The following is a 136,510-nucleotide window of genomic DNA, read 5'->3' as shown; positions in this document are numbered from 1 at the left end:
GGGAGGATTTGATGGACATGGACCTCCCGTCCTTCCGGCCAGCGTTCCTTGTGCTGTGCAGAGTCCTCCTCAATGTCATTCACGAATGCCTTAAACTGCGACTTGAACAGAGGCCTGCAGGAGAGCCGTCACTGCTCAGTATCAAACAGGCAAGCGCTTTTTAGACAATTATGACTCCTCTGTGCTGCTGGTACAACTATTGCTACCATTTAATAGAATGGCACTGTCTCTGAAGACTTACTAATGATGATTTTAGAGCTAATGTCTATTGTATTTTTGCTTTGCAGTTGGTGCGCGAGTGTAAGGAGGTTCTCAAAGGTGGTCTTCTGATGAAGCAGTATTATCAGTTCATGCTACGCGGTGTTGTCACTTATGCTCAGGGCGTGCAGACGAACGCCAATATTGATGAGTTTGAAGACGATCTACACAAGATGCTTGAGGTAAGTTCTCAACCATTATAGAGAGAGGCTTAGGATTTTAACTACTAAAAAATCGATTATTTTCATAATGGATTAATTTGTTATTTTCTCCATTAATCAATTAGTTGCGTGGTCCTTAAAATTATGAAAATAGTTTTTATTTTATTTTTTTAATCAATTAGGAAATTGATTATCCAAATAGTTCATTATTAATTTAGTTGTCGATTACTAATAGGTAAATATTGTAGAAATTGAAATGTGTGCATTATTTAAAGGTAATATCTGTCCCTCTCTTTGCAGGTTTACTTTGACTACATGCACAGTTGGATCCAGATGTTGCAGCAGCTGCCTCAGGCCTCTCACAGCTTAAAGAATCTGTTAGAGGAAGAGTGGAACTTCACCAAGGTTATCACTCCTTATATCCGTGGTGGGGAGGCCCAGTCTGGGAAGCTTTTCTGGTGAGTCCATGTAATGTATTGAAGATGGAAAAAATAAATATATATATTATTATATATATCATTTGATCTACTTGCAAATCAGTGTGACACTGAAAACCGCCCCAACTCAAGAGTTTCATCGTTTATACTTGACAGTGACATCGCCGGGATGTTGCTCAAATCCACTGGGGAGTTCCTTGATGCTGGTTTGCAAAAAAGTGGTAATGAATTCTGGGAAAGCGCAGATGACAGCTCAGCCTCAGATGAGATCAGGTAAGGAGAATAGAATACCATGGATATCGATTTTTTATTTATTCATCCAGTCATTAATATAGTCTGTGCTCCCAGTGGGAGTGTGTTAAACTTAAAAAATGTTGTTTCTTCTAGACGGTCCGTTATTGAGACGAGTCGATCACTTAAAGAGCTGTTCCACGAGGCCCGGGAGCGAGCGTCCAAGGCTCTAGGTTTCGCCAAAATGCTTCGCAAGGTGAGAGAATACAGGAAATGATTTCAATATGGTCTTTAAATAAAATATCTGAAATACTCTTTGACTTTTTCCACCTTTTTTTAACCTATACATTTAAAACATGAATTTTCGTATGGGATTAAAAGACAACCAGACACAAGCGTAGAACATGCCTGTGCACAAAATGGTACGACCTGCCATTATAAACAGCAGTTTATTTAGGGATGCTGTTTTCTCTCTGTGTTCTGACAAACACCTTGTTTTCTTTCCTCTCTGCAGGACTTGGAAGTCGCTGCAGATTTCACTATCACTAACGGGGTGCCTTGTCTCCTTGAAGTGCTGAAGAAGAGAAACTTTGTCAAGGTGTTTGCCTTTCTGTAAATTTTGCACACGGTGAATCTCCTCATCTCTGTCTTTGGGTCACTTATGCGCTGTTTAACCTCCTTAGGTTCAGATCCCAGGCTTGGAAGAGCTCCAGGTTTTCGTCCCCTGTGCTTTGATGAATCAGCGGCCACTCATCTTGCAGCTTCTCAATGCCGCAGCCGGCAAAGACTGCTCCAAAGAGCCGGAGGAAATAGCCGATGACGAGGCCTACCTGCTGATGAGTAAACACAAAACTGACGTCACTACTGATTCTGACTGGGCTCAGTGGGACGGAGAGTCGCTGAAGCTGGTCCCACAGGTGGAAACTGTTGACACTTTTAGCACCATGAAGGTATGTGAGTGAGTGAGTAACAATATGTTACATTGAAATGTTATCTTTTCCCCAAATTCTCTGTTTTAAGTAGAAATCTCATAGTACATGTAGTACATGCTATTTCCAAGCCTCCCACTGGTCTACTGTGCTCTCAGGTGGAGAACATGCTCTTCATCGTGATGCAGTCAGCTCACCTGGTGGCCCAGCGGAAGGCCTTCCAGCAGTCTATGGAGGATGTGCTCACTCTCAGCCGGGAGCAAACGTCGAGTCAGCCTCTCATCGCAGGTGCTCTGGAGGAGCTCAAGGTACTCTCCAAACCACAAGCCACACACTTGTTCAAAAAAAACTCCAGCTCATGTTGTTGCTGTTGTCAAGACATGTGTCCTTTTTTAAATATTTTTTTTACCACCTGCTATCAGTTACCGTGAATTTCTGTTCTACTAACACTATGTGGTAAAAAGACAAAGGGTCACATTTTGACCAGGTGTCAAAACGAGTTCTGAAAAGTTTGACATCTGTTGCAGTAAAACTCACAGGTATAGTCTTTCAAACCCACAGGTTTGCTGCCCTGCTGCAGGTGCACAACTTTGCAGTCGAGGGTATTATGCGATGTCTTATTTGACTCGGAGTAATCTGTACCAAAAATAAATCTCACCTTTCCTCTCTCTCCTGCCACAGGACGAGGCGCTGCAGCTCTGCATCAAGATCAGCACTGCCATCGAACGAGTCGAATACATGTTCACCACAGAGTTCGAAGCAGAGGTGGAGGAGTCTGAGTCAGCCACTCTGCATCAGTACTACAGGGAGGCAATGATACAAGGCTACAACTTTGCCTTTGAGGTGAGAGCCTGCAAGATTTGTGACCTGCACCTCACGATATATTTGCACGGAAGGACTTTATTCAGAGTTCAAACATCTCTTTGACTCAACATAATGCAAAGTTGACCTTGTAATATTGGTGTGTTTAAGTTGAGGTGGTTATCCTTTTGTTATATACAGTACCATAAGGAGGTTGTGCGCCTGATGTCAGGAGAGTTCAGGCAGAGAATCGGTGAGCGCTACATTGCATTTGCCCGCAAATGGATGACCTATGTTCTGACCAAATGCGAGAGTGGCAGGGGCACCAAGCCCAGGTAAGGCCTTACCACCAGCATTTCATCAATACATGTCTCAATTATGATTTTTGTAACACTACTGCAAAAAGTTAGTCATTAATCTCACTGACCAGTCAGTCAATTAACAAGTGCAGTTGGTTTTTGATATATAAATCAGGAAACCATCTTTTCAATCAGCATAAAAAAAGTTTTTGTTCTTGGTGGTTAAAGGGGGTTTTATTGTGTGAGAAAAGCCCCATTTGCCCTCTTGTTTACTGTTTTACAGCTATTTTTAACTTGGAAAAAATACATGAATACATACAGTTTCCATGTAATGGCCACAGCATTAATATACACGCCTTTTAGTTTTTCTCCGTATTGGACAAGAACTGAATGCTCTGAGCCATTACATGGAACACGACTGCATGTGGCGTGACACGTTACTTCCTGTTCCCACAGAGGAGAGCACAAGGAGCTGCTTAGAGCAACTTCCTCAAGAGAAAAGATGCTGAGATCTGTTCATGAATCACGCATATGAGATCCGTGTTCCTCACCGCTCAATCAGCTGATATGCTTCGGTTTTTTATAACCTGACTGACGTGTACTAATACCCCAAAATGACTGTTAGGATGCGTAGATTGACTAATGTTATGCTTTTAATACAAAAATAACAAAACAAACAGTAGCAGGAAGCTTTGGGACCCACTGATTAATCACTGTGTTGCATCTACAGGTGGGCGACTCAGGGTTTTGATTTTCTTCAGGCCATTGAACCTGCCTTTATATCAGCACTACCTGAGGATGACTTCCTGGTAAATGGCCTCTTTTACCTCTCGATATTACATGTCTGCACAGGTTTATGTAAAGTATGACATGTATTAAATATTGACTGTACATTTTGCATTTCTTCCTCCAGAATCTACAAGCTTTGATGAATGAATGTATTGGACATGTGATCGGAAAACCCCACAGCCCGGTCACTGGCCTGTACATCGGTAAGACAAGTCACTTCTGCATCTGTAATTCATGCTTTTTGTTTACAGTGTTTACATTCTTTTGCAAGTTTGTTGTCAAGGTGACACAAAACAGCAATGTAATTAAAGTCATCTTCTCATAGAATGGCAGAGAATTATTTATAGTGTAAACATGCATGACTCCACTGGTTACACTCTGCGTTGAGCGACTACACGCTGCTCTCTATGGCCATCAGTAAAGAACTGTGGTTTCTCTGGGCAAATGTGAATGTGTGCTGATATGACTGTGAAGTCGAGTGTTACTTGGAAAAAAAAGCATGTTTGCTCAGCAGACATTTTCTGAGTAATAGGGCAAATTGTATAGTGGGTGAAATAAGGAACATTAAGTCAAACCAGGCCAACTGTGGAGAATCACATATTGCCTTAAACATGACACAAATTGTGTGTTTATATTAAAGTGGTTCTTCAAAGTGTGACTTTGGAATTGTCTTCAGAACAGAACATGTTTTTAAAAAGCATCTTAAATGCATCATTCTTGACTTTGATTTTTATATTATTTCATATTTTCCTTTCTTTCTGTCTCTTCTAAGTGTTCCGCAGCTTGTCTATTTTAAGAAATGCTGCTGTATGTGCATAACATTTGCTCCCATGCTCACAAATTTTCCGACATCACCACATCAGGCTAACTTTCTATAGCTCCTCGATCAATGCATAGTCTGTTTGAGGTTTGCTGTGGCTGTGTGTCGCTTTGACTAAATGGGTGTTTTTTCTCTATTCAGCTCCCAGGAATAGTCCTCGGCCCGTAAAAGTTCCTCGCTGCCACAGTGACCCACCAAACCCCAACCTGTTCATCCCTAATGCTGAAGGATTCAGGTAAGTCATGGAAGATTTTACACTTTTTGTTTTTCTTCTGTGTTTTACTATTAATACTCTTTGCATGGCTTATTGTGCCTCTTTACCTTGCTTTTTATGCTTAATACTGGTGTTGTTCCGTAGAGAAGTATGTGTTACATGGGCTTCCTTGTGTGTATGTGTATCTTGCCATGTATGTCATAATGTAATATATATCATTAGTGTGTGTATATGTGTGTGCCACAACTCGTCACACACACACAAATATCTGTGAGCATATCCCCACGGCAGCCACCTTCACCTTCCCCCGGGCAGTGCTCTTCAGTTTGTCTTTTCACCACACAGCTCTCGAAGTCTACCCTGCGATCTCCGGAACCAGCTGTTCCCCAACGGCCCTCGCCCCGTCCCTCAGGGCCCAGGGGAACACAGCCAACACACCAAAGCTCCAGGCAGCACCCCCAGTGATGTCAGGTAGCCTTGCCCCCCCCCCACAGCCACTTGGTAGAAACTGTTATCAAAACACAAACCCCCAGATACAACAGGAAACAAAATGAGCCAGCTGACAATGGAAGGAGAACATTGTTATATTTGCAGGACATTTGCTCTGTATTCAGGAGAATTCATTTCATTTTCCTTTTGGCAATAGTCATCAGCTTAGAGCCAAAAATAATCTTCTCAAGTTGGTCATGTGTGAAATCAGTCATTTCTTTTCATGCGGTGATGAGAAGGAAATTTTGCCCATTTATTAGCTCTCATGTAGAGGCACATTTTATATCATACTCTTCCACTTGTAGTGTTTGCATTTTTACTTTTTTTTAAATCATTCATAGAAAAACTGTCTACATTTGGAAAATTAAATTACTGTATCTGAAAAGTCTGCTTTCCAGGCTTTGGTACAAGCATCAAATATGTTTTTTGTACCAAATGAACCAGTTTTATTCGACTGTTTGAGTAATGAGTAATTTCTCCTTGCACTCTACCTGAAATGTGAAATTTTAAATGGGCATCTAAATAACATGCATGGATGTGACATATATTTAAGTTAAAAATGTAACTAAGAATGGACTTTAAGGAATACTTGAGGCACCACAGTTCCACCAAACCACAGATATATACCCAAACACAAGTCTTATCACAGGATATTGTTGTGCATGGTGTGAAAATGTAGGGGGAGAAACACAGTACTTCATTAAGTCTGGGCTATGATAATACTCTCTTCTTTACTGCTATTAACATCAGTCTTGCTTTAATGCTGATGATTCACTGCCACATAGTTTTTTATCCCTAGTACGTTTGTTTGTGCTTTTTGAAATCTGAACACGCACTCTTGAGATGTAACCTTGCAAATGCCTCTAATGCATGCTCAACTGTTGGTGGGTGAACTTAATCTTTGGTTGTGAGATAATGCAAATGACATCACCTGATTGTTCAAGAAAAACACAGCTCTGGTTTTGTGTGTTTATAATGTGTGTGCAAATTGCATCTTGCGCACAACTCTGGTGAGATTTCCCCTAAAAGCATCTCAAAATGAAGAATCTCTAACAATTTGCCTGCAGGTTTATTATAACACAAAGATGCTAATAGAAGCATTTTAAATATCCTAAATATCAGGGAACTCCTTAAGTGTATTCAAGTCTATCAAAAGCATAAAAATATAGTAACCCTCATCTGAGCATCAATTTGTCCATTAACAGAGCAACTGCCAGACTTACAGACTTAAACAAATCCATGAAAAGCATTGGTTTTATGATTGGACCACAGTGTTGCATCAGCGCGTGTCTCATGTCTTTGCAGGGGATCCAATTTCCATCTGTCGTCTGTAGCAGCAGAGTTACAGTTCAAATCTCTGAGCCGCCACTCCAGCCCCACGGAGGACAGAGAAGGTGGGTGTGCTCGGTACCTCACAAGGTTTGATTCCAAATTGAAAATTGAATCTACCTGATAGCAGAACAGCATAGTTGATTTTTTTCCCTTCCAGAACCCTCATATCCTAAGGGAGATCCTAACAGCACTGCACGTCGAAGCTGGGAGCTCCTCACCTTCATCAGCCAGTCCAAGGGTGAGATTGATGAGTGATGAAACACATTCGACTGACCAGACCACGTGCTGACTTAAGTAACTAATCTTTTTATTTCTTCCACTGAATTAGACACAGCAGCACGGCAAAGCCCCATGGAGGCCGTCCGTTGCTCCATTCGCAAATTTGAGGATAAGCGCTACGCCGTGATGAAGCAGCGCAACATCATCGGCCAAGTGTGCCACACACCCAAGTCCTACGACAACGTCATGCATGTCGGGCTCAGGAAAGTGACCTTCAAGTGGCAGAGGGGCAATAAGATAGGTATGACAAGTTTGTGATTGTATTTGCTATAACGATGTGAGGTATTTTTATGCACATACAGCAACTGTTGTGTTCTTTTGTGTTGTAACAGGTGAGGGCCAGTATGGGAAGGTATACACCTGCATCAATGTTGACACTGGAGAGCTAATGGCCATGAAGGAGGTATGTACTCAAGCAGGTTTGCAATTATTTATCTGTACTGGAACTATAATAACTATAATAGGGCTGGGTGATGTGGACAAAAAGATAATTTCCTGGTATATCCTGAGAAAGTGGTATCCTTAACCGGTTCATTTCTAACCCTGACCTTAACTTAACCACACTTCACATCTTAGCCCTAAACTCAACCAGTCCCTAAGAAATGAGGTTCTGCCTCATTAGGACCAGGTTTTGTTCTCCATGTGGACTACTTGTCCTGATGAGGTCAGTGTTAATGCCGAAAAGTATATATAAAAAACACATATTCTTTAGTATGTAATAATAATTACAGTCACCTTATCTCTCACTCCATCTTAATCTTCTTAAAACATGTGTGTGACGTCATATTCAAATGCCGGAGTCCAAGCATCGTTTACCAGTTAGCTCCATTAGCTGCGTCAGCTCCTTTTAGCGCCGTTAACGCGCCTACAGTCGTACTGGAGTTGTCTTATTAAACGAAAAGAGCAGCGCTTTAAATAACAAGTGTACCTGTGTCCTGCGTATGTGTGCCTCTGTTTTTAAAGTTGAGTGTTACTTTAGAGACTAATTTTAACAATCGGGAGTCACATAAACATGACGTCACTCGCGTCTTTTTCCGGTCAGTCGTCATGGAAACGCGCCATGCATTAACGTGCGTTAGCTCTGTTAACGCGCCCAGCACTACTTTTTACACAAACATGGGTCTTTTTGCTACAAGGCAACAACGTAAACCACTACTCCACTGTGTGGCCGCTCTAAGGAATTCTACTTATTTCATAAATACACAAATAGTAATAACGTAATTTATATGTTTTTGTTTTTTTCACCCAGATCCGATTCCAGCCAAATGATCACAAAACAATCAAAGAGACTGCCGACGAGCTGAAAATATTCGAAGGCATCAAACACCCAAACCTTGTGCGATACTTTGGCGTTGAGCTCCATCGGGTAATAGAGAAATCAGTTCGGTCATCACTTATGATGTTATATTGACAAACTCTGATTGGTAAAAACTTTAATTCGTTCTCCTGTAGGAGGAGATGTACATCTTCATGGAGTACTGTGACGAGGGCACCCTGGAGGAGGTGTCCAGACTGGGCCTGCAAGAACACGTCATCAGGCTTTACAGTAAACAGACCACTACAGCCATCAATGTCCTCCACGAGCATGGCATAGTCCACCGTGACATCAAAGGTCAGTGGCACTTATTTTGTTTTTCCTTATCAGAGATGCAGAAACGTCTTTAGTGAACTTGGTTTGTCCAAATTGTTGAGGCCATCTGTGTTCTTTTTTTTCTATTAGGAGCCAACATCTTCCTGACATCTGCTGGTCTGATTAAGCTGGGAGACTTTGGCTGCTCAGTCAAGTTAAGGAACAACACTCAGACCATGCCTGGTGAGGTGAACAGCACACTGGGAACTGCCGGTAAGTGCTTTTTATGTAGTGTAGGGTTACAGTCTACCAGCAGGGGTCACTGTGGCCTAATATTTTGGTTTAGAGCCTGCTGTCTCAAGTTGTATTAGAACAATTATTGCATGAATAAGAACATGTTTACTTTAACTTTTGTATGTATTTTTCAGCTTATGTCTTCATTTCTTATCTTGTCACATACAGCAGTACGTTAACACTGCTTCTTATTCAATTCTGGTGCCGTAACATGGTTTTCTCACTTTTCATCAGCATATATGGCACCTGAAGTCATCACTAGAGCAAAGGGCGAAGGTCACGGACGAGCAGCAGACATCTGGAGTTTAGGCTGCGTCCTCATTGAGATGGTGACGGGAAAGGTGAGTCATGATAGAAAAGACTTAAAGTGTCGTGCCTAATTCTTAAAGGTAGAGGTGTCAGTGTTAACACGTTCATTGCAGAGCATAATGGATTTACCATTTATCTCACATATGCAGAATAATGAAGACAATGTGACTTTAGGAAAAAGATAGCAGATCAATTGCTCTGTCAAAAAGTGAAAAAAAGAGATGGTGAGAAGATAATTATTTGTGTCACATACTCTGCCTGGATCATTTTAGACTGCATATGTTAATGCTGCAGCCTGGTTTATTCATCCGTCCATTTGCGAAGTACAAATACTGATGTGTATGTAAAGTACACCTCAAGTTTATTGCACTTAGATAAATCTAAAACTCCAAAGTCCATAAAGTAACTTTCATTGCATTCATTCAGTTCCCAATTGATATACACTGATAAGAGTTGCTTTGTGGTCAAGATGGTGTTGTGAATTTTGAAATAATGTAATTTAAAATGTGATTAAAAAGGTGTGATTAAAGGTTACTTCCTGTTAAGAAAAATGTCTCGGAGAGGAGACGACAAAATGCATATTCTTGTATTAATTTAATGTACCAGGTTATTGCAGCAAATGCAGACAAGAGACCAACTAGTCTGAACATTTGATAAGTCGATACATAAAATGGCTGATGCACTTGCAGAGACCCTGGCACGAGTACGAGCACAACTTCCAGATCATGTACAAAGTGGGCATGGGCCATAAACCCCCCATCCCAGAGAAGCTGAGCACTGAGGGCAAGGACTTCCTCGGACACTGTCTGGAGAGTGAACCCAAACGCCGATGGACAGCTAGCATGCTGCTAGACCACCCATTTGTCAAGGTGAGAGATACTTCAGTCAGTTTGCATTACATTTTTCTATTGTACATTGTGTCTGTTTTGCTCGGCCACAAGCTTTCCTTAATGAAGATATTTGTTTTATTATTGGTTTAATTATTATTTTATAATTTTGTGGCCGAGAACACTTTACTTAAACCCCCCCATACAGCAACACCCTCATACAATAGAAAAATGGTTTAATGGTGAGACATTTTGCGGTAAAATTTAATTTGTTAAGAAATATTTTATTTATCTTAGGGGCTGCAACAACAGTTAGTTTCATTATGTAGTAATATGTCCATGATTTTCTTGATTAATCAATCAGTTTGGTTCCTATAATGTCAGGAAATTATGAAATTATGTTTTTTCCTAAACCTCAAACATATGTTTTTTTTGTTCACAAACCAACACTATTTAATTTTAATGATTTCTTTATTATATGGAGCAAATAAATTATCAAAATACTTGTCAATCAGTTTAGTGATTGATCAAGATTGGACTAATCATTGCAGCCATAATTTTTTTTTACAATTCAGTTGGGAGATGTTTCCAGGGTCTAAAACCCTTAATCCTTACAGATACGGTGTGTTGGATTTAGCGACATCTATTGGTCAAGTTGCACATTGCAGCTGAATATCTCCCACCTCACCCTTCCCTTCCAGTCATGCAGGAGAATCTATGGTCGCCTTCATTTAATCATGAACTCATTGGCCAATAGCCATTTTACAGCATGTTGACTGATTTTCCAAGACCCACATAGTTCTATGACTGATGTAAACACCGAAACTACCAAAAGAAATGAGTTAACGCCAATGCGTTAATAATCCATACATTCAGATGATGGTGCACTGAGAAAAATTACTTATTTAATGTCCCATTTCTGTCTGATGTAAATCATTTCACCTAAACCTCACACACTGTCGCATGTTTTCCTAATATCGTGCCGCCCGCATCAAACCAAAAAGTGAACGTTTCATTACAGCTGCTGTCTGCTTTGTTTTTGTCTCTCAGGTCTGTACAGACGAAGAGTGAGCGACACCTGCTCTGCTGATGCTTTCGAGTTTACACACATTAAAGCACTACTGTACACACTGCTGGCAACGTGAAAAAAAAAAAAAGAACTTTGGACACTGAGAAGTGGGAGTTAAAAGGCTGAAGGCACATGGAGCTAAACTGAGGAACTAATATATCATTTCAGAGAACAACTGGACCTATGTAGAGTAGGGTTGTTGTGTCTTTATGTACCCATGGATGGGGAGGACAAGGGGCGGAACTGTACATACTGTAAGAAAAAGGATTGGCTTAAATTCTTGTATAAACAATATTGTGAAGTTAAACTATTACGACATTTGTTTTCACTGGTTAAGAGACCTCTGAAAAGGCATTGAGGAATACCTTTTAAAGACAAAAAAAGGTGTATGGGGAGGGGAGGGGGGGTTACATTCTATGGCACTTTTAAACTGTTTACCCAAGGGGGGCAGTGGAGTAGAAGAGGGAGAACTTCATTATTTCAGTCATCATGTGAGGCAGAAAAGGATGTGGTGAAACTCTGAATGGAAGGAGACGCTGGTTTAGCTTATATGAAATGAGCAACATCCAAATAGATTAATTTATCACTTGTCGTTCGACAAGCACGGGCACTAGGAAGGAAATTTTTTTTTTGTCATGTGTATTGTTTTTTTTTGTTTTTGTTTTTTCTTTCTTTGCCTTTGCTGAGGGGTAAAAATTTCAAGTTCAAGCAATGTTCAAGTCTGTTCACTGTTGAAGAGCTGTTCATGCTACTGGAGCAGAGCCAACAAAGGAGAGGCAGAGACCTGCTGCTGAACACAGACCTTTCACACAACCAAACATAATGACTCACAACACATTCTGGTCCTCTGCTGCTCTTATAGTGTTTGCGATGTACAAACAATATTAATAAACCAATAATTTTGTTTTTTTTAGAAAAACTGAAGTCTTTCTTTTTCCAAATATGTATCTTAACAAGAGCTGAAGCTTATACATTTGTTCTTAATTGATGATGTCTTTATTGAATTATTCAGTTCAGAAAATATTGAAAAGTGTTTGTCAGTGTTTTCCAAACCTCAAAATGATTGATGTTCTGAAAACATCAGTGGGCACGTTAACGACGTTAACGCATGACGCGTGTGACGTCATGTTTACTTGCCGCGGCACCGGAGTCCGGGCACCGTTTACCAGTTAGCACCGTTAGCTACATTAGCTCCTTTTAGCGCCGTTAGCGCGCCTACAGTTAAACTGGAGCGGTCTGTTTATCAAACGAAAAGAGCGGCGCTACAAATCGCCAGCGTACCTGCGTCCTGCGTATGTGTGTCTCTGTTTTTAAAGTTTAGCGTTACTTTAGAAACTCGTTTTTTACAGTCCGGAGTCACGTAAACATGACGTGAAAAGTCAGAGCACAAGATAAACATTACAAAATTATCAAAATAATGGGTGAATAATGATGTATTCAACTGTTAACCTTTCCAGCCATACACTGAAACAAAACTATTTGTCAAACGTAAATTGTTTCAGGTTATTTATTTAAAGTTTTAAGAAACTATGTATGCAAGTCAACTGGATCTATCCAGTTTCATGATTGACGACATCTTCATGTTGCTTGAAACTGGTAATCATAACTATATTTCTTTTTTTTTCCCTTATTAACATGTTAATGAATGTATAACGTATAACATACTACAGGGTGTCCACGGGGTCTTAAAAAGTCGTAAATCCAATAATTTGAATTTAAGGCCTTAAAATGTCTTAAATTAGCCTAAAATCTCATAAAAGGTCTTAAATACACTTTTAAAAGGTTTCTAAAAATCTAGTAACGTTACTTTTATTTAAAAAGTGCATAAACTTCAGTCTCACTTTGAAATGTTCCTATTTTTGAGGATGCGATAACATAACTACCACACGGAACTAAAGTAGGCCACCTGTGCTGCCCGGGGACAATTGATCGAGCACCACTAGCTAGTGTGCTGTGCGCGGAGAAAACTTGATGGAAGCCCACAGCTAAGCCGAATTGCAAGTTCAATGATTTGTGGCTCCAATTTTCCTTCATGTCTTTTGTACTTTTGTGCCAGTATGGATTTGAAATGGATCTTAAATTGTATTCATTAAGGTCTTTAAAGAGTCTTACATTTGACTTGTTGAAACCTGCAGAGACCCTGTACTTATTTCAATTAACAAAATCCAGGGCATTATCCTAATTTGCACCAAATTATTATTGAAAACGGTAATAAAAAAAAAAACCTGCCCGCCCTTCCACCAAATATCAATTTAATCAGTTACGTATTTTTTTTTGCGTAATCCTGCCGACAGACCACACCCGAACATAAAACGTTATTACACAACCCAACCACCTGCAAACATCACACGCCTGACTTTGGTACTTCAGCGGACCTCTTTCAGGTATGAGCGCAAACCTGTGTTGACAAAAGGTGTGACATTGCGTGTTTTTCCAACTCTCAGCCTGCTATAATGTAAATATTAACCTTGACAGAAACTGAGTATGGGATAACATTTTGGATTTTCTGCAGAGACATAAATGACATGTTATATCACATTTTCATACGGATACAGATTGGCCCCTTTAAGATCCCACATCCAGCTTTGTAGCACATGACAAAGCAAAGCATCTACATATAATTACATAATTACATGAACACAGATATTAAATTGATGAATTACCTAACAGATCCCCAAGCTTAAAAAACCTCTTAAGCCATAATGAGACCTGTTGAGCAGACTTTAATATGGTACAAAAAGACACTTAGTGAATTACACGTTTCTTTTTTAAATATATTGGTTTATAATTGAATAAAACCACGTTTTCTTTTTACTTTTTGTTGGGAAACCAGATTCAAACATATTCTATGGAGAAAATTGACTTGCCACATGAGCTAAAGCATTATTTAATTCAGACTCTGGCTCACAATATTTGTTATATTATGGTAGAAAAGCAGAAATCACATTACGTCAGCATAGTTTTCTTAATAGCTTATAAAAAAGAATTGCTGTCGGTATTGAGTGAAATGTTCAGTTACGGGACGGGATGATCAAAGAAAAGGGGAAGGATATCGTAAGAGGTTACAATAACTTTTGCAATATATTTGTCCTTTTGCAGACCTGAGTGAGCATCCCAACCACACTGAACTGGATGAACGTTGTCCTCGCGATGTGACTCCTGACGGCTTAATTTGCAGTAGGTTTGAATCACAGCAGAGGACAAGGGTCAAAGACGAGTAGTAGGAGGAGGAGACTGGAGTTGTTAAAGAGTTAAAGTGAGCGAGGGAGGAGTCAGAGACAGAAATGCACTGTAACTGCACTTTTTTTTTCACTGTCAACAAAGGATGCATTGTAGACGATGCATGGCTCTCTCGTGCAGTGCAGTGATTTGCCTGCACTACAGTGCAATCTATTTATTATGATTGCTGTATACTGTAACTTATCCTGTGCCATTTTTTGCTTTTGGCTTTGCCAAATGTAAATGACAAGGTGAGGTTTTTCATGGGGTTTGCTGTGAGTGTAGCTTTACTTGGTTTATAAATAAGGCCGACTCCCCCTCTCCCTCTCTACTGCTGAACACAAAACATCCACACACACCGACACCACACTCTTTTGCTGCGTTTACAGTGTTTACTGCAAATTTCTTTTATCAATCAATATGTTTTTTTGTATGTAAATACATCGTCTTGACCCCTCTTACTAAAATGAAATGTAGTGAAGCCATGTCTCATCTTTTGGACATGATCTCACCGTAAGTATTCAGAAAGAAGGCTGCTCAACACTGTCCTCTTTCATGATTTTTTTACGAGTTGAGCCTGTGCAGCATTAGCATTAAGACAAACACAACCCCTGTTTGATTTGTGCAACGATGCAAGTTCCCACTTGTCGTATCAGCAGGATCCTGTCAGACTGGTGCCTGCAGAGTAGCAGCGATGCGAGGAAGCAGCCCAGAGTCAGTCAACATTCACTTAGTTGTTGTTTAGCGGAGCCTCCTTGTTTCCATAGCTCGACCCTCTGTTAATCTCAGTCTGGCCAATCATCCAACGAACGCCAACTGAAGCTGTGGAAGAAAGATTCAGAGAAAACACATTTAGAATAGGGAGTTAAGCAAGTCACAAAGACTTTAAAGAACCTGTATACGACTTCATTATTTCCACAGTAAATTCCTTGTTTAAATTGTATGAGTTTAACCTCAAAGTATGAACAATTCTCAGGATCAGAGGTAAAACTGTAGTGCGCAACCTGTAAATGTAAACAAACTGATTAAGCCAATCAGCTCCACACAAGTCTCTCTGTTTCTCAGGGTAGCCGTGTTTAGCTCTCATGTCAACCAGGAAAGTGAAGTTTACTACTGAAAAACCCTGGTTGTTTGCCCGTGTGCTGTCGCTGTATACACACAAACGCTCCCTCAGTCAGGTCTGATAGTAGTCATAGTATTGCTTTAGAGAGCTTGTTTTCAGGTAAGCTACATTCAGTGTTACATCATGTTAAAAGTCAGATTTCAGTCAGACTAAGACAATAATTCAATTGTCTTAATGTCATGTAAACACATTAGTCCGACTAAAATTGAGTCTTAGTCCTGGATAATGCGATTCATAGTCCCACTACTCCTGCATGTATACGCTTAGTCGGACTGGAGTCGGACTTGGTGTTCTGCGCAATAAATCAATGTTCTCCTCCGCATGTATACTCAGACTCGGCAAGTTTTAGTTTAGCTAAAAACTGTGAACTTAAACATATGTTTCTGTTCAGAACAACAAAAATAACCCAAAGTTACGCACTGTAGCTTAAAGTTACAAGGCTGAATTTGCAACTTTCAGATTATAAATTAGGGGCTGTCAGAATCTGTCAGAAACCAAAGTCTGGAGACATTTCTAACACTGCTTTAACTGACACTTTTAATTAATCCTTTTTTTTTGTTTGTTTTTTTAAATCGTACGCTCAGTCCTCCCAGAAAGCACAGTCATGTCATTTTAAAATCAACCAGAACCATGGGCACTCATTTACTGTGGAAACTGTAACATGCTCCTCGTGAAACCATGCGGTCAAGAAATAATTTCTACCATTTAACATCTCTGTGAAATCGTTTAGATGGATGAATGCTTGACTTTGGTCAGTAAGCACATGCCTGGTGAATGGTGCTGGGGTCATGCTCCCCGAGAGATGAACCATATTTTCCAAAAGAGGGACACTTACATTTGAGTTGTCAGATCTGCTGCTTTGTGGAACGTTTGGACAAAAAGGAGCTGGTTAAACTGAGGGAGGGAATCTTGTACCCTTTCCACTGTGACTTCATCTTGTGCTTGAATGAATGAATGAACGAATGAATGAATGATACTAACCTGCAGTGCAGAGAGCCACAGACACTACGATGGTGAGCACGGATCCAGAGCTGATGAGTTGAGCGAGGAGCAGGCCTAGAGGGTAGAGGAGCAAGCAGCACCAGAACAGCCAGTTGATTAAGGTCCAGGGTCGGCGTGGAGGGCTCATGATGGGACCAGGGAAACGCCCTGTCTTTACATAATGCTCCTGAAAGCTGTCCTGCAGATACATCAAGGTAGACTCAGGCTACATTCATACAACTACATTTACATTTGAGAAGATAAGATAAGACTTTTACCAATCACCACTGTAGAAGCCAAATGAAACAACAAGTGTAAACAGAGCTTTTTGTTCCAGCTGAGAGCTGAGTTGTGGCCAAAGTGTTAAGTAACATGGATGCAGTTTCAATATCACATGATTAAGTCTTTGAAAAACCATGTATGTACTGTAACTATGCCTTCACACACTCCTACCTTTTCCTGGTAGAGATTGTGGAGCCAAGCAGCACACTCTGACTCATCTTCTGGGATCAGCTCTAAAGGGATTCTCCTGTGAGGACGACAGATCTCACAGGTAAAGACCAGTAACCAGGAAATTAACTGACGCACAAAACCCCTCTTTTCTTTTCTTACCTCACATATAAATCTGCATGATACTTCTTCCCGTTAAGGATCCCAAGCAGGGTCGGCACCTGATTGTCTCTGAAGTTCAGCGTGGAGTCATAGACAGCCGCAACTATGTAGGAACAGACAACACAAACAACAGTGGTTAACTGCACTGCTCATTTGATATGCAAATCCCACTCACAGACTCCCAGTGTCTGGTATCTACCAACAGCCATATGTAAATACCTCAGCAGAGGTAAATACTCACCAGTTCCCCTGAGGTTTTGGACAGTTATCCAAAACCCTTTGGTTCTGGGCAGAAGATGATACTTGAGTTTGGGCAGACCTTTGCTCTCAGCCACCTGCATACTGATCTGGTGCTTCTTTGGTGTGAGGCGTGTTCCTTCACAGAAGAGCAAGAACTAGGCCCCAGGAAAAGAGCATTCATCAGCACTATATGTATTTTATCTCGATTGTGCAATCACCTCCACAGTTTGAAACATACCCAGTAATGTTCCGGGTAATCGTGCAGGTTCTGAAGACTCTGCGCCACTGTCCTCCGGTCCTCCTCCCATTTCCTCTTGCAGAACACGATCTCCAGGAAGTACCACATCCAACCAATTATCGGAACATACGCCAACTCTTTCTTGGCTAATACTTTCGAACTCTGGAAAATATGAGACAAAATCACATTGCTGGAAAAAAAAGAAAACCACTCTTCATAAAGTCATGGTCAAGAGTGTGGCGTTCTTCCTCCTACCCCAAGCACACCAAATCTTTCACAGAAGGTCCAGCCGCACAGGAAGTCAATCTCAAAGCTATGATTCAGAACCACAATGGCCTTCTCATTTCCATACAGTCGATAACTCTCTGGATCAGTGTAGAGAGTGCATTCTGTCCCAGACCACCACTCCAATGCTGCCACCAGCTCTGAGAAACATTAAGACACAGTCATTTGGATAAGAAAATATGATATAAACTCTTCTACAGAGTTTCAGCAGCAACATACAACTCCACTTACGGCTGGCGATGCAGTAGGCCAGTCTGATGTTGACCCTTCTGGCCAGCTGTTTACTGACCAGCCACAGAGGCAGAGTACAGAGCTGCAGTAGGTTGATGATGAGGCCACTGACCAGGAACACGTAGCAGATGACCAGATGGCACAAGAACTGGGATTTCAGCAGCTGCAGGAAGCCCATTGCTCTGGGAAAAGTTGCATGTAAAGCAATTAAAACCTGGACAATTTCATATAGTATTTTGTTTATATATGTTTTAAGTTGTATATGTTATAAGTGCACTGCAGTGCAGATGAAAAAATGGAGATTGACAAAGCAGAAAGCAAAACTGGCCCCAAAAAGTAAATTAATCGGCTGCATTATTTCTAAACATTGCCATTGGCCTAAGAAAAAAAAAACTGTTTTATATCTCTATACTCTTTTATACTAAATACTATATTTGAATATTGTGTAATCTACTTTCCCAAAGAACCAATAATACATTTTTCAATGAATTTGGTAAGTGGAGGAACTTTTTAGGGCCCAGCTGCAATACCTCCAACGCCCAGCAGTGGGAGCACTGAACTAAATAATTAAAATATGACTAACAAAGTGAGACATCATATTTCAAGATTCAAGATTCTTTATTGTTATTATGCAAGCATAACAACAGGGTAAGATAGTGCAGGTGAAGTGTGCAAATTGCAAGTAAACAATTATCAATTATCCATATTTAAAATTAAATATGTTTTACTTTTGTTTCAATGAAAGCACAGAGATTTAAAGTTATAGTGAACTTTGGTAAACCTTTATAGCCCAGTTTGCATTGAATTTAAATGGATTTTAATGGATGCATGTTAATGGATTTATATATTCATATTTTAAAATTTGCTCTGAAAAGTTCAGACCAATCAGTTTTTAGGCTTTCAACAGTTCAACAGCTGCAGACACACCAACACTTTCATTATTTACTCTTAAACCAAACAAACAATGACAGAGATTTGTTCAACAAGCAAAAGTCATCATTTACAGTTGTTTATGAGAAACAGATGCAGTGATACATTTACTTTGAAGCTGTGACTGAAGCATGTGACAGTTTTACCTTGAGTGTGTGTGAAGTATGTTCTCCACAGGAACTGTGATGTACTCACACAGACCGGTCAACCAAAAGAAAAACCTACTGTTTACTTTACGTCCATGTCACTCGGAGTTTTGGTAGTCAAGTCCACTCAACGTGAACAACCGGTTGAGGGAGAAACTTCCCCGTATAGACAGCCACACCCATCACAAAACCCCGCCCGGGCCGGGGGAAGATGGAGACATCCGTGCGCCGCTTCCTTCTAGAAACTCTGAAGTGGAGGCGGCTGCAAAGATCGTATCTGCGCTGCGAGATGATCACACGTTTGGTCATAATTGAGTTAACTAGTACGGAAGCCTATTGCATTCACTTGAAAAAAAAAATCCTGTTTTTCTGAGCCAGTTTCGTTTTTTTTTTAATTTTTATTTTCGTGCTATTTTCTTTTCTGTTTTTCGTGCAACCTGCAAGTGACTCATATAGAGCTATGATGACTTTTACTACGAAAAACAGACCAAAAAAAGACGCAAAAAAACAGAAAAAAATTTTACTCTGAAAACCAGGGGAAAAAAGTTGACAGAAAAAAAGGGAAAAAAATGAATTACTCAGAAAAACAGGTTTTTTTTTAAGTGAACGCAATACGCTTCTGTAAATTAGTAGTAGTAGTAAGTAATAATTATGAGGTACTACATCATTATGCATCAGATATTAAGTCATAATAATGAGATACTATATCATAATAATAAGATACTACATCATGATATTAAGATACTAAGTCAAAATAATGAGATGCTAAGTCATAATAATCAGTTATTAAGTCATATTAAAGATACATTATTATATGATGCTAAGTCATAATTATGAGATAATATCTGGATGTTCTTTTTCAGGCGCCATGGAAGGAGTGAGACATCTTTTTGTATTGCTATGAGAGCGGTGGAGTGATATTGGCGCATGCGCAGTGGTGTCTTCTCTGTGGCGGTGGACAGTCATGTCAGCAGCTGTGGTACATCTGTCTGATCCCTGTGACACAACTCATCTTTGATTTGAAAAAGGCAACAACTCTTACTCACTCTTCGCTGTGCTTTTAATGCGCAGCCATGTTGATTTGACAGTAAACTGGTGGACAGCATCCCCTGTAGGTTATGTGTTGTATGTGCATTAAAAACATATCTACAGGTAGCCTCAGTATCTGTCCAACAAGCATGCATTAGTTAAAAAAAAGAGAAAGAAAACTGGTCCCTGCCAATACAAACACTAAAAGAAAACATTGTCACTGAACTTTTGTACTTATTAACTTGTTTAAATGATCACTGGTTGTTTTTGACATTTCCCCTAAAATGCAACCTTTGTTGTCAGGCCTTCATTTCATCTGGTTTCCATTTATTTTCCACGTTGTACTTTGGCACATCTTTGGTTGGTGACCTTTGACCTTTGACTGCATTCAAATGCAATTATGTGAAATTATGCAAAAAAATAAATAATAAATCAGATGTACTACCTGGAAATACCTCAAAATATACTTAAATACACAATGATCCATATAGCACAATATACTTGTTGCATAAGGGTTAGTGAATGAATGAATAGTTGTGCAGTCTGTGCTTTGATGGACTGGTATCTCTTTGTGCACCCTCTTCATTATTTGGTACATTGTTAAATTATAACCTACCATATAATATTCCATATATCTAGCTAAATTATCATCTGAAATGGTCCCCCAAGAAGTAAAACTATAGCTGTTAATAGTAACACCCGTGTCAAATAGCTCATGCAGAATTATACTGAGTTTATCTTCTTGCTTAAAATAAACCACATTCCTCATCTGACGATAAAACAAAGAGGAAGTGGGAACAAACTCAGTGACACAACTCATTCACTTTTACTGTCTCTAAAATAACATCTCAGGCAATTTCCTCATGCTTACACTAGAGGGCAGCAAATCTGCATTGAACACATGTGCCATTTAGATTTGGGGGGAAAAAACACCTAAATGTTCCTGCTGCATGTACAGTAAGTAAAAACTTAACCATTTACAGCGTATGTTATTGTTGGAAGCTCTATATGGAAGCTCCAGACCAAACCAAACAGCATGTATTTATGTTTCATGGCAACACGGGGACACCTAACAGGAGTTTGATGGGGTCACATGAGTTTTCCACTTTAGGCGTTGCTGAGAAGTGTTTCTAAACATTTTTTCTTTTCTTTTTCTTTTCTTTTTTTACCAGACCAATAATGCCTCAGCTGTCAGGTCCTTTATGGCCAAATAGTCTTAAAGAGGGGATGTGCCTGTGTGAAGAGGACGAAACACACAGTAAAAATAGTCACTGGTCGGAAACTCAAATGACCTGGGGCCTCGGGGTGTCTGGTTTAGTCAGTATGAGGCTGGTCAAGTGAAAAAAAGTTGATGTTTTTGAGAAAAAGAAAAGAAAATAATAATATTTACAATGATATTTCACAGCATTTCAAAATAAAAGTGTGTTGTTTTTTTTAGTTTACAATATAAATGGATGTATGATGCGAAATTATTCTACTAATAGTAAAAAAAGATACAGAAACAGCCTATTATAACTTCATGTTAAGTGGCGGGCCACATTAAATTGATTAGAGGTCCACATGAGGGCCACAAGTTTCAGACCTCTGGGTTAAGTTATATTCTGAATTTGCATCAAACACTTAAAGCTAAAATCTAATCTAGTCTAATTTAGAATGGAAAATACGGTGATTTAAACTATTTTGAACATGGTATTGTTGTTGTGACAGGTGGGCTGGTCTATTTCAGAAACTGCTGATTTACAAATACAGACATTCTATGGATCACAGAGAATGGTCCAAAAAAGTATTTCTGATGTCAGAGGTCAGATTGGAATGACCAAACTTTTTCAAGAAGACAGAAAGGCAGCAGTAATTCAAATAACCACTCTTAACAACAACCAAGGTATGGAGAACGTCTCTGAAGAGACAACAAGTCAAACACTGAACCAGATGAGCAACTGCAGCAGAAGAACACTTTGGTTTCCTGCGTATCTAATAAAGTGCCAATTAAGATTTGTGCAGTAGCACAAGAGGGGATTTCATTATCATAACAGCAAAGCATTTTAAAACACGTACAAATACCAGTTTAACAAAATGACTTTACTAGAAGCACACATTTCTGGGGCTGTAGGTTATGGCCAAGGGGAAAATAAGTTATTACATCTTTGTAGTGATCCAGGTACGGATCAAAATCAGGATTTAAAAAAACTAAAACGTAAACCATTGAAAGATAAGGGAGTGCTCTGACACTGTGGGAAACTGAGCAGCCTCTGCAGAGGAGTGTTTAACTGCTGGATGCAAGAACGTCAACATCTTGTTCTTTATTTCAGAGTCCATTCAGGATAATTGTGCGTGAGCTGGACCAGACATATTTTGTGCTGATGATGAGTCATGCTTGTGCCCTGCATGCACTTGTTTGACTCAGATTTAAGGTGAGTGAAAGTGTGCACGCACTGCAGGCTTCAAACAATGAGTGAAATCGAGCAGAAAACACATGGGTGGAGGTTGGACTTCTAACTTACTACTTGTGTTACTGCACAGCCACAAACAGGTTTGTATCCTCAGCTTTAAGAGAAAAATAAATAAAAGATACTAGATGCACACAAGTGAAATGATGATAAACAGTCTGTCGTGCTGTTGCAGCCTATCATAAAAGCTGCCCAGGCTTCAGTTCATACTCAGGCCTGCACATATGAAACACATAATGTCATTCTTACACAGTGAAAGTGGCTGTCAAAGTGAAAAGACTAAACTTGGGTAGCCAAGAGTGTCTCATTCACATTTTACTGACGCATTAGTGTGAAGGTGCAGCGGATATGAGGTTACTGGATTCAGAAAAGCACTGCAGGGACACTCCACCATAAGTTAGGCCTTTCCCAGAAATGTCAGCTTTCATTAAACGACTCGTGTCACCGTTAAATGTTGCCCTTGCCGAAGCTTTTTCTCGGTAAAGCAGAAAACTTGGACGACATTTTTCCGAGCAGTGTCTTGACTTTGAGTGCCTCTCTTGACATTTGTTGCATGACTTTACTCTATTCCCCCAACTCCCCCCAACCTATTTATTGTCCACTCTTAAATCAAACAGAGAGGCCATGAAAATTATTATTATTATTATTATTTTATTTTTTTTAAAGCTTCCCTGTGAGATTAAACTAATGAAGCTGGACTCTTGACATGTGGGGAAACTTAAAACATCCCACTTTAATCATGAGACGCACTCTGTTATCACTCTGTTAGGAATGCACAACATGTTTTGATTGCAGGTGATGATGCTTATGATTTATTTGTGTAGTATTAATCTTGGAAAAATCAGTCACTATATCTGATTTTTTTTTTTAGAAGTGGCTGCAGCTGCCAACAGTGGGGAGGAACTGCACTTTTCACAGGGGTGAGTCGGATAAAATGTGCACCGGAGATTATGCGAAATCACTGAATAATTGTGATTTATGAGCCATTCTGTGTCAGTAAATGGGTCTAATATGACAAACTTTGCTTAACTCTTTAAACATATAGGACAGAGATCTCAAACTTGTGGCCCGTGGGCCATTTGTAGCCCCCGGTCGATTTCACACCACCACTTCATATCAAGCTATAATGACTTATTTCTGTTTATTTCTTTACATACAGTTAGAAGCTGCATAATATGTCTCTCCCTATTTCCTCTTCCTGTTTCCCCTCCTCTTATATGGCCGTCTGTCTGCATGAGTGGGTGTGTTTGTGGGTGTGTCTGCTTGTCTTTTGCCCTGCAGGTTGGCCAGAGAAACCCCCTTTACCTGGTTTCCCCTCCAACTCACCTGCAGCAGATTACTCTGATTGCCACCACTCACTCACTCCTGTTTGAAAGCCTGGACCAGCTCACCGGTATTAGCCAGATTATTTTGTCTTTCTACAGGGAATATTCAGCCTTCATGCTTGACCTCTCAGCAAAGGTAACTTATTTTTGCTTTTCATTTTTTTTCTGGATCACCTGCCTGCTGCCTTTGATTTTGTTGTTTACCCAGACTTGCTGTTATTTGTTGGTTTTGTACTGACTCGCTTATTTTAGCCACTGCCCATTTTTCCAGCTAACTGTCAATATCTGATTGTAAAAAAAACCCAAAAGGTTTTATTTAAAAACACTGTAGTTGTACATGAACACTGGATTTGGCATGTTAAATTTGAACAGTATAAAACGCATCTAAAATAACATCTGCCTTTTTTTTGTCTCAATGTCCAAAAACTGGAAACTATGTACAGGTGTTTTTCCAACTCTTTCCTCTCTGGTGACTAAGACTCTGATTCGCCAGCTTCCTGAAACAACGTGAGTGAAATTACCGTAATAACCACATGTTGGCTTTGACGTGACACTTGTGTGAAATGTTTGGTGTCAAGTATTTTGGATTTTTTTAACACATGCTCATTTTGCATCACAAATATGTTTATTTATATCCTGAACATTCATTGTTCCACATCAAAACCGGCACTTTTGTTTTGACATTCTATGAAATATGGTACTGAAAACCATTATTTCCAGACAAGGCACTGAGAGTCCTGCTCTAGAACAGTCACAATGTATTTTTTTGTGTGGTTCAAGAGCAGATTATACAGGTGATAATAAAAAGGGACACCATATACAGCTGCACCATCAGCCTCATGTATAGAATCTGCTGCATTATAGCATTATTGTATCCTGACTGGGAAACTGTGACTGACTACATTTGTGCAAATGTTCTAAATAATCTCCTAGATAAATCAGGAATAACTCTCTTCTTGAAAGGGCTGCATTCATTCAGGTTGTGTCCAGGCTTTAGTAAACAAGGCGCTAAATCTGATAAGTAATTTTGCATGACTGCATGGTGGAATATCATAATGCGCTCTGATTTTCTGAATGCATGCATCAGGCTCTTGGACATATAGGAAAAAAGTACAAATCAGAGAAAGTGACAGCATTTCCTGGGGCCCAAACATTAGTTGACACGGTGTATATGTGCAGGGAGCCGGTAATGGGATCCTCATGGCGGCAGGGCCTTTTCCCTCTTTGGTCCCAACTCCGTAGCGTCGTTCATCAGGCAGACGATAAGTAACCGTGGCCTCACCGACACATCCGACTGTCAGTGAAACACTGGGAGGTTTTCTGGAGACACCTGCTCTGCCGCTCTCATGGGTCCGTGCATGAGGCCTGAACCAAGCGCCAGAGAAGTACTGGCCTGAGTGAAGTTATTTGATGTAACGCCATCACCAAGGCGAATGCTGCATGGTTATGCAATTACATGTCCTCTCTTTCAACTTTTACTCCCACCTCCTCTGACAGATGTCAGAATTGGGATTTGAATGCTTAGGAATGAGAAAAAGATTAAACATGAGGTCACAAATCTCTGGCTGCTGGTCACAGCACATGTGCGATATTAAAAGAAAAAAGGGTTCTGCTGTTGTGATAATATATCCTCAACAGAGGAGGATAGTCGCGCTAATGAAGAAGCAGGAGGATTTTCCTCAATAAATTCAGAGACTGATAATCACATTCAAATAAAGCAATAATAATGTGATTTTCAGTACCAATTTGTCCTCCAGTCTAGATTTATTTTGGCAAACTCCAAAGCATTAGTTTCCTTTATCTTGCCTTTTTAAAATGAATTGTTTCTTTGAACTTGGATGCAAATCTTGTCTCTTTAACCCACATACTTTATTTAAAAACCTTTAAATTATCCAAGGAACTATAAACATGTATTTTGAAAGGTGAAAGGGGTCCCTTCATAATGCCAAAAACACATTTTGCCGTTTCTACTGCCTGTCTCTTTTTGTCAACTCATAGTTTTGGTTTTATGGTTACAACGTTACTGTTTTGGTGTTCACTTGTTTCCAGATCAAGAACAGCTGTTATAAATTTGGTCCAATAAAACCACTGCATGCTATGCTACCTACCCAGCATCCAATGCCAGTTTCCAACACAAAGCACAAGGAACTTTTAAGGACCAGAAACCCTCGAGGAGCTAAAAGGTTGCTGCAGAACACCGTTATCTGTGTTTACGCCACATCTCTGAGAAGATTATGCAAATGAGGCCTCTGGTGAGAAAGAAAGTGCCAGGTTTTCAATTGTCAGTTTCCTGTGGAACTATACAAGAAACAGTTCCCCTCCCAACCTAGAAGTGTGCAAGAAAACAAAGGGATGCAGTGAATGAGAACCTCTCTATGCATAAAATGATAAAAGCAATAATGCATTGCTTAATAGAAGAGGACTTTTCAACAAATAAATCCAACTAATTACCTCGCGTGCGCCATCCACGTCTGCAGGAGCACAGGGAATAAGCCCCATAGCTCTGTCAGCATTCTTGTCACTGACTGGAGTGGTCGTGGCTGTTTTCACTGCTCTGACAAGCATAAAAAGCCCCCCACACACATTTTTTCCAAATTGCTTGTGAAGTTGTGTAGTGAAAGCGTCGCAGAGTGAGACCTTCATCACGTACACGCAACAGCTGTGCTTTTAGACGTGCACGGCCACAGATGATCTCACAGAAGTTAAAAGACTGCTGGAGTATTTATAAAAACAACAAGACTATGTTGTTTTACAAGCAGCCAGACTGTATACAGTTCATTTAGCTATATATCAGTGTGGGAAAGCAGTGCATGCTGGCATTTAGTCAAAGACTTTAATATTACTCAAGATTAATTATTTAGTTCAAAAGTATTTTTCTCAAGTTCTAAGCTATCTAGCTAGTTAGCTTGCAAGCTACCAAGCTCGAGTCAGTCTGTCTGCCTAGTTAGCTTGCACGCTACCAAGCTAGAGACGGTCTGTCTGATGTCACAGGTCGTAGTAGAATGACCAGAATATAGTTTATTATCAATGTGGGAAAGCAGTGCATGCTGGCATTCAGTCAAATACTTTAATATTTCTCAAGACGAATTAATTAGTACAAAAGTATTTTTTCGCAAGTTCTGAGCTGTCTAGCTATCTAGCTACTTAGCTTGCAAGCTACCAAGCTAGAGACGGGACCGTATCTATGTTCCCCGGGTCCTATGTTCCCCGCTTTATGTGACCGGGGAACATGGGACCCTTTTTCTAACCATAATCCTAACCCTACCCTTTTTCAAAAAAGGGTCCTATGTTCCCCTGTCACATACAAAGTGGACCTTTTTTGGGAAAAACGGGGAACATAGATACGACCCCGCTAGAGACTGTCTGTCTGGTGTCACAGGTCGTGGTAGAATGACCAGAATATAGTTTATTATCAATGTGGGAAAGCAGTGCATGCTGGCATTTAGTCAGGTACGTTAATAATTCTCAAGATTAATTATTTAGTACAAAAGTATTTTTTCTCAAGTTCTGAGCTGTCTAGCTATCTAGCTAGTTAGCTTGCAAGCTACAGTCTGTCTGTCTGATGTCGGAGTAGAATGACCAGACTATCAATTCAAACTCTATTGTTTATGAATTTCAGCATTGAAATTAAATTATGTCGGTATACTATCTGGACATTTAAACCTGTCACACGGTAAACAAATGCGCTTTGTGATCATCAGTGAAAGTGACCTTTTTTTTTTACATAAAGAAAATGATGATTTGTAAAATGTATGCTTTGCTATGAAGAATGGAACATTTACCAAATGTGACACATTTAAAAAGGGGGGGAGGAAAGAAAAAAAGGCCATTAATTGCTATTATCTTATTCTTAACAGCTTGCCATGTGTGTTTTTCATGAATGTATTTTCCATTACAGCAGAGCACAACACGGCTGAAAAAGCCATCAGAGATGTAAAAGGAGATGTCATGATCACTTGTTTCCACTGATGAAAAAGGGAGGGGAGTGTGCAGCATTGTAGTCCGGCTCATATAAAGAGCAGATGCGGCGCTGCTGTCACAGGACAGGCCTTTATACACTGGAGACGCTGTCTGTCTGTCTGACAAAAATTTATTAAAATTAATAAATAGTTTAAAACTATTTGTTTTAACACCATCCCCTTTATATTTTGCAAGTAGTTCATAAACTTATTTTTATTTTCTGGATTTTGTCCTGTGAACATTTTAATTGCGAACTATTTTGACTATTGAACACATTTTAACACACCTGTAAAATACTACAAATAGTATTTTTTACTTATAGATTATGTTTATTTTTTGTGCATAGTGTTGTCTGTGATGTGTTTCTTGTCTTGTCTTTATGCCACTGTAAAAGACAATGTTCCATTTTATGGACCATAAAGAAGTCGAAGTATAAACACAGTATTGCAGTATGTGATTTGTGTAATCAGACATCAAGGAAATATCTTTGTACACCAGTTAGAACTCTTATAGGATGGAAACATCATTGTTTCTTATAAACTGTTTATTTAATATTGATAAATTTATATTTCAGTGTTGGCACTTAAATTCACTGATCATTCCCATTTTGTTATTATTTCAGGTGCAGGTGGAGTACAATGTCATATCAGAACTGTGTGGTAAAGGCTTTGACACGTCCCCATGTGACTCCTGTGGACACTGCATTACATGTAAGTTAAATTTAAGAGTTGATTAAGATGTGATATACATTTGTGAATAGTACTAGTTGTGTGATCTTTGTATTTGTCAAATAATTTCTCCTTTTTAGAATGAGTTGATCTATTATTTCAGTTGATGTGACCTGTGCTGTTGACTTCAACAGATGAAGGTTGTGTGTCAAAATCTCGTGTTTCATGATTTTTGTTTTTCTTCAAAACAACTGGGGGGTTTAATAGGTTAACATCAATGGTTAAAGCTTTCATGGTGACAGAGTGATAATGTTTGTGTCACAATGTGAAGCCAACACAGCTGGCTCCTTTTGGATATTTGCGTTCTTGGATAATACCATTAAAAACAAATTAAATGTGATTTATTGCAAAGTGAGGGGAAGTAGGGGATATCTTGATTGTTTCTCCGTTAATGGCTGCATTTGATCAGATTTTTGCGAGTCAGATAAAACAGGGCCTGAAGCTATTTGCATTATATCAGGCTTTGTTTTGTGCCAAGACTTCACAACCTGATTTAATGAGACCCAATGCGCCTGTTCTCAGTTTCACACCAGTGTCATCGAGACCTGAGTGAAAACGAGCCTCACTGTGACACCCTGGGTGCTTTTCAGGATCTGTTATGAAAAAGAGTTCCGATTGGTTTTCGTGAATATACATCCTATGCTTTTTTTAGCCTGGTCTTCAGCAAAATGTTGAAACCCATAATTACTGCTGCTTGGGGGAACTCCTTTCTTTTCTTTCCACTTGAAAACATTCTCTATTTTCTTTCTGTTCTTGCTTCTTGACCCGTTGTACCAGCCGTCTGAAACATCTGAAGTAAAAAAGCTCCTGTGCTGCAGGACCACAGCTTACAGATCAGTAATGGGTATCTGGCACCTCCATTTTCTGGGAGCGTGTGCACCCATAGCTGGCAGAAAGAAGGGACAGAGATTTTTTCCCAATGACTAGAGGAACGTATGCCCTGAAATAAATGACTCACTTTATTCTCAACAAGCCCACTTCTTTCCTAGAACACTTGGCTGTGCTGACTCGGTCGTTTTGCTCAGCAGCAACATTCTATATGTTAAAGGAGCCGGTGAGAATACTAAATGCTGACTTCTCTTCTTCTCTGATTCTTCTTAGAACTCAGTTACATGTTTTTGGACCAAGCACACGTTTCCATTGATGCACTGGCCTAGTTGGCTGGAATTTGAGTTTACATTTAGGTTTAAGTTTCTGATTCGAAAGGTGGATTTTGATATTGTTGGACCGAGTCGGACTAGCTGTTAATGTACTTACCAAAATATTTAATTATTCCTAATAGAAAACCTATCCAGAGAAAAAGAAATAAACATGTTTTAAACCACAGATGTCTTTTTTTTTTTTTTTTTTTTTTAAATGAGGCTACGTTGCATTGGAAACAGATGGAATTATCTCACCTGTTGGCTGATTTCTTCATGTTCTGAGAAAAAAAGATTTGTGGACCAGATTAAATTAATCTCTGGATAGATATTTCCACTAAGCGTTCATATTTTCTACAAGCTGATAATTTGATTCAGACATGTATTCTTAAATCATCTAAGGTTCTGAGTTTTTCCTCTGCTCTCATCTGCATTTGTCGCACCATACTTGAAGAGTACATTTTTATATTGTTGATATGAAATGTGGAGTTTAAGTAGAAAAATATTGTTTGTAGAAAACTGACATGCTGGTATTTCACACCAGTGCGAGTGAAGGAGAACCATACCACACACAGATCTGCTCTCCTTTTAAACTTGTATTTGAGGCTTCCTTGGCCGACCTCAGCCGTGTGTGTGTGTGTGTGTGTGTGTCCATGTGCTGTTAAAACTGACAATCTGGTGTCAAAGTCCACATTTCTGCCTCCAGATAAATGAAAAATGGATATGAACTTGCAATCTCATCAATCTCCTCGGCTCACCTCGTGACACTGGTCAAGGTTTCCCTTGTCTTGATGCTTCCATCACTTGCAGCCAGTTTGTTTGAGGTCGCTCACTCTTCTCTGAAAACTCACCTCAGCAGAAAAAGCTGGTTCGCTGTGTGACACATTGACATCCTCTGGCAATGCTGTGCGAACCTCGCTGGAACGTGCTCTGGACTTGAAATCGGCTGCCAGTGCCAGACCCACATGGCCCATCTTTGGTGTGTGTGTGTGTGTGTGTGCCACGTGGATTATTCCAGGACCCTCAACCCGCCCCCCCAAAAAAACCTCCGCTACGGAGCGAGATTTTGACTTCCCCATTTTCCCCAATGGCACATTTTTTCCTGGCCTGACCATCATTTAGTAAACCTCCTCACTCCTTGGATTCTGCACTGTGAGACAGATGGTCTGGTTTCAAAACCACAAAACCTTTACATACTCTCGGAAAACCATAAGATTCCACAAACTCACTTGTAAATCGTCACAATGATTCTATTTCTATCTTTTGTGATATGAAGGGTATTTGAGGAACTTTGTGTTTCTTTATTAGGTGGAAGAGAAGTTTTTACAAGAAATTAATATTGAGTTCATTACAGGCATGTGTCTGACACATGTTAAAGGGAAGGATGTGGTCAGACATAAAAAGAGAAAATGAGTGACGTTAATAGGCAATTCATTATTATTATTATTGTTTAATGTACTACAGTTGTGATAGTATGTTTGGGTACACCAGTGAACATATCTGTTTTTATTGTATATTAGTCTGCTACTGAAAATAGACCGCAGTTTGTGTTATGCGACCAGCCACTGGCAAAAAAAAAGGAAAACAAAACTTAAGGGACAGGAAATTACATCAGTCACAGAGGGAGATTGGGAGCTAACAACAGTTAGCATTTGGAAAAGTGATAATTTGCAGGCTTTAGCAGGCACATTGCCGTCATATATAACATGTATCCACTGGACAGATAAATCCTCTGAGGCTGGAAGTTTGTGTAGAACTCTGTGCTGCACTGTGGAGCCAAGAATAGAACTTTTTCGCGAACTTCCGGTTTTCGGATACCGTTGCCCTCGTCAGCACTCTCATGTGTTTCCAGGAATTTAGCGCATTGTCGTCCCAAGGAGCGCCAAAGTCAACATTGCATGTTTTATCTCCTGTACTTAGACTGAGGAGGACCACTAAAACATGACTGAGTCATCTTTTTGTCACACTTTGCTGACTGATAGGACCTCCAGAGTCCCAAATATAAGGATTTAAATGATTAAAAAATTGATTTTGCATAATATGGGACCTTTAAAATGTATATTAGCCTGATATAATTGTAATCTGGTATATTTACAGTAATTATAATGGGATAATCTGTCAATCCTCATATGCACAATCCATATAAATGTGTACAAGTGATTTATTTATGAAACAGAACAATGCGACACTAATGTTCGTAGAAAATGTATATCTAACAACACAAGTATACAAAAAGAGAAAGAAAAAAAACATTTACATTTTGTGCACTGCAATCTCTCGACAAAAAAAATGATCCAAGATGGAAACCAAACATTGAAAGAACATAAACGTTACACAGACACAGATGATGTTCACTAACACGTCCGCCATCCACACCATACAGACACACAGTCAGTCAGTCAGTCACACGGTTGTTTTCAGAGACCTTCATTTGGATTGTCCTTTCCTGCCAAACACTGAGCGTTTCACAGCATCCACAAATATGACTATATGAGAGAAAGTATCAAATGTTTTCACTGCGTTTGTTCGTCATCACACATAAAAACTGACCGAGGAACTTAATAGTTGTTAAAATGATATGCCACTTGGTGCTTGGTTCACAAAATTTGCATTTACTGGGTATGTGGCACTTACAAATGTATCTAGATCTACTCTTATTTTGTATTTCAGAGATTTTCTTTTTTAGTGATGGATCATTTATGGGCTCCTGATTCACAGAATGAAACAAAAAAATATTTTGTAATGTACCAGTGTGATATATCACTTTGACAACAACGAGGCCTCGTATGCACAGCATCAGAAATAAACACAGTGGCTTTTCTAAACATACTGTACACATCCTACCAGAATTCACTTTTCTCTTTCCAGCTACACTATTATAATAATCACACGCATAAACACATGCTCTGTTTATGTATGTGATTATTTTAAAAGCAGCTGATGTTTATCCTCACGCTACAGTTTTGTCTAAAACTCACAAGTAAAGGAAGTGCACGACAACAGCAAAAAAAAAAGAAACTTGCAATACTATAAATGTGCTATCTTGATGATTGCGATATTCAATGTGTTTTGTCAGTGTAAACAAATAAATAATTATTTACAAGCATAAAATGAAACGAGCAAACACAAAAGCAGGGCATAAATAATTTACAAAAAAAAAGAGAAATCATACAGACTTAGTATAAACATCTTTGGCACTTACTAAAATGGCTTGTTTCAATTGTTAGCACATCATTTCTGCATGAACGGAGAGGAAAAAGTCACAAACAGTTAAATGTGTTTTCAGGGTTTTTGGTTATGGTTTATGTTTGTCAGGCACTGAATTATCCAGCTGTTGTGCAAAACAGAACAGACACGACCGAGCCTCGGAATGCAAACACGGTTAACATCGAAGAACTTATGAGTTGACCAAAAGTAAAAAGCACACACAGCATGTAAGTGGTTGTACAATTAGACCTTTAAAAACATGTAGACATATGTAGTAGGTACACTAGTTATAATTAGATATTCTGCACAGCCCATTTGTCTTTTCCCAGCTTGGGAAGGTAATATATGCATGTCACAAGGGAAACTGAAATTGGCCATGGATTTCTTTCCAGTGGATGCAGCATGTCACAAGAAGGAAATGTGTAAAAAAAAAAAAAAAAAGTCTCATTTATGCTGAAATGTTGTTGTTTTTTTAGCGATGACGTGTGTCATGTCTGCTTTGAGAGATTGTTGCCCGTTAACTCCTTTCTGGTCGTTTTCTTGCAGATGTTCAGTTATCTGTGGAAATGCAGAACAGCCTCTTTTAATGCCACATTATGATTAACACTAAATAATGAGTTTCACACATAAGAAGTGACAGAATGGAGTTACAACATGAACAACAAAAAGCGTGACTTGGACAGTGACGTGGTTGTGAAATGGCTCAAAGCTCACTGTTGAGCATTCAACAGAGGACGTGAAAAGGCTTTGGACTCAACACACGAGGCTTTTCACAGAGCATCTGCGTCATTGTCGAGCTGACATGCAGAAACAAAGCGTGACTCTTCTTCTTGCTTTAGCCGACACACAACACATAACCTCGCTCATCATTACCTGGTGAAAACTGTTGGCAAGTCCGGGTTATCTGAGGTTTGAGAAAGATTTGAACTTGTAAAGTCTTTTCACACAAACCACATTTTCTCCTTTTAGTTTCTGTAAGGGATGGGACAATACCACTTTTTTTGTGTGCGATACCGATACCACAAACCAGAGTATTTACCAATACCGATATAAGTCGGATACAGTCATTTTCGACCATTTACGATCTATGAGGCTCCAACTGTGGAACAAATATTGTTCTCCCAAAAAGAAGAAACAAACGGCCCAAACATGACTCTGGATATCGTGATATCCAATCCAGTGATTTTTGACCAGTATCGGACCGATACCAGTTCCCATCCCTAGTTTCTTTTTTTTCTTTGCATTTATTTCCACCTCTGAGGTGTCATATAGTGCATGCGCTCACCTAAGGAATCGTTAAACAGTTCCTAGCTTCATTAATTGAAGTTGTGGGTGCATGATGACAAAGATGATATTTCTACTTTTCTTATAATTTGACATTATATAAGGTTTGTTAGAAAAATAGCTAACTTTATTTGTTTAACTTTGCTTAATTGTGGCAGTACGAGTGGATGACTATGACTTTTATTAAGTTACCCTAATACACACTATTAGCATTACTTAAGCATTAATAAATATTGAATTCATCATTTACAAGGCATGCATACTCATTATGTAGTTATTAATGTTGTATTCATCCCATCAGCTGAGGAACAGTGTCCAAATAGCTGCTGTATTCAAGCAGCCAATCAGCATCCACCTCCATCAAATGAGCTCTTTGCTCGAATTACAAGAGAGAATGCTCTCTCAACTTCTCTCTGTGGGTTCAGCAGTCGGTCAGTGCATGCCAACACTTGCGTTATACATGATGAATTCGATATTTATTCATGCTTCACTAATGCCAACAGTGTGTACTTGTTACCCACACTCCTCACATAGTTCCTACCCAACAAATTCAGAGCAAGGACAGAAGTCCAGGTGCAGGTTATAAATGAAAGAGGTGCCATTCTCCCGGTTATGTCAGTTGCATCTTGTTTCTCAATTTTTTTTTTTTTCAACACGCACATCAATCATCTGAAAATTTCTACAGTTGCAAATTCTTAACATAAACTCAAAAACCCACTGTCAAACAAATCAAAAACGAGCTACACGCTTGTTTTTACACTTTCTAAACATTGCGATGACTGCTATTGTCTGTTCTCTAAGGATGTGGTAAAATCCATTTAGGCCTTGGCTAAATCAATGAACTTCTTCCATGTGCAATGGAACTCAATATCACAGTTGAAATCACACATATTCATCGACGTCAGAAACATTTGCGGTTGCGACTTCAAAGAGAGAGACCTTATTTGTACTAACCTCTGCACTCATACTTGAGGTCGGAGAAGAACACCAGCTCTTGCGAGAAGACGAACAAGCCTAACCTTCCTCCAGCAAACGTCTTGTCATAAACTGGTCCTGAGTCAGCCATGATCTGTTTACCCTCATAGACCACAACCCTGCAAAACACAGGACCAACTTGAACTCATTTATGGTCGACTCCTTCATGTGGTGAAACCATGGTCATATAACATGTTCATCAATATAATGTTGCTATGTCACTGGTTGACAGCTGGCATCTTCTATTGTTCCTGTGACTTCACAATATTTTCTATGAGTCACTGAAAGGTCATGCGGAAGAAGACGCATGCGTGATGTTCTCACCTTATAAAACCAGTCTTTGGTCTGTGGATGAGATGCCATCTGTAGGCTGTGTAATCCTTCCAGCCCATGTTTTTAGGATCATGCCACAGAGTACGAACCTGTGTAAGGAAGTAAAAAATACTTGGATGAAATAGTATTTAGGCCCAATCTTTAACCCTTCCCCACTGCAAAGAGTAATGGTTATAATATACCCTCATAAATTTGGACACCCCTGCAATAATGTAATACACCATCACCTAATGGGTTTATATTTAAGTTACTCTACTATTGTTTAAAACAGGTACTGCACTCCCCCAATATTGGAAAGCATTGTTCCCTCATCAAAGATTCAAGGTTGACTGGTAGTTTGAGGAGCTTAACTTATCAAGTATTTGCAGACTATAAATTCAAATTCAAATTGAATAAGTGAATATAGTAAGTATTCCAATTAAGCATGGTTCCTTAATCTTTGACAACAATTTCACGGTCATTTTTATGACTTAATACAAGATTTTTGCTACATACAACTCCCATATGCAGACATTTTGGTTCATAAGAAAGAAAAATTATAATATAACATTAGTTCCATTTTATATAGTAAGTCTGGGAAACATCTCAAATTCTTTGTTTGAAAAATCTAAATTTCAAAAGGCTAGTTCGTCTTACACTTAACCCCTACCCCTCTATCTCAGTAAAGACATTACAACACGATTGTGTTGAAATGGGATTGTAAGTGCACCTGTCCTGGTGTGTCTCCTGTGTGCCACAAAGCATTCCTGAGGTTTTCTCCAGTGCCAGTGACTGAGTTGACAACTTTAAGCGAAACTCCAGAGATGCCAAAGGCCTTGGAGGGCTTGTCCTCCCAGTACGTCTGTGTGATCTGCTTCCACATCACCACATAAAAGCGCCCGCTCGACTGGTAGCCGAACACGAAGCCTGCGTAGTCGTCGTCTCTGTCTGTGTTCACGTACATCGTCCCGCTGAAGTCCACTGAGCTGAACTCATCAAAACCTGCGATGGAAAACCATAACCATAACAAAAATCATGTCAAAGTCAAGATCAGCAAATAAATGAGGAATATGTTGCTGGTGAAGAGACGTGTACTGCTCACCGACTGCAATGCCTGGGTCAGAGTTAGCCGTCTGGACCAGCTCTTTGCCCTGATGTCTGACCACCCAGTTGGGATCAATTTGAGTGGTTCCTTTGGGATCCAAATGGACCATCTGGAACTTTCTGAAATCTGTTGCCGTAATAGCATTGTTCTCTGGACACACGTCAAAAATATCTGGGACGTTGTCATTGTCAAAATCATCTTTGCAGGCATCCCCTCTTCCATCGCCTGTGAAAAGAAAACCAACAAAAACACATCAAAGGTCTGACCTGATTTAAATTAGACATGCATGATATAAACAACATTTTTTCCACATGCTGGAAAACTCTCTTTGCGGCTCACATGGTGTCAAAATACTCCCAATGCAGTGAGTCGTGAGGAACTCCGCTAATATAATATTACGAAAGAGTGGAAAAAAATAGAAGTCCTAGTCCTAGAAAACTGGCTTTAATATCTTTTTCTCCTAAGGCAAATCAGCCATCTTCTCCTGCTGTGACAACTTCCACTGATACTTTCTACTCTCTGAAGTCTATTAGAGCCAGACTTCAGGCTTCTGGGGTGCACAGAGGAAAGGATGCCACTGTGTAGAGAGCTTGCTGTTTTCTATCATCTTTATAACTGCATCAAACATTTTAACAAATAAACACTGTCCAATAAGCTGTGGGAAGAGTTTCCAGTCACGTACAGCTGTACAAACGCCAGGTAACCCCCCGCGCTTCAATATGACACTGTGGATTAATCACAAGTGAAAACCTAAAGGAAACAAAAACTTCACGGCTTGATGTGTGACCTCCTGGACGCTTTCCGTGAAGTCATGCATCGTGACATCACCCATGCCAATGCAGTTGCTGGCTCTTTCCACAGTCGCCATATTTAAATCCTGCTGCATTGAAGCTAATTCCTGACAAAATGATTACAATCTTGACGACAAAACCTGGGCATTTAAAGAAACTATATCAGCAGGTAATGCCCATGATGCATTCAAAAAGCTGAGAAGACGGTGTTATGTTTTCTAAGACTTTCCAGAATGTTCACTTTCAATATGTCATAATGCATTTTTCAGTAAAACTAGTGTGTACTTTTAATATCTGAACAAAAAGTTTTCTCATGTTATTTTATAGCTTCTATTGCTTATCCTTCATATTTTAACTGAATTCAGATGTGTAAAGCAAAGCAAATGATGTAAAGACCCAAGAAAATTTCCCTCTCACCATCAGAGTCCAGCTGGTCTGCGTTGGGTGTCAGTCTGCAGTTGTCCTTGTCGTCAGGTATACCATCGTTGTCGTCGTCGTAGTCACAAGCGTCTCCTTTCCCGTCCTTGTCGTGGTCGGCCTGATTGGCGTTGGCCACGTAGGGACAGTTGTCCAAGTTGTTCTGATGACCGTCTTCATCGATGTCCTGGTTGTTATCGCACTGATCTCCAACCAGGTCATTGTCCACGTCCACCTTGAGGATAAATGTAGACGTTGAATGAGTTGGTTACTCCTGTACTTGCTCGTCAAAGTAGACTGTAGTGTGTGTGTGTGGGGGGCACAGTACCTGGTCAGGGTTGTGCAGCATTGGACAGTTGTCACACTGGTCCCCAACTCCGTCCATGTCGGTGTCCTTCTGGTCAGTGTTGTACACATAGGGGCAGTTGTCGTTCTCGTTCAAAATTTCTGAGGAGAAAACATGACGTAAAGAAAACTGCCATAGATACCATCACAAATATGATTGTATGTGTTTAGGCCTGTATCTGTTTTACCATCTCCATCAATGTCCACTGCACATTCATCCCCTTCTCCGTTGTGGTCAGTGTCGATTTGAGCTGGGTTGTGTTCATAGGGACAGTTGTCACATCTGTCACCGACTTCATCCTTGTCAAAGTCAAACTGTCTGGGGTTGTAGAGAAGGGCGCAGTTATCCTGTACGGGGAAGGGAGCAGTTATTAGAGAACACTTTGATTAAAATTAATTTAAATGAATGCAGGTCCACGTGTAACATGTGACTGTTGTACCCTCTCATCTAGAATTCCATCGTTGTCATCATCCTTGTCACAAGCATCTCCTTGACCATCCCTGTCAAAGTCTTCTTGTCCAGAGTTGGGAAGGTTTGGGCAGTTGTCCTGAAACGGCAACGTTATATTAAGAAGATTTTACATACAATACAGAAAACAGTATGACGGAATGAGGTTTAAATTATATGAAATACCTTCTTGCAGTGATACGTGGCGTTGGCTCCACACACAAGGTTCTGATTGGGCCAGCCGTCCAAGTCTGAGTCTTCTCCACAAATGAAGCCATCTCCAGCGTAGCCAGTCCGACACTCGCACTTGTACATGGGGTCATTGAAGTGGCTGATGTAGATGCATTCAGCGGATTTGTGACAGTTGTGGGTCTTCTCCTTGCATGGGTTCTCTGGCTCACACACCTAAAAAGCGCAAGTGGATTTGTATTTTTGAGTCTTGGTTTCCATTTTATTCTCACTTTCTGATGAAAAGTTCAATTTAGAAAGAGTTGCTAATGCTCATTTTAGAATGGCTGCTGAAAATGAGGACTTCTGCCTTCTTTTAAGCACCACCGATTTTATGAAATCCCATCTGTATCCCACCGTTGCCCTTTACTGCAGCACAAGGTATCCACAGCTGCCAATCATTACCGCAGCATGATGGATAACTCCAGTTTGGATGCCACTCCATGAGCTCATATAAAGCAGCAGCAGGAGCACAGGCTTTTGATCAAAACCGTGTGATTGCAGATGCCAGCGATGAGTCAATTCCTTTTTTTCCCCCCTTCTAAAAATCAATTAGCGAACCTGGGATATCACATTAAAGTTAAGCAGCTGTAGAAGCCAAAGAGTGACAGGAGTCCTCCAAGAGGGATGTTGATGGGAATTCAGTGGTCACATGGGAGGGGAAAAAAGAAGCGTATTCCACTTGTGATGTGACATACTGTGTATGAAATGACCTATAACCAGTGACACGGATACATTTTGGACAGAGTTTGAATTGAAAATACTAAGTCGTTTTACAGATCTAGTGAGTTGAAGAAAAAACCCTTCACATACAGAAGAATGAAAATACATCTGTTTCAGTCCATTTCTGATCTTACAGTGAAAGTATCCAAGATGTCCAACATGTGTTTATTGTTAAGGGTTGCCCGAGTCTCCCTCTGCTTGCTGATACAGCATCACATTCATACAATAATATGGTCAGGGCCTCCCCTCCAGGACTGTGAAAACACTCACTGCAAGACTGAGGCGTATAAATCACCTGAGCTGCTGCTGCTTCCGTCGTTCATAAATTCAAATCTGACAAACAAAAATCCGCACAACTGCATTTCAAATTTAAAAAAATCTGCCTGGAGCTGAAGAACACATATTTTATCCTTTACTTGAACATATTCAGTTCACGCATGTTCAAACATTTACCTGTGTTTGAATTCCATCCAGTCTGCACAGTCTGACACTGACTGGGAGTGAACTGCTCACCTGTTTGTGCTTCTTGGCAGCCTCCACGCCCATGCCGAAAGGCTGGGTGCCCTTGTAGCGCGGTGGACAGGGCAGGCAGTGGAAACCGGGGTCAGTGTTCACGCAGCGCTGTGTTCCGCTCACTTTGAAGCAAACATCGGGCACCATATCGCACTGTGAGAGGGAAAAGATGAGAGGAAAAAGTGTAAGAAGTTATATAAATATACTTTTTTTGGGTGTATAAATCAGGAAAGGAAGAAAAACACTTTTACCTCATTATAGTCTTCACAGAGAGTTCCATTTCCGCGGAAACCAGTAGGACATGGGCCGCATTCCCAGGATCCATCTTGAGCGCTGCTGCAGTCCACTCCGCCGAAGCATGGGTTAGACAAACATCCATCTGCAAGAGATTTGGACGACATGACATGGATACAAACCCAGGAAAATGGATTTAAACAAATCTGTCGGGGAGAATCTGTCATTCAATGATGGAAGTTCTGTTTGTGAGGGTTTAATCTCAACTCGATGCTTCAAGAAAAATAGCCCACCAGCTGAGATATAAGCCAGATGAACAGGAACTCCACATAATGTCCAGAGAATTGGGTCGGACATTGTTTAGAGTTTAACATTTATTTATGGGAGACCTGTTCACGTCAGGATGATAATCTCTGGAGGATGTGGAAGATCTCAGTGGGTGGCATCAGGACTTAAGCCCATTCACTCACAGTGAATCATCCAGAGTGCATTTTCAAATGAGTTCACTCAAATATTATGCAGAGATTAGACTAGGGAGCTGGCAGATGACACTTCAGTGCTTATCTGAATGTGGCTACACACAGAATTTACAGCATATCCTTAAAATCCAGACATTGAAGGGAAAAAAAATACCAAAAAGCCAAATGATCTGTGATATGGAAATGCATAAATTGGCGCTCACCAATTGGACATTGGTTTGTGTTACAGCTGTCACTGTCTTTGGTTTCCCCGATGCAGTTCTTGCCACCGAACTGAGGTTGAGGGCTGTTGCACTCCCGCGTCCGACTTCTGATCCCACCTCCACACGTCGCTGAGCAGGTTGCCCAAGGCGACCAAGGACCCCAACCGCCATCGACTGATGAGATACAGAGACATGACGTTGACATCAAGCATTTTGATTCCACAGATATTTCAGTCTCTGTGTTTCTTAATAAAACCGTGTCAGGATTCCACGTCTGCAAATCAAAAAAAGCAGCAGGAGTCAGACGCCTGGAACTTAGCAGCGAGAAGAGAAAACATGCTGATCTGATTTGGGTCAACATTTCCTGAAAGACAGACAAGAGGCCAAAAGACACGAGGAGTGTTGCCTCAGGGGAGACATGAGGCATGAGGAAGTCTGGATATTTGACATGGATTCTAGCTGCTGTAATAGAGATGCTGCTGTTGAATTTTTTTTTTTGCCTCACAAGCAGAAATACTCACTGGGACACGGCTTGGCAGTGCAGCGCTGAGTCTCTCTTCCACTTCCCTCGCAGTCTTTGCCGCCCAGCTGTGGCACGGGAGCATTGCAGTGTCTTATTCTGGTGATCTGTCCTTCTCCACAAGTCACAGAGCAGGACGACCACGGCGACCACAGACTCCACCCTCCATCCTGACGCACTGGGAAACGTCAAAATCAAAAGATGTCAGCGAGAGAGAGCGCAGAAAAAACACGTTGTGTATTTGCATCTCTTGACTTCCATTCAGACAAATAGTGACAGACATTCATGATCTAGAAAAGTAAACGTCCATGTTTTGTACAAGTAAACACCGTGTGTTGTTGTCAGTGATGGCTCACTTTCAAAGATGTTCAAAGACGCATGTGCCAGTTTTTATGTCACTGAGGGTAATCTATCCTCCAGTGGTTAAACCGATTCAGTCACTCACTCTGGCGCAGTGTAATCTTAGCTGCAAACAATAACACATGCTAACCCCGCAATTCATCAAAGACACATTTTGTGTGTTTCGCAATCCAGCACACACTCCACCCCGTGTGTATGGCACATCTATGATCACATTAATATTATGTGGTGTGAGTCACTGGACCATGAAAATCCCCTCTGTGATTTATTTGGAATTAATTTTGACCATATGAACCAGCGCCTCGCTTGAATTCATCCTCGGTCAGGCACATGGCTTTTAATTAATTACTTAAGCACACAATATGTCGTTTCGACCACGAGTCTCCCGAGCGAGAAATGAAACACAAAGACCCAGTTTAATGACGTCAGGAAGTCATGGAAACTGTTGTTCAGGGAGAGCTTTAGTGGCAGAAAGTGCGGCAAACTGCAATGAGTAGTCATGATCCATTAGTGATAAATACACACAATAAAATGTACAATTTCCTCCTTCATTCTGATGTTTTATAGAGGGTTTGATGCATATGTTCTATTGTGTAGTTTGCTTTATAATGGACATTGGGTCACGATAGTTTATCATCTTTAAATTGTGTGTATTAGAAGGTAAAATGTCCTCACCACGGCTGTCACATTTGCCCAGGCTGCATTTACGGGTCTGGATGGAAGGTCCGGTGCAGGGGTTGCTGGTTGCGTCACACGACCGACCTCTCTGCTGAGTTCCGATCCCACATGTGACCGTGCACTCTGTCCACTCTGACCAAGGCGACCAGCCGTCGTCACTGAAATTAGCTGCAAGAAGTAAAAGCAAAACAGTCAAAACTGTCCCTCCCTCCCCCAAGTCTCCCATATCTATTCGTTGTTAAAACATACACTAAAAATAATATAAATAAGTCTGTTCAATGTCCAATATTTTGACCAATAAACATGTGGTTAACACACAAAGAAAACCTGGCTGCTATAATGCTGGAGTATTAAAATCCAATATGTCTGGGATACTGTTTTAATCCTACATTAATTTAAAATAGCATGTGTGCATAAAACTGCAACTGTGTTTATGATTATGTTTATCTGCTGGGCAGATTGACTAATGATAGCACCAGTCCAACTACTTACTCATGCACACGGGGCAGCACTCGCCGTCAATGAACGAGGGGCTGACACACGCCACAGGGGGACACGTAATTTGGTGGCACACAATCTTGGACTCCTGTGATTAGTGAGATTAGAGATGCACCATCAGGGTCATTGATAATCCACAGGGAATCTGTGCATACTATATTCTGTACGTTTTTGTTTTTTTTTCCACTACCTGGCAAGTGCATTTGGTGCAGCTGTCTACAACCCAGTCCTCCTTATCATCAAACAGGCGTCCGTCCTGCCAGCACATGTTTTTCTCTTTAGTGTTCCTCATCCTCCCGAGAGCCTCCTTCATTACTGTGTTCTCCTCTGTCTGAAAACACAATAACGGAGAGAAGTGCAGTCAGAGTGAGCAGTGATACAGGTGTGATGCGTTTTTATTCAGCTTGTAAAGATATGCACCTGCTAATCGGGCAAAACAATAAGGTCAGAAACATATTTGCACCATAAACAAACCTTTGACATATTGCCAGGGAAGAAGATTATGACTCGATTGTAAAGCTGATTTGAAATGAAATGTGGTATCTGGAACATTCAATTCTTCCTTTTTGTCTAAGTGTTTATCACTTAGATATTATTCATATATTCGTAAGATTACTTATTAAAAGGCAAGTTGTGATCAATTATGTTCCAAAAAAATGAAACCCAATGTGGCCAAATATGACCTTCCGTCACTCTCTGATGGTGCGTCTCACTCTGTGACACATGTTCCTCTCCACTTCAGTGCTGTTTTGACATCGCCGTGTCGTTCTGAAGCCTCGTAAAGGGAAGAGAGTGACGGTGACAAGTGAAGGCTTGATTGACTGTGTGTATTTGTTCCACCACAACCTAAAAAGCATAGGAAGTGAACCCTAGCCGCCAGAGAGCGAGCAAAGAGGAAGCGTAACAGAAACAAGCAAACGAATGAGAGGATCAATAAAGAATTTTACACCGCTGGTAAAACTTGATTATTGTCTTAGGTCTGGTCCAGCAGTGTGGTGTAATCTGATATCGGACTGGGACAAGGAAACCTCAGAGTTGGTCTACTGTATGTCTACTGGTTCATTAAATAACAGAAAGTGGCTCTTATTACTGTAATACAGACTTAAAACAGTAGGAATTAATTAATAAAAAAGTCCATCCTGTGTATGACGGGGAATATAAACTTTAAAATGTGGTTTTTAGCTACAACACCCTTCAATGTACTTGTGATGTCATTCCACAGACAAGTAGCCTTTTATTTAGTTACGCACACTGTGACCTCCAACCCAGTTGGAGACTAAGAGACTTCTGGCCGGATTCTTCGGAACTTTCAGTAGATAAACTACTGCCAAAGTGTGTGTGTGTTTATATATAAGTATATATAAGTATATATATATATATATATATATATATATATATATATATATATATATATATATATATATATATATATATATATATATATAAATAAGTGTGTGTGCATGTGTGTATCCTCCTCTTGGAAAAGGGAGGCAGCAGTGAGCAGCACCAGAATCTGAGACACCACTCGGTCTGGAAGAGCCTCAGGGACCCTTCTCATCCCTGCCTTTTTTTTTTTCCCAAGGTTCATGCCCAGACTCTTATTGCTAGGAGGCTCCCAGAGGAAACACATGGGCTGTTTAAACACAACCAGACATTAGACTGGACCCTGTCGCTGCCAGGGAAACACTTCCTATATCCACATGTAACATGTCATAAAATCTGTCTGACTCACACTGCCACAGATAGAGCCCGAGTCAAATGGGTTCAGCCATCGCAGGCGACTCTATAAACAGTCCTGCCGCTACTTACTGTTTGCTTTAAAAGTCATGCAGGTTACCTAGTAACCTAATTCAAACCTTGTACCTCCGCGCTACCGCACCGAGGAGTGTGTGTCATTTATTTTCCTAACGTGTCAGTTTTCTATAAAACGTCAACTGTGTTCCCTGACATGAAGGCAGACTGCGGTGATGAAATTCATCACAAAGTGGCCTGTGGAGATATGTGGTGAATCAGGCAGCAGCTCGTCTGAAACAAACACAGAATCAGCCAATCAGGTTGTCGTGTCCGTGCCGCTCACCACTTTTTGCAAGCCGTCGATGAGGTTACTGACGACGACGCGGAGGCCTTTGAGCTCCTGGAACATGGTGCTGAGTTCCTCGCAGGAGCGTTCGCACATATCACTGCCCGTCTCGTCCGTCTTCTGACCGATGATGTTTGTCGTGATGGAAGGGCTCACGTCCACGATTTCTGTGCTTTCGCTCACGAGATTAGCATCATCTGGTGGAGGAGGGGAAAAAAAACCCAAAAAAACCAGAGACATCAACACTGAGTTGTGATGGAAAACATATTTGAGTGATAAGATGATAAAAACTCGTTGCGGTAACGGATCAATTTCCAATGCAGTGATTACATTGTTGTTGGTTTTTTGGGCCCCTGAAAACAGATGTTGAGTCAGCAGGGTTAGAAATGGGTGAAGTGTAAATCTTTCGTGCACAGATGACAGTAGGGGAGGACTGCAGGGGATGGCACGGGAAACTCTGATGAGAGAAACACACCATTCTCATAAATCTCTGTGCACTTTCGGATTAGCGGATACTTCTGATATGAACTTAGCAGACTGGAGTGACCACAGAGAGATGGATTTACAAGGAGCCTGTTGAGCTCATGGATGTCCTTGGCCCTGACGGCTCACAGGCACAACACACTGGACCGTGTCAATCACAGAATTTAAAATTAAATTCAAATGTATGAAGGGCATAAGGAGGCTAAGGACATCCCCACAGTCTAGAGTAGGACCAGGAAGGGCAATCATTCAGTAATTGTAATTATTGCAATAGCATTTTCTTTCATATGACAAAAAAAGTAGGTTTAATGTTGTTTGGGGATGTAACGCATATTGCTAAGACAAAAACTACCATGTCGGTTGTTGTTGTTAAAAGACATTCACAGACATCACCTGCAACGCACCTATTAAACAATACCAGCTGTCAATCACACTAGTATTGTTTGTGCAGTGCTTTATGATTTAATTTTTTCTAAATGGGAACATCATTTCGTTACAAATCAAGTGAGAAGTAGACAAATGTTCCTCTTGTTCACCCTCTAGTGGCGAACTGCTACTTCTGACCTACTTCCTAGGCTTCACTTATCAAACTGGAATACGGTATTAAATACAGTCTATGGTTTTAACACATATTCATTTGATGTTTTTCTGTTTGATTAAAGTTTCAAAAACACACTTTCTTCACTAAGGAGCAAAAATCAATCTGTTATTGATCGATATTTATCACTTTAACTACTCCTTTGTGACCGTAGCCACTTGTGCTGGAGCGTTTGCAGTAAACCATGTGAAATCATGCATTTAATTTAGCTCTCAAATTAATTTGTTTATTCAAACAACTGAAGCATGGAAAAAGTATGACCTGGATGAGTGTGTGACACTGAAAACAAACACATGTCAAAGCGCCGGGGAACGCCTCTCGTTCTTTCACACAGACTATGACACGTGCGGCTGTATTGTGCCGTGTGAATTAGCGAAGATGAATAACAGAGTTGGACGTTCTAAATGGAGAAGTCACCCAGACTGTGCAGCCAGTGCTGTTTTCTTTCCTTTACAGTCTGCTGGACTCATTTAGATCTCAGGAGGGCTTCACGCCGCGTGTGTGTGCGTGCGTGTGTGAACGCGTGCTTGCTCATCTGCGAAAGCATTTACACATTCTTTTCTCCCTGATCGACACGCTCTATTTTCTCATCACAGATACAGGAAAGAATTTAAAGAAGGAAGCAAAAAAAAAAAGAAAAAAAGAAGCCTGAGTGGCTTTAGTGCTGCTCATTAATGTGCAACACGACAGCTTTTATGGGTTTATAATTGTATGGGTTTATAAGTGACTATTGGCATTACAATTGCTACCAGTGCATAAGCGTGGCTGTAACCAGCCAGTGCACAGAAAATTTCCACAACTTTTTGTTATATTAAAAAAAACAAATCTGCTGGAATTCAACACAACTTGTGGCAACAAAAATCCAAAACCCAAAACCCACACACTGCATATGGATTTGCTTTGTCACATCGAACCAGAGACACCGTTTCCAGATCTCATGACCGGTGTTAGATGATAGATACATATTTACTCAGATAGCTGTACTTCTTAAGCTGCAGCCGCTCTTTGCGTGAGTCCCACTGAGGATCACAAAGCACCAAGGGAAAGATTCAGCCGAGGAAAGCAACCCTGACAGCCAAATTCATGACTTCACCGTGTGTGAGAGAGAGTGAGAGTAGCTGGAAGCATAAGCTCCCTGCACTGCAGCAAACCCCTTCACGTTCTCTTTTCTATTTTCTTTCCCAGGATATTATTCTAATTCCGCTGCCAAAGGAAATAAACGTAAGCATCTGTATCTCTTCTTGTTCACCACGCACATTACTCGACCTCAAGCCGCTGCACCAGTGCATTGACACGGCTGTTTCCGTAAATATGAAGTCATGGCGGGAGATTGTTCCGCATATTAAATCTTCAAGCGATTTGACTCACTTAAAAAAAAAAAAAAACACACAAAAAAAACAAAAACATGCTGAAATTTGATGAAGGGAATCAAGTATGTTAAACTGTTTGGTTTGGAAAGTTGCTGTGGCTGATACTTTACAAAAATACAGATATCGTGCCTCGCAGGATTTTCATGTGAATGACTTTCCTAATCACATCTGCAAGGTATCCAGGGAATTATTTCGACTCATCTTTTGGATTACGAAAATTCCACAAATAATAAAACGATCCAGCTGATCTAACGGAGCAGAAACCTCGGGGCAAATACTGGATTTAAATACCTTCCTGATAATCACGCTTACCTTCTTTGGTGACCTCACAGTCTCTGCTCAGGAGGACGTCCTCCACCGGCGTGTCAAAGATGAAACGCACATTCTGCAGAAGGCCCTGTTTGATAAGAAAAGATATTTGACGAACAAACATATTAACACTTGAGCCTCATCATTCTTCACTCTTGACCTTATGACACACATTCACACTCAGGTTTACACACACAGGGCAAATGAATATGGAGTTCTTTCCACACTAGTAAACCAGGGAAACTCTTTGAAGCTGGAGTGTGTTGGTCTCCACCTCTGGAAACTGTTGTTAAAGCCACACTCTGCTTATCTGAGAGGTGAAAAACTATTGTAGGGCCAGTTCACAAGGCCAAAGCTAAAGGAAGATTCAGTCATATTTTTTTTTAGCCTTACCCTGAAGTGGTTCTCCCGTATGGATCCCTTTGCCACATACATGCGGCCTCCCTCAGCCTGGAGATGCTCATAGAAGGGCTCGTCCAGGATGAAGCTGTCGATCAGGCTGCAGCCCACAAACAGATTTGCATTCTCCCCATGAACTTGAAGTGTGACGTTCTTCCACTGCGAGTCGGAAAGGTCCACATCCTCGAAAGAAACCACATTTTGCGAACCATCCACCCAGTACACCAGGTCAAGAGTGTTGGCCCGTCCATTGGACACGATCTCAAACTGCCTCTGGCCATCGGGGCTCTCCAAACCAATCAGAGTGCCCCGCGAGGCGCGGTCCTGGCGTATGCTGGCCACAAACACAAAGCCCTCATTGTTTTGCATCTGCTGCAGTATTTGCTTGAGTATGGGCGGGCTCACTGGGGGAAGGTGGTCGAAGCGGATGAAGCGGTACGCTGGGATGTCCGAGTTCTGGCCCCGGAACTGTTTGGCCCCCAAAGTTTTGCGTGTGATGTGGCTGATTTCAAACAAGTCGAACGATGTCTCGTCCTCCTGCTCGCCATCTACAAAGTAGACAATAACATTCTATAATAATAAATAAATATTCATAAATATTTATTTATGAATAACCATTTTTCAGACGGTAGCAAATGTCAGATAAATGGAAAAGATTTTGGGAGGAGGGGCTAAGACAAGGAGGACCTCAACTCAGTTGAGAGAAACTTAAAACATGAATATAAACTTGAAAATATATATTTTTTTAGATAACTATTAATGTTACAACGACTTATACTGATTACTATATGAATTAATATATACAAGAGTCTGTCCACGACACTGAGAGCTTTTCTTCTTTCTTAAAGATTGCAGGTCAACTCTGAATCAGCCTAAAGACAAAAAAACAGGCTTTTGTTTATTAATGTGCATGAAACACTTAAAACAAGGTCAAGAACAGGTGAAATGATTTCTCTTTGTTTCCTGTGACTGTTCCCTGTGGTCAGTTTTAATGTTTGTGGTTCTCGTGTTTGATTAGTAATTGATTATTCATATCTTTGTCATCTCATGGAGCTGCTATGGCAGCTTCTTTACACATGTGTCTATCAATCAAAGAATTATTCAACATTTATCACTTACCTTCAGGTAATGCATGAAGGCAGTTAAAAGATAAGAGCAGCAGGAAGAGGCTTCTGAGAATCATATCTCCTTGAAAAAAAAAGAACAAAGAAGCTTTTAGTGATTTTTAGGAGGACTTATCTTTTTTTTTTTTATCTTCAACATCTCATATGGATCCAGGTTGAGGGGAAAATCGCTTTAAATGTTTCACAACAACCAGTTTAAAACATCTCAAAACGTATCCACCGACTGTGAAGGAATAACATGTGGGTCTGTTACTGTTCCTGCGTGGTCACTTACCTGCCAAACGTGTGCTTATTATGTTTTTATTCAATCAGATATCGGGCGAAAAAAAAAAAAACCCGATCAAATTCAAACCTGTCTTGGTCTGATTAGATGATCGGCTGAATTAAAAAAAAAAAAAAGAAGAAAGAAGTGGTGTCAAACCCAAAGGACAAAGAATAGCCTCCGTGCGTAAAACGCGTAAAGGTCCACTTTTGGTCCAGTAAATCCACAGTCCGCAGCATTTGAGGCACAACAGTGACTGGATTAGGAATCCGCCTCCCTGCTCTTATATAGAGGCTGGCGGAGCGCCTGTCAATCACAGTCTTCGGGGGTTTGGAGCGTTTGTGGTCGGTCGTTAAGAGACAGATTACATAATTGCCTTCCGATGGCGTAATTTTCTGATCCGTGCTGACACTTAAGGGGGTGGTGTGGACGATTCGTGACCCCTCCTGCCTCTCTCTCTCTCTCTTTCTCTCTCTCGCATTGTAATGCCCATCGGTCCCTCTCTGTATCGGACCCACAACCTTCCTCGTTGTTTGGAGCTCATTCACTTTTTTTTTTTTTTTTTTTTTTTTTTTTAGGGGAATAAATGGTTGAGGAAAGAAGTGGCATTTCAGAAAAAAAACAATTTCAACAGCTGCCACAGTAGGTGCACTTTATGATTCTGTTAAACACAATTAAGAACCAATAGAACTACAACATTTATTTATAATATTACTTAAAAATATGTACATATCACCTAGAGAAAGTAAACACAGGATTATTTCACAGATTACATCGACACAGACTGGATGATTGAAGGTGAATAGTTGGCAATGTATAAATAACAGTGCAAATCACAGCTATATTTGATGGCGTGACATGTGTAACAGTTCTGTTCAGGGACGTTTTATATATTGTTCTATTAAAAATGAAATTGCAACTGTTAAAAGAACTAGTAAAATCCAAATACATGGAAATATAAAATGCAAAAAAACAATAAATCAACACAGAAAGTAAACGTCATATACTTATAGTATTTTTAGTTTTAGGAGAGTTTGCCTGCTTGAGATCCTCTGGCAGATAGTTTTCATAAGAATTCCATGTGTGGAGCTTTTTTTTTTACCCTCATAAAGTAAAGATGTGGACTGTATATGACCAAAGTTGTTATAACTCAACACTTGGAAAATCTCTCTCTCTGAACTCCGAGAATCATCTCATGTCTGCAATGTGAGAGGGAGGGGAAAAAAAGAAAAACATAAAATTGACCTTTAATACAACAACACTCTGGATGCTTCCCCTCTGTTGGCAAGCAGCGCCTTGCGTCTGGAGATTGTCAGGTGTTTGCCAAGGCTTCCTTATTGCAGTGTCAGGGAAAGAAAAGTCTTATTATTGGAGCCATGCAGAGGGATCCTGAGGCTGGATGTGGGGAGGCCTTTGTGAATCAATAGGATACGTCGAAGGGACGGTTTGCGTCAATTGGAAATGTGCATTCCATTTAGAGGAAAAGACAGGGGATGAAGAGCGGACAGTTTTCTTACCGAAGGGGGCGATTTCCTTTCAACAACACGAATTTACTAACCTGATAGAAATTAGAAACAGTAGTCGACGGTTAGTCAGACGTAGAGGAGAAATAAACAATGATGATAAATGCGTTCTGCAGTGAATGTCAGACCGAGACTGTCAGCAGTGGAAAAAGTGGAAATGGTCCACAGACTTGCACTCGTTAAATGTGGTAATGCAGCTGTCACTTGTAGTTTCTCAAAATGGGCTTTTAATGAAACGTTCCTTTTTAAATCCTTGATTGTGAAAAGTGAGATATGGAAGAAAGGGGGCTGCTATTTTACAGAGTTGTGTTTGAACGTCATCTCCTTATATGAACATTGGAAAAAAAGACATGAGGACGTACACTACAGGCTTTCAACACTTTCTATTATTATTGTTTTGAGAATTTCCATTTTACCTATGACAACACGTGAACAGCTGTATAATACTTACAGATAGGGGATGAATAAAATATAACACAGCCACATCAGATATGGGGACACCAAAAAGTCAGGAATGTAGTGCTCTACACTCTTAGAAATAAGGGTTCCAAAAGGGTTCTACAAGGGCTGAGGTTCTACCTGTAACCATTTGCTTCTGAAAAACCCTTTCCAGAAGAAAGGGTTCTTCAAGGGTTCTTGGTAACACTAATGATCAACCATTTCGATCCAGATAACCCTTTAAAACCTCTTTTCTGAATATAGGGTTTTAAAAGGGTTCTTGGTGGAACCTTTATAAAAAGGTTCTACCTGAAGCCAAAAAGGGTTCTCTTATGAGGACAAGCCGAAGAACCTTATATGGGTCTACTTAGCACTTTTATGTGCTTTTAAGAGTGTACTATCTGCCTCAAAACTTAATATGTAAAGTTATATTTTCCTAGAATCTTTGGAGCGTTTTGGTTGAAAAAATTTCAGAGAGCCACATAAACATACACGCCCTCATTTAAGGTGTAAACACCAGAGATGTGGATGGGCCAACACATCTCATGGGGGTGATACACGTCAGTCAGGTTGATAAACAGTCACAGTTCCAACTCTCTCCTCCAAGATGTGACTTCACCGTGGATCTTTATGTGTTTTCTAAGTGTGACTCAGTAGGACAATCCAAAAAGGAAATATGGCACCCGAAGATGTTTAAACAACGCAGAGCCGGAGAGAGTGGGGGGCTTATAACATGCAAATCTCAATGAGTATGATAAAAAGTTATCCTTTTAGGTAAAGGATTACTTCAAATAACCCCCATAATTAGATCATACCAAACGATGAGCAATTCCAATGAATCAAATCTAGCAAAAGTGGCTTGGCGTCGTAAAATAGTCCTTGCATACTCACACAAAATGGTATAACGGCTCATTTCCAACAATTGCACTATAATGCACATCATGTATTTAAACAGCTGGAGAGATTATCCTCGTCTTCAGTGCAGTCGATGCCAGCGTTAGTTTGTTTGTTTCTATGACACCCGCAGACATTTCAATTGCTTTCTCTTCAAACCAAATGTGTTTGTTCTCATTTAGATTAAATGACTCCAGAGGTGGATTGATTGATTTTAGTATATTATGGGGGGATGTTGGTGGTGCCAGCATACATCATTCTTCTAACACAGATTAATACTCTGTCGCTCAACACTTTAGATAATTGTCACCATACTTAACTTAAAACCTAACAAATGGAGCGATGTTTGTTTAACCCTGCACTTCCACACGGCTCTTTCAGTCAGCAGTTTACATTATATTATAATAATATACTGTCAGCTTGTTCATTTGTACCCATATCTCTCGATGATGGATGGATTTGATGAAGTTGAGGCAGAATGTGGGGTTTTCAGGGAGCATAAGAAACAGAGGTGGTTGGTGGTTTCCTTTTCCTTGTATGTTGTCTGCATGTGAGTGTGAGATGGGTTGCAGGTGTGCATGTTTGATTGAATGACATGTGTGTTGATTGGCTGTAGGTGGATCCTGGAAGCTGATTGGTCCTGCACAGGAAGTTCTTGTATAAGAGGCCTGGTCATAGCAGCTGCAGTGGACATCCTTCGAAACACTTGTATGGTTAAAAATGGTTTGTTTTACTTGTTGCTGGTGGTTTCTTGGGAGTTGAGAGGAGGGAGTCTCTGCACACTCTTGTTCACTCTTGTTGTGATCAGGTTTTCCCCCAAGAGTAGGGTATTGTATGCTTTGGCCTGATATTTGAAGATAAAATGTTTTCACGGAGACAGTTCGTTACAGATACAAGTAAAGTGTTGAGTGACACTTCTTTTTTTGGTCCATTTCTGTCACTCAACCCTCTACAAGTCTGCTATTTACACTCACTCGAACACAGCTTCTTCTATTACTCAACCCTCTTTATTTGTCTTTTAAAGGTCACATATTATACCCTATTTCTCCAAGTTAAACTAGTTCCCTGGTGTACTAATGAACATGTCTGTGACATGCTTTGGTCAAAATACCATAAGAATAAAGCACCACAGCAGTTCAATCACAGCCACAAAGGCTACTTGGAGCTAACAGCAGTTAGCATTTGGAAAAGTGATCATTTGCAGGCTCTAGCAGGCACATTGCCTTCATATATAACATGTATCCACTGGACAGATAAATCCTCTGAGGCTGGAAGTTTGTGTAGGACTCTGTGCTGCACTGTGGAGCCAAGAATAGAACTTTTCGCTGACTTCCAATTTTCAGATACCGTTGCCCTCGCCAGCACTCTCGTGTGTTTTACGGACAAAGCGGAGCTCCGTGAGACAACAATTCCAGGATATAGCACATTGTGACGTCCCAATGAGCGCGGAAGTCTCCTGTACTAAGACTGAGGAGGACCACAAAAACATGAGTCATCTTTTTTCACACGTTGCGGACTGATAGGGCCTCCAAAGTCCCAAATATAAGTATTTAAATGATTAAAAAGTAATTTACTTTCAAATAAATGTTGTTCCTTGAATGGCAAGGCTAAGTTACCATTTTGCTATTTAGTATTGGGATTGGCAGTGTAATTTGTTTTGTCCACCATTTCATTCCAGAGTTAAATGTCTGGTTTTACTTCTACAGTGCCAACTTAATGTCAACCGTTTTAGTCAGGGGGTTTCAAACTCAAATCACCTGGGGACTAATGAGCCTCTACTCTGATCATGTGATAAAATGTTCAACTATGTAGTAAATTAGCTTAAAATCAATGATATTCATGGTGAGATTTCACAGAATTTCAAAATAAAAGTCTTTATGACATGAAACCATACATTTGGCATTAAAAAACTGTCAAATAGCATATGGACAACTATAATAAAAACGCAAAACATGACATTAAATGATTGTGTATAATATTGCTAACTGTTTATGACAATAGCATTTATATCATGTTATGAAGTGGCATTTGAGACCTGTGTTTTTGGTTTTAAATGTCATGACAGCAGTCGTATTGTTTCTGCATGACAAAGAGAGATGAAACTTCAAGATTATTCACAGCTTTCTTCGGCCAAAGTGGGTCACTGAAGTTTCATCACTCGCTGATGTCATTTGTTATTTTGTCTTCCTTCGATTTAACGCAATGCTCTCCCTTATTGTATTTTACTTCTGCAAACACACAAGATCGTTTCCCCTCCATTCGTAGGTTCATGTAAACCAATAAGACAGGACACTGCGTATAACTGATGTATGATGCCACATCAAAGCGCCGGTGATGACGGCGATGGAAAAAAAAACGAAAACGGCTTCATCGTAAACAGCTTTTCGGTTACAAAATAGCATATTTTTTTCAGATTTTTCATTCAAAAATCATGATATATAACTTGATGATAACATCACCAGAACGTCCTGTGTAAATGCGCTGATCTTATTTCCATCAGAACGTACAGAGCGCTGCCTCTCACTCTGAAAGGGATTGTTATAGGTAGTAATTTACAACAACATCCGAGAACACAGCTCCGTGAATTGATCGTGTAGGTTTCGTGAGAAGCCAACAGGGGAGCAAGGAAACTGTGGAAAACATTCACGCTGATCCGTACACATCATTAATCACTAAAAATGCAGCAGTTTAAGCTCTCTACCGACGTACTGGCGCTCTCCAACAGTCATACAACAAAATGGTAGTCATGTTACGATAACATCAAGGATATTCCAATGATCTGGACCCAAACTATAAGCTGAAAATACATGTTTTTACAAAGTCTAACATGGGAAGAGAGACTCATGCAATTTGTTTCCAGGATACCACATGTTTGCTTTTAAAGCATCAAATTCCAATTTTTATATAAAAGTGGCTCACATATTTTTGGCTCACACCACACATAGCATCTAAATGAGATAACCACTCTTTGACCTCTCTCAAAGGTTTGCATGCAAACGTACGTGAGTGAGATCTGTTGATTCACCGCAAATTAAACAACAGAATATTTCTTGGGTGATATTATGCCAGATGGATATTGAAAGGGGGAAAAAAAAAATCAGATGATACCGCTCACAACGTAGACCTTCCAAATCTTTGTTTGTGCTTAGCCAATATTCTTAGTGGAGGGATTAACAGAGGGATTCTTGTTTACTTCCTCTGTTGCCTGCAGGACTGTTGGAGGATGGCAGGCTGTAAGACCACTGTAATTGTCTCCTGGTTTTCTTGTGTTTATTGCCAGTTTTATGTGGCATGAACGTAGTTTGTCAGAGCTCCAGTCAGTCCATCGACCAAGGACTGATTGCCAGATGTTTATTGGATTTGAATACAAATTTCCCCAAATGTCAAGTCTGAAATACAAAGTCTGGCCTGAATTCTATGTTTCAAATCCACGTGATGTAAGCACATAGTGGCAAGAGACGTATTTCCCTTAATTTACGCTGACTTATATTTACCTACGTTGTAATAGAGGGGGGATTCCACGAGAGCTATTCTGCTTCCACACTCTATTCTCACGGTTGAATTTTAATTTTTCTCCGCGATGCAATCATTTGGTAATGACTTCCAGACTCCCATTTTCCTCTGTATGCTGATGGGATGAGTGTAGTTATGGCACACAAGAAAGATATATTGTCCAAATTTATAAGAGCATAAGAAATTGGAAAATGTGCTTGTACGACTAACGGATTGAGAGAGAGAGAGAGAGAGAGAGAGAGAGAGAGAGAGAGAGAGAGCACAACACCATGGGACCCATAAAGTGATTGATGTACAGAGACAGTAAAAGCAAGCAATATGAACACTGTTGTGTAAGAGAGAAAGGAAAGAAATGAGTGGGAGATTTCTTCAGAGTAGCAAAGGAGGAGTAGGAGGAGGAGGAGCTCTGGCCTTGGGTCCCTGGGCACAGAAGGTGCTGCAGCATAGCTAAAGCTTCAGTGACTGTATGAAGTCATCCTGCATTGTTGTGGCTTTGGGATACAAGCTGACGCATCAGGTCACAGATACGTCTATGACACAGAGAGCTAGCGGCAACAGTGGTGGACAGTTACAACAGTTTTCACACACCTACCTATGGCACACATCGCATTGTAGTATTATTCTTATATTTGTGGATTGCAGTACTTCTTTTACGACTATAGAATATCAACAAGTACACAAACAGGGCCTGTGTCTTCAAATTCACATTTTTGATGTCAATATTCATATTAATATTCCAAAACACCTCTTTTTTTGTGACACATTGGCACCAAATCGTTGCCAAACTGTAGCACCGCCGTACACAAACGGGGCATTCGACAGGGAGATTGTTGGACCTTGAGCAGTTATTGAAACCACATTGGAGAAAGGTGCAGTCGGTATATGTTAAAGAATACCAAATGTTCCAGAAGGAGAATTTCCTGCTCGTTATTGAGGCCAGGTTTTATAGCTGGCATCCTGCTTCTGTCTGCACACCGACAGTTTTAAATATCCAGGGTAAATTAGCACGTTGTAGTTGTGGTGAAGGAGGAACTTTTCTTTTTTCTCCATCGCTGTATTCAGTGTTTCAGAAGATTTCGATTGTGGGACATTTTCCTCGCGGCTGACTTGGGAGTATAATATATGAGGGAATGAATGTCTGGCACAACATGAAGCAGAGCAAGGTTATGACCTGATTCTTCAGATTTAACATCGTCAGACAGGTGATAGTCATGCTTATTTGACAACCACATGACCTGAAAACTTCAGTTTCAAGTATAGAATACTAAATAACATCTTTGGGCTTTCATATTGTTCATGTTGATGCTGTTGCCAGAATATTAAATCTGAGGATACTCTGATAACATCGCCCTCTTCAAAGCTTTATGACAAAATGTAAAGATTAAGTTTCATGTGAGAGTAATATCCCCAATCAACAGCTTATACGTGTGTATCAATCAAAGAGGAGCTCATCCTTATGTCAGCTCTTCAGCTCGGTTGAACAATCAGAAAGGAAAAACATTGAGGGAATAAATTCAGTCATAAAAACTAAGGAATTTGCTGATGCTCACACACAGTCTGCGTGTCAGTGAAAGGCCGGAGTTTAGTTTGGTGGGGCCAGTTAAAAACGTCCAGACACTTGATGGTTTATTCTTAGATGCCAAACTATCATCTCATCTCACCCTTGCACCTTGGCTTAATGGTGCTGACTCGAGTGTCTTGACGACTTTCCAAAAGTGTTTCTTCTTTTAAGGCCGCAAATGAATACCAAAAAAAAAAAAACCCTGCAAGGGTCGGCGATAAACAGAAATTTTAAAGCTGAAGATGGATATCGAAAGGGTTACCATTTAAAGAAATGTCAAGTCAAATTCAGTGATCTGGCACCTCGTGTGAAGCGCTTCTGTTTTCCTCATTTGTCCTGCTCACTCCACAAGGGCTTTGTGTTGATTTATCGAAGTGTTAAGAACTTGCATGTTTATGCTTTGCACCCTGGATGACACCACCTCCTGCTAATCTGTATTTCCGTCGTTGTCTGCACACTGCAGCCCGGAAAAGACACTGATTTGCCTGTCTGGCTCTTTCTTTGCGGCTCCATCTGGATATTTCACCCAATTCTCACCAGTGACTCTACAGCTTAACACTAATGTTACCTTGGTAAATATTAGATGACCAACAGCTCATAGCGCCTGATGTTAAGGTCGAACCTCTGGTGTAAAAACTAAGTAGCTCTTAATAAATCGCTGGCAACACTTCGGTTACCACTCCTCAAAAAGGCTGCTGCAGGGTTTTGCCCCCTGAGGAGCTGGCGTGTCAGTCTAACCCCCACACATGGAATTGAGAATTTCAAAGCAGAGCAACAACAACACTCATCCATAAAGTAAACTCTGTGGTTTTAGATATGTTAGAAATAATCTTGATTAGTCATGCCTCTATTTTAAAGTGTGGGTTTTTCCTTTGCCCACCCGTTGAAACTTCGACTGTGGTCCTTTTTCTAGTCCATTTTTCCAGCTATCTGTTTCTCTAATGTGTTTAGGACTTGAGCCAATGTCCAAATAGTCTCCTCCTTTGCGTCCTCATCTATGCTTTTACATACTTTTGCTTTCACACTGGGTGCGTGGGCGTCTGTGTGCGTTTGACCAGCATGTTGGCACCTATGTCAGCAGAGTAGAGCGGCCACACATGCCCTGAGGAGACGTGCAAATCAATCAGTCTTCTGTAGAGTCAGTTCTCACATCATTTTGTTTTCATGCACTGTGTTCACAGTTCACCGCAAATAAGATTGTGAAAATGGTCATTAACCCTGAGAACACAGAGCATTTAGGCTGATTTTTCCATTACTACACTACTGTTCAAAAGTTTGGGTTCACCTATACAATTTCTTTGTGTTTTCCATTAAACTCATAAAACTCACACTTTTATTAATCAAAAGAGTTGCAGAATGAATAGAAATATAGTCAAGACATTGACAAGATTAGAAATAATGATTTTTATTCAAAATAATAATTTTGTCCTTTCGTCAAAGAACCAGCAAAACTGTTTTCAGCTGTGCTAACATAATTGCACAAGGGTTATCTAATCATCCAATAGCCTTCTAACGCCATTTGCAAACCTTTAGAACACTGGAGAGATGGTTGCTGGAAATGGGCCTCTATACACCGATGTACATATTCCACTAAAAACCAGACAGCTAGAATAGTCGTTTACCACATTAACAATGTTTAGAGTGTATTTCTGATTCATTTAATGTTATATTCATTGAAAAAAAAAAGTGTTTTTCCTTCAAAAATAAGGACATTTCTAAGGGACCCCAAACTTTTGAACAGTAGTATATGTTAAAACATATACAGAGGCTATGAGCATGTGCAATAGTGTCTTACATCCTTCCTCATGTGCACATCACTGCAGCTGAACTACTGGTAGGTCTCTGCCAGTCTAGCAAGTATAGCATCACTCTAGGGAATTGATGCAATCAGATAAGCTAAAGACTCACATGAGTCACTGCTTTATGACAGCAGTTTCAGATAATGTGCACAAATCCTTCCCTTGACTTTTTTGAGTTGCACTGAGTTTATGAAAACAAAAAAAGTGGTCTCTAGGGGATCGTTAAACTGCACGTGTCTCGTGATTTATATCTAGGTTTTCTTAATATGAAGTACTCACGAGGGGAAAGTGAAGGCTCAGGCTTGAGACCAGGGATCCAGTTGACTACCATGACTATCTTTTTGAGTTGTTGATGATGCTGAAAAGAAAAAAAAAATGAATGTCTAGAATGTGAGTTCAGACCTGTGTCTTCCCAAGAAGTGACATTCTGCTTTGTTCAGTACTCTCATGGATCCAGTGTGTCCCAGTTCTTTGGAGACGAGTTGTTCTCTCTGACAAATGAAATGATAAAGTATTAGGAGAAATCAAACTTTGGACCGGATCGCATTATGATGATGTACGGGTGTGACTATGCTTGAAATCCTTTTAAGTATAAACACGTCATTCTTTACTGGTGAGATCAATGCAGGGAGTGCCCCCAAAACTACCTCACACAGCCAAGGGATGTGAGTGACTGAGTCCACCGACACCACTGTTTGCTTTGTGGAATTCAGCTTTTTCAATCCGTGGAACAATTAATTCAAGATACTGACAATCTAGTGCCTTAAAGTTGGAAAGAATAACATGGATACATAAATTTGCTCTAAATAGTTTTGCTCCAGCAGAAAAGATCTGCGGGAGCTCAGCCATACCCATTTATCTTTGTGGCACACAGAACACGCACACAGATATACAGTACGTATTATGTACATAGGATAAAAGGGCAGGTACCCGAGCCTTGACCCTGCTTTTTTTTAATGTAAAACATCAGATTTTGTGCCGCATCATTGCTTCATTTTATCCAAGCCAGCTGCAGCTGGTGCTACTCAGAGCAGAACAACGTTCATGGGCAGTTTGCCTTGGTATCACACCGTCCAAAATGAGTAAATCAAACACAGAAAATTGGATATTGGACAGGGGAGAAGGTAGAAGATGAGCAGTCCTCCGAAAATGCACCTCCGTCTGAGCGAGTTCAGACGTGGGCAGCCGATCCCCTAACGTCAGCGTCAGACTTTGTGTCAACTAAGAGAGCGTCAGTAACTTTCCTTGAGGACAGCGACTGAGAGACACTTGACATTTTACTCAGAGAGGCAGAGTTTTCCTTTTGCCTCTCAGAAGAGTCGACTGTAGGTCATAAAATGTCAGCTGTGATAATTCAATCGCTGCTTAGTTATGAGATAAACACAGTTTTACCGGTCAACAAACAAGTGAAAATGATGATTCTGTTTAAAGAAACTCAAGCCTCAGTGAAAACACGCGAGGGAATTTTTGACAATTGTACTTTAGTGCTTGATGAAGAACCTACAATCCTCAGTAATTATTCCACCAGCACACATAAAACATTTTGAGTGTCAAAATAAAATAGAAACCGTCAGGACATGATAAACCTTTTAAGATGCATCTCCTCATTAGATTATTACTGAAGGAAAAATAATACAGTTGTGATCCAACAGTGACAGAGACATGACAATTAATTTAAAATCATAAAAGGAGCTCATCAGAGCTGAGCGAGTCATCCAAAAATCGAAATTCTCAGAAACTCTTGGAGGCAACGGTGAGAGTTTGGCCCAAACAAACTACAGTACATAGTGTCTCATACTGAGACTTAAAGGTGAAGTAAGTAGTTTATAGTGCCATCTAGAGGAGAGGCTGAAATTATATGTATAAATATATATAACACATAATATGTATAAAAAAGTGGATTTTGGGTTATATAAACCCATAAATACTACACAGTGTCCCTTTAAGAGTTTCTTAGATGACAATTTTGAGAACATCTAAGTTGAATTTAAGATAAACATTACGTAAGTTTCAGTGAAAATATAGTGATATCGTCGGCATATGGTTGAACACAATAAAAATGTCCATCAGAATAACCGTGAAGTACACATTAAATGCACATAAGCATTATTATTATACAACGATATATACTTTATTAAATCTTTTATTTCACTGAGTCCAGTATTCTTACTCACTTCTCTTCTAGTGAAGAGAAGAGTTGCTGTGGAGTGCAAACAATGAGGCCGGGTGTGTCCGTATCAGCAGTAGTAGAAGTGTCTGTGTGTCTGGGAGCCAACAAGGTTGCACCCAGTTGATGTCATTGCTTTGTGTTTCTGATCTGCTCAGAAGCATGAACATGAAGTGATGTCAATGAACAGCTATTCCACTAAATCTGCTTCTTGAACTGTGAGCATGTGCACAATAAAGTCCCCCCCCCCCCCCCCCCCAAACAAATGGTTTTTCCACAATATTTACTTGTAATTATCGGCTACTGAGTAAAAGCTTCATTACAGTAATAAACCCAGAAAGACACACAATCAAACCACAGATCTCCTTTTTTGGATCTGAGTCAAAAACGTGGTCTGCTGAGACTGGGATTCTGGGATTCTAAAAAAGATGGGTGTGCTGAAATATGTGGCTCCGTTTGGAGTAGTGCTTTTCAAACTTGTGCCTTGTTTTTGATCGTCATTGAACACCAACAAACAAAAAAAGTCTTGTGTTTTCATTTCCCAGTGAAATCCTAGCCACAGGGTTGGAACTGTTTTCATAAAAACCTGCATGGTCTTTGCAGTGATTACCCAACCGTGTGTTGGGTGTACTGAAGACAGCAGTGCTAGTGTCTGGCCCCAACTGTTGAACTAAAACAGTCTCAGCTTCCCGTCCAGGATCCCAGTCAGCAGCCTGGAACGACAGAGACACAAACATGACATTACGCTTGGGTATTTCTCTTTGCTGGAATTATGTCACACACTGCTTTCTTTCTCTGAAGACTCTCTCTCACTGTCCTCTGACCAAGTTGCATCACTGCACCACGGTTATTATAGTTAACGAAAACAAACAAAATAATGAAAACTTAAATTGAAAAAAAAACATTAACTGACATAAAAATATAAACACAATAACTAATTGAAACTGAATTGTGTGTTTACAAAATTAACTAAAACGAACTAAAATTGTAGCGAAAATGTGCTCGTCTTTGTAAATTTATTTCATACATAATCCTTTTGCGTTCATACGAAGTTGTTATTATGAAAGGTTGTATTTTCATTCATAACAAAACTTTATTGGATTGCATTGGTTCCTAAGTGAATCAAACCGCTAGTCTTTTATTGGGTTTATTGTTGAGATTGAGCTCTCTGAGACTCCTTGTTCACAAGCAATGTGATGTGTCTCATGAGGATTATTTATTATTATTTATGTTATGTTCATGTGTGTTTTTAGTCTGTTGGCTATTTGATTTTTACCTGGCACAATACATATTATGACCTTTTTGCATTTTACAAACTCCATGTTACAAAAAAATTAACACTAAAACTAAGAAAAACTAGCAAACCCGCTCTAAAAACAAATTAAAACTCAAAAAATTTAGAAACAAAAAGTCTAAAACTAATGAAACTAGAAGCACTCGGAGAGTGCAGACCTCCACCAAGGCAGCTCAGCCCCCCACAAAATAGTGATAGCATCTACGGATCACACCAAAAATGTAATATTAATGTTCCTGGTCCCATTACGGACATTCCTTGAAAATGTCATTCAAATCCGTCCGGACTTTTCGAGTTATGTTGCTAACAAACAAACTTCGGTGAAAACTCCTCCTGGCAGATGTCAAAAATCCCAAACTATTATAATCTTGCACTGCACACATGCCTCTTTAAAGAAATTGAGCACCATCGAGGTGGAGTGCCGTATTTTATTTTCTTCAATCATTTTCCCTCCCCACTGAAATTCTTGATTTTCCATACCCACCATTCATCACAAAAACAAGACACTGCCTGCAGCGAGATCTCTGTTACATAACTGTTTGACCAAAAGTGATGCTCCGGGTTCCTGCCAGTGTTAGTCATGAAGCAACAGATTAATAACACCCACACATCAATAAGCTCGTTTAATCTCACACATGTGCACAACACACACGGAGAGCACGCACCAATAAACACATGCTCAACCTCCCGTTCACTATATTTATTCTAAAGCGGCTAAAAGTTCCACTTTCATCACCCAGCAAAGCAGATGAGGCTGATGCTTAACTATCAATCATCAGTAACAGCAAATTTTCCCTCTGAATAAAGTCAGTGATAAACAGCTGCATATAATAAACGCTATATACTAGTAGAGTTGTTCACAAATGACTCTATTTTCATGCTATTTTAAAGCAGATGTGATGAGTAACCAAAACGATTTCACACTTCTTCAAACAATGGGCTTTATTTGATTCCACTTTAAAGCTCCAGTGTGTAACCTCTGTAATGGTAAATTCAATTTCTCTGGCTCAGAGCTAGAACTGCCCATCACCAGATACCTGCCCAGTACAAAATACCAGCACCTTCCTGCAGCACCAGCAGGGAGCCAGCTCCCCGATACCTACAGTAGACAAAGAGATGTGAAAGCACCATCTGAAGGTAGGGTTTTTGTCTATTGGAGGAATGCGAAAGGGAAGTTGCTCAGGTATAAATGTGGAGTGCACACTTTGCTCGGGGTCTTTCTCTAGCAAGGATCACTCCTGTGAAGATTGACCTTTTCCTTGCAACGAAAATAAAACCTTTGTCGGCCGGCAGAAGTTTTCTATTTCATTCTTCACCAGCAGCAGAGAAATTTCTACAACACCTCTGTGGCCAAAACGCTGCTAGTACCGCTACCACCCCCAGACTTACCTTCAAAGCTTTCTGAAAGGGTGACTCCAGGTCCATGTTCCAAATGTTCTCTCTCACTTTACTAGCATAGCTGTTATGCGTCTGCCTTTGCTCCGTCAGTCGCTCTGTGTCACCACAGACACCAAAAACAAAACAAAACGGCACTGTAGTGAGAAACACAGGCAGTCATGTGGGCTTGATCAAGCATTGTGTGAAATCATTTGACAATGTTTGAACGTTCCGGAGATTAGTTTGTACTGAACACATCCTTCAAGATGAAAGACAATAACACAACATATTGTCAGGCTCAATCTTGAATATTGTACGTGGATAAAATGTATTATTTTTTAATGTGTAATAACAATGGGAAACCTGAAAAATATTGATTTGTCAAGCGGTGATAAAAACCACATTTGGTCAAACAATAGTCCAACATTTTTTCCCATGCACTGGAGTCGTTTGATGCAGGAGAATCCTCTTTTACCAGCAAACAGATGACCGTGCTGGGAAAAAGGGGAGTCGTAAGAGCCTAAGCTCTGTGACTCAGGCATCACAATGACTAAAAGTGGAGCAGATCTAATCTTCTGCTGATGGGTGATCCTTGCAGTTTGTTCTCCTAAAGACACATCAAGGATTTCCAAAACAAACATGAAAAGGCAGCCAAGTAAATACATTAATCGAGTCATTCCTCATGACTGGATCAAGACCCACCAGTAGGTCACAGGAGATATCTTTGGATGAGTTAGGTGTGATTCATTTATCTAACAGATATCTATTGGAAATTGCTGGTTTACCTGTCCGAGATAATATTAGGCGTCACGGAAATGGCAGTAAAAATAGAAACAGAATTTGCTTCTTGCAATTTATATTGTGCCTTGTGTCTGTTATTTGTTGTACTTGTGTTTAAACATTGGACATGTTGACAGCTCTTCTCACGAGCTCTTCCATTGTCAAGAAGTCTTCTTTCACCATGACCTCCTGCTCAATGACCTTAATGGACAATAGCCAAGCTGTCTGGCTCCTGCCCCCAGGCTGTGATAATAGCCGTTTAAAACTTAAAGAGGGTCAGGGAGTTGTTCCATTAGCAACCACAACTCTCTTGATCGACTGCCATCCAAGACCAGTGGACTGTGTAATCACCCTGGACATCACAGTCCTCAATGTTCACAGCAGTCTCAACTAAAACTTTGTCTAAAACTATGACGATAACTAACATTAATGTCATTTCAAAAGTCATATGATCCAGCAAATTCCATCTCTGCAGGCATCCATCTTTGATGGCCCAAGGTTTTAGGCCGCTTTCAGGGTGAGAAGTCATAACCTGCTGTGAGAAGTACAGCATGGGTCATGCTGGGCCATCACATGTGAGTTATTATGGTTTCCTCAACATAAAACTTCCAGGAAATGCTATTTTTATTAGGTTAATCTTCACGTAAAGATTTATTTCTACTGCCAGATGTCCTGCAGTCCTATAACCACTGAGTAAAACTCCAGTTTTCCTGTTCTTTTCTTAAAAATCCTAGTAAATGAACTGAAATGGTACAAAGGTCAATGGTGAACTGCCCATTAAATTCAAGGAACTTTTGTGGTATTTTACTGATAACTGTATGGGGTTTTAGCTGTGTTTTCATACATATTAATGTCTCATTGAAACATTTTCAGGGGCTCTGGGATTGTAAATCCGGTAGAGGAGCTGATTGGTATGTCATGTGCATTACATAATCTAAGTTATTGTTGCTGTCTCAGTGCCACAGAGGAGCATCAACAAATCAATAGTTCAAAGCAGGAATCGAAATGATGATTAAGAATGCAACGTGGATTTCATTTTTCCAGAAAGTCAACAGACAGCGAGTGTCTGTCTCGGTAGAACTTGATGTGAATTATAAGCTTCACAAAACGCCAACATTTCAGGATGTTCTGTGCTGTACATGTTGTGGAGGACGATTTGCATGATTGATGGGGGGAAAAGGTCCCAGATTGTAACTATGGTTTTCTCTGCTCTGAGTTTACAAACTAAATAAAGTTATCATTCTAAGTATATTTTCTTTAAAGGTCCCATAGTATACCCTTTTTCTCCAAGTTAACCTCGTTCCCTGGTGTCCTAATGAACATGTCTGTGACATGCTTTGGTCAAAATACCATAAGGATGAAGCACCACAGCAGTTCAATCACCCTGCCAAAACAGCCCTGTTCAGAACACTCTGTTTAGTAGTATCTCTTTAGGTCCACCTTAAGAAAAAAAAAAAAAGGTGAAATGGAGGGACAGGGACAGGAAAATGACATCAGCCACAGAAGCTGCTGGGAGCTAACAGCAGTTAGCATTTGGAAAAGTGATCATTTGCAGGCTCTAGCAGGCACATTGCCGTCATATAACATGTATCCACTAGAGGCTGGAAGTTTGTGTAGGACTCTGTGCTGTGTTCCAGTTTTCGGATACCGTTGCCCTCGCCAGCACTCTTGTGTGTTTTACGGACAAAGCGGAGCTCCGCGGGACAACAATTCCAGGAATTGTTGCATTGTGACCCAGTGAGCACGGAAGTCAACATCGCGTGTTTTATCTCCTTTACTTAGACTGAGGAGGACCACCATAACATGAGTCATCTTTTTTCACACTTTGCCGACTGATAGGACCTCCAGAGTCCGAAATATAAGGATTTAAATGATTAAAAAGTTGTAATAGTAAAACTATCTGAAATATGTTAAAAATAGACAAAGGCAGGGCATTCACATACTTTTCTATGAGAAAAAAACATAAATTTTCTTCAGGCATTCAAGGACACGAGGCCTTACAATATTATAAAGAGAAAGAGAAACTTAACCCGAACTGAATGTAACACATTTTATCTGTCAAGCTCAGATTTTCTGCCAGTTCTTCCATCTGGTCGGTGACCAGCTTCTGACAGGTCCGTGTAAATGCTCATCTCTGAAGCCCATCTGAGCGAATGTGATACAGAAAAACACAGAATCTGGCCACGTGTTTGCTGCTGCATGTGGATTTGTCTTTAAGAAAAGTGCAGGGAAAAACATCCAAAAAACGAAAAGAACACTCCGTGTCTATTACGGCTGACACAATCACAGAACACATCATGATTTGTAAAGATCCATTTATTACTCTATGGCAGTGTTTGACTTTTAACCCTGTCAACATCTCCTCCATTTTAAGGCTAGCATCAAACATACAGAATGAAAGAGAATATAAATATAAAAAGTTCACATAAGGCCGACTGAGACTCCAGCTCCACACAACTCTTTCATGGTTTCTCGGCTTAGTGGCGTTAACAACTTGTGTGAAGTGATTTGTTATGTCAAGACAAATGGAGGCAAAAGCAACAGCGTGACAGCCGCAAACATGTTGGAGTACGACCGAAAACACAAAGACGTGCCAATGAAATGTTTCAGAAGTGAATTCTACTGCTGAGAAGAAAATCAACACAAAAAAGTTCACCAGTTTCAGGGGATAAACACATCGTATCTCCACCCACCTGGTGGTAGCGTACAAATAATGTTACATCATTTCTGTTCATGAGGACAAAACAGAGGCACAATAATAAGATCGACATCAACAAAAGTTACGTACTGCAGCTTTAAATAAAATGTTCAGCGGGTTTTACCACAAAACAGAATGAATTCATGAACGTTTGACATTTGGTTTTATTCACTCGTTCTACTTTCTTGCCAAGAATTGAAAGATTGAAACAGTTAATTTTAAAAACAGTAAAAATGTGTGAATGCTAAGTAACCTAAGGAATCAGGTGGTTTATCTTAGCTAATACAATAGGACATTTTTGTGGGGATCAATATATGTTGAATCTCTTTATAAAGTGCACAAAACCTAAACTTGTTTATTAATTTTGTTTTATTCCAAATGTAAATGTGCATATCTGAGCAACCTCAGTACATTTCAGCTGCGTGTCGACCTATTTTCAACATTGTCCTCCATTGCTCTGGCATAGAAACAGGACAATGACATCATGGCCACCAGAGAAAATACTGTCTACTACAAGTAAAAAAAAACTCTAACAAAAAAAAAAAACTGTGATACTTAAAATGCTTCCTGTCATTTTTGCAATTGGACGCACTTTTTAGTTCCTCACTTCCTGTTCATTGATGTTCCAGCTGTGCTGAAGGCAGGCCAGTTGATCTCAGAGAGTGGACTCAAACAGTCTCAGTTTCCCATCCAGGGTCCCAGTCAGCAGCTGGGGAAAGACAGTGACACAAACATGGCATTACGTTCAAGTATAACTCTTGATAAGACAACGGTGTCTCACACACACATGAATGAATCTCTTTTTCAAAGCTTTTTCTGTTCAGGGGGGACCAAACATGAGCACATCTGCTACTAAATCAATCGTGACGCTCCAGGCTCATGTCAGTGCTCGTCATGGTGATGAATAAGGCTAAAATATTAATAAAAATTAAAATATATTGTATGTGTGCAAGTCGGACTCTCTAACAAACCACCTACTCGCTATACTCGCGTTAAAGCAGTGAGGAAGTAGAGCAGATGAAAGCGGAGTAGCATTAACTAAACAATCAATCAGCAGCAACAGCAAAAGGAAACCCTAAATTTGGGGTTTCTGAATGACACGTATGATAAACAGCTGCTCCAGTGGAATATATAACATGATGGAGGAATTATAATTTAAGACAGTTGTGCACAAACGACACTATCTTCACGTTGTGTTTCAGCAGACTTAATGTGTAAGATCAAGGCCAGGATCTAACCATCTATCAACTTTTCAGGCTGTCTCAGTTCAGTCTGTGTCTCACTCTAATGTGACATTCTGGACCAGGCGGCAGAGTCCAGCTCTGTATTTGCTGTCTGGCCACTAAGAAGAGAGCGTTTTTGCTCTCTGCGGACAAGCAAAGAGGAAACAAGGTGATTGATTTCATTTCTTTTTTTTACAACAAACACACACATGCACTTCAAATTTGAGCAGATATCAGAGTGCATCAGTGTTTCTTGGAGCAGTTCAGGGTCTTGCTTAAGGTCAGGCATTGTAATTTTAACCCAGCACACAGTTCATTAAAAATTACACAACAAAAATGACAACCGATAATCCTGAGGGAACGGACACCGGAACCTGAGATGCCTGCTTGATGGTCGAATGAGGGTGGAAAACGGTCGAAGTGGAAAATATTATCTGTCTGTGCCTCTCACAGCAGTAAATATGGAGAACATCTGGCTAAAAAAGCAAAGAGGTTGGGACACCTTTTAAAATGTCTTGATAAGAAGAGAGCACAGGCTCAGGAAATACAGCAATGTTACCATTACTGATGCCACAGGGCCTTGACCGCAGTTAACTGTAAGACCAAAGCACCATTTCCTAGGGTTTATTTCATTATAGAATCAAGGACCCCCAGAAACTGAGATGTCTGCTTGATAGTCTTTTAAGAATAAGGGTGGAAAACATGAGAGAAAAATGAGTGGAAAAATATGCAGAGCATTATCTGTCTGTGCCTCGCATCAGAGGATTCTCACAGCAGTAAATATGGAGAACATCTGGCCTTCAAATCTGACAAAAAAAAAGCAAGGTGAGCACAGGTTGGGGACACTTTTTTAAAATCGTTTTCATGTCTCGGTAAGAAGAGAGCACGGGCTCAGGAAATACAGCAATGTTACCAACACCCATGTCACAGAGCCTTGGACTCCAAAGACCAAAGGGCCACAGTTTCCGAGGGTTCCTTGAAGTTCTGCTCATTTTTTATTTTCACATCTCTCCCTTGGCCACAAACAAAAGAAAAATAGAGATAAATATGATTGCATCCATTCCAGTCAGACACAAGATCAGCCAAATCAAGATTAACTCGAAACATTCTCACAAAGCAGAACCAGGCCCTCAGTATATCAGCAGAAGATCAACTGTCTACACATGAAAAGAAACACTGGAGGAGTGCTTTACGTAACTCTTTATATATGTGTATTTATCTAGAAATGGTACATTCGGCATAATATTAAGGCGACTGCTCCCCTAAATGATGAGGGCATTACTAATATAAAGGTGTAACTTTCTGGATTCTCCATAGCTAAAATCCTCAACATCTGGAAAAAATTATTAAACCTCACATTTTCCCACATACAGAACAAAGATTTCTTTTTTTTTTCTTCCGCAGACACAACAGACTGAACTGTTGTGTCCCATGTCCAACCACTTAACCAAGCTGCAGTGCTCCATACTAAATAGCTTGGGAGCTCTCGAAGCATCATTGCTTTTACCTCTGACACGTGTCAGGGTCTAACATGTATAGTTCGAGTTTGTACGGATCTATGTTGGACATTTGACTGTAGTTCTTCACAATTAGATGAACCCAATCTGACTGCCTCTGTTGATGAATAACATGTGAATACATTGTGGAGAACGCAAATTGAGAGGAACTTGTGTACTAGCGAGGAATGAACTGACGAGGAAAGGGTTAACGTAACGCAAATTTAACAAAAAGTGATATGAATGGAAACACAACATCCACGGAGCTCACATCTCAAGAGGTTTGACTTCACGACAACTGAGTGACTTCTCTCTTTCTACCAATCTGACCGTGCAAATTCCACGATATGACTTAAAGCTGGTTGGACCACTGTGAAATTCTAAATTGTGAAAGTTAATTATGTCTTCTAACTGAACTTAGTTTTTTGGTTTGTTTTTTTGGCGTTTATCTCTTCAGAGCTCTCATTCAGCTTTCATTTGGGGAAACTCATGGGCACGTGGTGAATCAAATCAATTCAGTTTTACCTCAGTTTGATAAGAACTGCAGATGTTTTCCTCCCTAAATGAGGTCTGGAGATACACTAAATAGTGAGAATTGATGAAGAACAACAAAAAGGTATCTACGCACAAAGATGTCTGCAGCTGTGTGCTCACCACCTTGAGAACATCTCTTGACAAACTATACACAGGGATTGATGTTCCTTTCATGAACACCAATCCCTGTGCTCTAATGAACACATGAATGCTACAAAGAACTGCCAAAGTAAACATTAAAACCTATACACACAGTGTACTAACACAGGAGGGCAACGAAAAAAGGACATTGCAATTTTCCGAGGTGGGAAGATTCGTCATGGCTCTTTATTTAGCTGCAGACCCAGCGGAGCCGTTCCGTTTCTTTCACACATTTGTGAATTTTACGACTTCAATCTTAGCAGGTATCTGTAGTATGAGATTTGCCACTGACACAAATCCGAGAGCGCAAATCAATAAAAGGCCACCTCATGAAAAATGACACACGTCTGAGGAAAGGCAGATGTTTGAACATTTTTTGTCATGAGAGTGACCACGTTTCTTTGAGGAGCTCACTTTTCAAGGTTGCTCCCATGGCAATGGATGACACAGATGGTTAAGAATAGAAGAAGAAGAAAGTCTACAGGGCCAAGATGTCTTGATTTTGTTGGGGTTTGTGCTACAGCCAGGTGTCCTATCAAACAGAACAGAATGTCCAGGGCTACGGATGGGGATGCGTACTCTCACTGATGAAGTGTGTCTTAAAACTCTGCAGATTTTTGTAAATGGGTCATGGTTGATGGACATTCAGATTTTATTCAAATATGTTCCTCAAATCAGGAACAAGATGTCTCATGACATGAGGTTGTTGTTCTGGAAAAGTCAACACCTCCAATGGGAATTGTTGAACTGAAATGCACTTGAATGAAGTAGCAGTGAAAAGTTTAATTTCCTGTGACAACAATTCAAAAAAATGCTGTGCTAAGATTTATGAGACGTTTTGTCAGGGGAGATGACCTACAGCCTACGGTGAAATTCTATGGATATCTTAAGCCTGATTTATACTCTGTCGTTGTAAAGTTTTTAATTTATGCTCCAAAAGGCAAAAGTTTCCAGTCGTCTTTGTGTAACTGCCCAATTTCAGCCACAATACTGTCAGCTTGTTTATTTGCAGATGCATCTGTATTTGTGCTACTTATCTTGCTTTTGATTATGGATCCATTTAAGGAAGGTGTTATAATGGAGATAGAAGAGATTCTGAATTCATTTTTACTGACAGGATAACAGTAGCACTCAAAAGGGAGGTGATTGTGTGGCTGAAAAATCGAAGCAAAATAGTTTTTTCATTATTCAGCATTGAATAAGGAAGTCATTTTTCACATTTTAGATTTGAACACAAATTGAAATGGTGTCAAATTAAATCACAAGGGACCCAGTTAAACGCAGAGAAGAATTTCCCCAAGGGGATTAATAAAGTATATCTTCTTCTAAAAAATATTACAGTCAACAGAAAATGTAGAAAACAACCTCTGAGGTCAGTTAGACCTCTGGAATTTTTGTGAAATTGACATGATAGCAAAGTACCGCTGTAACCATTAATTGATTACTCAATTATTAATCCATTACTAAAGTAATCAACTATTTTGATAATGAAATAATCAGTTTCAGTGTTTTTTTTGTTTTTGTTTTTTTTTTAATCACTAAAACAAGCTCTGGAACAATGAAATCATTAAAACTGAATAATTTTTTTGGATTATGGAGACAAGGCATTTAAGAAAATCATTATTTCCAGGTTGGGAACCATAGATCAATCATTCAAGAAAAGAATCAGCCCTGTATGCTTTTTCATATGTAGCATTATCCCAAATGACATTCAAAGAACCAAAAGTCCAAAAATAAGTCTTAAAAAATGAAAAAAAACAGACTGAGGATGACGTTGACCTCTGACTGACACCACTTTTCCCTCTTTGCTTTTAAACATCTCATCCTCCATACCTGTTCCATAGCTGCAGGGTTTGGCATTTGACCCAAATCCACCGATTGTTACCAGCTCTATTTTGCAGTAAAGATGCAGAGAAAATGATCCATATTACCTGATGAGAACAAATAATATGCTCCAGGACACAGGCATTGACTAATTTTGCTGTTACAGTATTGATGTGCATCCTTTGTGACAAAGCAAAGTGTAAAAAACACCACTTACTAATGGTGCCTTTTTGAGAAATAAGAATGATTCTTAATGTACTGAAAAGGAAAATAATACAATCACAAAGACAAAGGGTGAAGGAATGTTCTTACCTGTGGTGTGGCAGGGTTAAACGTCACGCTGAGAACCGTGTCGGAGTGTTTTTGAAGTTTGTGGAGGTAGCTGCTGCTACGGACGTCGTACACATAGGCCTGAAATGAAGGAGATTGACTGCATGAGGAGGGCTGAACTGTACTATGCAGTGACGTGCAGGTGTAGGACACAAGAACTGCATATGTTATTAGTTAAATTAAACAATCTAGAGAATTCCATTACACTACTGTTGTATTATTGGACTAAATAAGAGACACTTGCTATAATTGCATACAGTGGAAAGATGCAATCAGACGTAGGAATGGGAAAAGATTCACAAGAGAAACCTTGTGCACATCTTGCTGCAGTTTTGCAATTGATACGACGGAGCTCCAGCAAAGTCATGGGTGTGCAGCTAATGTCCATCCTGTCTTTGGTTGATTGGGGGTGAATGAAGTCATCTTTTGACTGGACTCTGTAATCGGCAGTTTACTGTGAATATTTTTGCTATACTGATGACTTCTTGATCATCACCAGATTGTTGTTATGTTCAGAAATTGGCGAGACAGTAAAGACTTGGCTTGTGTTGATATCAGTAATCAGACAGAAAGAAAAAAACCCACGCCAAATGACTAGAGGTCAGTTGTGTGCATTCATTCGTGTGCAGTTGTGTTGTATATCTCTCTTATAAGAGGCTTGTACCAAATAAAAATGTATTAATGTATCTTTTCACTCTTTACTCTTATTTTTTAGCAAATGATTTAAGATCTCATTGCACATCCATTTAAAAAGAACACAATAAGATAGATTGCCGTTATTGATCATGACTGTAATTGATTTTATATCAGCTAAAAAGAGAGGAAGTTGAAGCAAACAGGTTAAAATCAACCACTTAAAAATTATGTTGTCCTTCTCGTGGTTTGGGCCTTATGCCTTTTGGAAAATGTGTAATATGATGTAGGGAGTGTTTTTCCAAGACTGTTTGAAGTTTTTTGATATATGAAGACAAGTATAAATGTATCTGGCTTATCGAAGTCTCATGGCAGCAACAGATAAATACGGTGTAGCTCACTAGAGAGAATGCTCTCCCTATTTCCACAAAAAGTTGGAAATGTCGGATCTCATCAGAGATGCTCTCAAATGTCGATGCTGCACCGAGTCGCTGTAATTAATAACAACCAGTGGCATGCATGTATTATTCCACTACTTTCAACAAGCACACACACACACACACCAGAAGAAATGAGAGAAGGATTAGGAAAAGGGAGGCCGTCTTCTGAAAACATCTCAAACGCAAGTATAAAGCGCAGTCTGGAAAATAAATTAAACAGTTCTGCTTCAACATCAATGTTGAGTTTGACTTTCATGGAAAAAGGCTCCAATCCAAGTAAAAAAAATCTTCCAAAAGTCAACCACACACAGTCCTTACCTTAAATCGAGGTAAAATTGTTAAAGATACTGTCTTATGTATTTGCACATGTACAAAGTCAAATAAGATATAAACATTATTAGGAATGAGACCATTGTTCCATGTGTGTGAGGCCAAGTGTACCCGTGATCCCTTGCTCTGTGCCTTGTTTTGTTGCTTTCTTATCAGAGACATAAACTGGCAAGACACTGATACACATTGACATACGGTCATGCACATTAAGACTTATGAAAACTGTTATAACATCTGTGAAGGTTTTAAAGCGATTGGCTGAGATAACCAGAGAGTTGTACTCACACAGTTGTCCTCGGAGCCTGATGCAATGTACCGGCCACACGGCGAGATGGCTGAGGAGCATGGATGGCAGCGGTTCACATGGTTCTCGTAACGTCTGACACATCTGAGGAGGTGATGCACACGGTGGTTAGAAATCACTGAGGTTAATGTAACTGTGACAGGTCACAGTACGAGAATCACATGTGCTAATAATAACAAAAATGAACAAGAAAAGCACTCAGAGAGCACAGACCACCGCCAAGGGAGCTCAGTGCCTACAAAATACACCCTGCCGGTGCACCTGGTTCAGACAGAGTGTGTTGTTACCAGTGATGGCGTCTACGGATCACGCGCAAAATGTATTTATTTGTTCCTGGTCCCATTGTGGACATTTCCTAAAAATTTCGTCCAAATCTGTCCGTGATTTTTCGAGTTATGCTGCCAACTAACAGACAGACAGACAAACAAACAAACTCCGCCGAAAACATAACCTCCTTGGCGGAGGTAATGATGGCTGAGTTCCATTTAGCTTCCACAGTTTCAGCGTACATGCTGGCTCACTGTATCTGACTAAAGCTGGGGGCACACTACAAGATCTTTTGCCTCATTTTACCCACGATTCAGAGTTGGGCAGAATCTGCACCAGTCAACACTAGTTGGGGACAGTTGGCATGGCTAGTTCTGTTAGCATGTGAGGGGTAAAGACTTGAATCGGCAAGTTTGTGAGGGTAACAGATCAGGCCCGACCTTAGTCACAGTCAATCAAACATGTTTGAACTTTTTGAGCCTTTGTCGCCAATTTGATGTGTTCAGTTGGCTTCAGTTGGTTTGACAAATCATGTGCGATCCCGAGTCATAAAACAATCTGCTGAAACCAGTCAGGTCGTGTGAACTCCTAGTCTTTTCAAAATCAATAACAACTGTGAATGTTGTGTAGTGTCCCCAGCTTTAGATGAACCGAACAAAGCCGTCATTAATGTGATCACTAACACCTTTATTCATGGGACATGCAACAACATGCACACCTTTCTTTGAGGACCAATCGTTAAAGAGGCATCTGAACTGTGCAGGAACAGGAAAATGCCACCCTGCAGACCTGAGCGTGAGCTTCACTCAAGCAAAGCAAACGAAAAGGCTTTAGATGACAGATGGCCCCCGTGTGCAGCTTCTGCGTTGTTTCATTTGGTGTGCAACAGCATGTAATGTCTTTACAGTGCCACTAATGGCTAGCTGAGCTCAGGTTTCTGTATGGGTTTGTCATATTGGCTAGGATAGGATTTGCCAAGACCTGGTGAGAACATGTGATTGACATTCACATGCTAATGTCATTAAACTGGGCTAAAAGTAGGTCATATTCACCGGTGTTCACCAGTTCTTGTTGTGCACACATGGGGACATTCATACAATTGCTTAGCCGTAAATGCCAACTTTATGGATTTTTGAATTGTTTTAAAAACAGTGTCAGTGGGATTTTTTTCGGTGGTTCTTCCCATTTTTTGTCTGGCTGCAACTGAACACATTTATACAGAACAATTTTTTTCACCTTTAGGTGATAAGTCCATAGAGAAATTTAAGTGATTTCAGCTTGTGGTGATACAGGAGCCACAGGTTCACTGCTTAAGTTTGCGTCCTTGAGGTAAATCCCAAGAAAGTATTTCAAATACTGAACTTATTAGACAACACTTTTGCATTCAACGATTATTGCACCAGTTGATCAACAACTCCTGTGTGCTCTGATGTCAACCCCACTTCAAAAATACTTGTAAATTATCCCTTTGAGGGTAAACCTATAACCGAAGTGAGAGCATTTCACAACAAAAATAATAATCACAAATCTGACCTCAAATTATTTTGGTGCAAGGCAAGACAGATGAAATTTATCTGCATATAAATCCCCTAAATAAAGTCTGGATACACATGTTTCTGCAGCATCCCTGATACAATCTATCACTATCACGCTGATAAGAAGCAGTTTAAAAAATGTTATAAACACTCTTGTAGTTTTCTAGGCCAGACTGTGGGTCTAAAGTTTGACTGAAGGAGAGGAGATGCCAGGCTGGGTCATACACACACACACACACACACACACAGAAAGAGGGAGAGAGATATAATTCATGTTGTGAAAGTGATGACTATCTGGCATTTGCCTAATGACTAACACAGCCTCCACTGGAGGGTCTGATCGTCCTGAGTGGAAGCCTCCACGGTTCATAAATCCCACCTGGGTATTCTGCATCCGTCATCATGTTAATCATAGCGGAGTATTCGCCGCCAACAAATTTTTCACCCAACGTAACTGTGTCAGTGCAAATCAGGTGAAAGCTTGCTTTTACTGTGGGATTTGATATAAATGTGGTAATAATCTCTCTGGTAAAGGAATGTATTGCTCAGCATAAACGTATCAGCTGATGGGATTTCCAGGAGATTTGAATGCAGTAAAGCCTAAATAAAGAGAAACAGATCACCATCTGCATCTGACTGAAACTGTATTTTTTTCATGTGCTAAATGCTGGTGTGTAGACGCCTAAACTGGACCTGCGCGCACTTCAACATATCATTCGGAATTTTAATGGATGAGGGATTTGAAAAATAAAAGAGTGTAACCAATCCCATGGTTTACACAGTCAATAAAACTCTTAGAGAGTGCTTTCAGAAACCATTAGCCTCATTCGATTTTTGATGGATGCGCATGGGTAACATGTATGTTTGTTCTTCAGTGCTGAGGGTTTTCTGGTGAAGGCAAAATTAAGATCGAGTTGCACAAGTTTCCACTCGGCGTAATGTACACTGGGAGTTTTCAGGAAGTTATTTAGTTTGACAAATTTAGGTACAATTGAGTACTGAAATTGAATTGAGATTTTTATTAGTTTGTTTGATAAAAAATGGAAATTATTTAACTGGTATAACTATCAAACTGCCAATTTATGCCTATTTACCAAGTCCAAAAGCACCTTTTGCTTAAAATTGTTAATTTTCTTTTAAGATTTTGCTGCCAGGTCAACACACCAAGGACATTTAAATCTAATACGCTGAAAAATTATATTAAAGAAAGCAGGAACGGAGTTTTCCCCGAACCTGCTCCACTAACCCCTGAGATTTCGCTGTAACTACTTATTAATATCTGTCTTTTTGATTTGTTTTCATTTTGATTTGTTTTTCACGATCTTTCTCTCAAGTCCTTGACGAAAACTATATAAAACCTAGAGAGGGCACTCATGTGAGTAACTTACGTAAATTTCACTCGTGCTACGCATTGTTCCAAGAATTTTTATATGGCCTTGATATATCATGAGAGGATTCTGATGATCATAAAACCAAGAGCACGAGCTTCACCCCTTACAAGAAATATACACACTTTGGGGAGCTGTAACTCGTTTTGTGTTTGGTACTCGCTCCACATCAGGTTTATCAAAGAGGGAAATAAAAATTAACAGGCTTGACAAAATGAATATTTCACCCCCAGAAGAACTGCTGATGTCAATTCTAAGAACCAGAAGTTTAACTTGAAAAACCCAGGCACAAGCATTCATCAGATCAGCAATGATGTCGGGGTTCTGGGATGAGGAGAATAAGCATGGAAGCGATCGCAAAGGATAAAATATTCAATAATGTCTTGTACTCGGCCAAAAAGAACATCCAAGAGCGTCTACTTGAATTATCTGCCTTATAAGGATATCATCTACTAAAGGCCAAAACAACAACATTCTCAGCTATGTACCTTGGAAATTGAACAATTGCAGATGTACTCAAGAACTAAGGAATGTTTGTCTAAGGAAAAAAGTAATAATTGTTGTGATTTAAATATGAGGTCATCTTATACGCCTAGCAGAAGCAGAATAATAAAAAACAAAAATGTTTCTCCCTTGATGGTGAGAAGAATGATATATTTATATTATGAGGGTTACATTCTGGTGTTACAAATGCCTGAATCTGAAGAAAAAAACACCGACATGAGGTATTTTACTGAACATCCATCACACTTTTCTTGCATGCTTTTGACGTTAAAAGGTAAACTGGTGACGAATACAACGAAACAGACAGAATCAGTACATACCTAAGTGTGCGAAGGTCCCAAATCTTCACACCATCTGTGACTGCACTCGTGAGAAAGAGGTTGTATGAATCCGGTGCTTGTGTGCTGAACATGGAACCCTGTGAAATGTATATATATATTTAAAAAGAAAGCCTAGTCAGCACATGCTTTATGGAAGTCAGCTGTAATTCAATGTTTTATTGTCCAGGTGGAATACTCTGTTGCTGAGTGTCTCGATTTGGCAAATACTTTATTGTTTTAAGAGAAAAATCGCACAAAGGAGAAGTCGGTGGAAGCTGCCACACTGAGAGAGGTATCAGGTGGAAACGTATCATCTATACATTCATTCTACAATATCTTTTACACCAGGTTTGTGTGTGTGTGTGTATGTGTCTGAGGGAGAGCACGGGAGAGGGCACTGAGGTTGAGGTGTTTTTTGTTTAGATTTCCATTAAGAGTGTGAGAAAGGGGAGTCTGAGAGGGCATTTCCAGTTCCATTTTTCCGAGAACTTCTCCGCTCTGATGAGTTCCAGGTGAAGTTTGCAGAAGTGTAGCGATGGAAATTTCAAGTGGGAAAAGCTGCTTCACATGCATGACATTTTGGTCCATCTCAGGACAAGAAACCAGGAGGGGAGAGAAGACTGATGTTATGAGTGCAGGCTCCAGGCAGGGGCAATCCCTCTGATCCGCTGGTATTAACCCTACAGCAGCCGAAGGCCCTCGGGCACACAGCCGGAGGAACCCACACTGACGCAACAGCCAAGCTGAAACAACACACCACAGACTTTCCACTATGTATGAAACACAATAGCTGGCGTGACAAAGATCAGGCACCTTTGAGTAGGAGTATGGTCTGATGTGCCTCGTAGGAGAATGAGTTGATGCATTTAATCCACACCACTAGCTGCAGTTTGTCCAGCTAATCCAGGTTGTGGATTAGCGGCTTGTTGACCTTAAGTATGCGCAGGTCAAAACAGAAGTGATTTAAGTCAAAACACAGCTGGGTAGAAGCCTCTGTTTGGCAAGAATGTACACTACCGTTCAAAAGTTTGGGGTCACCTATACAATTTGTTTGTTTTCCATTAAAAGTCACACTTTTATTCATCAAAAGAGTTGCAAAGTGAAAAGAAAATATAGTCAAGACATTGACAAGATTAGAAATGTTGCCCTGCAAACTTTGCTTTCGTCAAAGAACCAGCAAAACTGTTTTCAGCTGTGCTAACATAATTGCACAAGGGTTATCAAGGGTTTTTCTAATCATCCAATAGCCTTCTAACGTGATTAGCAAACACAATGTACCATTAGAACACAGGAGAGATGGTTGCTGGAAATGGGCCTCTATACACCTATGTACATATTCCATTAAAAACCAGAATAGTCTTTTACCACATTAACAATGTATAGTGTATTTCTGATTCATTTCATGTTATATTCATTGAAAAAAAGTGCTTTTCCTTCAAAAAATAAGGACATTTCGAAGTGACCCCAAACTTTTGAACGGTAGTCTATGTAGCTAGATAGAGAAAGAAAGCAGGAATTTTATGTGTCAGTAATGGTGGAATATAAATGACATGCAAAGCTGCAGATGTGAAAACATTAATCTGTTACTTGTAATTTAATTTTGAGTGAAGCAGTATTACATTTTTATAGCACCATAATGGTTATGGATACAGGCCCGAGCTGTCAGCTCGTAGAGCACCAGCATATTGAGCCCACATTGGGCCAAGACGGTGACATGTGAGTCAAGGCCATATAAACCCAAACTGCATCATGGAACAAATACTCCCAGGCCATCATCTGGCATGGAATATCCCTCTGCTATGGCAGTCTTAATCCTGAGCTATCAAAGATTTACATTCTAACACTCGGTAAGATGAATGATGGCGATGATGGTCCGTCCCGCGGGTCATGGAAACATCTGAGCAACCATGACATTCATTTTAACCATGACCTCCATCGTTCACACCGCAAACTAACACTTATATTATGTAACTGACACAGCACTCATGGATGCACTTATGTAACATTTTTAAGAGGCATTTTAAGAGTAAGATGGAACCGATGCAGAGTCGAGCAAATTCTTTACCGTGTGGGTCTGTGGTGTGACGTCTCTGCTGCTAACGCTCGCTGATGTTGGAGGGTTTTTTTTAATATCGAATTAGCAAAACAGTCAGGAAATGTGTTATTTTAGAGAGTAAACCTTGAAACACAGTTAACGCAATTAGTATAGACTTAGTTGGCAAATCTAAAAATCATAGGAATGAAGTTGCAGCCTGTGAAATAAAAAAAAATTCATTGCCATGTGACAATGTAATCTATACATTTCAACGATAACCAAAAATCAACCAGATGTTTAAATAGCCTCACCTTGTTCTGTGTAATGTGGTGGACAGCTCTACTGTGGGCATCGGGCAGCTGTGAGGCAACTGCATTCTTGTTCATATCGAATACCTGAATGGATCGATCTGAACCACACAGCAGAACAATGTCTGAGACGACCGTTAAGAAAGATGATCTGAAAAGTGCAGGCCTGATTTTGAGAATATGAGCTCAGTGTGTATAGCTCAATACATTAGTTTGCTTTCCAGATGGATAATCCACACAACTGATGATTTGTGAAGCTCCAACCTTTTGTTTGTGAGCCATTGCTAGAGTTTTCCTAACTATGTTGTGTGAGATTTTATATGATAAAGTATATATTTTGAAGGAAATTATGGTAAATAATGAGTAACTCCTTTTTCATTCAGTGTTAAATTAGGGACTTTTAAGTTTACACACTGAAATTAGTTACCAGACAGCAGTATTTGTGCTGTGAACAGAGAACAGGAACTCACTCATCAAATACAAGAGTTATTGGAAAATAAATACACTGTAAACCCTAACAAGGGGCTCTCATGAGGACATTCCTGAAAAATTAAAGACAACTTAAACATTTACAGGTAAATTCAACAGTGGAGGCGCCCAAGGCAACGTGTGAAGACTTTAAGAAGACACAGACAACAGACTACTGTGGTTGGCATGGAAGTAGGCCAACCACATGACCACAGTAAAACTGTTGAAGAGCCTGTAGGTTCAATTTGCCCTCAGTGCAGTGTAGGCTGTAACATTCCATGTTACACGAACAATAACTTAATAACGTTTTTTTTTTTTAAAAGGATACGAGAGAAGAAATCATTCACTGCAGACAAGGCTGTGATGTCTCTTGGTAACGTTGTCGTAAAGCTGCTCGCCAGTTTGACGGAACTCCGCTGCTGATATCTAAAGAAGAAAAAAGAAATGATGAGGACAATTGATAAAATATTAATTTCTTGCTGTCTTTCTGCGCTGTTTGGCTGAAGAAGTGCGAGGCGCGACCCTTTTTTACTGACTGATTTCATTTCTAGTGGTTCCTGTTACAGTTTTAAAATAAAGATCCTAAAAGATATGTTCAATAAACACATGCTTAAAGGCATTTTAATGAAGTTAAGTGTTGGTATTTGTATTTTTCAAAATTTTGATGCCAATATTTTTACTTTTACTGCAAATGAATATCGGCTCCAAATATCGGTTATCGGCCTCCTTGACTACTAATAATCGGTATCGGCCCTGAAAAAAACACATCGGTCGATCTTTAGTTCCCATGCATGCATATACAAATACATTATTTGTAATTACCTCTTAATGTCATCTTGTGTGGTGTCCACATTATACAGGTACAAGTACAGAGAGGGTCCAGAGGCAAAAAGGAGAAATTTGTCGAGGTAGTAAAATTGAGCTCCTCTTATGGGTTTGGAGAACAAGCCGTCGCCCTACAAGAGAGAACACCAATAATAATCAAGGTCACCTCTTAATATATAATATATACATGATGCAGACGCTTTCGAAAACAACAAAACACTTAAAAATGTACCCTGTATTCTTGAATATTAGCTCACCAATTCAAAAAACTCCTCAAAACTCCTCAATATTGTCTCTCTCCTATCTATCTCTATCTCATATGCAAAAGAATTCCGCTGAAAAATAATATTAGATAATATTATGTGGTAAAAAAAATTCTGTTTGGAGTCAAAATTACAAATAACTCTGGCTCATCCCAGCAGGACTCTTGTCCCTGAAAAGACACTTGCACACATTGCCAGGCTGTTTCACAAGAAGACAACCAATCAGTCAAAAGCTGCAGACGCAGCCAAGTTCAAAACAATCAAGAGTGAGAGGAGCAGAGGATGGTTAGCGTCAGAATTTTAAGTCGATACCTTTGTTTTCACTCGACGTAGGGCCTGTGGAAAGTAGATACATTTCCGACTGTCCTATTAAATGTGATACCCGGTGAAATAGCGAGGGTCTGCATATGATCACAGTTCTGGATAAGTTGAATCCACAGATGCTTCGAATGACAAAGTCTCTGAGCCAAGAAACACATCATTTATCACCTCTATCAATTTGGCTTTCCTGTTTTTAATTCCAAAAAAAGCTTTTCTACTCGGAAAGGGGAAAAGAGAATTGAGCAAGTTTTATGTCGAACTGTCAACGATACATTTTGAACATTGCACAGACACGCTCCTACAGAGGTGCACCGGACAAAGTTTAGATCGCTTACCTGCATTAAAGCACCATACTTAATAAAATGGTGCACACTTTCTATCACTCATGCACCTCTCTTATGCAGTATTTAGCCATACTTCTTACAAATGAGAAAATGGAACAAAACGCCGTCGATACAGTAGCAAGTGCGATTTTACTGACATTCAAGTGTGTTATGGTTGCCTCCTTTACAAAACTGCAATTACAGAATAACAACAAAAAATGCTTCCAGCAGTCCCATCTGTCTTTGAAGACGAGCACAAGAGGCATGTGTCTGTAGTTATTTTGTGTGACTTCTGACACAATATGAGTTGTCCATATTCAGAGGGAGGACATTTTTGTGACATGAGGTCACTCTGGCTGCTCCTCATTTCACTGCTTTTTGCGGTTGAGGATGAGGACGTGGTAAGTCCGAGGCAGGTGTGTCTCTCTCAACTCAATTACAGATGGGGACAAAATGAAACACTGAGACTGTCCTCCAGGACTTGTAAAAGATTGTGTCCAAGTTGAGGACCAGATGAGGTCAGATGCAATACCAGATAAATAAGAATGGACATTTAAACTAAAAATGTTTTAATTAAGACAATGTGTAAATACAGTATAAGGGTGACATTGCTTGCTTTTTTCCTACCTGTTGATTGATTAATTGATTTAACCATCGACTATGATGCTGAATATCAACCCTGAACTACTGTTTCAAAGTTATATACACGTGAGGAGTACTAACAAAAGAACATAAATGTCATGCAGTGGTAAATATTATGCGGTTAATCATTTCCGAATGATTTTTCATTGAAATCAGCAGTGTTGTAATGCAATTTCCTGATTTTCGCCTGCTGTGTCTCAGTAGAACGGCACACGCAGGCCCGCAGTCAAATGTATCTTAGCCAACAATTTGCTGTACTCCATGATTTTTACTAGAATTATAAAGCCAAAAGCGATGGAGCAAAAATACAAACGAGGGGCTGAGTCCACTTATAGCCCATCTCTGGTTCCAGCTTTGTCTTTTCAAAGTCCACATTTAATTCATCTATTTCTTTCACAGGCAAGGTAACTTGATCTGTGGTATTAATAAGTTTGTCAATGGAAACAAAGACTTAAAGGTCCCATATTATACCCTATTAAGTTAAACTAGTTCCCTGGTGTCCTAATGAACATGTATGTGACATGCTTTGGGCAAAATACCATAAGGATGAAGCACCACAGCAGTTCAATCACCCTGCCAAAACTGCCCTGTTCAGAACGCTCTGTTTAGTAGTATCTCTTTAGTAAGTAAACAAAACTTAAGGGACAGGAAATGACATCAGTCACAGAGGCTACTGGGAGCTAACAGCAGTTAGCATTTGGAAAAGTGATCATTTGCAGTTTGAGCAGGCACATTGCCGTCATATATAACATGTATCCACTGGACAGATAAATCCTCTGAGGCTGGAAGTTTGTGTAGAACTCTGTGCTGCACTGTGGAGCCAAGAGTAGAACTTTTCGCGGACTTCCGGTTTTCGGATACCGTTGCCCTGGCCAGTAGTCTTGCATGTTTAACGGATAAACGAATATAACTTTTTCGCAGACTTGCGGACTTCCGTTGCCAGCGGACTTTGCAGACTTCCTTTGCCCTCGCCAGGCATTCTCACGTGACAAAGGACAGACAAAGCGGAGCTGTGAAAGAAATTTCATTGGAGTCATCGGTGTTGGTTAAATCGTGTCTTTACTTCATGCATGAAGGAGAGAATCTGTTCCAAAGCTGGTCTAAATGTTCTCTCACGTTGCTTCAGAGAGCTCAAACATATATACAGTCACATCAAAGCAAGTTACAACAAGACAACCCACTTTCTTTATGACCCACACATGTCATCCTGTGCACCTCATGCCGACCCCTGCTTTACGATCCCATCATTTGTTCACAGCTTGACTTTTGGTTAATTGTTATCTTTAACAACATACAGAAAACCTTACACTAAACCCATCCACGGGAACAGGAAAACAATTTATTTCCCACATTCCTCTCTTTTGACACACAGTGTCAACATCATTTATTTGGGAAACTCTTTACTGCAAACATATTGGTATAAGTTCACTTTTTTTTCCAAGTCTCAGAATACAGAATACAACAAAAGAAAAATAAAACAACATAAAAACAAAACATTTTTTCCAATCAGTTTGTTCAAAAAGTTGTTCTGATTAATTTCTCTGTGAATTGTTTATCCACGCCTTCTGGGATCTCCCGGTCCTGCATGAGTGACACACCCATGTCTTTGTTCTCCCTCAATGTTAACAGTTTGTCTTCGTTCCTCGGTGGAGGAATAGGTGTCAAAGTATCAGTTGAGCAGTCTGAAGTGTTTGTGTTTGTTTAGAGTCCAAATCTATCTGATTTCGTTCAGAACGTGCAGAACGTGTGTCCAGACATTCACTATGGTCCCAGTTTCCCATCTGACACATGTAACCATGACACGAACGAGCAGGTCATCGTATGCCTCATTGTCTGCGTCAATGTCAGAATGAGCTGTGAAAACAGAGTCCATATGTGTACAGTAGTCAGCTGCTAACTCACCCTCCTTTAGTGTTGTGTTGTGAATCTCAGGCCAACACACTCTTAAGGTGAAAACAGCAAGCACATCTTCAGCCAGGCTGGCCATCATGTTGAACCGCACTGATCCAACAGCTTCAAGTCTCCCATTCACCCATTCACATTCATGCTCTACATATCACACTCTCATCAGGAGCTGTTAATGACTGAGTGTCTTGATCAGGGACACTTCGTCATAAACAATTATCCTTTCATTAACCATCACATGCATCATTTAAAACACAGGAACAAATTAAGCTGAGCTAACTCAGCCCCAGCCACACATCATCATCTTCATGGTGACAAGAAATATATAGTTCTTATAACAAAATACAGAGTTCCTATCATTTATTTATTTAATTAATTAATTTATTGTTACTGTTGTTTTTATTGTTTATTATGTATATATATTTCAAACATTTTAAACAAACCTCAATTTCAACACATTTCCCTTCTTACTACTTTCACAATCTTTCATTACCTTACTTTTCTTATTCTGAAACCCCCCTTCTTTCTGTCTCTCTGTCACTGAGTCCCTCCTGTAGACTCTCCTCACAGAAGCAGCTCTTCTTGTTCAGCACAAGAAAATCAGCACTTAGAAACAGTTCAGTCACCATTTTACTCCAACACCATCAACTTCTATCATTTTATACCAGTCTTTTCAACATCCAAAAAACCCCCAAAACACTTGATTACCATCCTCAATCCAAAACAAACTAACATCTCCTTTTCTCCTGTAACTTCACACAACTTCACACTTCTCCTCTCTGCCCTTTTTTTTTAACACAACATAACATCTGCCTGCAGCAGATCAAACATTGAATAAACCAATGCTCTTGACATGGTCTATCTTTTTGTTATAGAGGCATTTCCTCTCCTTTTCCCCCAACTTTCTACAGTCATTCTGGCTCCACAGCCTGCAACAACCCCATGCAACTTTTCCTCCTCACACAAGCTCTGCAGACTGAGCTCAGATCAACATACACAAAACAACACAAGCCAGCCACAGACATGAAAACATCATAGAACAAAACAGAACAATACAAAACACTTAGGCCAAATTTGAAATGGTTTCCAATCTCAATTAAAAAAAATTTTTTTTTTAAAGTCGACTTCCAAAAACAATATACCTGCTCGGTCTTGAAGCCAAACGAGGTGGTATTTTGCAACCCCCCAAAACTAATTCTCCGATGATTCGGCCCTCACGAGACAGTCATTGCCTTCAGTTAATTTAGGATTGATCCATTTATATACCCTTTTGTTTTCTACTAAATTTATTTATTTTTTCTTCAGAGCTTCAAAACTACAAAGCAATTATAGAATATCTTGACAGCAACCACACAGGAATTACCACTGTCTACCTAGGTTTCACTCATGTGCACTAGTCTCCAACACCACACAGGAATTACATGAGACGGTCCCGATTACCACAAAGGAATTACACCGGACCAAATATTCATACCACAAAGGAATTATAGAATATATCGATATTCAAACCACAAAGGAATTATAGAATATCGGGACAGCTACCACAAAGGAATTACAACTGTCCACCTATAGGGTTTATCCAAGATTTAAAAAACACCGTACTCACTTTTAAATAGATGGAGCTTCCACTGGTCAGTACCTGTTTCTGACGTCAGGCGGAATTCCTCCTCCTTGGTGGAGTGGAAATTTTCCTTACCGGTAATAACCTTCAGTCAGAACTCAGAACCTGAGCAGTGGAACGTCCATCCCATCCTCGTCGCCAAAATGTGAAAGAAATTTCATTGGAGTCATCGGTGTTGGTTAAATCGTGTCTTTACTTCATGCATGAAGGAGAGAATCTGTTCCAAAGCTGGTCTAAATGTTCTCTCACGTTGCTTCAGAGAGCTCAAACATATATACAGTCACATCAAAGCAAGTTACAACAAGACAACCCACTTTCTTTATGACCCACACATGTCATCCTGTGCACCTCATGCCGACCCCTGCTTTACGATCCCATCATTTGTTCACAGCTTGACTTTTGGTTAATTGTTATCTTTAACAACATACAGAAAACCTTACACTAAACCCATCCACGGGAACAGGAAAACAATTTATTTCCCACAGAGCTCCGCGAGACAACAATTCCAGGGATGTTGCGTCTTGTGACGTCCCAAGGATGATGTTTTATCTCCTGTACTTAAGACTAAGGAGGACCACAAAAACATCAGTGAGTCATCTTTTTTCACACTTTAGCGACTGGTAGGACCTCCGGAGTCCCAAATAGAAGGATTTAAATGATTAAAGAGTTGATTTTGCATAATATGGAATCTTTAACATATTATCTTGTGGGTCAAATACAGCCGGATATGGCACGTGGGCCTTGAGTTTGACACATGTGGCTGACAGAGACTAAACACAAACCATAAAAAAGGGGGGAAAAAACAATATACCTTCACACGTTTGAGTGAGTGAATGTGTTTACCATGATAATGGCAGGGTCCGAGCTGCCGTTGGCCCATATTCGCAGCGACTGGTCTTCTGACGCACTTAACCACCACTGTCTGTTGAGGTTCCAGCTGACGCTGCTCACTGACTTGTCATGGCCTGCATGCACAAACAGAGGTTACAAATTAAGCTGGAGATACAGTGAGTGACCACAACATTTACTTTTATGGTGCTGTTCAGCGAGTCAGGAGGAGGAGAGGCTCATTGTGACCCAGCGGTCAGTTCAACAGCTGTCCTCTTATCTCTGCTACCCCCTTGTGGAGACTATATTTCCCACAGCACTCACTTCACCAAGTGTCTGACAGATGTTTGACCCGCAGTGTTTGCTACAAACAGTCAAAATCACTAAGGTGTCGCTGAGCATATACTATATACATATACCCAGGCGCTGTTAAGGTATGGATGGACACTCGTGTTCACTTCATGCACCTGTGTAGACAGCTGGATTGCCAGTGAGGGAGGACTTGTACAAAACCACAGAGCTGTCACCAAGACCACACAGGATTTGTTTTCCATCACCTGGGGGAAACATAGAAACGGAATTTAATGTTTTTTTTTTTATTATTGAAACATTTCTGTCAAAATCTGAGGGTGGAAAAATCATACGAGAACAGTATTCCTAAAATATAATTTAATTGAAAAGGCCATTTGAAGAATAAAACACAACTTTAACCACTATATTTAACCTCCATGTTGTGCAATCACAGAAGATGATCCTATAATTCCCTGTTACCTGATGGCTCACATATTGTTTATCTTTAGTGGTTCTGGTTTAATAAAGGATTTACAGGATCGAGGCAGATGCAATGACATTTACAGTAAATCCAGTAAAAGTGTCCATCAGGCCACCTACGTCAGACGTGAGAAAATAAACTATCTCCATTTGCACTCCTTAAATAAACTCTTGTCTCTCCTGTGCACTCTCACGTCTTTTTATTACCACTTTAACTGAGAGTCATTAGTGTGAATATTGAGTCATTGTTATTTGCGCTCACCTCGGATTTGTATTGTACTTTGAGGGAACACATAATAAGCTTACATACATTAAATGGATATATATCATTATAGTATGATGTACATATGGTGGTAAATGTTGCAGCATCTGCGTTGTCTCACCTGAATACTGAAGGCAGTACACTGGTTTGTCTGAAATGCTGAGATGAGTGTGTGGAGTAGTCGGTGCAGCGCCGTCTGCTGGATACTCTCTGAGTAGAGAACCCCTGAGTGACAAAAACATTCGGCATTCAGAGAAAACACTTTGAGAACACTTTAAAAAATTGTTTTTTTAATTTAACATTGAGGCAGCTCACATATTTGGCTCAGGCTTTTTAGAGGACGGCTTCCTCTGGTTATTTGTTTTAGTTGAGAACAAAATATTCCTGAAAGGAGAGACAAAAATCTGGTCAAACTTTGCATGTGTCCGTTTATTTGATTAATCCAGCCTCATTTGGTGCTGTGTTTTTTGGATTGTTGTGCGATGAATCTTGCCAAGCTGCAAACTGCTCAGTGTGTGGTGATTAGATTTCTAGAGACTTCACAGGGGTCCTTGTAACATTTCAAGATTAATCCATTAAAATTAGTATTTATATATATATATAGGCCTATGAGTATAACAAGTAGAAGTGCAAGTCAGCTTGCACTAGAAGCACTTGAGTAACGTCCTTTATTTGGCTTGTAACTGTGTGATGTGTCCTTTGTCTTTTTTTCTTGTATGTTGTGATTGTGGTTCTCTCCCCTCCGGACTCTGAATGAATCTGAATAGTTAATAGACTATAGTGTCACAAGGGGTTGTCCCCACAATTCTTTAAAAATCTGAATTGGCTCTTTAAGTTAAAGTTTAATAGATCCTGTTGAAAACCTGCTGCTCAGTTGTGGCTGAAATAGCCGTAAAGGGCTGATGGGAGTTGTTTATGATGTTGACAGAGATGGCTGCATAACAGCAAGAGTCACAGTACTGGAAATACTCTTGGACTGAAAAGAAAATCCCAAAAGGGACATAATCAAAGTTTCCAAATGAGTGCCAAGTGCCCTCACACTGATGATCAGTTTGTAGATATCTTTTATGTCGGAATATGTTTCACTGCAGGGTGACAGATGATAAAGGGCAATGCTCCACCAATTCAAGATTAATAAATAAGGAAAAAGTGAGTTCATTTCTTCCTTTCAACCTTAACCATTGCAATAAATGGTAATTTGATTGTCTATGAAGCAACAGCTTTCTCTAGCGTACCGTGGGGCGCTGGTGTATCCAGATGACTTCACTTTTGAGTGGAAAACCAGAGGCTGCTCCTTCATTCCTCCTTTGTAGACAGACGACCACAAGTTACACAAGAATAATGACAAACAAAGATAAAATATAGTACAATGAATCATGGGTACAAATCTGTGGAGCAGTTATGCAATATGAGTCACATTTTCTAAGGATAAACTCTGTGCACAACTTTTAATAATTAGGAGGAACAAAACAACTTATTATATTGTGGTGTTCTTCCTTAAAATAGTACAAATAGTAAAAGTGTCCGCTCTGTGCTGTTCATTCTCCTTCCTATTTACAATCGGTGCATCTGCTATTAAACATTAATCACATTTTTTAAGATTCTTTATCCCATAGATTCTTAGTTAACTGTGTAAATGTCAGAATGACAGATATCATGTAAACGTGATAATAGTAACCACAAGCAAAGCTTTGGTTGATAGAACTACAAAAAAACAACAGCTGACATCTGACTCTAAACGGACCAAATACTAACTCACGGCTGGCACGGTGCCAACACAATAATGACATATAATGCAAAGGAATCCAAGCCATCGACATCAATACAAACACATCTGGATCGCTTTTCTATCCACTCTTATCTGGGAACGCTTTTCATCTTTGATGAGCAACGCCAATAACCAGTGTTCTCCAGCGTTGGCTTGAATTTCATTTTCCTATAGGCTTGACAACCTCTGAAACGTTAGGTTGTTCCTTTTCCCTTGGATTTTGAATATGAATTTGAGCTTCTCCAGTTACATATTGTGTCTTTATCTGTTCTAGTGAAAGTGGTGTTTATACTGCTCATGCTGTGTTGAGTCCGTAAATGCAGTATTCTTGTTTTGTTCATTATATATGGATTTTGTTGAATTGAGATTTAGCTGTGGTCAAAGTATACTGCACGGCATCAATCAGACTGTATATATCTCATCACATGAGACTGAAACACCTCGTGCAACTGGTTGCTTGTGTGTTCTTCCATTATTTTTGCGAGTTGGGTGGTGGAAGGAGCGTTTGATGGAGAACAGATTATGCACACGACTACAGTAAGCATTTTAGGCCAGAAAAAAAACGAATTACCTGACAATAGAATCACTTGGTGATACTAAACAGCCCTATTGACCTCCTGCTGGTGTATAATGGGCATTTAGTTTTATAGAGCAGTAAAAACCTGTAATCTGTGCTGACTTTACACGCGATGCTATTCGAATCAAAGTGAGTGCTTCAGACGAGTCGAGTCATCTTTAAACACTTAAAGCTGGCTCGTAACATTTCATAATATTTTTCAATTTTGCAAAACAAATGAGGACACTGAGCTTCTGAACAGCTAAAAATGCAACACATGGCTGCAGGCGCTGAGTGAAGAGCAGCAACATACCTTCCTGCTGTGTTTTGGTCTGTGTCTGCAGGACTATTATTTGGCTGTGTGAGACGCCATCCGATAAAATATCTAACCCTTTTCTTAAATTATGTGTTTTTAAGAGATGACCGTTATTCTTAAATTACAGTTTGAGTAGTCTGCATTAGATGAAAATGGCTCAGTGGCTTATACTAGAATAAACCACCTTGCTCTAAATCAGAGAGGTGGCGAAAGCAAAACTGCATGTGTTAAAATGTGGATCAAGAAAAACACCTCATAATCCTGGCTTCTAAAAATGTATAAACCATGGCAGGTATATTTACTGTATTTGACTCTGTTTTGACTGTATCCAGAGTGACTTGAGTAAGAGAAGAAGTTAAAAGTTACCTCAGTAAGTAAGACAAATTTCTGGTCATGTGAACCATTTGTCCAAAATTATGTAAAGGAAATAAATTATATTGAAGCAGCAATCAGTACTGTGCGGGCCCTCGCAGCCGCCGTGCTGCCAGCAGGTGGCGATATGCCCTTGACTTATTTTCCATGTGATTCCTGACCCGAGTCTCTTATCTCAAAGATGTGAAGTTTCGAGCAGATTTGTCAATGTACAGCAAAGTTAAAGGCCACTTCCTGTTTTGTGTGCTTAATTCAAATGGTCGACTTCCTGTTGAGTTGAGGTCATGGTCCTAACAGACTTTTTTGTTTCGTCTTGGGTTGTGACATGTTTCCACCAAGTTTGGTGAAATTTGGAGTAACTTAATTTCAGCTTTGTCCTACCATTCTTCACTTATTATATATAGGGGCACTACTGAGCATTACCCGTATTGCATATTTTTTGATTTATGTGCCAATTTTCATACATTTTGACTAACATGACTGCTTCAAAAACATGATCTTTAAGTCCTTGCACTACCCTGTGAGCCCTAATTACTACATGTATATTTTCTATAGCACAAAATCTTGGCTCAATGTCACAGTGGTGTCAAAACGGAAAAGTAGAACACTTGAACTCCCTCCACCTTCGTCCTTAAAATGGTGTAACAATAATGAAGTAAAGAAGAGATGGAAAGCCTCTGTGTGGAGCCATGATAAAAAACAACTATCTGCACCACACTTTTTTCACAAACTTACAAAAAGACAACTGGTATTTGCAGATAATGTGTTGAACGGGGCTCTCCCTATAGCCTCCACCCCTCTGTTCCAACAATATATCTAACACCATCATCAGTACAAACCCACCAATGAGTTTAGTTATTATGATTTTGCTCTTGTGTGTCATGGAAAACATACACTGAGGGTGTGGCAATCACCACCCACCAAACTTGGGCTCTTTTTTTGGCTCGGTGTTGTTTTTTTGGGCACTTTGATGGCATGATGAACTCAGATATTCTCACATATTCATTACTGCATCATACAGACTTTACATTGGACTAATCAACATGTCAACACTTCCCTGAGTCTCACTGGTTTTTACTATTTTACATAGAAAAAAAGCATTCATATAAAAGAAGGCAGATGATATGCAGAAGTCATTCAGATGATAGTGTAGATAAAACATATGTACAGTATATATTTACATTCATGTGTTTTTCCCTTTGAGCCATTGGTGACATTTAAAATCAAATGATGCCAATCTTAGATACATAATCCTCCTGACAGAGATAAACACGAACATTTTTCGTCTGTATTTTTATGTTTAGTGTCATTAATGATTTGATTAGACTGTCAATGGAAAATGAATCAAAATAACTGAAAAATAAGTAAAAAAATCTTTTCCCAACTAAATTTAGCAGCCACAGTCCACCTCATGACTATGTTAACACTGTGTGACATGACAACACACAGCCTTTCTAATCAGCTATCACAATTCTTCTCGCAAAAACTCCATCAGACTTGTGCCAGACTCACAATGGAAGAACATTTTCCTTTCCAGGAGAGGTTTATGGCGTGATTTGTATTCACTTCTGCAGATACCCCTGAGAATACAAAGATATGTGATGGCAGCGCAGTGGGCTGCAGTAGTCTGTAAATGTTTGCGGTATTTCGTCTGACATTTCAGTCACGCAGCACTTCTCGACTCCCGTGAAGAACTCCTACATATTGAGTCACTGACAGCTCCCTTCACTCCAGCTGTGGGGAGACCAGCTAATACTGCCTTTCTCAGAACTCACTCTCCGTAAGAACAAACCTCTGTATAATTTCTGTCTCCCGCAGAAGAGGTTTAAGCTGCCAAATCCTAATAACACTCCGAAGAACCATAAACAGGCTCACATTACGTGGCATGAAGCAGCTGTGCTACTGGAATTTAATCAGTCTAAATGCATTGTTCTCTTAAGTACCTGCCTACATGTACAGTATATGTGCCGATTAAAATTCTCCATTTTATATATTTGCATAAAATGAGGTGATCTTGGCTCTTGTAACCGAAGACAGTTTAAATAAACCTACAGTAAGTATGAATTAAAATAATCATCTGTGGCTCAGAAAAACAGACAATGAGCCATTCATAGAGTGAACTACAAAGTAGGTCATTATTTTTGAAAAACCCTGAGTCACCAAACGGCAGTTGCTCCCTTTTTATTTTAATGTGCAGTGAACGCCGAGAGGGGTGCTGACCTTTCTTTTTCGGAAGATTGGGTTCCTTTTTCTTTAACTGAGAGTTCAGGGGAGATTCACGCAGCGGAGGGGAGCTGAAAACAAGGGAGGGGTGAAAAAGAGAGAGAGAGAGAGAGTTACTGGAAACGAAGGAGCACAGCATTTTCCACAGTTATGGATTATGAGCCTCGCTCATTCTTGGTACCCGTGATAATGTTGACTCATGAAAATGGGAATGGCTATAAGAGGCCTTGTTAATATGGAAAGGTCACAGGCAGAGGCCAATCTCCTCTTATCTCCAATGTCCTATTGCTGTTGAGAAGGTAACTAAAGTCTGCACTGTTTTTGCAAAAAAAAGGTTGAAAAACAAGCTATTATTATTCAGCTCATACATAACAAACATTTTTCAGTAGAAACACACATTGATTAAATTATTACAACTTATTGATGCTGACAGACTTTTGCTAAAAACAACCCCCCCAAAAAAAACAGGTAATACAATCTTTTGGCATTTATATCACATTGTTATTGTGAGAGTACATATTAATTGTTGGGCTTAGGAGAACATTCAGTGCAGACGACTTTATTAAAAAAGGCATCTGGATTTAAAAGCTTTGACATGTTAAAAAAAAATGTTCTTGGAGGGAAGTCATTCAGTGAAAACAGCAGCTCCAGACAGGAAACAAAATGATTATGTGAACTGAACAGAAACAGTTGTATTCTCTGACGTGTGTGTTTTGTAGATGGGCTCATTATATGTGGACAACTGCCACTAAACAAGCAAATAAAGGAACAACAAATTATTATTTAGGAAGGAGCCATTAAACAGAAAAACCTGGTTTTCATATTTATCCTGCTTTAAAAACAGGACGAGGCCCAAGTATACGCTGATTTTTTTTACTTATGGAGCTCAGCTGTTATGTTATCACTTTACCATCGCTAGATAATCATCAGGTTTCTTCAGGTTTACCTGGGGAAAACTGAAAAGCCTTCTCCACAAGCCCAACTCCTCCCGAGGTCACAAAGATCCAACTCCAACAGCACCACAGTCGGATCAAACAAAGAGGAGACTAAAAACACCATCTGTGTGGCAAGGAATTCAACAATTAATTCATGTACATTAAAACAATTACATCAGTGAGTATTCGCATTCATTATTTTTACACATACATGTAAGAATCAGGATGACAATAAGTCAGTGTTGTGCTTTTACAATGCACTATAACACATAATTACTCCACTGTGCAAGAAAGGGAGAAAAACTTTTTTTCTTCAGGGTGCAATCCACAGTCAAATCCTGTAAAAATGTCTTTAAGTGGATTGTGAAGAACATAAAACATTAACTGTAGTATCATAAAAGTACCACAGATTAATCACAGGAGCTCCTTAAAACAGTCCAAATGAATACAGGAACCAAAATGAAAACCTAGCTTTTTACTTTGTTTTTTCCCCGTTACTTTTATCATAAGCTGACAAGATTCACTAAGGATTATAAGCATGCACAATCTTCAGCAAGTATTACGACATAGCTGTGCATGTGAGAGTGAATGGTTTTTATTCTCCCTGCAATCAATTGGCGATCTCTCCAGGGTGTGACCCTGCCTTTCACCCTATGTCAGCTGGGACTGGCTCCATTTCCCCCAGCACCCCTTAAGTGGAGGATGGTGCAGTAGAATGAATGAAAGAAGCCAAATCATTACAAAATCTCCCCTTTATTTATCAAGATATCTTGATCCCTGTTAATTCAAGGAACGCCTAACTGCATGTTTATCTGTTAATCGCATTACTGTCCAAGAGTTCACTTGACAGGCTTCAAACTTGGCAGGTGACTTACCAAAGGCACCAGTGTGAGCTGTGCCGACTTTGACATTTGGATAAAAATTACAAGAGATATCTGTAAGCTAGATGCGTCTGCCCAGTCTCAAACATAGAAATGAATGGAGACAGATGCCACCCTCACCTGCGGGTTACCAAGGCAACCATAAATGACACACTTTGTTAAGAGAAGACAGCAGTCTGTGAAAACTTTGACTTGTTTGGATTAGGGAACTGTTTTATAGTAGTTATCAGTATTACTCACAGAGTTATCCAGACCTGGAGAGATTGACCATGACCCAGCCACTGTGATGCTCAGGTTTGGATAATCTGGAAAAACATCGATCATTGATTTGGCTGTTTTCAATTTCCAGTTCATATCTATATTTTTCATCAGTGCAGTAGTAATCAGAAAGATCATACTCCCAGTAGCCTACCTTTGAAATACAGTGCTGTTACGAGCTCTGAAGAAGCCAGATCCACCACATACAGACCATCAGAGCTCCCAATACATAACCAGCTGCTGTCCCTGCAGGGGCCCACACAGAAACATATGGAAAAGCACCGTTACAGGATTTCCCCTAAAGAGTTTTTTTTTTCCACATCATATGGGGAAATGTCATATGGTCTATGTCACCAATTTGCAAAGCATATAGAATTGGTTTTTATTCAAGTTTCCTTTGACTTCATGTAGTCTAAACTATGTACACCAGGCAAGATGGAAACTGCGACCACAGAGTGTGGTGGATGTTTTTTTATCCAGTTTCTACAATGAGCTACTGTACATGCAGAGGTTATGAAGTGGTGGGGAACATAATGAATGTGTTCAAATACATGTTTTACATTATAACGTTGCAATTATTTCCATGCCGAACATGGCCTTGTGTACATTATTGTTTGGTTGTAGAAAAATAAACACTGTTCCATCTCCCAGTCGTCAGTCGCTTTGCATAAAAGCATGTGCAAATGATTCAATATAAATGCGTACAGTAAAAAGGGGCTACTTCTGTGTATGGTCGATGAAACCAAAAATCAGCCAGAGATCATTCAAACATAAACTGTAAAATATAGTAGCCACACCTTTTATTAAAATAAAATACAGAATTTTTGAATTTTCCAAATACTAAAATACCTGAGGCTATTTTTTATCTATCGCCTCACAGACTGGAGGACAATCTCTGAGAGCAACAGACATATTCCATAATCAGTCAACAGATTAAACTGGCTAACTCCCTGTGAGACATCCCAGTACAACCCAGAATAACCCAGATAAAAGTCATGTAAGCATCTAAAATATTCCTTAAATATCTTTATTTATTTTCTTTCAGGAATGCCTGTACCTGTTCCCCTCAAATACCACTGCCTAAATCTTCCTCCACTCACATTCTGAATCTGACAGCAAAGCTGGAGAACGAATTTGAGGCATGCTGCGTGCACATAGTCTACTGTAAATATTGTGTCAGACAACAGCAGTCAACAGTACAACCTTATTTGGGGTCATTTCTAAGAAATAAAATAGTTTTAACAGCCCATAATATGTGCCAGACCTGCCTTGAATGCTGGAGTATGTTGTCTGGCAGTGGTGAAGGACATTGAGGTACAAAATGACACAGGGGTTCTCAAAGTTTTGATACCTGAGGGCCAATTTAGGAACCCAACATTGGACTGAGGGCCGCCAAAGGAAAGAAATAAAACAGAAAGAAATCCCATTGTAATTATTTTAATGATCAGATTGGAGTTCTACAGTTTACACTTATTGGTCTGTATCCAGTAATGTCCAATAAACATTTAACAAGCTTAGTAGCTCCTGGATTAAAACTATCAACTGTAATTCATTGCGGTTCGGTTCATTCTGTCATTGGCTCGGGAGCCGCACTTTGAGAACCAATGCTGTAAATGCATATTTTATATAGAGTACATGTATCAGAAATACTGCCCATCCCTGGGTATTGATGGTGACAGACACACTGCTGCGCTCACAGCAAAACAGAAGGAACAGTTCACAGGATACACATAGTTATATCTGTGCTGCTGTCATAACAGAGAGTGTTTTAACAGCCTGAAACAATTTATGCACAAGCTTGCAAAGTTTCCTGTGATGTGTGAATTCTTCTGACACGGGGAGCAATTAGCCATAACAATGAAGCATTTAATTCATGTTTTTTTTTTCTTGCCTTTTTCTGAGCGTTTGTGGTGTTAATGGAAGAAATGTGCTGCTTATGTTGGTTTATTTTTTTCATGACAGCTATGTTTGTTATGCTTTGGTCATATTTTCCCTGAATCGCATCCAATCTTTGCCTTGTGGAAATAAAAAACGATACTAAGGCCATTAGAGTGATACCCCATTAATCCAAAAGTTTGTTGCTTTGCTTTAAGAGATTTTCCACAAAACTTTAGAAGGAGGAGTGGGTATTGGGAATTACCATGGAAGAACCCGTTCAATTTTGGTGTGGACCTGGATAACAAGTTGGCTTAGCGGTATGGCTTCATTGAATTTCAGGTGAATGTTTGCTGTGGTTGACTTGTAGTTAGGAATCTCCTGCGGTAACTGAGCCCGGAAAGTCTTTTTCATGCACAGATCGATATTCCACAGTAAGAAAATGTTTTAAAATCTGGAATAATAAGATTTCATATTCAGTTTTAACTTACTTTTCATGCTCATTATCGGTGCGAGTAACTGAGCTACATAAAGCCATTCTGAGGACTGGTTTAGCAGTCTCCACTTCACCCACAGTCGATTGTTCCACACTCCCTGCAAGACAAACATCCATAAAGGAGTGTCAACATTTTTCGGTAGCCGAAAAGAGGAAGTAAGTTTTCTTTCTGAATGACCTTTACTACACTCTGTCATCACCTGCTTGGTGCATTTCATGTCTTTTCTCCATCTTTTCAAGGTCCATTTTTGTCACCAGTTGACACTTGTTGTCATCTTGGAGGGAAAAGCACCACACCTGTCCATCAGCTGAACCAGTGATCAGGTGCCTGGTCTCCTCCAGGAAGAGTGCACTGAAGAGTGGAGAGGCTGAAGAAGTAAAGAATGTGATATTTTCATTCATTTTCTTAGGATTGATGGCTCTACAGCAGCCATTTAAAAATGAAAAGGAAGAAGTCAAATGCTATAAAACAACAAAAATATGCCTACACACCTTTATTCGGGTACTTGTATACTATAACATATCAACATTTGAAAATGCTCTCATTACAACTTCATTACCTGAAAGCACAAAAGATTGGTAGCAAAATGTTCCAGTTGTTAAATCCCACACCTAAACAGAGGCAAAGTATTTTTAATTAAACTCAATGACATGGTGTTTAATATTTTGTCTTTGTTGTGTATAATCTGTACCTTAAAAGTGCGGTCCTCGGATGTGGTGATGAGAATATTTTCATTCCAGGGACAAAACTCTGCAGATGCTACGGGACCCACGTGTCCAGTCAAGGTAGAAATAACTTCCTGTCTCTGATGTAAAAGCAGAACAGAGTGTAACATGTAAAAAAAAAAACAAGTGTCATTCTTTCAAACATTCAAATACAGTGCAAAAATAATGTATGGCATCTTGTACCTTTGAACTAAGAATGTGTACAGAAGCTCCTGAACACGCGGCCACTCGTTCATCAGAGAAACAGAATGAAAGATGAGCGACTTCCCCCAGTGAAGTCCCGATAACTACTCCAGCTGCAACTTTACCTGCAAACAAATGGATTTTAAACATTCAAAGCAGAAGTACTCCAAGGCAAAAGTGTCTTTAATATTTCACTAGAGGGCAGACTTGTCCATATTTTCACTCAGGAAAATAATCATTCTCATTGCTCAATGTCTAGGGGATTATAATAAGGATTATGAGAGAAAGTTGATTTAGGCCTTTTAGTTATGAACAGCCAGGGAATCCTGAATGGTTTATAACATCAATAATGTAAATACCACGGATAATTCTGTTGACAGATAAGACTAAAGCAACTCCTTGAGATACAAACATTTTCCTCACCGTCCTTCACTCTCTTCTCGCAGCGTTCAATATCCCAAACAATGATATAATCTGCAGAAGCAGAGCACAGGAGAACAGGTCGGCCTCCTTTTCCAAAAGTCATGGCGCCTATCTCACCATGGTGCCCAGTTAGCGGCAGCAGGGGCTGTGGACAAACATTTGGACTCCATTAAATATGCCATATATTATAATAAATGAGTTCTGCCTGTGGCTCCCAGACTCGACTATTATTGATAAACAAAAGTGGAGAACAAAAAGGGTTCCGTTAAACATATGCAGCACTGCAATCTTCCCCCACCTTGAACATGCAGTATAAATTATCTTACATTGTTGGATTAGATTAAAGTAAATTGTTGTATATATCATAGATAACACAGACTACCCTTTCCACCACACACACACACACACACACATTCCTGTATTATGCACAGTGGCGTGCAGAGACATTTGGAAGGGCAGGGGCTAAAATTAAAAGGGCACCTACTGTGCACCAGTGGGTGCCACTGCACCCTCCTTAGTTTTGCATTTAACTGTGGTGTATATGCTTATTTTCTGTTTTATTATTTTATGATGCATTGTAATATTGTGTCCCTCATTTTGCATAGTTAAAATGTAATTTCCTTTTATATATTTTGTTATGAAATTCATAGGTTTTGTATTTCATTTCCTATACTTTTATAGTTTACAAACCACCTTTCCATCAACCTACACCTCCCTATCTATCGTATATATGTTTTAGTATGACATACAGAATAGTATATGTCAATTAAAATGCATGGTCAAAAACAAAACAAATAGTTTTTCAGAAGAGAGTCAAGCTGCAGTCACTCACGGCACGCCTCCTGCTCAAGGAACACCCACAGAGACAGGATCCTCAGATCCCTCTCAACTAATACATAGTGCAACAACCCAATTAATGACCTTTCATTCAAATAGATTAGAAAAAAGTCATGCATAGTGCAATAAGTAAACAAGAAGAGAATTATTAGAGTCTTAGTTAACAAACCTGCTCAGTGTCTTCATTGTTGTAAACCACTATCTCCTTCCCATGCACTGGTATTGCACAATAAGCGGGACAACAAGCAATCTGACAGAGTGACCGCAGTCTGCTGCCACACGTCAGACTGAGCTTCTCTATCATCGTTAGCTCCTCGCTAACTGCTGCTCAGTTACTTCTTTATGAAACTATAGGATGTCTGCATTTCCCGTCTTTGATCCGTCCGCGGTCCACTTTAACTGTCTTTGATGTCCTGTTTGGAGAAAATTTGCGGAAAGTAAAATGTTTTAAAATGTAGAAATAGTAGAAAACCTGCGGGATGCGGCGGGGCAGGTGGTACGGAAAACGTCCGGTACAACTAATGCTACTGGTTGCTAGGACAACAAGTCAATTCCCTAGATTGTCTATGACAGAGACGTCTCACACACACAAGCAAAAAAATATAACCGTGCTCACATAAGTATATACACTGCCGGCAAAACACTGACTTTCATACTCTAACTCAAATGTGTTCTTTTGAAGATGTGTCATCATCCTTCTAGAGCACGCGGTACGCTGAGCCTTCTTTGCAGAGGTCTACCGTGCATTTGATTTGGTCGCAGTGGTGCTTGGAAATACGGTGTTGAGTGAGACCTCTTTCTCGTTCTCGCTTCATGTCATTGCGCGTTTAACCACAAGATGGCGAGTGGTCACTGTTGTTGACTTGTTGCTGACCATCATTTTTATTAACTTAAATGAGTCATGTCTGAAAATAACTATAAACTAAAATTAATAACTGAAAGAAAAACAGCATTTCCCCCCACCTCTTATTTTAAGATCAATGCGAAACAAAGGGTTTTAATATTTGGGCTACTAAAAATATGTGTCACATCCTATGCCCAAGCCACAAATAAGGGAAGGACTCAAATAGATCTACAAAGTTATGTGGTTTATTTCAAAAGTAGGTCTACACATGCCAGTGCCCCCCAGATTTCTTTTTGTAGTTATTACATTTCATAAATGCAACAAACTATAGTTCTCTGTTATATCTATATATAATGCTAATTACCTAATGTCATCTTCATTTTATGAGTTAAATAGATTTTGTTTTGCTCCAGTTTAATTATATTTGGGTGTTCAGATTCTCAAGGTTGCAGACCCCTGACCTAAAGAGTGGGATTTTTCCATAATAAAGGCTTGCATTTGTTCCTTACTTGTCTAAAGTGCCTGGATTGCCTTCTTTTATCTCATTTGTTCAACTCCTGTTCATGTCATCGTAGCTATCAGTAAATACAACTGTCTGAAAAGGTTAGTAAATACAGATGGTGTCTGTACCCCGTGCAATATTGTAATGATTTGCTGGCATACCGGTCAGCAAGTAACCAACCTGCAGGCAGCAGAGAGGCTGTTGTGGCTGAAGGGGAGACGGAGAGTGATGGAGAAAGTGCAGCCAACATTGTCAGTTCCATTACAGAAAACAATTTTCAGTGCTTTGGAGGTGCAGCTTTGATGATGTGATGGTGTGAGAGTTATTAACCCTGACTTGATGACCTGACCTGACTGATGTCAAATGCTTCTGAAGTTGGATGAGAGATGAAATATCTTCAAGAAATCTACACGTCCAGTTGTTTCTGATTCAATGACGGCAATGGACGCAATATTAATTATAGCTATTTACACAGCACTTTTCAACAATGTTAAAAGATGTGGCCAAAGCCAAAAACAACTAAAAAAAGCATGAATGGAGAGAGGAATGCTGGGAAATGTCGTTTTCATAGCATTGGCGGATGTGACGCGCTTGTTGTGGAGCTTGTAGCTGGGTGTCGTCTTCAGCCTGCTTTGCTGTCGTTGGTCAGATCAGTCGACGTCGACAGTCCTTGGGATATGCCAGTGCTTTCGTAGTAGGGAGCTAACTTTAGCTAGCCCGTTAGCGGATTGTACGGAAATTAGGATACCGTTAGCAGAAGGAGCGGGTGGTGCCAACGCTTTCTCTTGAGGGAAACGTGTTTCTTGCCAGCCTTAATATTTATCTGTATAAGCCGACACCGGTGATGTTAGCATTGTCCGGTAAAGGAAGCTGACACAACTAAGGCTAGGTTGCTAGCTAGCGTGATACAACTTATAAATCTCCCAACTTGGCTAGTGTGCGCGGGCCACAACAGCCTGAGTAATCACCAGAGACTGTAGCTAACGGAGAAGTCGGTTAGCCGGAAGGCCGTAGCAGTAGCATAACAGCGTGCACCGGGAAGCCGGGCGAAGTCAAACCCGGTAGGATATTTTGCTAGCACGGTGGAGCTAGTCTGTCGGCTTTTGTAACATGAAAAAGTCACAGTCAGACACACTGGGTTTTGTTCCTCAGAAAGACATCGTATACAACAAACTTCTGCCGTACGCGGACACACTCGATGACGAATCCAATGACATTTTGAGTAGAATTAAAGGAAACTTGAGTCGAGCTGTTCAGCTCAGAGAGATATGGCCCGGGGTGCTTTTCTGGACAAGGAAACTTTCCACGTAAGTAATATTATTCTCTGATAAACCGACCCCTTACACAAATGTAAAGTTAACACTTAAACGTTTAAAACCAGCATTTTTTTTGTGTAACGTTATGGACACAAAGCGGTCCTAAATATCTATTTGGTTCTCTTTCGTTTCATGTTAGGCAATACTGAAGGTGGTGTAATGATGACAGCTTGGTCTAGTAAATAAGCAATTTGCTCACTGGATGGTTCAGAAACTTAGTCTAATGCGTGTTTTCATATGCTGTAATGTTTTATGGTTTCCATATGTTTAATTTAAACTTAAAAAGTCTCAACAGTCTATGCTCTAAAAACTTAAACACCTCAGTGTATTTGATAAGGGGCTGTTAAGTTTCATAATCGGGGCAATGGCGTGTCATAAACGCATCTTTACACAACCATTGCAGCACAGTTGAAGGTCATGGGCATTATTGCTCACCTTGTTGTCTCAGGTGACAATTTCTGAGCTATCTAGATACTAAAGCACATTTGTTTAATTAATACATTTATTTTTTTAATTCAGATATTAAAATTGATCAGTCAGTGTAGGATGCAATTTATCCAAAAAACATATATACACCTGCTTGAACACATCCATAAATCTCAAAAATCATATATATACTTGCACATATCGCTCATACATCTTTTACACCAACAAACAGACCCATACCATACAATCCCAAGTGTCTGTAGACAGTGCAAATTATACACCTCCAGCTTTTGGTATACTGTGTTTCTGAGTGAGTTTTAGCTGTTGAAGTTCCTGTTTAAAGCATGAATTAATTTAGTTTCACTCCCTTTACTTCACTAATTCAGTCATTTTGTAATATGTCACATTGCACAAGTACAAATATTGTTAGTATTATGAGAGTAGATTACACTGTGCTGTTTAATTTTGTTGTACTTGGTTGCTGGGCTCTCTGTGTAATCCGTTTCAGTCTCCAATGCTGGTGCATTGTGCCTGTCCAATAGTGAGTCACTGCCGGCTCAGAGAGATGGAAAGTTTACTGTGGGGCTGACCTAGATTCTGTTCACTTGTTATTTGACATTTTAATAGCAATAGTCATTTTATAATGGTCAATTTCAAAGTACTCAGGCCTTAAAATAAGTTATGTAGTTTTTAAAATGAGTCGATGTTCCCTCTCTTTAAATTTCTGGATGCCTACCTTTGTTATAATCATTCGTCCATGCACGAGGGAACACAAATACCTCAAGGGTTTTTAGTGGTCAAGGGTCCCTGACCACTTTGTTGTAAATGTTTAAACTCGACCAATGACCCTGAAATCTGTCCCTCTTTCATAGGTACATGAGACTGTATGGTCGGAAATTCAGCAAAGAAGACCATGTGCTGTTCATCAAGTTGCTTTACGAGCTAGTGACAATCCACAGACTGGAGATCAGCATGATGCAGGGCCTTGCTCGGCTGCTGATCAACCTTCTCAAGTAAGAATTGACCTGATTCATTTAAAAACATGTTCAAATAAATATCTATTGTAAACATATATTTGAGTGGTTGTTTTTTTTTCTCCCAAGATTAAAATAATAATTTCAAGAAATGCTGCCACCATTGATAATAACTTGTGAGATTGTCTGGATTGTTCTAGTGTTAAGCCATATATGCTTAGCTCTTTATGTCAATACTTGTCTATCTGTGTCTGATTCTACAAATAGGAAAAGGGAACTACTATCAAGGGAGGATCTTGAGCTGCCGTGGAGACCACTGTACGAGCTGCATGACAGGATTCTGTTCTCAAAAACAGAGCATCTGGGACTCAACTGGTTTCCCAAGTATGCCTTATTTGTTCTATTTTGTTTCTGTTGATACATATCATATCATGATACATATTTTTTTTTATTTCCTATATTCACTCTTTTTGTTATACACCTTTCAGCAGTCACAAAGCTTGGACAATCATATTTTTACTTGTATCCCATTTCCACATCAAAATCTGTATCTTTGACTTCCATGATAGTTAAATTAATAATAGAGGAAAATACTACAGATGCTAGCATTTGGCCTGTCTGTACATCCAACAAGAAATATAAAAACAGTAGATTCCAACTTTTCCAGTTCTAAGAAAGGTTATACGAGTAAGAGTAAACTCAAATGAGTTGTCACACCATGGAAATGCATTCACTTCTGGACTTGAACTGGGTTGATTTTTTTTGTTTGTATTATTTTTTTGAGCTTACACCATTGATCAAAACATTTCTCAGCATGTACTTTTTTCACTGCCTTTTAATTCACATTTCAAAGCCGTTCACTTTAATTTAAATACAATATACTCAACTTTCCTCAAATGATTTGCAATTATAGTATTATAATCATGTTCATCTGTTATGGTTAAACAAGATGATTGTATGCTGCTCTTAGATTTGTTACTTATGCCTGAATAGCTTCTGATTGCCTTGGCATAATTGTTGGAGAGCAGGTTGAACATTATTTCTGCCACATACTCTTCAGATCTGTGTTGTTCAAAAGGAACCATATCCACTTTGACCATTAAACAGTGAGGGTCTTGGCAAGCAGTGCGAGGTGCTCTTTTATGGTGCTATGTGAACATTGGATGTTTATCATCACATACATGCATTGCTAACACATTTTAATGTGTAGCTGATGAAAGCAAGCTGCTTTGGCTGATTGCTGCCTAATTTCGGTCAAAACTATACTAATACACACACAAAGGCTGATGCTCTGATAACATAATATATGTATTCATGCACAATATGTTCATTTGAGTGATTGGCATTTTGTCACATGCTGAATGTGTTCTTTATGCCTTTGTCTCCTTTCACATTCAGTTCTCCACGGCCTCGTTCATCCTCTAAACTCATAATGCTAAAATTGGTTCAGAGGTGGTAAGGACAATACTTCTTTGTGTTTTTTACTTTGGAATCATTGATTGAGGCACTTACTTTTTTTATTTACATTGCATGGGAAAACCAAAAATGCACACACTATGCAGCTTATGGAAATAGAAAAATCAAGACATAAGCAATGTTAACATTTCACTCATATCGGAGACTGTCGCACTGCAGCTAACTGTTTGTAACCTCCTCCTATCCCCCCATACCTTCTTCAGTAATCAATAATGGTGTAATAATCAGTCATTTAATGGTTTTTAGGGGTTTCAGATAATCCTTTATTTTGTATTCCCCCGTCTTTCAGCCATAGTGGATTATGTGACGGTGGCAGTAGTATTTCAATTCATGCTCTCTGAACTGTTGTCTATATTTGGCTCTCGTTCAGAGGAGTGTTTCCTGTTACACATCCCTCCCCTTAGCTCCATTTGAAAATAACACATCCCTGCACCACTTAACAGCATTTTCAGAAGTCATGGAGGAGGGCAGACTCTTGTCACGTTTCCTCCTCTCCTGGAATGTGTTGAGGTGTGTGTGAGGGTTCGGGTTCAACTCAGATTCAAAGGTCATACAGTGTCTGGGGTTCCTTTTCCCTGAGTGCCTGAGCAGTTTGTAATGGGACATTCAGTCTGACGAGTCATTGTCATTGTCTAGAGATTTGCAGTGCATGGGTTTGACCCTGGTTTGTGGCCTGTGTGTTGTGGGCTTACGGTGTTAAACATTGGACTAAACCAATGCATTTGGATATGTGCAATTTGACTTGCATTGTGTCACCCATGATTTAGGTGTTGAGTATTAAATTTGGATCATGTCAGCTGCTTGAATGATGGAGATGTATAACCAGTTGTTGAGTGGGATTGGCAGGGCATTTCCAACAAGGAATGGCTTGAGCTTGCATGTGAGCAGAAAGGTGTGATAGTGGGCCAGGAGCTCAAAAGCTGTGGTTATATTGGTCCCAGGCTTTAAGTGACCATAGCCTTGTATTTGCAGTCTATATGTGAACATAATCATGTCAGGAGTTTGTGAAGTCAAAGATTTTGTACTGGAAGTAAATAGCAAACCACATCTAAATCACATGAGATATGATCAGATTTAAGATGATATAATTATAAATGAGTAAGTAGGAATATTTTGTTAACCTGTATTGCAGTTAAATGGAGCAGCTACCATTGACAACTATATTTATTTACTCTGAGCCATATTTTATGTTTTAACACTGATTCATTACAATCTCCTCACTACTTGTCAACCCCTCAGGGTTTCTCTCTCACTCTCTCTGTTATGTTGCTTACAGATCTTATTGTCTGCATGCAAGTCAAGTTGCATTGGTGTGGGGTTTTTACTGTTGTTCTAACATACCTTGTTCACTGTTTGTACATGTGTGTGACATTGTTCTTATTTATTTTCTTATTGCAGCTCTGTGGAAAGTGTGTTGAAAACACTCGTGAAAAGCTGCAGACCGTAAGTACATCTTTATACCGTCGTTAATATATTCTAACTTATCTTTATATTTGGTTTCCCAGTTAAGCTCTAGTAGTCTTTCATGTATATTCCCTTTACTATTTTGGCAGAATATTTAATAACAATAAGTGTGCATCTAAAATTACAGTTGTGTAAAACTGAACTGATATGAAATAAAAACCCTCTGTTAAAATGTTGTATGTCATAGTGGTTATAGATGCCCATTGTTGGACCCCACAACGACACATTATCATTCCTAAGCTTTGCTGCTATGGCACTTCCCTGATTGTGTTCACACTGGTGGTGCATGCAAATATCTCAGGCTTGTACTCTGACTTGTCCCTCAGTTTGCACTAAGGAAGATAATCCTATTATCTCATCTAATTTTGTCTTGTGTGAGAGTTTCCTGTTAAGGTGCGAGAGGAGAATGATTTGTGTCAGTTGCTGAGACACTGTGGCAAGTTGTAGGAAGTAAAGCCCAATTTATACTCCTGCGTAAAGTGCTCTGCGTAGCTACGCAGAGTCCTCTGCGTCGACGCAGAACCTGTCGAAGAGCCTCTGCGTCGTCTCCGGGTGCACGGAATATTTTTTAAGTGTCCGTCACTCCGTCAAGGGACTACGGAGACGGCAAGAGCTGCGATTGGTCCTCAGGACAGGCCGAGCTAAGCTGCTCTGTGCCGGCTCTCAGTGCGCTCCGGGCGTCCTGAGAGAGGCGGAGCTGATCCCCGCCGATAACGCCGCTGCCGAACTATAAATACGTCATATCTTAACACACACAGCACATGTTTAGACTCTAAATGGCCAATTTCTCGCCTCAAATTATCTTAAAACTGCGTTCCGTGACACAGAAAAGTGAGAAACGGCCACTTTTTCAACAACAACAGTCTTTCTCTCTCTTTCTTTCTCGGACGCCATTGCTCACTGTAGCCAGAAGCACAACAACCTTGCGCAGCGACCCCTACTGATCGGGCGGGAAATTGCAGCGAGTGTCCGTCACCACGACGCAGAAGTATAAATGCTCGAGGCGTCTCCGTGGTGACGCAGACGGATAACGCATACGCAGTCGGAGAAGTATAATGTGGCCTTAACAGTTTTATCAAGGCTTCCCTTGCATGTGGATTTGCTGAGGAGGCTATGTGACCTGAAATAACCTGCAAAGTATACCCACACATAATGAACCATTAAAATCCCCCTATGGGACCCCAAGCCCACTGGAACCACAGGATTTACCCAAACAGCTTAAAATTTGCCTGGTGTATTACTTATAATCTCCTGTTTATGGAACATTGAGCTCCTAGCATTGAATCTTTAGTAGCTGGTTTATATGTATCTCAGTCTTCTGTCTGTCATGTGAAAACAACACAGACATCCAGATGGTCTTGTTGAATGAAAACAGAACATGATTCACAGATATATGCTGCTGCTCTAAAGCTATCACAAAAGGTCTTTATTGTAGCATGTTTTTGAAGTCTTAAAGTCTCACAGCAAGTTTTGTTGTTAGACTCTTACTATCCAAGTAATTTCAGAGGTGTGAAGATGTCATTTGTAAGGATCCTAAGAGGCTTGTCCATCTTTGTTTGTGTTCTGTAAGCTGCTCTGCTAGTTGAGGTACTTCAAGACCATATATGTCCATTTAGAAGCTGATGAACGTCGCAATCCCGCCTCCGCTAGTCTGATGGCGTCCTTGGGCAAGACGCAGTGTCTGAATGGGTATGAAAGATAAGTGATAGAAAATGCGCTGCACATAGATGCGCTGCATGAAAGTGTGAGTGAATGGTTGAATGGCAAAACTGTAGTGTGAAGCAGCTTTGAGTGGTCTTCAAGACTAGAAAAGCGCTACAATCTAATGCCCCCCCCCTCCCCTTTTATTTATGTAGATACTTTTCAGAGTCTTCAACTCAGGAGATGCTGGATGAGTGGCGACCACTCTTCTGCCCATTTGATGTCACCATGCAAAGGGGAATCAGCTACTTTGAGCTCTTTCTCCCAACAACTTTGCCTCCTGAGCTGCATCACAAGGGGTTCAAGTACGAAACCTCTCATCCTCACAATTATCTTGTCAGGATCAAGTCTACAATAGTTCTTCAATCTGGAGATGGCTTAGCTCGTTAGGCCTGAGATTTGTAGATTAATAGTGATGATAAGTAGGTCTGTCACAAAGGATCAATTTGATAAATTTTCATGCAGTTATTTTCTCTTGAAGTTTCTTTTTAAAAACTACTTGAAATGCTTCATTTACAATCTAAAATATTGTCATTATTTTTAACTTGAGAGTCATAACTATAAATGTTGAACTTGCACTTTATATATTTTTTGTCTTGCATAAAGTTTATTGATTTAGAAAAATGGCACCAATTGGTGGAGACACAAATAATTAAGGTCAATTGATAGCAAATTGATATTAATTATCTGTATCTCTACCAATCAAATGTTATTCTATACTTTATCGACACTATATCATACCCATATTTTCTCTGTCATAATTAACACTAAATTACATATCTCTTTGACAGATTAAAGTAGTTGGATTGTTGGTGACAAAAGGAATCTTTAGTAACAGTCCCTCTCTTCCCCTATCCATGTTGTGAATTCAGTGAAATACCCTGACTGTAAAATGTCACATACATGCTTTTTGTGAGGTTGTCTTTTGCTTCTCTAACCATAGAATATGTTGACAGGTTGTGGTTTGATGAAATGATCGGCTTATGGGTGTCTGTGCAAAATCTCCCGAGCTGGGAAGTGGTGAGTAGATTAATTTGTTAAAAGAATAATTTGTCCTATTGGGAATATTTATGTTTTTACTGTGTAACAAACGTGTTGTCCTACTTCTGCGCAGCACCTGGTCAGCCTCTTCGCTCGCCTGGCTAATGATAACATCGGCTACATTGATTGGGACCCATATATCCCTAAGGTTTGTTACCATTGTTTGTAAAAACCCACTACACCAATTGTTTTTGTAGGTTTTTGGGACATGGTGTTATGCTGCTATGGTGTTCATTTCACAGCCATTGCAGCTTGTCAGAGGTACAAACTATCAGGTTTCCCTGTTGATCTTGCTCTTAGTCACATAGGGAAGGGAATTGCATCATGTTTGCGCTTCAAAAGAGTGACTATTTAGATCCTCGCTTTGTTGCAACACCAGTATATGTTACAAATAAACAAACATGCTCATCTGACCCATGAAGACTAACTGACAAACAACTCTGCATTAAAACAACATCTAGTCTTTTAATACATGAACTATAACTGTTTTTCTCATTTCAGATTTTTACAAGAATATTGAGGAGTTTGAATCTCCCTGTGGGGACCGGTCAGATGTTGGTACCACGACATATCACCAATGCCTATGACATTGGTCATGTGGTGCTTTGGGTCTCATCCCTCCTGGTTAGTTTGTTGTTAGTTACATTTACATTACAGGAAAACCTATTTTGCAAGACATAGTTTCAGTCTGTTATGTCTTTTTCAGGGAGGACCCAGCAAGCAAACTCAAGCTCAACTTGGTGGCCTTTTCAACAGTATTACATCCTTTTTTCACCCATCAAACCATGGACGCTGGTTGGTGAGTCAAACAGTGATAACTGTGTAGACTGTTTCATCAAGCTGTCTGTTTATGAGTTTACCTCTCAGAATTAGTAGGCCGGACATTGCATTCTCTTTAATAAATAGATAGTGTTTACATTTTAAAGTAGTAACTTGCTGTGAAATTTAAACTTGTGTATGTCTGAGCAGCATGAGAATTGTAAGAAACGACAACGAACCGTTATATGAAAAAATACTAAGACCTGACTGAGGGAGCTTTTTTGAGTATGCAGCAGCAGTGCAGGGATGGGTGGGGACAAGAGGTATTTATTTCTTCAAGCTGCTGAACAATTGGGTTTGTTTAGCAGTCACTAAAGTCACTTCACTAATAACTTTTCACGGGCGCTTCTTTGTGTTTTCAGTCATACTCTAACCTGTATGCACCTCACTGCGTCTTACTTGCAGTGTTTCTGTTGCCTCGATCCGTCTCCACATAAAACAAATATTTTCCTATTTGCGATGCAGGAACTGTCGCTGGGTGACACAAGATCTAAGCACTATAAGGAAACACAGAGAGTTGTGTGAGCTTATTTGACAATTATTTGAATGTAACCGATATATTTTTGTTTAAAAGTTATGCATTACAGTTAGAAGTAAACCTTGGTTGTCATAGTCTGACTGCTTCTGATAATTTTAGGTACATCATTCATCCAGCTTGTTCTGACTATAATTCCAGCATCATGTTAACATGGCTTTTCTGGGCAAATGGCGACAACATTTACAATGACAAAGGACATAGTCACTCGTCACCATTTTTCCAGGAAGCTTCCTGAATCTTCCTGACAGTTGGGTCTAGTTCAGGAGGGGCATGTGAGTGAGGGGGCTGCAGTGCTGTTAAAGGTCACTGGGAGCTGGGCCACATGCCTTTCTGTTTTGAGGACCTCCTGTACTAGATAACGTAGCACCACAGGCAACAACCTGTCATACACAAACCTTTATTTTTGGCAGGGGATGAGTTTGTGTGTATTCTAGGCTGTTGCTTAAAACATGTGAGATATTCTACCTCCTGGCTGTAGATTTATTACATGTAAACAGTATTTTGCAACTAACTAAAGGCCTTCACACACACAGAAGGTACTTTTTTCACACATTGCATGCTAAACCTGTATCCAGTCTGCAACAAACGTTTTGTTTCAAGTGGTACCCAATTAGGCAATTAGAATGCTTGAAGTCGATAATGTGACAACAAATATTTAAGTTAGCAGATGCGCACAGCTGGGACTGTCTACAGACAAATGGGACGGTCATCCTAAAGTTTGCCCTTAAGCAGTAAAGTTCTTTTTGCCTTTTTATTCAGTTAAATAACATCACCACTTGACACTGACGCTTCCCATGATGCAATTTTTCTGGTCCTTGGAAAGTTTGTGCCGTTACTTACCTCAACTTAGCTGCTTGCAAAGATGAATGTTTAAATTATACAATAAACCAGTGTCCCTAAATGAATAAATGAAAAATCTGATTGGACTGTACGTAGGTGATCTCAGTTTGCACCTGCATGTACTCGCAAAACAAGAAGACAAAGCCCTATTCACAGGGAATTGGTTTGTGTTTTTATGTCCATCACATCATCCTTTGTCTCCATATGCTCCATACAACACCGTCTACCTTTTGTTTTGACCAGACTACATGGTAACACACTATCCATCTGTTTTGTCACCCCTTTGTCATGCATCGGTCTTTCTGTCCTCATCTCCAGATGAAGCTAATGAAGCTTCTCCAACGTCTCCCGGCCAGTGTGGTGCGGCGGCTGCACAGAGAGCGCTACAGAAAGCCCACGTGGTTAACACCGATACCAGACAGCCACAAGCTCACAGAGGAGGATATCACAAACTTCGTGGAGAGCATGATGCAGCCGGTTCTGCTGGCCATGTTCAGCAAGACGGGCAGTCTCGATGCAGCCCAGGCCCTGCAAAACCTGGCTCTAATGAGGCCTGAGTTGGTAATTCCCCCTGTGCTGGAGAGGTAAGTTTGCACTAAACGGGAGAATCTCAAGCGCCATTCTGCTTCTTAAGAATGCGGAGCTCTGTTGAAAGCTTTCCGTTTTTAAGCCATATTTTGAAATGAACACAAAAGACTGATTGTTCTCCCTCTCTGCTAAAGAACCTACCCTGCTCTGGAGACACTAACAGAGCCCCATCAGCTGACAGCCACTCTGAGCTGCATGATTGGTGTCGCACGGAGTCTAGTGTCCGGTGGGCAGCGCTTTCCTGAGGGGCCCACTCACATGCTGCCCCTGCTTATGAGAGCTCTGCCAGGCGTCGACCCAAATGATTTCAGCAAGTGCATGGTGTGTTCCAGTTCTACAATCTCGCTGTTTTAGTTTTTTGGAGGCTCTATTTGATTTACTCTTTGTGCACCCTGTTAAAAACACAACTGCTGTCATTACAGATCACATTCCAGTTTATTGCTACATTTGTGACTCTTGTGCCTTTGGTGGACTGTTCATCTGTCCTACATGAAAGAACTGACTTGTCAGAGGTGAATAGCAGTTGCCTTTTGCTTTTAATAATTAAATCAAATTAAATGTATTTCATTCTTGCCTACAGCTTTTTCAAGTATGTCTCATGACTTTCAGGTGGAAAGAGAGATGTGCTCTGCCTCAGCTGAGTTTGAAGACTTTGTGCTGCAGTTCATGGACAGGTATGTGGAGACATCTATCACAGGAACAAATAAAATTGGTAGCATCTAACTTGCATGTTCAGTGGAATTGATGGTGTGTTTAGGTTTGCAAAAGAAAAAAGATTTTTACACCTCGATGTCTCAGCATTGTGTTTATCCAGCCCTGTGCCCTGTTGTATTTTGTCTATTTGGTATCTAAATAACATTTTAACTTTTATTTGTTCTGTATCTGTGCAGATGTTTTGCCCTGATAGACAGCAGCACTCTGGAACAAACTCGAGAGGAAACGGAGACAGAGAAAATGACTCACCTGGAGAGTCTGGTAGAGCTCGGCCTGTCCTCCACGTTTAGCACCATCCTCACACAGTGTTCCTTGGACATCTTCAAGGTTAAGACATAGCCTTCACGCACCCGTCTTGTTTCATATTTTTCTTTTACTTCTATATACACGTCTTTGTATACATGAGAATACATTCAATACATCATTTCAACAGGTGGCTCTGGTAAAAGTCTTCAACTTTGCAACCACCAACATCTTCGAGACACGTGTAGCAGGGAGGATGGTGGCTGACATGTGCAGAGCTGCTTCAAAGGTCAGTTTTATCCACTCATGCAGGCCCATTAATGCCTTGTAGATTATTTGTTAACTCTCTTCATCCCCGTTTTGTGTCTGCAGTGTCACCCTGCAGAGTCTCTCAAAATGTTTGTGCCACACTGCTGCAATGCCATAAACCACATTGCTGTCAGTAAGTTCTCACCACACAAGAACAAGGAGTTATATTAGAATAGTTGTTCACATTCATTATGTGTGTGTTTTCCTCCTGGTGTTTTTTTTAATTTCCTTGATATATATGTATATCTTTTTTTTAATCACAGATGAGGAAGTGTTGAATGAGGAGGAGCTTGACAAGGAATTGTTGTGGAATCTCCAGTTACTGTCTGAGGTGATTTTGATGACTAACGCCAAGTCTCTGTTAATCAACACCTCCAGTCTATATTTCTGTACTGTAACAATATTTTCTCGCCATGTGTGCTTTAGGTTACTCGGGTGGACGGTGACAAGATCCTGCTCTATCGCACTGACCTGGTCCAGATTTTGGAGTTGACGCTCCACCTCAAGTGTAAACAGGGCTACACGCTGGCATGCAACCTGCTTCACCACATTCTCCGTTCTTCTGTCCTCCTCTACCCGACAGAGTACTGTAGTGTGCCAGGGGGCTTCCACCAACCAGTCAGTGACTACCTCCCCATTAAGGTACCAGTACAAAATAAACTCTACATGTTTTTTTTTTGTTATAATGTTGCCCTTTCTTTCACACATTTCAGGCACATATGTGCTTATAAAGCTGACCTTATATTTAGGTAGGTAGTCAATTAAGATGATCTTTCTTTGATCGCACATCGTCTCCTTCTTGGTGGAGATGTGCAGATCACTTGACAGGAGAACTGTCTCCCCCCACACAGGTTATTTCATGTGATTTCTACTGGTACAAGCAGTAGTGCAGGCCTGGGTGAATGTTCAAATGGTTCATCATAATATGTATCAATCTCTTCAATGCAGTCATATCCTGTATCCCTAACCTTGTAGTAACTCATGACTTTCCTTTAAGCCACTTAACACTTGGTTGTGTTACATTCTGTTTGAGTCAACTAAGCTAAAAGATATAGATTTGCTTTGTCTTAAGTGCTGGTAATACTCACAGGCTTTCTTTAGAAGCTTGACTCTCCATATATCACCTCTACGTTGCTAGATATTCATTGGAAATACTTCCACATACATAAGTGAACTACTCTAGATCAGAAATAATGAGCCTATATTTCTTTTCTAATGACACACAGTAGATTTGTGCCACAAATGCATTGGTTAATTTTTATCATTTTATAAAGTTAACAAATGAAGTGTAAATAGCTGAATTATTGTTAACTGGTTTCATCCCATGCAGGACTGGGGTCGGCCTGGAGACCTGTGGAATTTAGATATTCAGTGGCATGTGCCCAGCGTCGAGGAAACATCTTTTGCTTATTATTTGTTGGACCTGATCCTCCAGCCAGAGCTTCAGCGCCTTCAGAGATTTGCACAAGGAGAACAGGACATGAGCAGGTAAAGAGGAACAAGTGTTGAGTGCCCCTCTTTGCTTATTTAAAACTCAGATTTGTGCCAATGTCACACACTGCAGACTGTGTTTAGGTCACTTAAGTTGTCTGAAATGGATTTATGCTGTGTACATGACAGGTGTTGTTTTTGTGTATTTGCAGAGATGATGTGTTACAAAGCCTGACCATTATTCAGCACTGCCTTCTTGGTGCAGGGAGTCTGATGCCTCCACTGAAAGGAGAGCCCATTTCTGAACTGTGAGCTGCTGCATTTAAATTATCTTACTATATTGGTACCCCCAACAATGGGTTTCTTCCTGTGTTTTAGCTCCATATTAAAAGCAAGAAGAGTCTTTTGAGAGACCATGTTGTGAATTTTCACAACAAATCCCCCATGGATTTCTGGACATATTGTATTTCCACTAACTTTGATTTTGGACATCATTTAAAAAATGCAGCTGCTGAGTTCTGAAATCTCCTTTTTCCCTTCCAGGGTCCACAGCATGGTGAACTTAGACGAGACCATCCTCTACACAGGAATGGGCTATGGTACGTGAGTTACTTTTCAATAGATGTAAATGATAGGGTTTGTTGGTGTATAATCTTTCACTGTAATATGGTTTGTGCCAGCAGATAAATCCAGAGAGAACTACAGAGATGCTGTCTGCAATGTCATGAGACAGCTGCTTCGTAAGTTTTCACTCAGTCTTACAGTGATTTAGGCCAGTCTTACAATGATCTGTGACCTTCTGTCTGACCGTATGTCCTTTTTCAGATTACATACTGGAGCACTCTGAAGATGACACCAAGTCTCTTTTCTCCATCATCAAGGTGGGCAGCCAGGCAGTAACCTAGTAGCCTGTGTACTTATTTCTCTTTTGATAGTTTTGCGTTGAATCAAATGTGATGTAATATCAGGGTTCAGTAAAAATGTCCCTGTTGTTTTCACCGGTACTTTCTACTCATGTATTTGTCTAGTATCTAGAAAAATCACTGTGCAGAATATTTATAAATATACACTTAAATACAGTGACAGTATTGGCCTCCCTGCAAGTGAGGATTCTGCTGAATTTATCCAATCACCGCCTCGCTCACCACAGTGATAAAAGCTATCGTTGTGCTTTAAATGTGTGCTGATACAGCAATGAATGTCAAGAAAATCAGACGATCTGTGATAAACAGCTGATTCTGTAGTCGTAGTTGATCGAGTTGTAGCAAACTTTTAGTCATGAAATGTAAATACAACAGTACATATTTGACCATTTATTTTATGACCGTTTAGAGAAAGCAGAGCTTCCCTTGCTTCCTTTCCTTAAATCATTCAAAGTCCTTAACACAAGCTATTGCCAAGAGTCGATGTATTGATCAACTCATCTTATATTATTCAATATTTTTGTTTTTGGTATCTTTTTAGATTATCAGCGACCTGTTGCACTTCAAAGGTTGCCACAAACACGAGTTTGACTCCCGGTGGAAAAGCTTCAACCTTGTGAAGAAGTCGATGGAAAACAGAGTGAGACATCTGTCATTTCAGTTTACTTTTGTTACCTTTGTTCTGGTGTACTCAAAATGATTCCTTAAGGCTCAAATTGTATACAAGACTGATATTACCCCCTATGTTTAAGTGTCACTGTATTTGCAGCTTCACGGCAGAAAACAGCACATCAGAGCTCTGCTAATAGACAGAGTCATGCTCCAGCATGAAGTAAGACATTAATAGAGAATTTCTATTTTCATTGTTGTTGTATATTTCCCTTTTAACTGAGTCTATGTGTTTCATCAGCTGCGAAAGCTGACAGTGGAAGGGTGTCAGTACAGGAGCATTCACCAGGAGCTGATGAAAGATCTCTTGAGACTTTCTACAAGCACCTATAGTCAAGTGAGTTCCACAACATATCTTTCTATGATGCCTTGTTTTATTTTATGCCTTTTAAAAACAAACATAAGAACCCTTGAAGATCTGATATAACACAGCTATTTTGTAAGTGTTCCTACCACACAAATAAAACACCCTAAACTGAGATTCTTTTGCCTTCCAGGTCCGCAGCAGAGCTCAAAGTGTGTTGTTCACTGCACTGGGAACCTACAATTTCTGCTGCAGAGATGTAATCCCCCACGTCCTAGAGTTCCTCAACCCGAACAATAGCAAAGTAACACAGCAACAGTTCAAAGTATGACAGTCTCCTTGCTCTGAAACATAAAACCCCTCAAACAATTATTTAAATGTTCATATTCGCCTTTTTATATTTCTGATTTTCTCATGCGCTTCCCTTCGTATGTTTCCAGGGTGCCTTGTACTGTCTTCTGGGGAATCACAGTGGAGTGTGCTTGGCCAATCTGCATGACTGGGAGTGCATAGCTCTAACTTGGCCTGCCGTTGTACGCTCTGGCCTCAGCTCAGCCATGTCTCTGGAGAAGCCCTCCATTGTGCGGCTGTTCGATGACCTTGCAGACAAAATCCATCGGCAATATGAGACTATTGGCTTGGACTTCTCTGTAAGAAAAAAAGTATACACCTACACAAATAGATCATGAGGTCAAAAGCCACAATGATATCTATTGTAGCTGCTGAGCAAAATAACACCAACACCACATTAGGACTTTATTTACACCAGAGTTTTTAAGGAAAATCAAACCCCCACAAAATAATTTTGTTATCCCTCGCTCCACCCCTCCCTCCCTGTCCTGTAAAGCAATCAAGTACTGTGGGAGCATTATGACTGTCACTGACAATACAAATGTTTCTTTTGAACTATGATATCCACCAAATACTTAAAAAAAAAATCCCCGCTGGCTTTTGGCTTTTAGTCTGAGATCACATAACAGGTGTCTTCTCCTTTGTCACTTGAAGTTACTTGAAAACAGAATGAATTTGCAAGGTGACTTCTGCACTTACTTATGATAAAATGTGTTTTATCTTATTTTGTCTTTTTAGATCCCCAGTGAGTGCTGCATGTTGGCCAATCGACTTATGATTGCTGGAAATCCGATTCCTAAGGACCCTGTCCCTTCAGAGGAAGAAATGGCAAATGGTCTAAAGAAGCAGGAGCTCAAGAACTCTGAATCTGTTGAGTAAGTTTACATCAACAACAGTCACCACACTAAAGATCAAAGATATCGTAAGAATACATCCTCTGCAACAATATTGGCTTAACCTTAATTTACACAGCATGGCACACATCATCACATTGGCCGTAAACAAACATACTGAGTTCTTTTGATATTTGGAGTCCATAAAGCATGATTTAATTCAGTTTTGATTAGTATAAGTTGTAAATAATAATGTCATTTGTTTTAGAAAGTACAAACAACTCATTGGCGATCTGCTGGGTTGCATCAACAACAGGAACATGTAAGTTTATTCATTATTCGTGCTGTTAAAATCACGTTTATTTAATGTAAAGATTCATTTTGTTGACATGTATTTCTTATAATGTATAATGTTGGCTTTCCTCATCTTTTCAGGCCTTGGAAGTTTGAACACATAGCAATTGGCTTCTTGTCATTGCTGCTGAGAGACGACCACCAACTTCCACCTCCTGCTGTTACGTTCTTTGTCAAAAGCCTCAACCATGACTCTCTCTATGTCCGAAAGGTGTGGTTTTTAATTTACTAGTCATCAAGTAGTTATAGAGCTATGAAACACTATGGATTTCCTCTCAGTGTATGACTGGATTTCATTCCTGTGGAGATTCTTCTTGAAATGTCTAATTTTCCCCAACAGGTGGCAATATCAGCTGTGGCAGGGATCCTGAAACAAATAAAGAGACCACACAAGAAAGTCCCCATCAGCCCCTCTGAGCTTTGTAAGCATCAGTTGTTTGTTTTTTGTGTGTATCAGCATGACATTTTTTTTTTCCCCTCCAATTTTCATTTTAATTGTACTTCCTGAATCTCATTTTAAAAATCTTTTAACATTGGTTAGGTGGAGTGAAGGACTTGAGTGGAAAAGTATCAGGGGACCGTCCAGATAACAAGTGGCTCCAGTACAACAGCAGCAGTCTCCCACGCACACAGCAGGACTGGGATCGCTGTGTGTTTGTGGAAAAGACTCACTGGGGATACTACTGCTGGCCAAGGTTCTCATTTTAATAATGCCTGCATTCCTTGGCTCGCATTTTGTTTACTTAACTCAACTTTAATGCCTTCATTTCATTATCGTTCTCTAGGGAATTGATGATGTATGCACCGCTGGAGGAGCAACCCAAACTGAACCTCATCAGAGATGAAATGACAGAGGTATGTGCACACTCGCTTTACAAACACCTGCAAGTAAAATTGTGTGCAGTAATGGAAAGTCATGCTAATTGTATAAAGTCAAGTAAATGTTCATGTATTTTCTCACAGTGGGAGCAGATCATCTTTGACCACTTCTCAGACCCAGTATTCATCAACCAGTTCATTGAGTTTCTGTCACTCGAGGATCGAAAGGGCAAAGACAAGTTCAGCCCTCGCAGGTTCTGTTTGTTCAAGGTTAGTGTTCCTGTTAGTAATACTATAACAAAACTTAAGTCAGCCAGTTAAAAAAAAAACAATTCTCCTGCTCTTCTAGGGATTGTTTCGCAATTTCGGCGATGTGTTTCTTCCTGTGCTGCAACCACACATGAAGCGCCTAGTGGCAGACACCCACGAGAGCAAGCAGCGTTGTGTTGCGGAGATTATGTCGGGGTTGATCAGGGGCTGCAAGCACTGGAGCTACTCAAAGGTATGGATGGCTAATTATAACTTGTATCATTCTTGCTCCTGAATAAGGTTTTTGCTATTTGCATGGCTCTGTTCAGCTCTTCATTCGTATAGTTTTTGTTCTGCTTACAGATCGAAGGTCTTTGGGAGGTGTTGTGTCCACTGCTCCGCACAGCCCTGTCAAACATCACAGTAGAAACGTATGCAGACTGGGGCACCTGCATTGCCACAGCCTGTGTAAGCCCCTCTCCTCCCCCATATTCATGTTCGAACATGTGCCCCTCTTCTGTTGTTTCATATGACTTTTGTGGCTTTTACAGGAGAGCAGAGACCCACGCAAACTCTACTGGCTGTTTGAAATGCTAATGGAGTCTCCAGTCAATGGGGAGGGAGGCTCCTTTGTGGATGCTTGGTGAGTAGAAAGCTTGCTGACTGATGGAGATGTTGAGGTGACATAACTTATAATTTTGCTGCCTTTTTTTTTGGCCTTTCCAGCCGTCTCTACGTGCTGCAGGGCGGCCTAGCTCAGCAGGAGTGGCGCGTACCAGAGCTCCTCCACAGGTTGCTACAATACCTAGAACCTAAACTCACACAGGTCTATAAGAATGTGCGGGAGCGAATCGGCAGGTGAGAGATTTTCCTGTACGCAAATGTGAATACAATTGCGTAGTTTGCTTAACTCCTCCTCTCTTGTTTTGTTTCCTTCTAGTGTACTCACTTACATCTTCATGATTGATGTCAACCTGCCATATACCCAGCGAACCACCTCTCCACGCATCTCAGACTTCACTGAGAGGATTTTGTTGCAGCTAAAGTCGTTAACTGAGGGCGATGAGGAGATCCAGAACCATGTGATTGAGGAGAACGAGGGTGGAGTGCAGGATGAGAGGACACAAGCTATAAAGCTACTCAAGACGGGTAGGTGGGGGATCTGCTAGATGCTAATGCTGCACTCAGTCAACTGTTGCAGTGAATGCCTTTTATTGTAAGAATTAATTTTAATCAGAAAGTGTATTATTTAAGTAAAGCACCGTATTATTCTTTAGACAAAAATACAATTCTGTCTTCAAACTTCCGCAGTGCTCAAGTGGCTGATTTCAAGTGCAGGTCGCTCGTTCACCACTGCTGTACCGGAACAGTTAAAGTTGCTTCCCCTGCTTTTCAAGGTAAAACCCCATTTGTTCAGCCAATGTTGTCATTATGAGGTTTCCTCCATTTTTGTGCACCATTAAGAAACGTGAAACAGCAGCAGTCTACCTATAAAGATAGATTCTTTCTATGTTCCAGATTGCTCCAGTTGAAAATGACGACAGCTACGATGAGCTGAAGAGGGACGCTAAGACCTGCCTGTCTCTGATGTCTCAGGGACTCCTCTACATAGAGCAGATCCCTATGGTTCTCAGTTCTTTGCAGGAGGCGAGTCTTCTTGACATTTCTTACCTGTATCATAGACTGGGAAATATTCAACATTATATGCACATGGGGGTGTCTGTAAGCCAGGGGTCTCAATGACCTAGTTTGCCACTAAGAATCTAGTCTGGTCAGAACTGGATGAAAAAAGTCCCAACATTTAAGGAAAAAGCACCTGTTTAGTAGAGGTGTTCAATCACGATAATGCAATAACGATATTTGTAGTAATATTTTACAGGATTTTCAAAAAAGTGATTAAATGTTCCTATTTGGAATGCAAAATTTATCTTTACATTTAAAAAACTGATACATGAAAAGGGTTGAATCAGGAAGGACATCCAGTTTGACAATGGAAATACCCATTGGAACAGAGCTCAGTGAAATGAGGTACTCATCCAGGACGTGTTCTGCTCCTTTTATGAAACAAATTCTTTGAGCATGTTATTAATGTGCAACATCTCTGTCGCCATGTGTTGCAGATTGCCGGCAGCAGCTCCTGGCACGCTCGCTACACGGTGCTCACATACCTCCAGATTATGGTTTTTTACAACCTCTTCACCTTCATGAGTTACCAGAAAGCTGTGGATGACGTGCGGGCACTGGTCATACGGCTGCTGGAGGACGAGCAGCTGGAGGTAGACGCAAGCACTCATTCATTCACAGCAGCTCATTCAACATGTTAACACATAAACCTGAAATATGTCATCAGTGTGCTACAAACCGTAACTGAATGTTGCTGGAAAATGAACATATGGTGGTCTGATTATATAATAATCAATTGGCCAGTGCATACTTGTTTATGCTAGCAGGCATTTGCACTGTCTTTCAGCTTCACTGTAGTGATTCAGCACTCTCCTCCCGGCTCTATACACTCCCCCCTAACACACACACACATATATCCCACCCCTCTGGTTTTCTTGTTGTTACTATGCCAACCACAGGCTGCAGTAATCTGTTGCCATGGAGATAACGTTCAGATTGAAAGAGGATGAGAGGGAGAGGGGATGGAGTGGAGACAAAGGAGGAGTGGGGGATGGATGGAAGTAGCCATTTGTTTTCAGCCTTTTAAATGAACTTAAGCATGATTTTAAGACATTAGCTGTATCCAGAATCACCTTCATTGTTAAATCTACCAAATGTTTACAAATTGTAACTTGCACTAAATGGAAAAGTGGTAATGTTTGCCCTAGCCTCTATTTGATAAAAAAGGTCTTCCCTCCACAGAATGCTGCTCAAATATCTGCATAATAAAGAAAAACATGTGTTTTTATTTTGCTTCAAATACACATTTTAATTATAATAACAGATGATTTTACCTCAAGTAATAAAGAAGCACCTCTTACTGTTTCTACCATTTTTCTGTATGCGTCAGTGTTGCTACAGGTTGTCAGTAAGTGTCTGCTGCTTTTGTGTAAATAATTTCAAGAGATGCTGGACTAGTTGCATCAAGCCATGCCACATAATCAGCTTTTCAATCTGTAATAAATATGTCATTGATTCTTTATTGTAGCACTTTTTCAGCGTCCCAAGTTCAAACTTTCTGCCTTTTGTTTTGAAGGTGAGAGAAATGGCCGCTACGACACTCAGTGGCTTCCTTCAATGCAACTTCCTCTCCATGGATGCCCCAATGCAGGCTTATTTTGAGGCCCTCTGCAAGACTTCTTTACCTAAGAAGAGAAAAAGAGAGCTTGGAGTTATAGTGGACACCATACCCTCTGCTGGTAAAGAAAAACATGTTAATGGAACTTGTCAAGAACAGTGCTTTGCAAATGTCTCGGGTCAAGGTGGTGATGTATTATCGTCCTTTCTCGTGAAATACGATAATTGATACAGTGGCGCTCTAAAGTGAACCTTCCCAGCCAGTTTTACTTGCCAGCTAGTTCATGTCTCCTCACGATGGCGCTGCTCAAATGAATGAATGAAACTTGGGAAGTTACCTGGCGGAAGATGAGGGAGTTTACAAGCTATGTTAAAAGATGCCCCATCCACATTTAAGACATAGACTTTATGCACTTCGTTCTCTATGTTGTAGAGAAATATTGCACTTTTAACTTTTTGTGGACGTTTTGTTCTCTTCAGTTAAACAGATATTACTATACAACTGTCTTGCAATAGATTGATTATCGAATAATCGTTGTTTAATGATATTATTGGTATCGTGGATCACATATCGTATGTAATGTTCGTGATGATGCACTCATTTTAATGGAATGTCTAATGGGATATTTTTATAGACCTGGTGCGGCGCCACGCTGGTGTTCTCGGTTTGAGCGCTTGCATCCTCTCCAGTCCGTACGATGTGCCCACCTGGATGCCGCAGCTCTTGATGGACCTCAGTAATCACCTCAATGACACACAACCAATTGAAGTATGTGTAAATTCCTTATTGTATATATTTTTTTGCAGTGAGTACTGACGAGCCTGTTTGTTGTCCAGTTGGTTGACACTTTGCAATGTGATGATAATCACCATTTGTGCTTGCGGTCTAACAGATGACGGTGAAGAAAACTCTGTCGAACTTCCGACGAACCCACCACGACAACTGGCAGCAACATAAGCAGCAGTTCACAGACGACCAGCTACTCGTCCTGACTGATTTACTGGTCTCCCCGTGTTATTATGCCTAAAACCTGGTAAATCATGTCATATAACTCGACACTGCTCTTCAAACATGAACATTTAACTGAAAGTGTTCACAAGAACCACCCAGAGGTGTTAACGAAGCTGCAGGAGGGATCTTTGTGGAGGGAGAGAATTCCTCAAGCTACCTTTTTTTACAATTACGTTTGCTTGTGTGTCACTTGTTTTACTTTGGGACACTACCGCACTGTACAGACATTTTGACTGATAAAGACGGTATCACCAAGCTTTTAAGAATGGCACACAGAATGATTGAAAAGTTGTGTATTTATGTATTTAGCTCATTTACATTTCTACTATACTTAATATTTAAGGATCAATCATAGCAGGGATGACTGACCTGCTGTTTGTATCATTACTGTACAGTTACTGTACAGTTTTTTTGTTTGGTTTGGTTTTTGTTCTTGTTTTTGGTTTGCGTGCATGTTCACAAATGTATGAGTGTGGCGTGCAATCATGGGATGCTTGAAGACATGGACCGGTGTCCTACACATTTCTCAGGATTATATTGCAAGAATCAGCTCTGAGCCAACACCATGTCCAGTGTAGGACATTCTCTTTGCTATCTTCCAGTAGTGAAGTGTTTGCTACAAGCCACAAAGAAGAATGGTCTCCTTAGGTTAGACTTGAACCTGCGACACGCAGTGTTTGTGTGGCTGTTTGATCTATGTGTGATCGTATGCACCACGTGAGTGTGCATATGTCAAACTATAGCAAATGTACACAAACATATTTATTTATTTATTCATTTGATTTATTTTTTTGAAGTGCTGATGGCTTGAGACCAGTCAAAGCGTTGGAAGCATTTAGTACCTCACCTATGTATAGTGTAGTGCCAAAACTGCAGTGATTTTTTTTTTTTTCTTTTTTAGATGTATAATGTTTGCTTATTGATTAAGATGAAAATAAATTGTTTTTAACAAACCTGCATTTAATGACTTAAATTATTACAGACACTACAATTTAGGTCTTTGTCGGTGGATTTGTTGTTGTTTTATTCTGCCCATTCTGTATTAGATGTTTCAGGACAATATAGTGTGAAAAAAAGTAGTGACCAGCACCAAAAACAACAAATGCTGGTTCATACTGGTCCACAACCAGCATAAACCAGCATGAACCAGAACCAAACCAGCATAAACCAGAATATGCTGTTTTTTTCCAGCAGGTAAACTGGCCTTATTTTAAGTTTAATGACGTAAACAATGCATCTGCATTGCAATTAGTCCCTTTAAATATCACCACAGTAACCTCGCATATGATTTAGGCTAGTCCAGATTAAATATTTTGTTGGTAATTTTATTGTATTTTATTTATTTAAATGTGCTGTACGTTTCTATGGTGGGGGGGAACCGTTGTCTGCGGTAAGTGACGGTAATCTCGTCATGTCGGTGTTTTATATCGGGCAGCTTCCTCTCAGAAAGGACTACTTTAATGCAGTGGTCGTGCTCATGCTCGCATACGTAGGCAGTGACTTCATCATCATACATCTCCTCAGCGCAGGATCCGCTGTGGCCGTCGCTCCTCAACGAGAATGGATCATGAGGCGCCGAGAAAACGCCGTCATCTGGCTTTGCGCTTCAAAAAACACGGACGTGTAAGCAACCGTTTATTATTCTATCTTAACATTATGACGATGATTGTTTCATACCCGCGTTTTGTCAATGAGCTGCTCTGCTATGGAGGAGCTGCTGCTGCTGCTGCAGCTGCGCTTTCCCTTGCGATCATAAAGCTTGAATATGATGATGGACACACGATTGATTTCAGGAGGTGGGTTATGTTTTTTATCATTCTTAGCGCAGATTATTAGAAATAATGTTGATGTATGAACTGTACATGTGAATATTTCCTGTGGATTTCAGCAAACACTGTGTAAGGGGTGGGGGTTGGGGGGGGGGGGTGGCAAGGTATAATTGGCCAAATGCAGTGGTGCATATCATCTACTGAGGCTTCATACGAAACATGTACCTGCTATTATCAACAGTGAATGTGTCAGTGAACAGCTAATACAGCGACTTGAAATGGTTTTGTATCCTCTACCAAGGTGGCAGTAATGACGGAAGCAGCAGACGCTGGGATCATGGTGTCCTCCTGCCACACAGAGGAATAACGTTGAACTGGACGACCGTGGCATTCTTATAAATCGTCAGGAATACAATGAACACCACTGTTATGCCCTCAGACCTGGTGGATGTGCCAAGACATCAGACCTTCAATGGCACCCTGGGCACCCAGACCTCATCCGGTTGGGCCGTGATCCACACCGCCACACTGACCTTTTGCTCTCTGCTCCTCGTCTTCATCTTCTGCCTGGGCTCGTACGGAAATCTCGTGGTGTTCCTGTCCTTCTTCGACCCGGCGTTCCGCAAGTTTCGCACCAACTTTGACTTCATGATCCTCAACCTGTCCTTCTGTGACCTGTTCATTTGCTGCGTGACTGCTCCCATGTTCGCACTGGTGCTCTTCCTGGATGCCGGCGGCGGGGACGGCGTGTCCAAGAGTTTCTGCTTTGCCTTCCACCTGACCAGCTCGGGGTTCATCATCATGTCTCTGGAGACGGTAGCAGTCATTGCCTTGCACAGACTGCGGATGGTTTTGGGGCAGCAGCCCAACCGCACCGCTTCCTTCCCGCGCACGCTGGTCCTCACTGCGCTGTTGTGGACGTCGAGCTTCACCATGGCTGCCCTGCTCACCATGCGAGCATATCCACGTAGAGATGGACCTTGCTTGCCCCATTTTGGCCTGGGAGGTGGACAGGCGAGGGTTGTATTGTACGTCTACCTGGCAGACTTTGCCTTCTGTGTGGCTGTGGTGTCTGTGTCCTATCTGATGATTGCTCAAACACTGAGAAAGAACGCACAGGTGAGGAAGTGTCCCATCATCACAGTAGATGCCACGTGCCCTCCACCCCCGCCACCTCTCATTGCAGCAGGCTTTGAAAGCATGCAGTGTTCTGTGCAAGGCCCCCCTCTGTACCGTAACCAAACATACAACAAACTGCAGAACGTTCAGACACACCCATACGCCAACAGGACCGCTCACGCTTTGGTTCCAGGTGCTGCCCAAGGAGCCACCTGCTGCCAGTTGGTGTCGACAGTCAACTTGGCCACGGCCAAAGACTCGAAGGCGGTTTTCACCTGTGTGGTTATCGTGTTCTCCGTGCTGCTCTGCTGCTTGCCAATGGGCGTCTCACTGGCACAGGACGTTTTGACACCAGAAAGTACCTTCACGCATTATCAGTTTGAGCTGTGCGGCTTTGTGCTCATTTTCCTCAAGTCGGGCATCAACCCGTTTGTGTACTCGCGCAACAGCGCGGGCCTCCGCCGCCGCGTGCTGTGCTGCTTCCAGTGGGCGGCGGTGGGCTTTCTCTGTTGCAAGCACAAGACTCGTCTGCATGCAATGGGCAAGGGCAGCCTGGAAGTCAATCGCAATAAATCCTCCCATCACGAGACCAATTCGGCCTATGTACTGTCACCCAAACCCCAGAGGAGGCTGGTGGACCAGGCCTGTGGGCCGAGTCACTCCAGGGATTGTGTCGGTAGTCCAAGAGCAACAGGTGTGCGCAAACCTCGACCGCCGAGCACTTCCACACCTATCAACACGCGCATTGAGCCCTACTACAGTATCTACAACAGCAGTCCCTCGGCGGGGCCCAGCTCCCCCACCAGCCTGCAGCCCGTCAGCTCTCAGACGTTTGCCTTTGCCAAGTCATATGTAGCCATGCACTACCACACTCACCAAGACACGCTGCAAGACTTTGAGAGCACGTCAGTACACCAGATTCCCATTCCCTCAGTGTAATCACTCACAAAGAGCTGCCAAAACACAAAGGTTTGAACAATTCCAAAATGTGAATTGAAACAGGGACGAGGACATTGTGTGTGTTATGTAGTTGGAATCAGTATCACTCTCTTGTTCTCTTTCACAGTGGACATAATACACGTTTTCTTGAATGAAACAAATTACAGAACCAGTCATAAGCTTTTCCATGGAAACTTAAAAAAAAAAAAAAAAAACATGCAAGAAGGTTTGTAATTTAAGTGTCTGTTTGAAAAAAAGTTATTTACTGTTCTTTTTCACAAAATACTGACCTTTCACATAAATCTGCCTCTCTGTTGCACACGCATGTGCCGTTATAACCTGAGACTGTAGACTTTCATTGCAGCAAAGCGACCGCAGTGGCTGCTCTCACCGCTGCTGCCAACTCTGAGGGGCTGACGCTGCTGAGTGATCACTGACATCAGCTGCTGTGGTGTCGAGCCGCACGAGTCAGAGCCACACATGGACGTTGATGGTATGTTGGTTGCACTTTGAAGGACTTTCTTTTTGCTTCTGAAGGAAAATGTATACGTTGACCCCATATACACTTTTTTGAAAAGAATAAATGTTTGGCAAGTGTAATGGATCTGTGCTTTCACTGTTAATTAGTTGATTAGTTATTCAATGATATTATTGAATAATTCTTATTTTCATTGTCACCGTCTTTCTCTGGCTTTTTCAATGTGAGCATTTGATTCTGTTGGTCAAATGTCCATTATTGATTGCTTGTTAATTCAATGCGTTTAGGTTTTACTGTTTTTTGAAGACTGTACTCAGCAGTTAATCGAATTGAAATTATAAAATGACTGCAGCGCTGGTTGCTTGACAGTATTTAATAAAAAAACAACTAAACTATATTGTGATATTTTATCACTTGCAAGCACTAATCTGCCATAGAGAAAATGTCAGTTTAATTGTGTTAATCTTCCATCTGCAGATGAACCATTGCAGAGTTCTCCAAACTAAAAATGGCTGACTGCAAATGCTTCCTACTGCAGTGGCTCATTGTCACCAACAACTGCTTAATTATTTTTATTTTTATTATTCCTGTATCAACTCCTTTTGTTTTCTTGGAACAAATGGGGGGATGGGGTTTCAGATAATGATTACACTACACACTTGGTGTCAGCGCCCTCTGGTGGCTTTACGTTTACCATAGCATTTTAAACTGCACACTGCATGTCCTTCAAGGAGGTACCATGTTTCTATAAAGAGGAAAAGCGAATGAAATTCTATTGTTAAAGCGCATTCAAATGGCATTTCCCCCAATAATAATAATCATATTAAGCAAACCCAATATTTTTTTTTTTTTTTAAATCTTCATTTTTTTATGTGACACAATAACAGAACACCATCAATAAGGTTTTATATTTTAGCTTTATTCTCTTCTCAGAACGCTCTTGTTTTTATCTCTGTGATACAGCAGTGATCAGATCCCAGATTGCATTTTTACCTTTGCGCACACACACACACACACATTTCACATTTTACTCAACCACTCACCCTGGAAATGAATACAGCATATTCAGACTACTGCTGCTACTCTGTCTCATATCTACACATACAAAAAAATCCACAGTCAAACCACTCATATTATCACTTATATCTCACACACATGCACGCACACTTTAAAGACGATAAAACCACCATGAATATTGTTTTGATTCCCCTGATGATCACAAATCCCCAAATTCATCCCTTATTTACTTGCAATAAATCATCACAGAGAGAAGCATAGACGCCGAGGACAGGCAATAACTCCACGGCCGAGTGGAGTGCGGCAGCGGCCCCTGTTTCGTTGTGTTTTCACAGAGTCTAGAGCTCACCTGCTGGAGTAGCTTGTGATGTGGCATTTCACAGTGCACAGGTCAGGCCATGTGGTGGCGCTGTGTGCTGCTGTGCTACAGGAAGTCCAGCTTCAGGATCCAGTTTAACCTCTGTTGAAATGAACGTTGCCTTCTTAGTGCAGTATCATGGGCATCTCTCTAACTCTGCAACGCGGGCTTCTGTGTGATCCTAGTGTCAGTAAGTCTCTTCAAGTAAATCCCCCCCTCTGCTCTCCCGTCCGTCTGACCTCTCTTTGTCCTTCATGCACCGTTGCTCGCCACATGACCTTGACGAGTTTAGCTGTTCAGTGACAGAAGTCCATGTTCATCGGCAGTGTCAAGAATCCTGCATATGACTGGAGACTCGACCTGGAGAGAAAGAAAGATAGATATGTCGGTCAGGTTTAATGTGACCTACAGCTAGAAAATAGCATTTCTGCTCTTCTCCTTCTTTCACATGTGTATTTATATTAATTCTTGCTATACCCAAAGAAAGCAATTGCTTAAGATGTGAATTGGTTAAGATTCAGGATAACCCTTAGTTTAAGATTTCCAAATGAATGCAGTTCTTTAAAAGAACATCTGCACAAACCTGTGTGTGTGAGAGACAGCGAGAGGGAGAGTTAGTGAGCGACATACTTCGTTGATAGTGAACTTACCCCAAGGATGTACTGACAAGTCTGAGGCTCCAGCATATAGACAGTGACAGCATGGGGAGACTCAGACTCCTTACACCTGACACAGAGAAGAAGAATGAATCATTAGGGAGAAATCTCACACTCCCTCTCTTCCTCTTCCATCCACTGACTCTTTACTCACTTGAGCTTGACAATGACCTGTCTGGGCTTCCCTGTCAAATCACAAACATCCCCGTGGCCATAAAAGTGGGAAACCAACCTGTTACAGATCAGAGCACAATAATGGAGGGTGAGAAAAGAAATTTAAAAAAAAAACAATTTGCATGCAAGGTTCCGGTCCAGATGTGCGAATGACATACTTGACTTTCTGCACGCCGTCATCTTTGAGCTGATAGGATCTGGCTACATTCGTCTTGGCCCAATCAGTGTGCTCCTCAATGTTCCAGTTCCCCACCACCACAATGTTTTTTCCTTGCTCTTTATCCTGGAGAACATGTTAAAATGTTTATGTGTGCGCCGTACTGTACTGAACCGAACCGGCTTAGCATGGCGAGATCCTTACCTCATGGTACTGATGAACATGCCGTCCATAGCAGAACTCATATTTCCACCAGCCTACTCCCTGAAACACACATTCAGATTGTGAGTCACTGAATAGTTTAATCAAAAATCACTCTATAGAGTGCTATAGAGGAACCTGTCTCACCCCATGCAGACAGTATGAGCCACTGAGGAACTCCTTGATGAGCTGGTCATCTGTCAAACGAGAGATGTGCGTTGTGCCCACAGTGACCTGGGTCTGCCCTCCAACTGTGATTGGTTTGTGAGTGGAGGTGAAGGCTTCCTCTCTCACTGGTGGCGTCTCCTCCTGCAACAAGTCGAAGACACAGGAGTCGTCACTGCATGCACTATGCATGTTTGTCGTCCTGTGCTCTTTTCACCTTACCATTGGCAAGGATGACAATGACAGAAAATGACAGAGACTGCCTAGCTTTAATGTCCCACCTCTCTGGTCTCAGTTGTAGCACTGAAAGGCGGTTTGAGCTGCTCCTCTTGTTCCTTGTCCAACTGCGTGAGCCGCTGAGGTCGCAGTGGGGAGCCTGCCAGAGCTTGGCAGAAGATGGCGTTCACTGGTGACGACTTAAACCTGGCGGGAAGACATGTTGAGTTTTGAAAACTGTAAGCTACACGGAGGGACCTAACCTGCCGGACAATACATTTCAGCTGAACCCAGATCAACAGGGACGACTTTTCTTAAAATCCTGCATTTCAGGATTTAAAACATAGTCTTTTTGTGTGCTTTACCTGTATTTTGGGTGAGCACAAAGTAGCGGCGTTAACACCACCACCTCATATTCACACGTTGTGACTTCGGCGACAGACAGGATCTCATGCTTGGCCTCTGGGTGACACACGTACAGTACAGCTGTGGCGCGAGGCTCGTCCTGTTTCAGCACACAAGGAGTCCCGTTTCCCATTTCCAACGAGAAGTAGGGAGTGAGTTGACCTTCTATGTTCTTAGTGGGCACCTGGACACCAGCGGAGTGACGGAAGAAAGGAAAGACGTGATAAATGTGTGAAGCATCAGCATGCCTGGTATTTTTGTATGGATATTATACGTACTTCTGTTTCAGCTGTCGTTTTGACATTTTCTGCCTCTTCAACTTTATCTGAAAAAAAAAAATCATTTGCAGCCTCAGTACAGTAAGGAAAAGACTAATATTCAATACAAAATACATATATTCAATACTTTAATCTCACCTGTCTCTGAAGACGGGCTCTTCTGTGCCATATTCCCCAGAAAGTATTCTTGGACACTTATCTTCTGTGGAAACACACACAGTCAACCTCTGCACATGTTCCACAAAGTAAAGGCATCTAATTCCTGACATTTCAAAGTTATTCTACAGAGAGAAAACACTGACCTGGCCAGTCTCCTTCTCTTCGTGATACTGCCGTACGTGCTTTCCGTGGCACACTTCGTATGTCCAGTATGACTCTATCTGCAAAGTTGACAAGCGTATTAGTTACACTCATGCTTACATCTGCTAAGTTTCAGTCTCTCTGCTGAGAGAAATAGGGAAATCAGATGAAAGTAGACCAGAGATGTGTGGGGTCTTACCCGATACGAGCAGCTGCTGCGTTTGAACAGTGGCTCCAACAGTTCACCCGGAGTGAGCCCGCCGTATGCTTTATCACCGTCCTAAGACAAAACACACACAAAGCAGAGGCTGACAATTTTGAACCAAGGGGGATCATTCTCATCTACATTTACATTGTTTCTTTTTATTTTCTGTATTTGGTTTGGCTTCTATATGACATCGCAGTACCATTTAGCGTCCTCCATTTCGGGGTGCATACTGGGTTACCGTCACTGTCCTGACATGAACTTAACAAAGCCCCAAGTTATTAGTCATAGCAGTAAGTGCAACTTCACTGTAACAGAAACTGATGACTGATATCTGGCACAGACTGAAGCTGTAACAATGGAAGACAGTGCATGTCGAATTGTTGAATTAACAATCAATTGACCAGTGCAGCACTACTACACAGTACAGTCACATCATCATGCAACGTCATAGAAGCACGCATCCATTAAATATCATTAAATAAGAATAAAAAAAGACAAATGATAATACACAGACAGCGTGACATTTGACAGCCCCGTGGCTTAAAAAGCTGCTTACCTCATCTCCAGATGTCAGGGAGGGCAGCCGACATTTGTACTTCTCCTTCTCTGTTGTTGTCATGATAACGAAGTCATCGTCGCTGTAAAGTGCACCTGAGGTTGGCTGAAAAACCCACAGACAGACCGTGATTATTTTAATATAAGAGACGGAGTACAGGGTAACTGCATGTCCCTTGCGCTCGTTATTGTTTCATGAAAATAAAAACACAAGAAGGAGACATACCAGAGTAAACTCAGCATCGGGCCAAGTGATTTTGAAAGGGACGTCGTCCGTAAAAGAAGGATACCCCCCTCTGTTCGCGGAGACGCCGCCGCAGACGTCCAGCAGCCCGCACACAATCACCAAGAGCAGCCCAGCCGTCATGTCTCCTCTGCGGCTGCGGAGCTCCTTAGCACAGCTCGGTCCTCATGTAAGACAACAGCCCACCCCCCTCACCTCACACCAACACCGGCCTGAGCTATTAATGTAAAGTCGCAGCAAAATCCGGAGGAGGTCGTGTTTGACAGAGCCAAGGAAAGACAGTGCAAGGCGGATGTCAACAACACCGCATACAGCACAGGAAGTCACCTGTTTACTTGCCACGTCATGTTCCGCACATCCGCTTTCGCATTGGGCTGAAACGTCAACATCGCCCCCCTACGTCTATATGAGGTACGGAACGGTTTATGGCAACATGGAGGGGAAAAGGTTAGTTAAAAAGTTAAACTCTGAAAGTTTTATAGATTATTAGTTTTTAGTCAACGAACAGTTTTTTTTCTCTCACTGTAGTATAGTATACTATATGTTTTAGTATAAATATGTTTTTGATTTTCTGTTTTGTAATTAAGTTTTAAATTGCTGTAAAATATGTACAATAGATTTTAAGAAATACTTGTAAGGAATAAAATAAAAACCCCTGGTGTTTGACTTTTTCTTTCTTTTCTGACCTAGTATAATACTGTGACATTTTATGTTTAAGTATCCAGTGTCAGTGCTGGCTTTCATTTCATTTACGTTTCAGTATTTGCACTCATGTGTTAATTTGTTCTTTTTGATGCGTAATTTGTTATTTATGTGGATGGATAATTACACAGTGAGGACTTTGTTATGAAGCTACATATTTCAAATATGACATGGAGCCCAGCTGTAATAACCACATGCATGTGTTGAAAGATATGCATGACTGTTTATTAAGCTGCACTAAATTTTCCAAAGTGGGACCCAACACTCTTCAATTTGGGAATAGCTGGTTGAGATGTTTTCTGTGATGCTGGAAATGTATTAATTAATTATACAGATTAAATTACATTTCTAGTGACACGATAAGATATATAAATTCATGCATTTATGGCACATAGTATATAGGACATTTTGCCCCATAACTACCTAATGTGAATACATGAATATTCAAAGTCATGCTTTTGTTTACTATTCACAAATTAACCACTTTATAATATGAGCGAGCAGGACACAAAAAGCTGTTTAGTGAATACAGCGTGAAAAGCGACTGCAGCTCCAGCTTGCCTGAAGCATTTTGGCTACTGTTGAGTTTAAAAGCCTGAGAAAGGTTTCCACATGAATAAAGCACCAAATAAAACCTTATATCCTCAACTCTGCCACCCACTGGATGGATATTTTAAGATTTTATTGTGTCCGTGTGCCTGCATGCTGATGTTTTAAGGGTGTCTCACAAGTATTAAGGACCCCCATGCAGAACTGAAGATGAATGGTAGCAGTGTGATGAGTCAGCTGTGATTTACCGACCGTTTCCCGGACATATTGTTGGTTGACTTATATAGAGGCAATGATGAGACCAGCTCTGAGCCTGTGTCCTTACTCCTTTATCCTCCAACCCTGTTGATTCAGCACTGCTGTGTGCTGAATGACAGTAAATAATCTTCTGTCCTGCCGAGCGGTTCACATGGAAAAAAAAAAAATTAAAACAATGGCCTTGGAAATATGTGGCGATGCATTTCACACTCAGGGATGGATGGTGAGGGGTTCCTCGGCTTGGGCTGATGAAGTGTGGAGTGTGAACCTGAGGTAGGCGATTTCCCACCTGTTGGTGGTGCTGTTGGTGCAGGGATGTATAGTATGCCATTTGGGAGAAAAGAAAGAAAGAGAGAGAGAGA

General features: G+C 40.4%; 7 protein-coding genes across 10 annotated transcripts in view; 3 read left to right on the top strand and 4 right to left on the bottom strand.

Annotated features, from left to right (window-relative positions):
* Window positions 1-11,379, top strand: part of map3k4 (mitogen-activated protein kinase kinase kinase 4) — a 20,107-nt gene extending 8,728 nt beyond the window's left edge. The window contains exons 4-27 of the mRNA XM_083897877.1: window positions 1-149; window positions 288-440; window positions 720-877; window positions 1,013-1,129; window positions 1,244-1,343; window positions 1,602-1,685; window positions 1,771-2,037; window positions 2,175-2,324; window positions 2,698-2,859; window positions 3,019-3,152; window positions 3,847-3,925; window positions 4,030-4,108; window positions 4,867-4,960; window positions 5,285-5,410; window positions 6,734-6,822; window positions 6,918-6,998; window positions 7,089-7,280; window positions 7,372-7,442; window positions 8,289-8,405; window positions 8,492-8,651; window positions 8,760-8,882; window positions 9,138-9,244; window positions 9,902-10,081; window positions 11,090-11,379. The exon at window positions 1-149 is cut by the window's left edge and continues 112 nt beyond it. Coding sequence (XP_083754003.1) covers window positions 1-149; window positions 288-440; window positions 720-877; window positions 1,013-1,129; window positions 1,244-1,343; window positions 1,602-1,685; window positions 1,771-2,037; window positions 2,175-2,324; window positions 2,698-2,859; window positions 3,019-3,152; window positions 3,847-3,925; window positions 4,030-4,108; window positions 4,867-4,960; window positions 5,285-5,410; window positions 6,734-6,822; window positions 6,918-6,998; window positions 7,089-7,280; window positions 7,372-7,442; window positions 8,289-8,405; window positions 8,492-8,651; window positions 8,760-8,882; window positions 9,138-9,244; window positions 9,902-10,081; window positions 11,090-11,110 — 2,993 coding nt within the window. The 3' untranslated portion in view covers window positions 11,111-11,379. The remainder of the gene's footprint in view (window positions 150-287; window positions 441-719; window positions 878-1,012; window positions 1,130-1,243; window positions 1,344-1,601; window positions 1,686-1,770; window positions 2,038-2,174; window positions 2,325-2,697; window positions 2,860-3,018; window positions 3,153-3,846; window positions 3,926-4,029; window positions 4,109-4,866; window positions 4,961-5,284; window positions 5,411-6,733; window positions 6,823-6,917; window positions 6,999-7,088; window positions 7,281-7,371; window positions 7,443-8,288; window positions 8,406-8,491; window positions 8,652-8,759; window positions 8,883-9,137; window positions 9,245-9,901; window positions 10,082-11,089) is intronic.
* Window positions 11,380-15,057: 3,678 nt separating this feature from the next.
* Window positions 15,058-19,168, bottom strand: agpat4 (1-acylglycerol-3-phosphate O-acyltransferase 4 (lysophosphatidic acid acyltransferase, delta); the record flags this gene model as incomplete). The annotated part of the gene is made up of 9 exons (XM_083897508.1): window positions 19,114-19,168; window positions 18,038-18,219; window positions 17,777-17,946; window positions 17,522-17,683; window positions 17,285-17,438; window positions 17,044-17,146; window positions 16,885-16,960; window positions 16,432-16,630; window positions 15,058-15,149 (listed from the first exon to the last, which is right to left on the bottom strand). The coding sequence occupies exons 2-9, from the start codon at window positions 18,213-18,215 to the stop codon at window positions 15,058-15,060; spliced, it is 1,134 nt and encodes a 377-aa protein (XP_083753634.1). The 5' UTR covers window positions 18,216-18,219; window positions 19,114-19,168.
* Window positions 19,169-31,264: 12,096 nt separating this feature from the next.
* Window positions 31,265-49,817, bottom strand: thbs2a (thrombospondin 2a). Of its 2 annotated transcripts, XM_083897914.1 has the most exons (23): window positions 49,699-49,817; window positions 49,420-49,488; window positions 48,295-48,848; window positions 47,905-47,989; window positions 45,139-45,338; window positions 43,252-43,392; window positions 43,056-43,149; window positions 42,561-42,731; window positions 41,527-41,703; window positions 41,006-41,179; window positions 40,341-40,468; window positions 40,090-40,242; window positions 38,812-39,030; window positions 38,618-38,725; window positions 38,366-38,525; window positions 38,161-38,279; window positions 37,833-38,067; window positions 36,622-36,849; window positions 36,250-36,521; window positions 35,532-35,629; window positions 35,187-35,326; window positions 33,822-33,852; window positions 31,265-33,506 (listed from the first exon to the last, which is right to left on the bottom strand). In XM_083897914.1, exons 2-23 carry the CDS (start codon window positions 49,481-49,483, stop codon window positions 33,503-33,505), a joined length of 3,555 nt encoding a protein of 1,184 aa, XP_083754040.1. In that variant the 5' UTR covers window positions 49,484-49,488; window positions 49,699-49,817; the 3' UTR covers window positions 31,265-33,502. The 2 variants fall into 2 exon arrangements, with proteins under 2 accessions (XP_083754040.1, XP_083754041.1); XM_083897915.1 differs by lacking the exon at window positions 33,822-33,852.
* An 18,568-nt stretch (window positions 49,818-68,385) lies between these two features.
* On the bottom strand, window positions 68,386-101,724 carry wdr27 (WD repeat domain 27; the record flags this gene model as incomplete). Its single annotated transcript, XM_083897389.1, has 22 exons — window positions 68,386-68,439; window positions 73,261-73,359; window positions 74,967-75,069; window positions 79,000-79,097; window positions 81,346-81,467; window positions 82,139-82,236; window positions 82,633-82,766; window positions 88,554-88,675; window positions 89,006-89,095; window positions 89,693-89,796; window positions 90,807-90,876; window positions 94,804-94,877; window positions 95,753-95,865; window positions 96,863-96,927; window positions 97,035-97,126; window positions 99,247-99,349; window positions 99,452-99,619; window positions 99,812-99,863; window positions 99,944-100,057; window positions 100,161-100,285; window positions 100,584-100,728; window positions 101,590-101,724. 22 exons carry the CDS (start codon window positions 101,722-101,724, stop codon window positions 68,386-68,388), a joined length of 2,280 nt encoding a protein of 759 aa, XP_083753515.1.
* A 1,716-nt stretch (window positions 101,725-103,440) lies between these two features.
* On the top strand, window positions 103,441-126,347 carry psme4a (proteasome activator subunit 4a). Of its 2 annotated transcripts, none has more exons than XM_083897688.1 (47): window positions 103,441-104,073; window positions 105,381-105,521; window positions 105,750-105,866; window positions 106,881-106,937; window positions 108,357-108,401; window positions 110,279-110,428; window positions 111,080-111,143; window positions 111,238-111,312; window positions 111,666-111,788; window positions 111,871-111,963; window positions 113,680-113,945; window positions 114,084-114,270; window positions 114,372-114,461; window positions 114,559-114,623; window positions 114,840-114,990; window positions 115,097-115,195; window positions 115,279-115,348; window positions 115,479-115,546; window positions 115,642-115,857; window positions 116,546-116,703; window positions 116,859-116,954; window positions 117,190-117,245; window positions 117,330-117,386; window positions 117,472-117,527; window positions 118,111-118,209; window positions 118,339-118,401; window positions 118,480-118,575; window positions 118,736-118,867; window positions 118,983-119,192; window positions 119,632-119,768; window positions 119,995-120,048; window positions 120,162-120,291; window positions 120,421-120,502; window positions 120,622-120,775; window positions 120,866-120,935; window positions 121,044-121,169; window positions 121,249-121,401; window positions 121,512-121,616; window positions 121,700-121,791; window positions 121,875-122,006; window positions 122,089-122,297; window positions 122,460-122,545; window positions 122,667-122,795; window positions 123,269-123,424; window positions 124,348-124,510; window positions 125,024-125,157; window positions 125,282-126,347. In XM_083897688.1, the coding sequence occupies exons 1-47, from the start codon at window positions 103,877-103,879 to the stop codon at window positions 125,414-125,416; spliced, it is 5,544 nt and encodes a 1,847-aa protein (XP_083753814.1). In that variant the 5' UTR covers window positions 103,441-103,876; the 3' UTR covers window positions 125,417-126,347. The 2 variants fall into 2 exon arrangements, with proteins under 2 accessions (XP_083753814.1, XP_083753813.1); XM_083897687.1 differs by having other exon boundaries at window positions 117,327-117,386.
* A 1,236-nt stretch (window positions 126,348-127,583) lies between these two features.
* Window positions 127,584-129,227, top strand: gpr75 (G protein-coupled receptor 75; the record flags this gene model as incomplete). The annotated part of the gene is made up of 1 exon (XM_083897730.1): window positions 127,584-129,227. One exon carries the CDS (start codon window positions 127,584-127,586, stop codon window positions 129,225-129,227), a length of 1,644 nt encoding a protein of 547 aa, XP_083753856.1.
* A 1,388-nt stretch (window positions 129,228-130,615) lies between these two features.
* On the bottom strand, window positions 130,616-134,839 carry erlec1 (endoplasmic reticulum lectin 1). Of its 2 annotated transcripts, none has more exons than XM_083897887.1 (14): window positions 134,622-134,839; window positions 134,397-134,501; window positions 133,832-133,912; window positions 133,635-133,712; window positions 133,471-133,534; window positions 133,333-133,379; window positions 133,015-133,238; window positions 132,715-132,856; window positions 132,416-132,577; window positions 132,272-132,331; window positions 132,069-132,193; window positions 131,891-131,968; window positions 131,731-131,806; window positions 130,616-131,440 (listed from the first exon to the last, which is right to left on the bottom strand). In XM_083897887.1, the coding sequence occupies exons 1-14, from the start codon at window positions 134,760-134,762 to the stop codon at window positions 131,369-131,371; spliced, it is 1,455 nt and encodes a 484-aa protein (XP_083754013.1). In that variant the 5' UTR covers window positions 134,763-134,839; the 3' UTR covers window positions 130,616-131,368. The 2 variants fall into 2 exon arrangements, with proteins under 2 accessions (XP_083754013.1, XP_083754014.1); XM_083897888.1 differs by having other exon boundaries at window positions 133,471-133,531.
* Between the last annotated feature and the right edge of the window lie 1,671 nt (window positions 134,840-136,510).

This window comes from Microchirus variegatus (genome assembly GCF_963457635.1).
Source record: "Microchirus variegatus genome assembly, chromosome: 11".
NCBI lineage: Eukaryota > Metazoa > Chordata > Actinopteri > Pleuronectiformes > Soleidae > Microchirus > Microchirus variegatus.
Note: the sequence above shows the minus strand (reverse complement) of the source record. Positions and strands in the feature narration are given on the sequence as shown.

Excerpts from the sequence above, each read along its gene's own strand:
- thbs2a (XM_083897914.1), bottom strand. The coding sequence starts at position 49,483 with ATGATTCTCAGAAGCCTCTTCCTGCTGCTCTTATCTTTTAACTGCCTT. Across the intron at positions 48,849-49,419 it reads CCTTCATGCATTACCTGAAG|ATGGCGAGCAGGAGGACGAG; the intron begins GTAAGTGATAAA and ends TCTACTTTGTAG. Across the intron at positions 38,068-38,160 it reads TGCTGCACAACCCTGACCAG|GTGGACGTGGACAATGACCT; the intron begins GTACTGTGCCCC and ends TTTATCCTCAAG.
- psme4a (XM_083897687.1), top strand. The coding sequence starts at position 103,877 with ATGAAAAAGTCACAGTCAGACACACTGGGTTTTGTTCCTCAGAAAGAC. Across the intron at positions 105,522-105,749 it reads CTGCTGATCAACCTTCTCAA|GAAAAGGGAACTACTATCAA; the intron begins GTAAGAATTGAC and ends TTCTACAAATAG. Across the intron at positions 116,704-116,858 it reads GGAGAACAGGACATGAGCAG|AGATGATGTGTTACAAAGCC; the intron begins GTAAAGAGGAAC and ends GTGTATTTGCAG.
- erlec1 (XM_083897887.1), bottom strand. The coding sequence starts at position 134,762 with ATGACGGCTGGGCTGCTCTTGGTGATTGTGTGCGGGCTGCTGGACGTC. Across the intron at positions 133,913-134,396 it reads CCCTGACATCTGGAGATGAG|GACGGTGATAAAGCATACGG; the intron begins GTAAGCAGCTTT and ends GTTTTGTCTTAG. Across the intron at positions 133,239-133,332 it reads AAACGACAGCTGAAACAGAA|GTGCCCACTAAGAACATAGA; the intron begins GTACGTATAATA and ends GCTGGTGTCCAG.